A 144,179-nucleotide genomic window follows, 5' to 3' on the forward strand; every position below is an offset into this window, starting at 1 on the left:
AATCTAATACTTAATATCAACGTTAGTAATATCTAGATTCTGAGCTAAATAATATAGGAGTTGTCAAGATACTATAAGTTCTCCCCCTTTTTGTCATAAGCAAAAAGAATGAAGGTGGAAAAAAAATAGTAAGAGCATAAGACGAAATACTCCCCCTCAGAAGGAATACCAAGGGATACTTGGCTGCTGATTAGTATATCTTCTTATGAGAGCAGAAGTGTCAAAGTCCAGAGGTTCTGGTGACATCTCCATTCTGGAAAAAATTCCATCTTCAGATGCTTCAGAATGACAAGCTATGAAACTACTCTTCTTCTGATGACGCAAGTCAGAAGTTGTAGTAGCATCTTCTGATGTTGTTGCTTCTGGTTTGACAAGTTCTGAGTCTTTGTTTCTTTCTGAAACGGTCATGCTCATCTCTGCAAGCTTTTTCAGCTGGCTTTGACTTGACCAAATCTTACTCTACTGATGCCTCCAAGATTAACTTCACCTTCAGGTTCAAGTTTTGGATCTTGGGACATATGTCTTTCTCCCGTCATGTGTTGCTTGCATCCACTGTCCAAGTTCCATGGTTGGAGTTTCGATGGACCTATTGAAGATATCTGCAACATATATAATCTTATCCCTAGGTACCCACTTTCTGGGTCCTTTCTTGTTAGTTAGCCCAGAAGTTCTGACAACTTTGGGTCTTTCAACAGGATAATATACAGGAATTTTTGCATGATATTTAGACATGGAGAAAGATCCCTTTATAAGAGGAGGTTTAGCAGCTTCAGCAGGTACAGGGTCAGGCAATATGGTACCAGAGGGAACAAAGCATTCATACAAAGATTTAGCTTTAGGCACAGAGGGCTCATTTCTAATTGGTTTAGAATACCCAATGCCACGCATTCCATTTCTGCTCACGCCATAGATCAATGAAGCCATCAAGCTTCTATCTACGCTTTTAGCCAGGAATCTTTGAAAAGATTTTTCATACTTAGATTCATGCTTACTATCAGAGGCATCGCAGGCAATAACTTCTTCTAACTTAGCAATTTGATTCTTAAGCACAGAGTTAGAATTAACTAAAGCATGGTTATCATTTTTCAAATCAGATATGATTTTCTCATGTTCAGAAGAAGTTTCAGAGGCAGCAGAGAAATTCTTTTTCAACCTTTTATGCTTAGTCAAGAGAGAGTTATATTTATCCATAATTTCAGACAAAGCATCTTTAAGTTCAGAAGTTGAGAAAGAATCAAATACCTCATTTTCATCGTCAGAGTCTGGATCTCCTTCTGATTCTGAGTCAGAGTCAACAGCATCCTTTGACTCTGCTCCTTTGTCTTTGACAATAGCCGTGAGTCCTTGAACTTCACCATCAGAGTCAACATCCTCTGACTCTGATTCATCAAAAGTCACCTTCAGACTTTTCTTTGGTTTGAAATGCTTCTTTAACTTTTTGTCCTTTGATGAGCCTTTGTATTTGCTCTGCCTGTGCTTCCAGATGCAGTTGAATTTTCTGGATATCAGAGTCAGCTCATCTTCATCAGAATCTTCTGATGCTTCTTCAGATTCTTCTGCTTCAGCTTGGAGAGCTTTTGACTTCTCAGATTTAGCCTTCTCAGAGCGCTTCAGCTCATGGCATTTCAGTATGCTGATGAGTTCTTCTAAACTCATATGCTCAACATCTCTTGTAAGCTCTATTGAAGTCACTAAAGGCATCCAGCTTTCAGGAAGACTTCTGATGACCCTTATGACATGATCTTTTGTAGTGTAGCTTTTGTTGAGAGGTCTTATTCCAACTACGAGCAACTGAAATCTGGAAAACATATCCTCAATGGATTCGTCAGGTTCCATTTGGAAGGATTCATACTGCTTGATCAGAGACAACGCCTTTGTCTCTTTCACCTTTTTGTTTCCTTCATGTGTCATCTTTAAGGAATCAAATATGCCCTTGGCGGAATCACGATCAGTAATTTTCTCATATTCTTCATATGAAATGGCACTTTGTAGAATAGCTCTTGATCGGTGATGATCTCTGAACTCCTTCTTTTGATCTTCACTCATCTTCTCCCTTGGGATTTTTACACCATGTTCATCAACAGGAGGGGTGTAGCCATAAACAACAAAATCCCAAAGATCAGGATCAAAGCCAAGAAAGAAGCTTTTGATTCTATCTTTCCAAAAATCAAATCTCTGACCATCAAAGATAGGTGGTCTTGCACTGTATTGATATTTGCTTGTAGTAGTGGTGGAATCCATGAGTTTTTCACACTGGCCCGGATCTACTGAACACTGTTAAGTGTGGTAATCAGAACTTGCGCTCTGATACCAATTGAAGGTGTGAAAAACGACTAGAAGGGGGGGGGTTGAATAGCGTTTTCAATATAAAAACTTTCCCCTTAAGATTTAAAGTAAATCTTTTCGGTTTCTCTAAGATAGATGGTGCAGCGGATAAAGATAGAGAGAAGAGAAAAGCACACAAGTATTTTATCCTGGTTCACTTGATAAATCCCTCAAGCTAATCCAGTCCACCCGTTAAGGTGATTTCTTCCTTCTTAGAATGAAGGCAATCCACTAATCAGATAATTGTTACAACTGCACTTGAAACCTACAAGTGACTAACAATACACTGACTTAGCTATCACTAAGATTCACTCTCTTAGTCTTCTCTAGGATCCGATCAACCTTGATCTCCTAAAGGAATCACCACTAAGATTCACTCTCTTAGTCTTCTTAAGGATACTGACCTACCCGGTCCCTTAAGGAAAATCAAACAACTGTTTGAGGTTGGTGTTTACAAAGGTTTGCTTCTAAATAAGCTGAGTGTAAACTAAATAAGAACAGATGAAGAAAGTAGAGGCTTGAATCTTTTCTTGTATTGCAGCTCTTGATTTCTCTCACTCTTAGTCTTTCTTCTTTTCTTCAGCCTTTTATAGTCCAAGGTGCAAAGGATATTTCTGTTGAGAGAATATGACCGTTGGAGGGCATTTCTGGAACTTCCAGAACCTGCTGTGGCTGAACCTTGGTAGGTAGGCTTTTCAGAATAGTACACTGCTCTTGTACTTCTTGATAGAGACATTTGCCTTTAACCAATGACTTCTGATCAGAGGAATGCTTCGTGTTGGAACTTGTGAAGCTTGGTGATCAGAGTCAGAGGGAAGCTTGGATCCTCTGACCTTCGTTACTTCTGCTTCTGAACCTTCAGAGCTTCTGGACCTTCAGAGCCTCTGGTCCTTCAGAGCTTCTGATCCTCAGATCTTCTGATCTTCTGATCTTCTGATCTTCTGATCTTCTGATCCTCTGATCATCAGATCCTCTGATCCTCAGATCTTCTGATCCTCAGATCCTCTGATCTTCTGATCTTCAGATCCTCTGATCTTCAGATCCTCTGATCCTTCTGACGAATATATCTTCTGGTGTCAGAATCAGAACCTGTTTGTCAAAACACTCAAGACAAACATTAGAGTATCATAGTTGTTCATCCACAAATAAATACTTGTTATCATCAAAACATAGAGTTGTACCACATGACCAAATCTTGATCTTACATAGAATTGAAGGGAGAAAAATAACCTCTAGGTATTTTTCTCATGGCCAGTGTTTCGATATGAAACCCTAGACTGTACGCTTGTTAGGTTTTGCTTCCCGGAAGTTCATCGAAGCTAGACTTTAACTTCTCGGGGACTTTAACTAAGACCCTGAATGAAGAGTTTTTCTATTCGGAGCTTCTAACGAAGTTTCCATCCACGTTGCCTCATTTCTTTCGACGTTTGTGATCTTTTTCCTGAAGGAAGTTTCTTCATCTGACGTCGACTGCAAAAAGTAGTTTTTCGGCATAAATCGACCCACACCGTCTTTGAGACGTTTTCCTCAATTAAATGAACCTTGATTTGAGTTTCGACATTCTGTCGCCGAATACTCAATTTTTATCAGCAGATGAAAGTACCAAAACGACCAAAACCGCGAAATATCGATTTTTCGGATTTTCGCCTCACCTATAAAAAGGGAAAAAATGAGAAATTTCTCATTTCTTCCCATAAGAGGCCGCGAGCTCCAAGGAGGGAGAGGGAGAAGATAATTTTGCCGTTTCTTGCCCGATCGTCGCACAATCAGTTGCTATACGTAGGCCTCGAGGTACTGATGTTATTCCTTACCTCTAATCGTAAATTCTGTCGCTTTTCTCTATGTTTTTCTGTGCTCAAAGTTTTGAGCTTTTTGTAAAAGTGTCCAAATAGCTTGATTTTTCTGTCTAAACTTATTCCCTGCATGCCCAAGAACATGAATATCTAGTTGTTTTCCGCTGAATCTCGCCGAATCTCCGTAGAGATCAAATTCTGTAGAAATACCCATTTTTATGAGAAAGCCTTGCTTTTTGGTTCGAAAACTCTCGACTGAGCTTATCACCAGTAGAATTAGTTGTTATAAATGTCGTTAGGATCAAGCTTATCAAATTTATTTTTCGAAATTCCAATTTTGAATTTCCGAGCTAAATACACTGACCAAAATACCCCTGTTCTAGTTTTCGACCCGATAATTTTTCTGAGAGTTTCCCTGGCCTAGATATCGACTAAAAATACCAAGGAATTAAATTAGATCGAAGAAAAAGTTCGGAAACCATATTTTCTAAAGTGGCCGAAACTTAGTGTTATGATGCCTTGTCCAAAAATAATTTTTGGTCAGTATGGCCTGAGCTATAACGTAGCTCTTTCAATTGTCTAAATTTTGGCTTCGGTTTCGTGTCATTCCGAATTTTGTAGCACGAGTTATGCGCGTTTTAGCGAACGAAGTCTCCGTTGTCCGTTCGTGCCTAGATGTCGAACTCTAGAGCTTCGAAAGCTTCTTTTCGGGTTTTGATAGTGTTATTAGTTGTATTGTTTCTTAGCGACTAAGCAATGATACTTTGCTTAAGGTTTGGAATGAGTTGAGCTGAGGAAAGAAACTTTGGAGCAATTGGTGAGGTTTCACAACTGAGGAGGACTCCCGGGGAACTTGCTGAGTTCGGGAGCTTTATTTTGGATTGGACTGGGATGTTGAGCTTGGATGGAGAAATTGGCTAAGGTAAGGGTAACTCAGTATTAGAATGTTTTTGAGTCTTGCATGATTTATTCGCACTGCTTGCATTTGAGATGAAGTTGTTTAAACTTGATTGGCAATTGAGTGCAATGTTGTATGCTTGCTTATGTTACTGTTTCAGAGGCTTGTGCCAAATGTTTTCTGGAGGCTTCGGCCGATTGAACTTATTGAGACGTGTGTCTTCGTTTTCTGAGAGGCTTCGGCCGTTTACTGGTTCTGTCATTACTGCTTTCTAGTGGATAAGACATGGTTATTGTTGATACCTTGATTGTTGTTATGTTAAAATAGTGAGCTGAGTTAGTATGCATTTTGATGAGACGTATGTTTGTTGATAATATGAATAACATGTGATTATGTTAATTTGATTATTGGATTTGAGATTGTTGTTTGAGTGACTACTGAGTTGGATGAGATGTTATGGTTTGCTTGAAGTGGCGATGAGGTGGGTTTGTCCCACAAGATTGTCCCGTCTTTCGAGGCGTTATAAAGTGGCAATGAGGTGGATTTGTCCCACGCGATTGTTCCGTCTTTTGAGACGCTAAAGTGGCGATGAGGTGGGTTTGTCCCACGGGATTGTCCCGTCTGTCGAGGCGTTATAAAGTGGCAATGAGGTGGATTTGTCCCACGCGATTGTCCAGTCTTTTGAGACGTTAAAGTAGCGATGAGGTGGGTTTTGTAAGATCAAGTTTTGATCAGTGGTTGCATATCTATATTTTGATGATTACAATTAAGGTTTTTGAGGATGAACAATTATGGTACTCTAACGTTTGTCCTTTATATTTGTGACAAACAGGTTCTGATTCTGACCCAAGCCGATTCCATCAGAAGAAGAAGACCCAAGGGTAACCAAAAGAGAGTTCTAAAGCTCACCATGTTCGTTCAGAACAGTGGCAAATCCTTAGAAGTTCTGAAGATAGAAGCTCTCAAGAGGTACTGAAGAACCGAAGTCAGAAGTTCTGAAGACCAGATGTTCCAGAAGGAACAGTCCTGAAGTAGAAGACTCAAGTTCTGAAGACCTGTAAGAAGTTGGCTCTGAAGACCCAAGCTATTCTAGCTCTGGCGTTCAGAAGTTCTGAGGAACATGCCTAGAAGCAGAAGTTGCAAGGTCAGAGGATCCAAGCTTCCGTCTGACTCTGATCAGAAGCTTCACCAACATCCATCTGAAGCACTCCAGATCATAAGTCAGCTGGTGAAAGGACAGGTCGTTGTCATAGTACACATCGTACAGTCATAGCCTGCCTGCCACCTACCACGTTCAGCCTAACAATCTGATATTACAAGATTGCCTCTCCAACAGGAAAAACCCTAGCAACGGCTATACCAAAAACCTTGGAGTATATAAAAGCTAAGCATAGAAGAAAGAAGCTAAGAAACTTTGCTGATATTCTTGAATTTATTCTAACCAATCTCTTAGCAATATTTCTTCATTTTTCTTGAGCATCTGAGTTTATTATTAGCTTTTCAGAAGCATTTCTTGTAAACCCAAAACCTTTTACAAACACTTTGTAAAGTTCCTTAAGAGACCAAGTTTGGTCGGATCTTGAGAGGACTGAATCAAGTTTGGTTCAGTGTTTAGCTAGTCTTGAGAGGATCGGTTGATCAGCTTCTTGAGAGTATACTAGTGAGAAAATCAGTGTACTGTCAGTCACTTTGCTGGTTGCAAGTGCAATTGTAACATTCATTGATTTTAGTGGATTGCCTTCATCAGAAGAAGGAAGAAATCACCTTCACGGGTGGCCTGGATTAACTTGAGCTTTTATCTCAAGTGAACCAGGATAAAATACTTGGTGCTCTACTTCATATTCTTTAGCACCTAGTTCTTATCTTTAAGTTTGTCAAAACTTAAAAAGGGAAAACTTTTGTTTAAAAACTCTATTCAAACCCCAATTTCTAGTGTTTTTCGCACCTTCAATTGGCATCAAAGCTCCGGTTCTGATTTATACACTTAACAGTGATCAGTGATCCAGAACCTAGTGTGAAAAACAACGATGACCCAAGCCAATACTTCCGCTGACAACAACAACAACAACCAACTCAGAGCACCGGTCTTTGATGGTGAAAAGTTTGAGTACTGGAAGGATAGAATCGAAAGTTATTTCCTTGGCACTGACCCAGATCTCTGGGATACGTTCATGGAAGGCTATACTGATCCAGTAGATGTTGCAGGAGTGAAGATCCCTCGTACTGAAATGACTGACGCTCAGAAGAAGCGTTTCAAGGATCATCATAAGGCGAAGTCCATGTTGTTCAGTTCAATATCATATATTGAATATGAGAAGATCTCTGACAAAGAAACAGCAAAATCCATCTATGACTCCTTGGTCATGACGCACGAAGGAAATGAAGAAGTCAAGGAGACTAAGGCTCTTGCTCTCATAAAACAATATCAGCAGTTTAAGATGGAATCTGGTGAAACCATTGAGGAGATGTGCTCAAGGTTTCAAACTCTAATTGCTGGAATCAGAGTGCTAAACAAGAGCTACTCTACTGGTGATCATGTCAAAAAGATCATTAGAAGTTTTCGTAAGGAGTGGATGGCTTTTGTCACAGCACTGAAGCTTTCCAGGAATCTGAACTCCTTGAAGCTAGAAGAGCTTGTGAGTCATCTCAGAAGCCATGAGATTGAACTCAAAGAGCACAAGCCTCAAAGGAAAGACAAATCTATTGCTCTTAAGTCAAAACCTGACAAGGCGAAAGCCTATCAGGCAGAAGAGGAAGATTCCTCTGAAGAATTATCAGATGCTTCTGGTGATGAAGAGCTATCTCTTCTCACAAAGAGATTGAGCAAGCTCTGGAAGAACAGACAAAGCAAGGGCAAAGGACCGAGGAAAAGTAAAGGAAGATTTGAATCTTCTTCTGGTCAGAAGAAGTCCTCTGGGAAGGAAGTCACCTGCTTCGAGTGCAAGGAATCTGGGCACTACAAGAGTGACTGTCCCAAGCTAAAGAAGGACAAGAGACCAAGAAACGTCTTCAAGAAGAAAGCTCTTGTGACCTTTGAAGCGACTGACTCTGATGAAGCTGAGTCAGAAGAAGATGAAGCTGTGGAAGCTCTGATGGCTACCACTAGCAGAGATGCTGAAGCACAGGATGATATGATAGCTTCGGAAGATGACTCAGACTCTGAGAATGACGATGAGATATTCTCTAATTTTTCTCCATCTGAACTAAGAACTGCATTATCTGAAATAATGAAGAAACATGATGTGCTTTTATATAAACATAAAGAGCTTAAAAGAAAATATGCTGTTAAAACTAGTACATTAGAAGTTCATGAGAAGTCAGTCTCGGGACTCATTGAAGAGAACTCATCTCTTAAAAATGACAACTCTGTTCTTCGTGCTAAAAATGCCATGCTAGAAGATCAACTTGCATCATCTGATGTTAAGCATGAAACTTTATATGAGAAAGCGTTTCAAAGGTTCCTAGCCAAAGGCATAGACAAAAGTGTTATGGCTTCAATGATCTATGGCATAAGCAGAAATGGGAACAGTGGTCTTGGCTACTCCCAACCTATGAGAGGTGAGCCATCTGAGCCCAAACGCGAACCTTTGCATAAGCATTTTGTTCCCGCTGGTACTGTCATTCTAGAAAAGGTTACACCCAAGGTGGTAAAACCAAAGGGAAAATTTAAACTTGACATGTCTAAATATTATAATTAAGTTCCCTTGTATTATCCTCCTGTTGCACCCAAAGTTCCGAGAACTTCTGGGAAAACTAACAAGAAAGGACCCAAGATATGGGTACCTACGACAAAGATTATTCCTGTTGCAGATATCTTATGCAGCTCAGTTAAGACACCTGTCATGGTACCTAGACAGTGGATGCTCGCGACACATGACGGGCATAAGGTCTATATTGCCTCGTCTGAAGTTCTGATCAGAGGCTCTGTGTGAAGCTTGTCAGAAGGGAAAATTCACCAAGAAGCCTTTCAAAGCAAAGAATGTGGTATCTACAACAAGTCCCCTTGAGATACTTCACATCGATCTCTTTGGACTAGTGAAAACTGAATCCATTGGAGGAAAGAAGTATGGGTTAGTCATTGTGGATGACTACAGCAGGTGGACATGGGTAAAGTTCTTAAGGCACAAGGATGAAACACACACTATGTACCCAAGTTCAGAAGAAGTTTCAAACTTCAGTGATTACTGTCAGAAGTGATCATGGTGGATAATTTGAGAACAAAGCTTTTGAAGAATTGTTCAACTCTCAAGGGATCTCTCAAAACTTCTCATGTCCTCGCACTCCTCAACAAAATGGAGTTGTTGAAAGAAAGAACAGAACTCTTCAGGAGATGGTTCGCACCATGATGCAAGAATCAAGTATGGCCAAGCACTTCTGGGCAGAAGCAGTCAACACTGCATGCTATATCCAGAACAGAATCTCCATCAGACCAATTCTGGAGAAGACTCCTTATGAGCTGTGCAAAGGAAGACAACATGATATCTCTTACTTCCATCCCTTTGGGAGTACTTGCTACATGCTCAACACAAAGGAGCTATTGGGTAAATTCGATTCTAAAGCTTTAAAATGTTATTTTCTTGGTTATTCAGAAAGATCTAAAGGTTTTAGAATTTATAATATTGTCCCTCAAACTGTTGAGGAATCTATCCAAATTAGATTTGATGACAAGCTTGACTCAGAAAAGTCAAAGCTGTTTGAAAGATTTGCAGATCTCAGCATTGATCCTTCGGAAGCAAATCAACCAAAGGACAGCTCAGAGGATGCTGCTCCAGAGGCAGAAGCATCAGAAGATGCTCCAACAACTTCTGATCAACTTCAGAAGAAGAAGAGAATAGCTGCCTCTCATCCAGAAGAACTGATTCTTGACAACAAAGATTCTCCTGTCAGAACTAGGTCTGTAACACCCCGATTTCCGGGTGTCACTTAAGTAACTCAAAATAAACTTTACGCGAAAAAGCAGGAATATTTTTTTTGTTCGATTCCTTTAAATTAAAGTGATAGGAAATAAAGACATAACCCAGCAACTAAACTAACCGATGTACAAACATATATACAGGTACAGCCTCAACTGCACGTCAACGTCACGCGCACTCGTAGTGACTCCAAAGTAGTGAGCCCATAGGCAAATATGTACAGAACCAATAGTGTAAGTAAAAAGTTTTAAGTACAATCCTCCAAGAGAAAGTCGGCCCCAAAATGGCCTAAACAAAAGACCCCTATAGTCCGACAGACTCTCTGTGATTCCTCAGCAAGAAAACCACACAAAAAGCCATGCATCGGGAACCTACCCTGTCCCAAAAGTAAGACGAATCAGAGCTCTACACAAAATATGACGCATGCCTAAACCTACCCTCCCAGTACCGCTCATAGCTCCTCCTCCTCTCCCTCGTCGCTCGGCGAGTAGCTGTCCACGTCGGTGTCAGAGTCAGAGTCGGAATCCACCATAATCATCTCAGTGTCCAAGTCCACGACCTCCCTCCTAACTGTCATGCGTACAACCCTAGTCGAGCCCATCTCAACATCTACCTCCTCAGTAAGAACATCCTCCTCCACCACACGAACCAGGGGTTCCACACGGTAGCCGCGCGGTGGAGTAAACGGAAAACGGCGAGAGGTAGATGGGACAACAGGCTCCCTCTTCGGCTCCACGAGCCTCGAGGACGACGCCACGTCGGTAGGATCAACAGCAGTAGCAGGAGGTGGCGCAACAGGTGCATCAACATCAGCCTCGATCTCGGATGGGTCCTCGTCATCGGAAGAAGATGAAGTCGGAGGTGGTGCAGGTGGTCCTCGACCAGTACCTGGTCCACAGCGAACTGAAGGCGGCAAGTCAATGCTCAGCTCCATGCGTCGTAGAAATCCCCTCGTCAGACGTCCACGCTCGTCTGTCCGGTCCTCCATGACCCTTCCCCGGTACGTCGCCCGATGATCCACAACATCGATCACCCAAGCGGTGGGGGCATGACGGTCCACCAACTCAAACTTGATCCCCCCCCCCCCGAGGGAGAGACCATCGAAAACCACTCCGCCATCGACATCTGGCAGTAGGCCGACCGCCCAAACACAAACATGAAACCAAAGCCAAGGCGCTAGGGTCAACTCACGGAATAAAGTAATTATACACTGAACATGTGATTGGGGTATATATATATATATATATATATATATATATATATATATATATAAATAATCGTAGCATGTTATCGGCTCTAACAATGCTTCGATAATTCAAACAGCATACAATTCCAGTCAGGGTGAATGTATGCGTGAAATATAATTCAATATGATCCGGATAGTTCAAGTGGGATGGGCACCATCGAGTCAGTCCTAACACCGGCCTAGTGTTTAACCATTTCCGCTCGGGTGTCACTTACAAACCCATGCATAGTCAGATCAGCCCCAAATACCCTAGGTCGTGCCACTTTGCCCGCTATGCCGAAGATACATCCATGTGTTCTTCGATGAAGGCCTTCCCAACCTTTGTGAAGCCCTCCCAACTACACCGAGGACCAATCTTTCGATCGTACAAACCTCGAATGTATGCATGATGCAATATGGTTAGCCAAACATCGATTCGTCCTCACAACGCAAGTGTTTAGCTTAATTCTCAATTTCAAAACTCGAGAGTTTATTGTCGACCCTACGACATAAACTCCAACATTAAGAGTAACAAAGTACTCGGTGACTTCCTCTCGTCACCGTGGCTAACCCCCGTGGTGTCCAGCAATCCTCAAGAACTCACGACAAAGTCGACTTTTCCCCGTCTTTCGCAATCATTTTCCCCTTAGATTCCCTATGGTTTATTCGTTAATAAAAATGTTTCGAATTGAATTAGTCAGGTTATGAGTTTAGTTCTTGAATACTAAATTCTCTAAGGTTTCTAGTTTCCAAAATTCTATTCATTCTAAGTTTTCCAAAAACCCACCAAATGTAACTCCCGGGGAAAGTCTAAGTATACAAACGAATGACTAGGTCTCAAACCCCATGTTTGGACTTGCCTAGGGTTGTTTCCCCAACCCGAAAGATCAAAAGAAATCAGCTCCGTGATTCTTCACTCCGAATCCGCGTCAAAACGCACAATTAAATAGCACATCAATATCATAAGTCATGGAAAACAACATAGTAATAATTCATCATCATAATCAATATCACAATAATACATAAGTCGAATTTATCGACGCCTATCATGCAGTCTTAGCTAATAGGTAAGTTGCCCTAACCTCGAGTTGTTCCAGCCTCGCGGTTTAGGTTCTCCACACACGTTTGCTCCGTAAAACCCAAAGTTCCTTCAACTGAACCTCGGAGAAAACAAAGCAGAAATCCAAAAAAAATCGATTAGCTCGATCACAATACAACTAATTAACGATAGACAAAGCATTGAAGCTTCAGAGTACAACAATCGAGCACGAAAGGACGAGTTATCGCAAAACGAAACCCCCCCCACTAAACATGCTCTCAGCCCTAAATAGAAAAGGGTTCCAGCGCTTTTTCTTCGATCTAATTTAATTCCTAGGTAAAACTAGGGTAAAGAAATTGTCAGAAAATTTTTCGGACGAACGGATCGAATAACGACTAGTCAGGGGCATTTTGGTCCAAAATTAAAGCTCAAGAAGTCGCTCTATGGACTGAAACAAGCTCCCAGAGCTTGGTATGAAAGGCTTAGCTCATTTCTTCTGAAGAATGAGTTTGTAAGAGGTAAAGGTGACAACACTATTTTCTGCAGAACCTATAAGGATGATATTCTTATAGTTCAGATTTATGTTGATGACATTATATTTGGTTCTGCTAATCCCTCTCTTTGCAAGGAATTCTCTAAGATGATGCAGGCTGAATTTGAGATGAGCGTGATGGGAGAGCTCAAGTACTTCCTGGGAATTCAAATTGATCAACGACCAGGAGTCACTTATATCCATCAGAAGAAGTACACCTTGGAACTTCTGAAGAAGTTCAACATGAGTGACTGCAACATCTCAAAGACTCCAATGCATCCAACATGCATTCTTGAGAAAGAGGAAGTTTCCTCTAAGGTTTGTCAGAAGCTCTGTCGTGGTATGATAGGCTCTCTTCTTTATTTAACAGCTTCCAGACCTGATATATTGTTTAGTGTGCATCTCTGTGCTAGATTTCAATCAGATCCTAGATAGACTCACTTAACAACTGTTAAGAGGATCGTCAAATATCTGAAGGGAACCACTAACCTTGGCTTGATGTATAGAAAAACATCAGAGTATACACTTTCAGGTTTTTGTGATGCTGACTTTGCTGGAGACAGAGTGGAAAGGAAAAGCACGTCAGGAAGTTGCCATTTCCTTGGAGCAAATCTTGTCACTTGGTCAAGCAAGAGACATAACACAATTGCTTTATCAAATGCAGAAGCAGAATATGTCTCAGCTGCCTCTTGTTGTATACAAACCATATGGATGAAGAATCATCTAGAGGACTATGGTTTGTTTCTTAAGAAGATTCCAATCTTCTGTGACAACACAGCTGCCATCTCCCTCAGCAAAAATCTCATTTTACACTCAAGAGCAAAGCACATAGAGGTAAAGTATCATTATATTTGAGATCATGTTCAGAAGGGCACTCTATCATTAGAGTATGTTGATAATAACCATCAATGGGCAGATATCTTCACTAAGCCCTTGGCAAAAGACCGGTTTTTATTTATTCTTGAAAATCTGAACATGGACTTTTGTCCAGAGTAAGGAATTTTCAGAACCTCTGACCATGGTGCTTCTGAAGTCATCAGATGTTACCTATTCAGAAGGTACTCGATCAGAAAGCACTTAACCCACCGGTTAAACTTCTGTGGTAGACAACAATACACGTGTCACTTCTTTTGTGACATAGTTCCTTGTGTCGCGTGGTGTACCTGCTATAATGATGATACCAACACTTCTCCACTGTGCTATTTTCTGACTAAGTATTTTTTAACAGTTGATCTTTCTTTGTGCGTTATGTTTTTTGATATTTCAATCGTTACCATTAAACCCACTACGCACGATCTCACACACGATCTAACTCACACACACATACTTAATTGTTTTCAAACCTATTGTGTGCATTGCATTCATTCACTTGTCTCCCTCCAATATTTCCTTTCTCTCTGAACCCTAAACCTCCCACTCTTGAGAATCATGGGCAAATCAAGGAAATCAAAGGCAAATGTTACTACTTCTTCCAAGCTGACTGTCGAAGAGCTAGAGAGGCAAAGATTCGAAGAAGCTCAACAATTCCTGAACGTAGCCAATGCGGTCAACTGCGTCAAGAAGATTGAAGACTGGTTGTGTGCAATGAGGCAAGAGTGGACTTTGATAACCTGGCTAGACACGGGTTTGAAATCAGGGATCAAGTCGATCTGCAAGGTTGGTCTGGCTATTTCAATCGGCTTTGTGGCCCTATCTATTACAAACTAGTTGTGGAATTTTGGAAGAATGCTGTATGCAACGACTACTACGTCATTTCTCATGTGTTGGATAGAAAGATTGTTATCTCCGAGGAATCCATTGCAAAATTGTTGGGAATGGAGTTCCAACAGGGCAAGAGAATCAAGAATGTGAATGCTAATGTTCCTAGCATGAGGAAATTAGTTAATAAGGCTATTTATGATAACTGGTCTTTGGAGAAGACAAAGTATGCCATAAAGGAATTGAAGCCGACAATGAAGATCTAGCAGAAGATTTTCATCTACTGCATTCACCCCAAAACAGGAGGAACTGATTACCTCAATGCAACTCAAAAGGTAATCATGTACTATATCTCCAAGGGTGAGCTTGTATGTCTTCCATTTCTGCTCTTCAACTATCTGAAGGAATGTGTTGAGAAGTCAAGGACTACTACAATTGAGACCAAGAGGTCTATCTCCTACATTTCTTATGGCAGGCTGCTCTCAGATATTTTCACTCAGAACAAACTGGTCAAGGCTCTATCTGACCTAGGGCTTCATGATGATCTGGCTATGTCCATTGGAGATGCTCTCAATGAGACTAAGTTGAAGAGAATGTAGATCATTGACAAAGTTCAAGTTGAACCTGAAGAAGAATCATCTGAAGAGGTTCGTCAGATGAACCACCCTGTTGATGACTATCCTCTTTAGTCTAAGAAGGATAATCCAGCCAGTATTCTGGAATATGGAGAATGCTCAGAAGTGAAGGAGATCCAATTACTCTCGAGGAATTCTTCAAAGGACTTCCTGACAGTCCTCCTGAGGCACCAATAAGGAAGTCTAAGAGAGCAACAAGCAGCAAACCTTCAGAACCCAAGGGCAAAGGGATTCTGATAGAGAAAACCAAGAAGATGAAAGCTGCATCAAAATCTGTGGTCATTAGGGAACCTATTCCGGAACCAACTCCAGTGCAGTCACCTCAGAAATCTAAGTCTGATAGCTCTGAGAGCTCTATGGATTCCATCTCTGGAACTCAAGAAGAAGAAGATGACACCAACAGAGGAGGAGCTGTTCACTCTAACTCTGAAGAAGATTCACCTAGAAGGAATGTCAAGAGGAAAGCTGTCATGGAAGAATCTTATGGTGAGGAAACTGAAGATGATGATATTCCCTTGACCAAGAGGAAAAGAGTTCAAGTAATTCAAGTTGAGGAGGAAGTTGAGCAGGATGATAGTGAGATTATTGGGCATGTGCTCCAAGTTATAAGGGAATCTTCAGAAGCTGAAGAATCCACCGATTCTGATGTAGCGCCCATAGCCAAGAGGAAGAAACTGCCTCTGAAGGGTCCACTTCAGAAGAAGGAGCCAGAACCAAAGCACGCATCTGAGAGTGTTCCAGAGGTACAAAGGGAAAGGAGATCAAAGATAGCTTCAGATCCTGCAAGGACTGCTAGACTCGCCAGATCTACCACCCTTAGAGATTCAAGTAAGGCAATTACTGAAAGCATTAATTTAGATTCTGCTTTAGTGGTTATTCCTGAACAATCTGCACCTATATCTACCTCCCTGTCAACCTCAATCCAAACAGTTCCACCTCAAACAGAACCACACACACAAACCATATCTCAAGCCGAAACACAAGCTCCCCACTCAATCATCCAAACTGCTACCACTTCCTTTCCATCCATCCCAATCTAAACCTCTTCCACATCCACCACAACTGAGTCTGTACCTCACATCAATTCATTCATTAAGGGTATCGCTCAGAGTGAAGCCACCTTGAGGGACTTGGTTCAATAATTCACACCCAAGCCTTCATCCACCTCAAGAACCTTTCTGATAACTGAATCTGGTGAGATTCCTGCTGAGAAAGACGATGGAGATGAGGATGTTCAGATTCTAGAACCTCCTTTCAATGTGTAACCTATCCAGCAGCTTGCCTCCTATTTTGAAGATCAGCTCACAGATGCTGCTGCTGAGACCTCTTATGTGTCCTTGTCACACTACTCCATGGTGAACTCAAGGGATCTGAGCTTCACCTCGCCTGAGAAGACAGCTACATCCAGGCAAAGACAAGAGACCATTCCTGAGATTGAACGTATGTATAAATCAGATCATTCTGGACAAGGGAAGGTTCATGTGGATGAATCAGCACCTTCAGGGCAAAATAGAACTGAGAGTTCAAATGCATCAAGCTCTAATGCAACCAACACTCCTCAGCCAATCATGGATTTGGCACCCTCCTTCAGGCCACAAAATCTTATTCAGCTCATTCAGGAGTTCTCTGATGAAGCAACCAGAAGACTGCAATGGCTATATCAGGTAACTGATAATCAATTTGATGCATCTTTAGTTGATGGTATGTGGTCTGCCTTTGGAAGATGGTCAGAAAGTAGGGCTTATGAGCTTGACAAGCAGCTTAGCAGAGAGAAGCGTCTGAGAGTTTATGATGCCTCTGGGAGAGCCTATGAGCAGAGGCAGAGGGTGTTACACAGGGTTTGTGAACCCATGAGAAGAGCAATGGCTGCAAGAACACATGTTGTCTCTGAACGTACCTCAGAAGATGCTGAGATGATTCCAGCAGAGGTTGCAGAGGACAGTACTGAAGAGATCATCATTCATGAGGCTGCAGAGGTTGATGAAGTTTAGATGGAAGTACCTACTCAAGCTGAGGCAGAAGTTCAAGCACCTGCAGATGTTCCTATTCCTTTTCAAGCTCCAGAACCAGCTCCACATCCGGAAGTTGCTCTCCTGGCTGCCAGAATTGATAGGATACAAGATGATCAGTAGAGGCTGCTTCAGATGGTTGAGCATCAAGGCATCATTCATAGTGAACAAAGTCGGCAGATTCAGGAATCTTCAAGTAGAGTGGAGAACATGATGAAGTATCTGATCGAGAATCTCCCATCTTCATCAAAGCCTTGAACCCCTCTCATCTATCTTTCATGCATATTTTTTCATCTTATCTGTCTGTGAACTTTTTCTATGTTTAACTATGTTTTATTCTATGTGTTTCTACTACAACTTATTTAATGCGTTTTATCTGAGTTAATTCTATGTTGTTAGTGTTTTTGTTTTTCACTCTTTTTGCTTATGACAAAAAGGGGGAGTACATAAAATGGTTTTTGATAAACCTTTAATTTCTTTTAAAAATAAAAAACCAGTTAAGGAGAATAAGTATCAAATACTTATAGCACATAGATATTGTCAAGCGTCCTAAACAAGGAATACATTTTGCCTCTGACGCCTTATCCCAATACATCTGGACAATACTCTATGTTTCCATGTGATCTATGCAAGTTCTGAACCATCAATTTTTGATGAGTATACATTCTTCTATGCGTATCTTCTGATCACCTCACAAGACTCCGAATCTAGACTCTTCATCATCTCATCAAGTCATAGATTCAGGGGGAGTCAGGGGGAGACTCCAGCTCAAAATCAGGTGCAATCCTAGATTCAGAAGGAGCAACATAAACTGTTACACAAGGATAAGTTTTAACTCTGATCTCTTCTCTGTTGTGTATTCAGTTTATTGACAAAGAATTGTTCATCAAAATACTTGTTTTGTCATCATCAAAAAGGGCGAGATTGTAAGATCAAGATTTGATCAGTGGTTGCATCTCTATATTTTGATGATTACAATTAAGGTTTTTGAGGATGAACAATTATGGTACTCTAACGTTTGTCCTTTATAGTTGTGACAAACAGGTTCTGATTTTAACCCAAGCCGATTCCATCAGAAGAAGAAGACCCAAGGGTAACCAAAAGAGAGTTCTAAAGCTCACCATGTTTGTTCAGAACAGTGGCAAATCCTTCAGAAGTTCTGAAGATAGAAGCTCTCAAGAGGTACTGAAGAACCGGAGTCAGAAGTTCTGAAGACCAGATGTTCCAGAAGGAACGGTCCTAAAGTAGAAGACTCAAGTTCTGAAGACCTGTAAGAAGTTGGCTCTGAAGACCCAAGCTATTCTAGCTCTAGCGTTCAGAAGTTCTGAGGAACATGCCCAGAAGCAGAAGTTGCAAGGTCAGAGGATCCAAGCGTCTGTCTGACTCTGATCAGAAGCTTCACCAACATCCATATGAAGCACTCCAGATCATAAGTCAGCTGGTGAAAGGACAAGTCGTTGTCATAGTACACATCGTACAGTCATAGTCTGCCCGCCACCTACCACGTTCAGCATAGCAGTCTGATATTACAAGATTGCCACTCCAACGGGCAAAATCCTAGCAACGGCTACACCAAAAACCTTAGAGTATATAAGGGCTAAACATAGAAGAAAGAAGCTAAGAAACTTTGCTGATATTCTTGAATTCCTTCTAAACAATCTCTTAGCAATATTTCTTCATTGTTCTTGAACATCTGAGTTTACTATTAGCTTTTCAGAAGCATTTCTTGTAAACCCAAAACCTTTTACAAACACTTTGTAAAGTTCCTTAAGAGACCAAGTTTGGTCGGATCATGAGAGGACTGAATCAAGTTTGGTTCAGTGTTTAGCTAGTCTTGAGAGGATCGGTTGATCAGCTTCTTGAGAGTATACTAGTGAGAAAATCAGTGTACTGTTAGTCACTTTGCAGGTTGCAAGTGCAGTTGTAACATTCATTGATTTTAGTGGATTGCCTTCATCAGAAGAAGGAAGAAATCACCTTCACGGGTGGACTGGATTAACTTGAGCTTTTATCTCAAGTGAACCAGGATAAAATACTTGTGTGCTCTACGTCATATTCTTTAGCACCTAGTTCTTATCTTTAAGTTTGTCAAAAAATAAAAAGGGAAAATTTTTGTTTCAAAACTCTATTCAAACCCCCATTTCTAGTGTTTTTCGCACCTTCAGGTTTGTCCCACGAGATTGTCCCGCCTGTCGAGACGTTATAAAATTGCGATGAGGTGGGTTTGTCCCGCATGATTGTCCCGTCTTTTGAGACACTAAAGTGGCGATGAGGTGGGTTTGTCCCACGTGATTGTCCCGTCTTGCGAGACGTTATTGTTTGATTGATATTGTTGAGGTTATTGATATATGAGTTGATTATATTGTTGGTTTTATTGATATCTGAGTTGATTATATTGTTGGTTCTATTGATATCTGGGTTGGTTTAAATTGTTGGCTTGACAATATCTGATTTGATTTATATGGTGGGTTTTGAGTTGATTTGTATTGTTGGCTTTGTTGGAATTTGATCTACATCTATATTGTTGAAGTTATTGTTATCTGAATTTATATATGCAGTTAAGTTATTGATTCTTGTGTTAATTTATGTTTTTAAGTTGTTGATATCCGTTTTAAAACCATATCGTTTGACTCTGTTAAATATATGATTCGATTTCATGATTGATAGGATGAGTTGTCATCTAACTTGATTTAAGTTGCTAGTTATTTACCTTGCTATGTAATTAAATTCAATAGCATGCTTTTCTCTTTTATATGTAGTAATTGCATGGAGTTAACCCTTTCTGTTTGCTACTTGTTGTTTGGGCGCTTAACGCTATTAGGCGATGGAAAATCTTCGATGGAGCTTGACCTTCGCACGAGTCGGAGAGGAGAACTTGAAGAACTGTGAAAGACTTGAAGAATAGAGTCGGGTGTAGGGTTAGAGTATTGGGTTAGAGTGCTAACCATTATTGGTTTAAGCTTGCATAATGATTTTAGAAATTTATATTTGGGGTTTCGGGTACTCGCCTTGTTCAAGGCTTGATGTAAATCCCTTTGTAGTTGGGAATATGCATGACATGTTTTGGAAGTACATTTGAAAAGAAAAAAATATATACTCGTGTTTATGTATCATTTTGGAAAACATTGCATATTTATTTTATTAGATTATTACCGTAACCCCCTGAAATTCGGGGCGTTACACCGCCAAAGGTCTGGGCACGAGGGCATCCATAATTGATTGAACAAAGAAGCTTGACATGGGCGATTCAAAAATTTGTCCTTGCCATATATATACCAAAATTGGGAAATTATGTAAATATTGTAAGTGGGGAATGGTTATTGCAAAATGACACTTTAAAGTGTGCATGTAACACACTTTAAAGTGAAAGTAACACACTTTATATTGCGAAGGTAACACACTTTAAACTACAAAAAAAATTGAAGTTGAGAGGAATTGTTGCTTATCGGTTCACACTGACTGAAAAGGAGAATGGGACGACGAGTGACGGGGAATGACGACGAGTGACAAGGTGAACAACGACGAAAAGTGACGGCTGTGGTGGTGGCATAGTGTGGGCGTTAATGGGTCAATGGAGAAGAAGAAGAAGAAGAAAGCCGAGTAAGGAGAGAAAGGAAGAAGAAGAAGATCTGATTTCTTTAGAGACAAAGTTTGAAATGAGAGTGAAACTAAAATGAGGTGGTGGGTGGTTTAGAAGAGAGAAATTGAAATGAAAGTGGGGTGGTGGGTGGTTTGGAGAAATTATTTCCTTAAGGAAATTGTAGTGTTTTCACACTTTTAAGGGTGACATAACTAAATGTGGGGTGATTGCAATAACAATTCTCTTAATATTTCTATGAGCATTGTCTTGATGAATTATGAATAGACTGTTATAACCTCCTGCATAAACAATCAATTGGTTCAAATTTGCATATTTTGAATACAGTTTTTCTAAAGCTTATCAAACTAGAGGCACGATCCTTATATAAGTTGCTTATTACTACAATCTGGGCTTAAAATGACACATAAAGATATAAGTAACTGATAAGCAATTTATGTAGATTTCACTCCAAGCACGAACTTTTATTTAACTTTTAGTTGAATCCTGCAATAACCCATGTATTTATGTAACGAGTAGAAGCGTAAGAGAGTCACTACTAGAAAATAAACATTTCACATCAAGGTTTTCACATCGGTGAATGAAATACCTGATGTGAAAAATAACGCGGTGACAATATTAAAATTATAATGAACTTTTATGAGGATTTTCACATCAGTTGGGAATATGTCCAAGGGGAAAAAATAATTAGTAATATTTTTTTACACCCTTCTAGAAAACTATTTTTGACGGTTGCTTAAGCAGCTAGCAACCCAAGTAGGCATCCTCTAAATGCATTTAAATTAAGCAACTAGTCTTAAAATAAGAACTCACCCTAAGAGTATCTCCAATGCTAGTTTTTAAAGGTGAGTTCTTAAGTTAAGAACTAAGAATCATGTTCTTAAGCATTGGAGATGACTGACGTGGAGTTTTTAGTTCTTAAAAATAAGAACTAGTTCTTATATAAACAACTCTGCTTTATGAATTCTTACCATTAAAAAACTTTTTTCTCTCTCATCCAAATTGCTTTATAAGTATTGTTTTATTGCTTTATAAAAATAAAAAATATAAATAATTTCGTGTGGTGGGGCTAGATAAGTAGTGTTAAGAACTAAGAACTCATGGTTGGAGAAAAGTCTACAAAAATTGCTTAAGAGTTACTTAAGCACATGTGGCAGTACAGACCCACATGAATAGTGTTAAGAACTAAGAGCATCTTCATTAATGGGGGTTGCTTTATCCAATTGGAGCACTTAAGTAACGTTCTTTATTTTGGAGCATCATTAGAGCAACATAACACGGCAGTCTAGGTGCGTAAATCTAAGCAACAATTGTAACGATTGTTTATTTAAGCAACTGTTGCCTATTCTTTTACAGCTTTTTGATTAAAAATTTATATTTTCTCTTTCATTGATGAACTTGAATAGTGTCATTACCTTGAAATAATATAAATATATGAGGTATAGTGAGACCCAAACAAAACTAAAATAAGCAACATAACTGTAGTTAGAGCGAATTCTGCTTGAGTTACTTAAATTCTATGTGGCAGTTTGGGCCCACTGGATTAGTGTTTATGTAACCCAACTGACAACTTTGCAATGAAAATGATCTAAGAATCTAGTATTAGAGATGCTCTAAGCAACCCCATTGAAGATGTTTTTATGAAAATTGTTTTTTGGGGGCAGGATGATGACAAACATATCATAATTCATAGCCCCTTTTGTTAGAACACATTTGTCTACATGCAGTCTTTGGCATAAAAGTTGCAGAGATGGAAAGGTTTCTCTTTCTTGCGCTATTATACTCCCTCCGTCCTTAATTATAAGCTAACATTGAGACTTTTTTTGTGTCACTAAATATAAGCTAACCTTGCAAAAGTTAATATTTCTTTCCATATTCACCCTTGCATTTATTGGTAGTGGAGCACCACCATTAGTAGTACAATGATGAAAAAGTGTTATCATAAATAGGGGTAAACATAGAAAGTTGTACATTTTTTTTGAAAACCAATGCATCAATTAAGGCTTTCTTAATAAGTGTGATTTTTACAACTTTAGCTTATAATTAGGGACGGAGGGAGTACAATTCATCACAGTTGCTACTTTTTACACTATTTCTGATGGTTTCCGTTTGACTTGAACAACTCCCAAGTAATTACAATTTTGATGAATTACTCTAATGAATGAATCTTTGAGTGCATTACCATAAAACCTGGCTGCTAGATTTTGATTGGGTATGGTATCTTGAGTAATAATATTCAACTTTAGTTGTTTACACATTTCTTCATCTATTTATTCAAATAATGAGTGAAGAGCTGAAGGTTCCTTCAATTTGAGGCTCACGTTGACGTAGCCTTTGGTTTTGACCCAACAAACCTACTTTTGACAATTCATCACATTAAAACCATATATTTATAATATCAATGAAGAAACCATTGGTATGTTCATCAGTGTTTCTAATTTTGAACGTACGGACACCAATATATGCTTTAGCGGAATAGTTCAAAACAAGTATATATATTTTTTTTTAAAAAAAAAAACAAGTATATATATTAGTTGAATAGGTCAAGGGCTATTGAATAGATTGATTAATATTTGCATATTTAGCTAGACCCGGCTGAGAGAAAAAGTGGGCTATACAATCCCTGGTATGTGTAGCTATACAAAAGGGTGTGCTATAAATATGACTCCATATCTCTATTCTTCACAAATCACAACATATTCTCTGCTTCTTATTATCACATAAAGCATTCTCTATTCTCTTTGTGCCTAAGAATTTGTCATTCTATTCAGACATGGAACATAATTTCAAGCGCCAACTTGGCCTTATTTGTGTCATACTGATTTTTCCAGCATTGTGTAGTGGCAAGGAGTTTTATACTAAATCCAGAGCAGCATATTATGGCCCCTCAGATGGCTATGGGACTCCAAGTAAGTGAACCTCATCCGTGTTAAGAAATTATTCAATTCAAGAGTCAAAATTAATGGAGAGAAACTTCTATTAGTAGCTTTTGGGTATCAGTATTGATTATAAAGAAAATAGAAACGGATTAAAACACTTCAAATATATTTTAGGAGGAGCTTGTGGCTTTGGAGACTATGGAAGAACAGTCAATGATGGCAATGTGGCAGTGAAGGAAATCAATTTCGTGCTTATTATTGATAATAGACAGGGTTTTTATACAAAATACAGTTGACTAAATAATAATGACTAAACCTAATTACCAACGTAATTACAGGAAATAGAATAAATAAATTATTCCTATTATTCTATTCTATCACACCCCGCAGTCAAAGCGGGAGATTCACCGACACTGAGACTGGAACGAAAATCATCAAAGAGGACCCGAGGAAGGCCCTTGGTAAAAATGTCCGCAATCTGATGACAGGAAGGAACATGAAGGATGGGAGCCTGGCCACGTGCGACCTTTTCCCGAACAAAGTGGATATCCATCTCTATATGTTTGGTACGCTGATGGTGCACTGGATTTCCAGAGAGGTAGATGGCACTAACATTGTCACAGTGGACCAATGTTGCCTGAGAGAGAGGAAAGTGAAGCTCCATAAGTAAATTGCGGATCCAATAGGACTCGGAGACAACATTAGCAACACTCCGGTATTCAGCTTCAGCACTAGAGCGAGATAGGGTGGGTTGCCGCTTAGAAGACCAAGAAATAAGATTGTCACCGAGGAAAATACAGTAGCCAGAAGTAGAGCGTCTGGTGTCAGAACACCCCCCCCAGTCAACAAGTTTCTCAACAGGGGAGGGCTACAAGTGAAGACCGTAAGCCAGAGTGCCACGAACATAGCGTAAGACACGCTTGAGAGCAAGAATATGCTCGGTGTGGGGAGCATGCATGTGTAAGCACACCTACTGAACAACATAGGAAATGTCAGGACGGGTGAAGGTGAGGTATTGTAAGGCAACAACAAGACTCCGATACAAATTGGCATCCTCACAAGGAGTCCTAGAAGAAGAACTGAGCTTCTACTTGGTGTCAACCGGAGTAGCAGGGGGGTTGCATATAAGGCCCAAGTTTTTAAGCTTAGAATAAGTGGAAGAGATTTCCATTTACAATCAGGCTTGACGTATCGCGAAGGAAAAACCTGAACAAGAGTTTATCGGATGAAATAAATTTATGAAGGAGAAAGTTCAGGAAAAGTCTAAGGATTGTATCGAAGTCGATAAAAGGTATAGCACGACCGATATACGCTTAAACCTAGGGCAGAAACCCTAGTAAATAGCTAGTTTACACTTAAAGTCACGATGGAAACTAATTCCAAAAATCTTCAGAGAAATGTTAGAACTTCTCTTAATCCATATATGAAAATCGTTTCAAGGCGAAACTCTAGGATGTACGAACGTCCGATTCCAATCATCGGAAGTTTGCCGAAACTAAAACCCTGATAGTTCAAGAAACCTAAAACCAACCGACGATGAAGACTTTTTCTATTCGGAGCTTCAAATGAAGATTCCACACGCGTACACCCATTTCTCCTGATGTTTTCCATCTTTCTTCAGAAGGAAGTTTTCTCTTCCGACATCCACTGCAAAAAGTAACTTATCGGGTAAAATAGTTTTACACCGACTTTGCGTTAGTCACCTAAAATACAAGGAAACCTCTTTTGAGTTTTGGATTTATGTCGCCAAAACCTATCTTAGGATTCACGGAGAATGAAGCCGGAAAAATCGGAATCGCGAAACTTTCATTTTCCCGCGTTTTTCCAACCTCTATATATAGCCAAGAAATGAGAAAAAAATCACAAAACTCACCCAAAAACCCACCCAAACCCGCGAGCTTCACAAGAGGAGGAGGAGAAGAGATTTTCTTCATTTCTTGCTTGATCGTTGATTCAACAATTGCTGCTTGAAGGTATCGAGGTATAGTCGCTAATCCTTACCTCTGATCGTCTTTTCCATAGCTTTTCTCTATGTCTTTCTGTGCTCATAGTTTTGAGGTTTTTGCAAAACTATCCTGATAACTTCATTTTTGATTCTAAACATCTTCCCTACGTTCTCCTGAGTATGTTTAGCTAATAATACTGCGCCGATTCTCGAAAAACTACCGTCGAGTTTCAATTCTGCTTAAAATACCCATTTTGGGGCAAAGCTTCGTCCTTTGGGCTGAAAACTATCGCCTTAGCTTAGTGCTAGTAGGATTAGTTGTCATAAACGTCGTTGGTGACGTCCCCATCCAATTTGTTTTTCGAAATTTCAGTTTTAAAATTCTGAGCTAAAAATATTGACCAAAATACCCCTGCGACAGTTTTTGATCCGATAATTTTTCCGAGTTTAGAATACCCTTAGTTACGACTAATAATAACCTAGGAACCAAGTTTGATCGAAGAAAAATCGACCCACCTAATTACCTATAGTGGCCGAGCACCCTAAGGGGGAGGGAGGAAAATTCTTTTTTCGAAAACTTGTCCTTTCGCGCTAGATTATCGTACCTCGGAGTATATACTACTTCGAGTAACCCTAGTACCTATTGTTTGCTGAGTTTCTGACTCATTGTGATTGATTTCTGTGGTTTTGCTCTAAAGGTGCTTTTGAGGAATTTCCTGAAGAGCAAGGCATTGATTGTGAAGGAACTCTCGAAGATCACCCTGGAGAATCTTCAGGTGAGGGCTACTCACTAAATCTTTAGTTAATGCTTAGGGTCGATGCTTTCGACATTGATTTACTGTTTATGCACTTGTTTGTGTTTGATTGGAAAAATGTTTTCTGAGGCTTCGGCTGACAATGTAGATGATTCATCTACTGAATGTTTTTGAGATTGAATTACATGGTACGTGCTAAGTGGGTAATCTAGGATGTGTGATGCATGCTTTATATGCTAAGTGCTACGTGGTTATTTTAGAATATGTTGATATATGACATGTTGGTTGATTGTGCTGATTTAATTATGCCTTTTCAATGATATCTGTGATTCTGAGTAGTGAGAATAGCGGGCAGGTCATGCCGATTTTATTTTGAGATTTTGGGGAAAGTTTGATAGGACAAATGAGATTCGGGCCTTGTTATAGTTATGATGGATCGAGACATTCTCGGGGAATTAATTGGGATATTTGGATGTTGAAAACTCATAAGATTTGTGATAAGACTAAAAGGATATTATTTTGTAAAGAAAACTCATAAGACATTAAACAACCTCTAAATCTTCAAATAATGATAACAAACTCGAAAGGAAGCTTAGGATGCAAATCTTAGTTTTGGAAAACGAGAAGTGTCGTCGGATCCAAGTGTTGAGATATTGATAAGTTCTGAGTATGTTGATACTCCTTCGCTCTTTGAGCAGTTTGTTTAGCCATCCAAGGGATGAGCCGAGAAGCTTCACTGAGGCGTGAGACCTTGTGAATGCGTGATACTTCACTGAGGCGTGAGACCTCGTGGAAAGCATGGATCTTCACTGAGGCGTGAGACCTCGTGAACAGCATGAAACTTCATTGAAGCGTGAGACTTCGTGCAAGTGTGTAAATTCACTGAGGCGTGAGACCTTGTGAAAGCATAAAACTTCACTGAAGCGTGAGACTTCGTGATTGTATAAGACTCCACTGAAGCGTGAGACTTCGTGAGAGCATTGATGACTCGAAGAGTTATCGTGAGTGATTGCACTCATTTTACGATTAATTGTATTTTGTCGCAGAATCAACTTTTACCTTAGGGTATGCTTTTAGAGACAATAAGTTAGCTAGAACACGTGGCGACGTGTCGAGTGAGGTCGGAGACGTTGTTTGGCTAATCACTTTGCATTCATGCATACATTTTGAGGTATTAACACGAGACGAACTTCGGACCTCGGTGGATTCCAAAATGGTCATAAGACCCGGATTTCCGCGTAAGAGCGCTATTAGGCGACTCTTAGTAGCAGACCGAAATGGCAGACCTTCGGGTTTACTGCTGATCGGGCTACCTTTGTGTGGTGTAAGAGGCACGCGAGCGGAAATGGTCCCACCGTTGCTGGTGCTAGGATTGACTCGTTGATGTCCATCCGTTTCCGGAATGCATTTGGTTAACTGGGTTAACCGTCATTTCATTTCATGCAACATGCATATTGACATTGTTGCTGAGTGTGTTTGATACTTGTTAATTCTATTTGATGCATGTTAACTGTGATTACTGTTTACATTCATTGTGGAATATGCAACCCTAGGATGATATCTCTAGCTATAAGCCTAAGTGGCTAATCTCTTATCTATATCTATTGGTGATATTATTTACATAATTCTTTGGAGTTGACCCTCGCGTCTTCTGTGTGTGTTTTGGCGGACTACGCCTTTTGTCAGATTTCTTTGGCGGGCTGGTTCACGATGGTTCACACTTCGGGGGGAACTAGGGTTGAGATGTTGGAACAGGAGCGCATCGCGGTCGCGAGAGGAGGACGGATGGTGTACATAGACTAGGTCGTTTTGGATTTCGAATTCGGACGACGATCATGCTAACATGTAGGATTGAGTGTTAGTGTGAGCTCCTCGAGATGGGATTAGTGTAGGAGTAGAGTCTTAGCTCTGACTGTTATGTTTTCCTTTAGGAACATGGTAGTTTCCCGCCGATAGCTTTTTGTGTGGTTTCTTTACGGGAATCACAGAGAGTTGGTTGGACTTAGGAGGTCTTGTTTTAGGCCATCTGGGCTGACTTATTCTCATTTTGAGGTTTTGTGTTGCGGACACTTCACCTTTACGTTGGTCTGTACATATAGCCTACGGGCGTTACACTTTTCTTCTTTCCGTCACTGGAGGTTACTCGTGACGAGGTTGCTACTTACAGCGGAGGCTGTAATTTTTATTGTATATTAGTTATGTTGTCTTTCGCATTTGCGTTTTATTTATTTCAGTCTCGTTTCCATTATCGACAAAAAAAATATTCACGTTTTTCCGCATTAAGTTTATTTTTGGTTACTAAAGTGACGCCACCGAAATCGGGGTGTTACATTGCACGACGCCATGCCGGCGCGGGCAATGATCTCACTAGCATAAGTGCTCTGACTGAGGAAAAGGCCACCGGCATGCCAAGTGACAGCGATGCCAAGGAAATAACTCAGAGGACCCAAATCGTTCATAGCAAATTCAGATGCAAGAAGTGCCATAAAGGATTGGCGGAGATCATGAGAAGAAGCAACGAGGATGATGTCATAAACATATAGCAGAATATAGGCAATGTCAGTACCCCGTCGGAAGATAAAAAGGGAATGATCTGAACTGCTGTGTTGGAAGTCAATAGAGGAAACATAGTCAGCAAACCGCTGATACCAAGCACGAGGCGCCTGTTTCAGACCATAAAGAGACTTCTTCAGACGACAGACATAGTCCGGGTCCTGAGAGTCGCGGAAACCCAATGGTTGATGCATGTAGACAGTCTCATGGAGATCACCATGCAAAAAGGCATTCTGGACATCCAACTGATGAATGGGCCAGCATCTAGAAAGAGCAATGTTGAGAACTGTCCGTATGGTAGCCGGTTTCACCACGGGGCTGAAAGTCTCGTCACAATCCACACCTACAATCTGAGACCTGCCATCACCTACAAGACGAGCCTTATAACGCTCAAACAAGCCATTAGACTGCTTTTTATAGCGAAAAATCCACATACAGCGAATAATATTCACATCACAAGGACGGGGAACCAACTCCCACGTATTATTTCTAATAAGTGCATTAAATTCAGACTGCATAGCGGACTTTCAATTGGGATCGGATAAGGCTTGTTTTGGGTTACGAGGCAAGGGTGAGATGGACGGGTCATCAATAGAGACCGAAAGCTAAAAGGCTTTTTAGGTTTGGAGATGTCGTGCATGCTACGGGTAGTCATGGTTCGTACAGGTGGTGCAGGTGGGACCGAAGGCAAAGGCAAAGGCGAATGAGAAGCAGGAGGGGAGACGGGAGCCGATAAGGAAGGTGAAGAGTCAGTGGGACTCGACGGCGGGACCAGAGGGTCAGGTGGTCGGGAGGACACGGTTTGCCAATGGTGGATCAAATAAGGAGGGAGGTCCTCGGTGAAGCACTCATATGAAGGGGCGGGATTCAAGGACAGGTCAGCAAAGGGGAATCAGGTTTCATAAAAAATGACATGTCGCGATATTATAACTTTTCTGTTTGACAAATCATAACATTTATAACCTCTGTGATTCATCGGATACCCAAGAAAACACATGGAGTCGATCGTGGTTGTAATTTGTTAATTGTAGCGGAAGGAAAGAGAGGAAAACATAGACAACCAAAGACACGTAAGTGTGAGTATGAAGGGTCACAATGATACATTAACTGAGTAGGAGAATCATTCTGAAGAGTCTTGCGGGGTAAAATGTTCAGAAGGTACGTTGCCATTTGAAGGGCATGATGCCAAAAAGAAGGAGGAACAAACAAATGCGCTAGGAGAGTGTGGATCATATTGTTAATGGTGCGGATTTTGCGTTCTGCTTTGCCGTTTTGAGAAGAAGTGTGAGGGCAAGAGAAGCGAAAAATAAGACCATTATCATTACAATACCGATGGAAAGAGGCATTGTCATATTCACGTCCATTATCACATTGGAGACATTTGATATTTACTGAAAATTGAGTTTTAATGAGTGTAGCAAGAGTAGTAAATATTTCATAAACTTGAGATTTCTTACCAATTGGAAACGTCCATAAAAAATCAGTGTGATCATCCAAAAATAAAACTTAATAACGATGACCAGCAATGCTTAAAATAGGAGACGTCCGTAAGTCACTGTGCAAAATATCAAATGGCCTCAAAGTAATAGTTTCAGAGGAACTAAAAGGCAACCGAACATGTTTGCCTAAAACACAAGAATCGCAAACAGAACTAGAACTCGAAGGTTCACAAAAAATAAGTTTACTATTCCTAAGGTGATTTAAAGCTGAGGAAGCAGGATGGCCAAGGCGATTGTGCCAGACACCAGAAGCAAGACCAGCAAAATGAGAAGAACGGGTGACTGGGTAGAGGTCGCCAAGGCTGTTACATCTCAGGAGAGGCATCCCCGTCTGGAAGTCCGACACCGAGAATCTAAATGGATCAAAAGAAACAGAAACATTATTGTCACTAGTGAGTTGTCGCACAGAAATTAAGTTTTTAATAATTCGCGGAGTGTGCAAGACATGATTGAGTACTAAAGGTTTGTGTGGAGTAGGAATAGAAATGTGTCCCGAACCCCGAATTGGAATGCCATGACCACTACCAACTATCAGTTTCTGGTTTAAATGACTTAAATTAGAATAAGACGGAAGAGTACCTTGAGATGCCGTAGTATGAGATGAGGCGCCAGTGTCCATGTACCATGTGGTGTCTGGAGGAGTCAAAGACATGGTGTGCATGGCAGCAGCGATATCAGTGGGTGCTGGAGAAGCAGTAGCGGTGTAGGCCTGAGGAGGCTGACCTAGAACGCTGGGTTGCTGCGGAGGACCCATGGGACGTGACCACTGAGATGTGGGGTAAGGATAGGGAGGCATGCCCCAAGGGGGAGAAGCCCAACCAGGGGGAGGAGCCCAACCCTGGGGATTCCAGGATGCCTGCGAAGGTGGGCGCCATGGTGGAGGAGATGCAGCAGGGGAACCAGAGGAGTTAGATGATCCAGGATAACGGGAGCCACCTTTCTTCTTAGGTTTACCAGAACTACCTTGATAATTCCGATTTTGCCCTGACCCATAACGATGGGTGGAGTGTCCCTGATCGCTGCGGTAGGTGGGGCGCTGCTGAGAGGAGTCAACGGAGGCCTATGGACGAGAAGCAGAGGTGTGCAAAGCAGTCTGAGAGGTCGGACCGGACATCTTGGCAAGACCAGATTCCTCTAGAATCAGCATGGAGCGGACCTTGAGGAAAGGAGGCAAAGGCTCGCTCTGACGGATCAAGGTGGTAACACCACGAAAAGGCTCAGTAAGACCAGAGACCAACTGAAGAACAAGACGATGGTCACTGACCGGGGCACCAACATTCTTCAACTGATCAGAGATATGTTTCAGACGCTGACAATAGGCCGAAACACTAGAAAAATCCTCCATGCGAGTGGAGATGAAATCCTGGCCGAGAGCGACAGCACGGGAGTTTTGATTGTCCTCAAACATAGAAGCTATACGGTTCCAAGTAGCCATAGCAGTAGAACCTTTCTCCATAACAGTGGAGAGAAGGTCAAAGGAGATGGTGAAATAAATCCATTGTTTAACAGTAGAGTCAAGAGTGGCCCACCGGGCAAAGGAAGTATCGGTGAGCGTAGGAGGCTCCATGCCAACTTGAGGAATGATGTGGTGGAGCACCTGAGTGGCGTGAGCATGAGTTTCGAACAATTCAGCCCACAAAGCATAATGATCCTTGTCGATCTCGAGTTTGAAAGGGATGTTGTTTTTTATATTGGTGACAGCAAGGGGCCGGATGAAAGTCGGGCTTAGCCGGCGGGACGGTCGGAGTGACCACAATAGTAGCGGTGTCAGTGGTTGGGGCACCGTTGGTAGAGTCTGAATCTACCATTGAAAGAAGAAAACAAACAAGTAAAGAAAATAGAATGATTTTTTTATTTTTATTTAATAAGCTACTGGTTGAACCGAGCGGCTGGGTTGCTGGACCGGTCGAGTTAAGCCGGCTGGTCTGTTGAACCGTGGAGGGTTGACCCAGTCAATAGGAAGTGGGTCACGGGCAAGCCAAACGGATCTGTTTAGCTGGAGACAGGTCAACACGGATCCGGGGCAGAGTGATGGATCCTGGGCAGAGTGATGGATCCTAGGCGGCACGGCGAGAGCGGCGGCGACGCGAAGAGGCGGCCCGGCCAAGGAGGAGCACCGGCGGCGCGAGATGGCCGTGAAGGGAGCGCGGATGAGTCTCGCGACCTGTTCTGGGCAGAAACGGGTCGGTGACGCTCAGAGATGAGGCACGCGACGGTGCTGCGTGCGGCAACGCGATGGAGGGCGCCAGTGTTGATGCTGGTGGAGGCGGGCAACGCGAAGCAAAGAAGCGTGGCCGGCGGCGGGCGCAAGAACCAAACAGAGGGGCGGAAGGAAAGAAAAAAAAAGGTAATAATAATTAAAAGATAAATTAGGTCAGAAAAGGGATCTGAACCTGCTCTATGATACCATGAAGGAAATCAATTTCGTGCTTATTATTGATAATAAAGAGGGTATTTATACAAAATACAGTTGACTAAATAATAATGACTAAACCTAATTACCAACGTAATTACAGAAAATAGAATAAATAAATTATTCCTATTATTCTATTCTATCAGGCAGTCGTGTCTGCTAAGCTATGGAAAAATGGAGGTGGTTGTGGTGCATGTTATCAGGTAATTTTCTTTCCCTTCATTTCACATTTCAGTATTCCTTTACTATTCTATCCTAAGAACATAGAATAGGGGTATAGTACTCAAAGTGTGAGGAAAGTGATATGAATGCTTAGAAAGAGAGAAGTTCTAACCGCTAGAGAGAAAAAGAGTAACTGAATCTTAACGGGCCAGTTGGGAATTGGGTGGAATTGGGCTTTAGCGCCTTTAACTCATCTTAATGGGCCAGTTGGGCCTCGGGGAGGGAGGCTCAAGTCTTTGGTGGGTTCCCCGCTTGGGGTCACCGCTCCTGGGCGAGGGACCCTAGGGACTCGCCCAGTCCACAAGTCCACAAGACACCGAGCTCGAAGCATAAGAGCTAAGTGTGTCTTTAAGCAGAAAAACTAAGGCGAAGGCCATAAGAAACTAACCAATGCTAAAACCTAAAGTTTTTAACCAAATGAAGAACAATAGCCAACATGGCTTGGTGATTAAAACTTTTAAAATCTATATTTTGGACTTCTTGTTGCGTTCCCATTTTCCTGGGCGAACAGAGTCCACAAGCAGACTTGTGGCGGTGGCATTTGGTCCGCTCACCTCACCATAGCTTTGCACGTGCTCTGAATCATGACATTTTGACATGTGTCGAGCCTTAGCCACGCGTCGCGCCCTGAAGTGGTGCCCAGGTCAGCGAATCAACTGAATCTCAACTGCTATCTTTGAAACGTCCCTTCAAATCGTGGTAAAGCCTGACAATTTGAATTCAAACCAATCAGCTGCAACCGTTGACAACTTTGCATCCTCTACTCTTTCGTCCTTAACCTTGTCTGTTAGCGAAAAATGTCTTCCCAACGTCGCACCAAAGGATCCTCTCGATCCCGCAGCACCGCTCAAGCGTCTTCCGCTCCGGTTAACCCTCCTCCTGTCGGGGGGCTTCCCCTCAACAAAAATGAGAAGAACGCTTTTTGGCACCAAATCTTCTCCACCCTCCCCGCCGTCTACAATTCGGCAACCCACTCAGGGAGCCATCTGCCAACCTTCTGAGTTGTCCACCGACAATTCCATCGCCGAGTCGGCCCGCCAGGTCGGAGGGTTCTGCCACGAGACGTCCCTTGAAGATGTCCTCATCACCGGCCGGGGCTTGGACATTCGTCGTCCCTGGAAGTGTCGCGCGATCGAGAAAGGCGCGGAACAGCCCCACTTCTTCTATGTTTATGAGTATTTCTTCCATGATCTGGGAATCAAACTACCCTTCTCTCCCTTCCTCTGTCAGGTTATGAGGGAGATCAACGTAGCCCCGAGCCAACTTCATTTGAACGACTGGGCTTTCATTTGATGCTTCGAGATTATTTGTAACGCCATTGGTCTTGAAGCGAAAACCTCCCATTTCTTTTATTTCTACGGAGTGGAGCCGAAATCCTTGAAGACCGAAACTCTTGGGTGGATCTCTCTGAAATCCCGTACAAGCCGGCAGCGCCTCCATCCTTACAAGAGCAACGTCAAGAGGGGGCTCGGGCGCCGATACTTTTGCATAATCGTGCATCCCACCTATCCTGAGGCTTTCACTCGCCGGGACGGGACTGCTATGTTCCCTTTCTATTGGACCGAGAGTCCTTGAAACGTTCCACCGCCGTCAGATGCGTCACTGAGCAACGAAGACAAAGCCACCCTAGGCTTCTTCGTCGGGTTCCCTATCCTTGAATGCTCACAGTTGCTTGAGGCTGTCTGTGAAAACACCCTCCGCTCATTCCTAGAAGGAATAAACTTCACTGAAGTCGCATTGAAGCGCGCCCTGGCTGCTGACTCACTTGAGTTCCCTCATGTTTTTAATACCAAGGTGATCAAGAGGAAACGCGCTGTCGCCAATTCTGATGCCGAGGCTGTCGTTCCCCCGCTAAAGAAAGCCAAAGGATCCTCTTCGACTGACCTGCCCCAGATACTGCTGGGTCTGGAGAAGCTACGCCGGTCTCCCCCCCACCACCTGCAACTGACAATCTGTTTCCCAGGTCCAATGATGATGCCGCTCAGCCTTCCCCCTCAAAAAAGTCCCGAAAATCCAAAAGGGTTGATCCTGGTCCAGGTTGAAAATCTGGGGTCGAGACTTCCTCGCCTCAGAAGTTGGAGAAGAAAAAGAAGAAAACCAAGAGGCCCAAGGCCGGTGAAGCATCTGCCCCTCGCCAAGACCTGGGGGGCGAGAAAGAAACAGTCTCCATGGGCGACGCTGGGTCCTTGCCTCGTCCCGAGGGAGTCCCCATTGATCAACAGACTTCTGAAGGCATTCCTTCCAGTGCTCCCCAAGTAATCCCTTCTTCCGACCGCTCAAGTCATCAGGCCAAGGCGAGCCCGCCTGGGGACTCCCTCGCCCACCCAGTGAGCCCCAACGATGGAGGTCCAACTCCCAGCGCCTCGCTCACTCCTCGTCACTCTTCTCCTGATTCTAGTCGTCCCATTACTGACGGTCAGATGGGTTGTGCTCCAAACCAGCAACTTTCTCCTATCGACTTCATGCTGACCGATTCTTTCCTCGGAAGTATGAGGGGGTTCGAGAATCCTGACCTCGACGATGTGGCGCAGGAAGCCATCCTCAACCTTTTGCGTGCGGAGTGTCTCTTCGCCAGGCTATCTCAGGATTCTGCCTTGTCTGCGGAGGTGGAAGAGCTTCACCAGAAAGCTGAGGGTTACCGCGTGGCTACAAAAGAGGCGTACGGCGAACGCGACAAGTTGCTGACCCAAGTGGTGACTCAAACGGCGAAGCTGAACAATTTGGGTATTGAGATGAACCAGCGCGAAGATGACTTCTCTACTTGCGAAGGAAGAACAGAGGAACTGGAGATGGAGCAGGATGAGTGGCAACAGGTGGTGAAGGTGAAGACGAAGGCGATCAACGCGAACAGGGCCGCTTGTATTGTCAAGGACAGGGAAATCGCGTCCCTTCGCAGCGAATTGGGGGCGAAGAACGAGTCTCTCGCCGACGTGAGGTCCCAACTCGCGTGAAAGGACCAGGCCCTTGTGGACATGGACTCCACAATTAGGACCTCTCAGGCAAGGTTGGTGGCTGGAGTTGCTGCCGAGGTTGTTGAAGAGCGTGGCCGCGGCTTCTTTCTCGCCAAAGCTCAGGTCTGAAGGTGCGAAAAACACTAGAAAGGGGGGGGGGGGTTGAATAGAGTTTTTTAAACAAAAGTTTCCCCTTTTGAATTTTTTAAACAAAAGTTTCCCCTTCTGAAGAATATGAAGTAGAGCACACAAGTATTTTATCCTGGTTCACTTGAGATAAAAGCTCAAGCTAATCCAGTCCACCCGTGAAGATGATTTCTTCCTTCTTCTGATGAAGGCAATCCACTAAAATCAATAAATGTTACAACTGCACTTGCAACCTGCAAAGTGACTAACAGTACACTGACTTTCTCACTAGTATCCTCTCAAGAAGCTGATCAACCGATCCTCTCAAGACTAGCTAAACACTGAAGCAAACTTGATTCAGTCCTCTCAAGATCCGACCAACCTTGGTCTCTTAAGGAACTTTACAATGTGTTTGTAAAAGGTTTTGGGTTTACAAGAAATGCTTCTGAAAAGCTAATGGTAAACTCAAATGTTCAAAAACAATGAAGAAATATTGCTAAGAGATTGGTTAGAATGAATTCAGGAATATCAATAAAGTTTCTTAGCTTCTTTCTTCTATCTTCAGTCCTTATATACTCCAAGGCATTTGATGTAGCCGTTGCTAGGGTTTTGTCCGTTGGAGTGGAAATCTTGTAATATCAGACAGCTAGACTGAATGAGGTAGGTGGCGGGCAGGCTATGATGTACGATGTGTACTATGACAGCGACCTGTCATTTCACCAGCTGACTTATGATCTGGGGTGCTTAGGATGGACGTTGGTGAAGCTTCTGATCAAAGTCACACGGAAGCTTGGATCCTCTGACCCTGCAACTTCTGTTTCTGGGCATGTTCCTCAGAACTTCTGAATGCCAGAGCTAGAATAGCTTGGGTCTTCAGAGCCAACTTCTTGCAGGTCTTCAAAACTTGAGTTTTCTACTTCTGGACCGTTCCTACTGGAACATCTGGTCTTCAGAACTTCTGACTCCGGTTCTTCAGAACCTCTTGAGAGCTTCTATCTTCAGAACTTCTGAAGGATTTGCCACTGTTCTGAGCGAACATGGTAAGCTTTAGAACTCTCTTTTGGTTACCCTAGGGTCTTTATCTTCATATTGAATAAGCTTGGGTCAGAATCAGAACCTGTTTGTCACAACTAAAAAAGACAAACGTTAGAGTACCATAATTGTTCATCCTCAAAAACCTTAATTGTAATCATCAAAATATAGAGATGCAACCACTGATCAAATCTTGATCTTACAATCTCCCCCTTTTTGATGATGACAAAACAAGTATTTTGATGATCAATTCTTAGTCAATAAACTGAATACACAAGAGAGAAGAGATCAGAGTTTAAACTTATCCTTGTGTAACGGTTTATGTTGCTCCTTCTGAATCTAGTATTACACTTGATTATGAGCTGGGGTCTCCCCCTGACTCTCCCTGAATCTATGACTTGATGAAATGATGAAGAGTCTAGATTCGGAGTCTTGTGATGTGATCGGAAGATACGCATAGAAGAATGTATACTCATCAGAAATTGATGGTTCAGAACTTGCATAGATCACTTGGAAACATAGAGTATTGTCCAGGTGTATTGGGATAAGGCGTTAGAGGCATATTTGTTCAGAAGATTGAACAAAATGTATTCCTTGTTTAGGACGCTTGGCAATATCTATGTGCTATAAGTATTTGATACTTATTCTCCTCAACTGGTTTTATATTATATAAACAAAATTAAAAGTTTATCAAAAACCATTTTATGTACTCCCCCTTTTTGTCATAAGCAAAAAGAGTGAAAAACAAAAACAATAACAACAGAGAATTAACGCAGATAACACGCATGTTATTATTAATGAACGGAAATGAGTACAGAGGATAGAAAAAAAAAACTAGAAGAACAATTCCTAGACACATATGAAGGCACGAGATTCCTTCATAGAAATGAGCTGAAGGTTCAAAGGACGACGAATGTCCTGATCAATGGAAGCTAACTGGGCAGCCAGTTCTTCCTTCAGAGTCTCACTCTCATGGATGGCAGAAGAGGAGGCAGCAGCTTGAAGCACTTCACCGACTTCTTCTTGATCTTCTCGTTCCTTCTTTTCATGTTCAATGAGCAGACAAATGCTCTCGAATTGAACTTCAAGGTCCTTCCGGCGAGAGGCCAGGCGAAGGAGTTCTTTCAGAACTTCCTGAAGAGTGTGCATACAGTGGGTTTGAGAGAGAGAGAGAGATTAACACTCCAGGGAAAGACTTGGTCAAATACCAGAGCCTTGAGTTCAGAGATCAATTCAATATAAGACATTTTTGGTTTGAGAAGAGAAGGGAATAAATTGAATTGAGTTGAATTGAATTGAGTTGTGATGGAGAAGAAGGAAAGCAACAGATTATAAAGGAGAGAAGTAACAGAAAAACATGCATAAAACTGATGGAACATCAATGCATGTAAGTTACTAAGAGATGTGGACGGTGCATTGAGTAAATTGTAGCAGAAACACATAAGAAAATAGAACAAGTCAAACATAGAATAAATTCACAGACATATAAGATGAATAATAAATATGCATGAAAGATAGGTGAGAGGGGTCCAAGGCTTTGATGAGGAGGGTAGATTCTCAATCAGATACTTCATCATAGACTCCATTCTGCTAGTGGATTCCTGGATCTGCCGACCTTGTTCATTCTGAATGTTGCCTTGATGCTCAACCATCTGAAACAGTCTCTGCTGATCATCTTGAACCCTATCAATTCTGGCAGCCAGGAGAGCAACTTCCGGGTGTGGAGCTGGTTCTGGAGCTTGAATAGGAACATCTGTAGGTGTTTGAACTTCTGCCTCAACTTGAGTAGGTACTTCCATCTGAACTTCATCAACTTCTGCAGATTCATGAATGATGATCTCTTTAGTACTGTCCTCTGCAACTTCTGCTGGAATCATCTCAGCATCTTCTGAGGTACGTTCAGAGACAACATGTGTTCTTGCAGCCATTGCTCTTCTCATGGGTTCACAAACCTTGTGTAACACCCTCTGCCTCTGCTCATAGGCTCTCTCAGAGGCATCATGAATTCTCAGACGCTTCTCATTGCTAAGCTGCTTCTGAAGCTCATAAGCCCTTCTTTCTGACCATCTTCCGAAGGCAGACCACAGACCATCAACCAAAGATGCATCAAATTGATTATCAGTTACCTGATATAGCCATTGTAGTCTTCTGGTTGCTTCTTCAGAGAACTCCTGAATGAGTTGAATAAGACTTTGTGGTCTGAAGGAGGGTGCCAATGTCATGATAGGCTGAGGAGATTTGGTTGCATTAGAGCTTGAAGCATTAGAAATCTCAGTTCTAATTTGTCCTGAAGGAGTTGATTCATTCACATGAACCTTCTCTAGTCCTGAATGATTTGATTCATCCATATGCTCAAACTCAGGAATGGTCTCTTGTCTTTGCCTGGATGTAGCTGTCTTCTCAGGCGAGGTGAAACTCAGATCTCTTGAGTTTACTGTGGAGTAGTGAGACAAGAACACATAAGAGGACTCAGCAGCAGCATCTGGGAACACATCTTCAAAATAGGAGGCTACCTGCTGGATAGGTTGCACATTGAAGGGAGGTTCTAGAATCTGAACATCATCATCTTCTTTGTCTTCCACCGCAGGAATCTCACCAAATTCAGTTATTAGAAGAGTTCTTGAGGTGGATGGAGGCTTGGGTGAGAATTGTTGAACCAAGTTTCTCAAGGTGGCCTCACTCTGAGCAATACCCTTAATGAAAGAATTGAAGAGAGGTACAGACTCAGTTGTGGTGGATGTGGAAGAGGTTTGGATTGGGATGGATGGAATGGAAGTGGTAGCAGTTTGGATGTTTGAGTGGGGGGCTTGTGTTTCGGCCTAAGAAATGGCTTGTGTGTGAGGTTTTGTTTGAGGTGGAATTGTTTGGGTTGAGGAAGGTAGGGAAGTAGATATAGGCACATGTTGTTCAGGAATAATTACTAAAGCAGAATCTAAGTTAATGCTTTCAGTAATTGCCTTACTTGGACTTCTGAGGGTGATTGATCAGGTGAGTTTGGCAGTTCTTGCAGGATCAGAAGCAATCTTTGATCTCTTTTCCCGTCGTTCCTCTGAAGCACTCTCAGATGCTTGCTTTGGTTCTGGAGATTCCCTTATGTCTTGCTCAACTTCCTCCCCAACTAGAACTTTTTGCCTCTTGGCCAGGGGAGTATCATCATCTTCAGTTTCCTCACTAGAAGATTCTTCCATAGAGCTCTCAGAGCTTTCAGACTTAGATTGCTGAGGTGATTACACTAGAGTTCTTTTAGGAAGACGTTCTGGAATTGGTTCCCTGATGACCACAGATTTTGATGCAGCTTTCATCTTTTTCGTTTCCTCTATCAGAATCCCTTTGCCCATAGGATCTGAAGGCTTGCTGCTTGTTGTTCTCTTGGATTTTCTTGTTACTATCTCAGGAGGACTGTCAGGAAGTTTTTTGACGAATTCCTCAAGAGTGATTGGATCTCCTTCACTTCTGAGCATTCTCACATATTCCAGAATGCTGGCTGGATTATTCTTCTTAGACCAGAGAGGAAAGTCATCAACAGGGTAGTTCTTATGACGAACCTCTTCAGATGTATCTTCTTCAGGTTCAACTTGAACTTTCTCAATGATCTGCATTCTCTTCAACTTAGTCCCATTGAGAGCATCTCCAATGGACATAGCCAGATCATCATGAAGGCTTAAGTCAGACAGTGTCTTGACCAGTTTATTTTGAGTGAAGATATTTGAGAGCAACCTGCCATAGGGAATGTAGGAGATAGACCTCTTGGTCTCAATTGCAGTAGTCCTTGACTTCTCAACACATTCTTTCAGATAATTGAAGAGCAGAAATGGCAAACACACAGGCTCGCCCCTAGAAATATAGTACATGATTACCTTCTGAGTTGCATTGAGGTAATCAGTTCCTCCTGTTCTGGGGTGAATGTAGTACATGAAAATCTTCTGCCAGATCTTCATTTTTGGCTTCAATTCCTTTATGGCATACTTGGTCCTCTCCAGAGACCAATTGTCATAAATAGCCTGATTGACTAAGTTCCTCATGCCAGGAACATTAGCATCCACATTCTTGATTCTTTTCCCTTGTTGAAACTCCATTCCCAGCAACTTTGCAATGGATTCTTCAGAAATGACAATCTTCCTATCCAGTACATGAGAAACGACGTAGTAGTCGTTGCAAACTGCATTCTTCCAGAATTCCACAACCAATTTGTAGTAGATAGGACCACAGAGTCGATTGAAATAGCCAGACCAACCTTGCAGATCGACTTGATCCCTGATGTCAAACCCGTGTTCAGCCAGGTTTTCGAAGTCCACCCTTGACTCGTTGCACACAACCAGTTCTTCAATTTTCTTAACACAGGTGACCACATTTGCTGCGTCCAGGATTTGCTGAGCTTTTACAAATCTTTGCTTCTCTTGCTCTTCGGCAGTTAGTTTGGAGGAAGCAGTAACATTTGCCTTTGATTTCCTTGATTTTCCCATGATTCTCAGGTATGCGAGGTTTAGGGTTCAGAGAGAAAGGAAATATTGGAGGGAGAAGAGTGAATGAAATGCAATGCACACAAAGAGTTTGAAAACCGTTTGAGTGAGTGTGTGGATTAGATTGTGTGAGAGATCGTGTGTATAGTGGGTTAAATAGTAACCGTTGAGATTTTAAGGAGCATAAAGCAAAAAGCAAGATCAACGGTTTGTAAAATACTTGGTCAGAAAATAACATAGTGGAGGAGAGTAGGTACCATCATTATAGCAGATACACCACGCGACACAAGGAACTATGTCACAAAAGAAGTGACACGTGTATTGTTGTCTACCACAGAAGTTTAACCAGTGGGTTAAGTGCATTCTGATCGAGTACCTTCTGAATAGGTAACATCTGATGGCTTCAGAAGCACCATGGTCAGAGGTTCTGAAAATACCTTACTCTTGACAAAAGTCCATGTTCAGGTTTTCAAGAATAAATAAAAACCGATCTTTTGCTAAGGGCTTAGTGAAGATATCTGCCCATTGATGGTCAGTATCAACATACACTAATGATAGAGTGCCCTTCTGAACATGATCTCGAATATAATGATACTTTACCTCTATGTGCTTTGCTCGTGAGTGTAGAATGGAATTTTTGCTGAGGGAGATAGCAGTTGTGTTGTCACAGAAGATTGGGATCTTCTTCAGAAACAAACCATAGTCCTCCAGATGATTCTTCATCCATATGGTTTGTGTGCAGCAAGTGGCAACTGAGACATATTCTGCTTCAGTAGTTGATAGAGCAATTGTATTCTGTCTCTTGCTTGACCAAGTGACAAGATTTGCTCCAAGAAAATGACAACTTCTGGAGGTGCTTTTCCTTTCCACTCTGTCTCCAGCAAAGTCAGCATCACAAAAACCTGAAAGTGTATACTCTGATGTTTTTCTATACATTAAGCCAAGGTTAGTGGTTCCTTTCAGATATTTGAGGATCCTCTTAACAGCTGTTAAGTGAGTCTCTCTAGGATCTGATTGAAATCTAGCACAGAGATGCACACTAAACAATATATCAGGTCTGGAAGTTGTTAAATAAAGAAGAGAGTCTATCATTCCACGATAAAGCTTCTGACAAACCTTAGAGAAAACTTCCTCTTTCTCAAGAATGCATGGTAGATGCATTGGAGTCTTTGAGATGTTGCAGTCACTCATGTTGAATTCCAAGGTGTACTTCTTCTGATGGATATAAGTGACTCCTGGTCGTTGATCAATTTGAATTCCCAGGAAGTACTTGAGCTCTCCCATCATGCTCATCTCAAATTCAGCCTGCATCATCTTAGAGAATTCCTTGCAAAGAGAGGGATTAGCAGAACCAAATATAATGTCATCAACATAAATCTGAACTATAAGAATATCATCCTTATAGGTTCTGCAGAAAAGAGTATTGTCACCTTTACCCCTTACAAACTCATTCTTTAGAAGAAAGAAGCTAAGCCTTTCATACCAAGCTCTGGGAGCTTGTTTCAGTCCATAGAGCGACTTCTTGAGCTTGTAGACATGCTCTGGATGCTTGTCATCTTCAAAGCCAGGAGGTTGCTTGACATACACTTCCTCTGAAATGTAGCCATTGAGGAAGGCACTCTTGACATCCATCTGATGAAGAATGATGTTGTGATTCACTAAGAATGAGATTACTAGCCTTATAGCTTCAAGCCTTGCCACAGGAGCAAAGGTCTCAGTGTAATCAATCCCCTCTTGTTTACTGTAGTCTAGAGCCACTAGTCTTGCCTTGTTTCTCGTGACTTCTCCTTTTTCATTCAGCTTGTTTCTGAATACCCACTTGGTTCCTATGACATGGAAACCTTTGGGTTTAGGCATTAAAGACCAGACATCATTCTTGGTGAACTGATCTAGCTCTTCTTGCATTGCCAGAATCCCGCCTTTATCTTTAAGAGCTTCATCAACTAATTTGGGCTCAATGAGAGATACAAGTCCCTTCAGACTCAGAAGAGTCTCTTCTGAAGGTTTGAGCATGGACCTATTTCTGACAGGAGCATCTTTGTTTCAAATAATCAGTTCTTCTGGATGAGAGGCATCTATTCTCTTCTTCTTCTGAAGTTGATCAGAAGTTGTTGGAGCATCTTCTGATGTTTCTGCCTCTGGAGCAACATCCTCTGGGATGTCCTTTGGTTGATTAGCTTCTGATGGATCAATGCTGAGATCTGCAAATCTTTCAAACAGCTTTGACTTTTCTGAGCCAAGCTTGTCATCAAATCTAATTTGGATAGATTCCTCAACAGTTTGATGGACAATATTATAAATTCTAAAACCTTTTGATCTTTCAGAATAACCAAGAAAATAGCATTTTAAAGCTTTAGAATCGAATTTACCCAATTTCTCCTTTGTGTTGAGCATGTAGCAAGTACTCCCAAAAGGATGGAAGTAAGAGATATCAGGTTGTCTTCATTTGCACAGCTCATAAGGAGTCTTCTCCAGAATTGGTCTGATGGAGATTTTGTTCTGGATATAGCATGCAGTGTTGACTGCTTCTGCCCAAAAGTGCTTGGCCATACTTGATTCTTGCATCATGGTGCGAGCCATCTCCTGAAGAGTTCTGTTCTTTCTTTCAACAACTCAATTTTGTTGAGGAGTGCGAGGACAGGAGAAGTTGTGAGAGATCCATTGAGAGTTGAACAATTCTTCAAAGGCTTTGTTCTCAAATTCTCCACCATGATCACTTCTAACAGTAATCACTGAAGTTTGGAACTCCTTCTGAACTTGGGTAATGAAGTTGGTGAACATAGTGTGTGTTTCATCCTTGTGCCTTAAGAACTTTACCCATGTCCACCTGCTGTAGTCATCCACAATGACTAACCCATACTTCTTTCCTCTAATGGATTCAGTTTTCACTGGTCCAAAGAGATCAATGTGAAGTAGCTCAAGGGGTCTTGTTGTAGATACCATATTCTTTGCTTTGAAAGGCTTCTTGGTGAATTTTCCCTTCTGACAAGCCTCACACAGAGCCTCTGATGAGAACTTCAGACGAGGTTTAGCTTGCTTAGTTAAGAGATCTTCCTGAGGCTGGCATGCCCTAGACGTCTGTGTCAAACCCATTGCTCATCATTAACGGACATGAGACACTTGACTTTCTGAGATAGCAGTTCAGAAGATTTGATTTTGTAAATTTCATTTCTTCTCTTCCCAGAAAACAGAACAGATCCATCTGTTTGACTGACAGCTTTACAACCGGTTTGATTGAAGATCACATCATAACCTTTGTCAGCTATTTGGCTTATGGAGAGCAAGTTATGCAATAATCCTTCCACCAGAAGTACATCATTAATGACTGGAATTTTTCCATCTCCTATGGAACCTTTTCCAATGATCTTTCCCTTCTGGTTTCCTCCAAAGCCAACGTCTCCTCCTGACTTAAGCGGCATCAGTTTTTGGAATATAGACCTTAAGCCTGTCATGTGTCGCGAGCATCCACTGTCAAGGTACCATGACAGGTGTCTTAACTAAGCTACATAAGATGTCTGCAACAGGAATAATTGTTGTCTTAGGTACCCATGTCTTGGGTCCTTTCTTGTTAGTTTTCCCAGAAGTTCCCGGAACTTTGGGTGCAACAGGAAGATAATACAAGGGAACTTGATTATAATATATAGACATGTCAAGTTTGAATTTTCCCTTTGGTTTTACCACCTTGGGTGTAACCTTTTTTGGAATGACAGTTCCAGCGGAAACAAAATGCTCATGCAAAGGTTTGCGTTTGGGCTCAGATGGCTCACCTCTCATGGGTTGGGAGTAGCCAATACCTCTGTTCTCATTTCTGCTTACGCCATAGATCATTGAAGCCATAAGACTTCTGTCTATGCCTTAGGCTAGGAACCTTTGGAACGCTTTCTCATAGAGAGTTTCATGCTTAACATCATATGATGCAAGTTGATCTTCTAGCATGATATTTTTAGCATGAAGAACAGAGTTGTCATATTTAAGAAAATGGTTCTCTTCAATAAGTCCAGAGACTGACTTCTCATGAACTTCTGATGTACTAGTTTTAACAGCATATTTTCTTTTAAGCTCTTTATGTTTATTTAAAAGCACACCATGTTTCTCCATTATTTCAGATAATGTAGTTCTTAGCTCAGATGGAGAAAAGTTAGAGAATACCTCATCGTCATTCTCAGAGTCTGAGTCATCTTCTGAAGCTCTCATATCATCCTATGCTTCAGCATCTCTGCTAGTGGTAGCCATCAGAGCTTCCACAGCTTCATCTTCTTCTGACTCAGCTTCATCAGAGTCAGTCGCATCAAATGTCACAAGAGCTTTCTTCTTGAAGACTTTTCTTGGTCTCTTGTCCTTCTTTAGCTTGGGACAGTCACTCTTGTAGTGCCCTGATTCCTTGCACTCGAAGCAGGTGCCTTCCTTCCCAGAGGACTTCTTCTGATCAGATTAAGATTCAAATCTTCCCTTACTTTTCCTCGGTCCTTTGCCCTTGCTTTGTCTGTTCTTCCAGAGCTTGCTCAATCTCTTTGTGAAAAGAGATAGCTCTTCATCACTAGAAGCATCTGATAGTTCTTCATAGGAATCTTCCTCTTCTACCTGATAGGCTTTCGCCTTGTCAGATTTTGACTTAAGAGCAATAGATTTGTCTTTCCTTTGAGGCTTGTGCTCTTTGAGTTCAATCTCATGGCTTCTGAGATGACTCACAAGCTCTTCTAGCTTCAAGGAGTTCAAACTCCTGGAAAGTTTCAGTGCAGTGACAAAAGTCATCCACTCCTTAGGCAAGTTTTTGATGATCTTTTTGACATGATCACAAGTAGTATAGCTCTTGTTTAGCATTCTGATTCCAGCAATCAGAGTTTGAAACCTTGAGTACATGTCCTCAATGGTTTCACTAGATTTCATCTTAAACTGCTCATATTGTTTTATGAGAGCAAGAGTCTTAGTCTCCTTAAATTCTTCATTTCCTTCGTGCGTCATGACCAAGGAGTCATAGATGGATTTTGCTGTTTCTTTGTCATAGATCTTCTCATATTCAATATATGATATTGAACTGAACAGCATGGACTTCGCCTTGTGATGATCCTTGAAACGCTTCTTCTGAGCGTCTGTCATTTCAGTACGGGGGATCTTCACTCCTGAAGCATCTACTGGATCAGTATAGCCTTCCATGACCATAGCCCAGAGATCTGGGTGAGTGCCAAGGAAATAAGTTTCAATTCTATCTTTCCAGTACTCAAACTTTTCACCATCAAAGACTGGTGCTCTGAGTTGGTTATTGTTGTTGTTGTCAGCGGAAGTACTGGCTTGAGCCATCGTTGTTTTTCACACTAGGTTCTGGATCAACGATCACTATTAAGTGTATAAATCAGAACCAGAGCTCTGATGCCAATTGAAGGTGCGAAAAACACTAGAAATGGGGGGTTTGAATAGAGTTTTTAAACAAAAGTTTCCCCTTTTGAAGTTTTGACAAACTTAAAGATAAGAACTAGGTGCTAAAGAATATGAAGTAGAGCACGCAAGTATTTTATCCTGGTTCACTTGAGATAAAAGCTCAAGCTAATCCAGTCCACCCGTGAAGGTGATTTCTTCCTTCTTCTGATGAAGGCAATCCACTAAAATCAATGAATGTTACAACTACACTTGCAACCTGCAAAGTGACTAACAATACACAAATTTTCACACTAGTATCCTCTCAAGAAGCTGCTCAACCGATCATCTCAAGACTAGCTAAACACGGAACCAAACTTGATTCAGTCCTCTCAAGATCCGACCAACCTTGGTCTCTTAAGGAACTTTACAATGTGTTTGTAAAAGGTTTTGGGTTTACAAGAAATGCTTCTGAAAAGCTATTGGTAAACTCAGATGTTCAAAAACAATGAAGAAATATTGCTAAGAGATTGGTTAGAATGAATTCAGGATTATCTGCAAAGTTTCTTAGCTTCTTTCTTCTATCTTCAGCCCTTATATACTCCAAGGCATTTGATGTAGCCGTTGCTAGGGTTTTGTCCGTTGGAGTGGCAATCTTGTAATATCAGACTGCTAGACTGAACGAGGTAGGTGGCGGGCAGGCTATGACTGTACGATGTGTACTATGACAACGACCTATCCTTTCACCAGCTAACTTATGATCTGGGGTGCTTCGGATGGACGTTGGTGAAGCTTCTGATCATAGTCACACGGAAGCTTGGATCCTCTGACCTTGCAACTTCTGCTTCTGGGCATGTTCCTCAGAACTTCTTAATGCTAGAGCTAGAATAGCTTGGGTCTTCAGAGCCAACTTCTTGCAGATCTTCATAACTTGAGTCTTCTACTTTTGGATCGTTCCTACTGGAACATCTGGTCTTCAGAACTTCTGACTCTGGTTCTTCAAAACCTCTTGAGAGCTTCTATCTTCAGAACTTCTGAAGGATTTGCCACTGTTCTGAGCGAACATGGTAAGCTTTAGAACTCTCTTTTGGTTACCCTTGGGTCTTTATCTTCTGATTGAATAAGCTTGGGTCAGAATCAGAATCTGTTTGTCACAACTAAAAAAGACAAACGTTAGAGTACCATAATTGTTCATCCTCAAAAACCTTAATTGTAATCATCAAAATATAGAGATGCAACCACTTATCAAATCTTGATCTTACAAGGTCCAACATCTCTACAAGGGAATTAGCCTCGACGGAATGGGAGCTTTCAAAAGGGTTACTCCGCATGGGCTTGTTGGCCTTGACGATCCCCTAGGCTTCACTACTGAGCGTTTCGTGGCTGCTGAAATTGAAAAAGAGAAGATGTCAATTTAACATAATTATTTTTGCACTGATTTTCCTTATCCCTTTTTGTAATCGATTATTGTTCTTATTCCTTTTTTAGTTTAATTTACGCATGGTTTCGTTGTAAATTTTTCGCCTTGTGAACGCCTCGTCGCCTTTTAGGCCTCATTTGAATTTTTCGCCTTGTGATCGCCTCGTCGCCTTGTAGGCATCGTTTTTCCTTTCGCGCTCGTGTAGCGATTTTGAAGGTGTGCCAAAGAAACTAGGACTTTTGCTAAGCTTTGAACTAAGGCTTTTCTCCACACCAATATTTCCCGTAAGAGCAGGTGGAGCCTTGGCGGTTTTGTCTCGACAAGGACTTACATTGCTAGGGACCCAATGGCCATATAGGTTTAACCATACTTACGCCTAGTTTATGTTCTCGCCCATATTTCAAGGAGGCCTCGTATTCCCATATTTCGGGGAGACTAAGGGGATAAGGGACCCACCCCATTTTGGGGATAAGTCGTTTTCCCGCACACATCGCCAACGAGAAGTCAGCGCTTCGCGCCGGACTTTTCCGAAGCAATCCCCAGACATCAAGGTCGTGTTTGGATTGCCACCTTCGGGAAATTTTTCCCACCGAGCGAACGTGACATGTTAATTGAGTTGCTATCTGGGTAGCACCGGTTCGCGCCGGACTTTCTCGGAGCAATCCCCAGACATCAAGGTCGTGTTGGGATTGCCGCCTTCGGGGAATTTTTCCCACCGGGCGACCGTATCTTTGCAGTTTGAGTTAGGAGTATTGCTGGTGAATATCCTTTTGTATTTCATCTGTAAAAGATTTTTTTTACATTGAGGGATGCCTCATTAAAAAACTCCCGAGATAGAGAAAAAGAGTGCATCTTTATTTTTGGTCCTATTCCTTCTGATCTGATTCCTCGGCTGTATCTTCACCCCTGTCGCCAAGCCCCTAAGTCAAAGTATTACGCTCTGCACCTCGCCCTTCGTGCCTGACGTACTCGCTACCCATTCACTGTTGTTGCGGAGTTGACTTTCTCGCCAGCTCGCCTCTGATTCACTCTCTTGTTCATTCCATTTGACCTTTTTGTTTTCGAGGATCATTGTTCTCGCCGACTTCCACTACTTCGCCTTAGCCTTCCCTTATTCTTGACGCGGTATGTCGGGCCTCTCTTTCCCGCCTTTTACTTTTCCTGAGCCCGCCTGAGCAGCTCATTTCCCTTTTGCTTGCAACCTTGGCACTGGAGAATTCCTGGGTCCATTTCCCGGCTCATCGCTGCTTTCCCTTTCTGCTCGTTCGGTCCCTTGCTCAAAAGAGCTGGTGCCTTGAAACGCGGAAGTTCCCATAGTGTTACATACTTTGGGCTCCATCTGAAGAGGTCAAAATTGTCCTCTACCAACTTCTCCAATCGCTGTTCGTGTTTGGAAGTGAGCCTGGGCTCGATTGCCAGCACCCCCTACTGAATTTATACCTTTCCAAGTCGTCAATAATTCCAGCCCAGCGCTTCTCTGCCAAGATGTATGTAAATAACCCATTTTTTCCTGCCTTATCACCTTGCTTGCCTTGACTCTAACTGTCTCGTTGCCTTTTTACCTTCCTATCAGTGACCTGTTCTGTCCTTTGCTCCCGCTCGCTCGACCCTTCTCGCTTGTCTTCTAAAATCTCAACCTCGTGGCACCTGTGTCTCTCGCCGGCTCCTTTCTTTCCGTACATGCTGAGACAGTTGTTGTAGCACTCTCTCGCCCTTCTCTGGTCCACCACGATCTTCCCCACTCTTCCGCACATCAGCGGGTATTTCACCGCCAAGTGAGTTGTCGAAATTACTGCGCAAAGGCGATTGAGTGTGTTTCTTCCAATGATGAAGTTATATGAAGCCACAACCTGCAACACTAGGTACCTTACTCGAAGAAGTTTGGCATTCTCGTCGACACCAAAGATTGTGTCCAAATCGATATACCCTCGTACCCATACCTGCTCGCCCGAGAATCCTACAAACGTCCCTATGTAAGGCATCAGATCTTTATCCGTTAATCCCAACTGGTCAAACGCATCCCCATAAATGATGTCAGCAAAGCTTCCCTGATCCAGAAGAACTCATCGCACATTAAAGCTGTTTATCCTTATCATAACAACCACCGGATCATCCTTGTGCGTCTTTATTCCTTCAAAATCCGCCGACGATATCACGATATCTGGATGCTGGAAGCCGAAAGGGGTCTCATATTGCTGTACTGACGTTACTGCCCTTACGTGTCTTCTCCTCGCCGAAGCCGTTTCCCCGCCTCCGCCGAAACCACCTGCAATCGTATTTATTGACCCAACCGGCGGCTCAAGGTCCTTATTGAAGGTCTCCTCCGCCCCCTTTTTCTGTGTGGCCAGTGTTTCCTTTTTGTCAGCGCTTGGGGTACGGCAGCGATCCTCTCTTCTACGATCATCTTGCTGGCGGGCCCCATTATATCGGCTTCCTCGTTGTCGCTCCCCGCTCCAGCGATCACCACGATCACTCAGTTGTGAACACCCCGCTCGGATGAGGCTTTTTTTTCTGAATGGCGTGAAAAATAATATTAATTTGAAAAAGGGGGTGAAAAATAAAAAAATTAGCTGTCTAGGGTAATTTCTGACAAGGAATTTATGTCATTCGTGAGGTTCCTTGCGAATGGTAATAAGACAAATGACAAAGTCAGTACTGAATGACATGAACTGAAGCTTTTTCATGTTGAACAAGAGCCATACGCGAGCATCCTTGCGAATGCTAATAAGACAAGGAGGAATCCTTCTTCCCGATGCATTCTTGTTTGTTGACTGGGGAACAGAGGGCATTCACGACCTGACACGCGAATGGCTGACGGTGTTGTGGTGATGGGTGACACGGTGCAGAGCTGCAGAGGCATTCGCGTCCTACCTCGCGAACGCTTTGTCGGCCATAATGTGCCATTTCTGGCGGTCTCAAACCCCTATAAAAGGACCCCCAGAAATGCTGAAGTTATATTCCATGCATGCTCGGCTTCACCTCTCCAACTCTCTCAATTCTCATCTTTTAAGCCTCATTTCTCAACTCTCAAGTGATAAGTTTGATACCTCTCAAGCTCTACCTACCCTCAAACTCTCTCAAGTCTAAAAGTCTCTCTATTGTTGGTAATTATTTCTAACTCCATCTCTCAATCTTACCTTTCAAATATTTTAGTTTATCATTTGTATTTGAGTCTCAAACTTTATTTGATGCCTAATTTTCGGTTGCATGTAATAACTTCAGGAAGATTTTGTAAATATGAAGCAGTGCTAACTCTCGGCCCAAAAAATCCGACATTGTTGGTGAAGCAAAACAAAAATGTATCGGGATATGTTTTGAACGAAACAAATAAAAAAGTCTTGAAGCTGAGTTTACCCCACATTCCTTTGAATGGTGTCCCAACACAAATCAAACCATATGTTCGACTGGCTGGATTTTACGAGGCCGCTCTAGCTGGTTCTATCAAACAAGACAAAGTGTTGATATCAGCACTAGTGGAGCGTTGGCAGCCCGAGACGCACACCTTTCATATGTCGTTTGGAGAGTGCACCATCACTCTTCAAGATGTTGCCGTTCAGCTGGGACTAAATATTGATGGGCAACCTGTTACCGGGGTGACATGGTGTGACTGGTCCGATCTCGTTATTCGTGCACTAGGAGTCGTTCCACCGGCAGGTGCTATTAGAGGAAGTGGTTTAAACATGAAATGGTTAAACCAGTGTTTTAATTTTCAAAACCTAGGTGCACTTGCGCCGGCAGAAGCTGAATTTGCTGCAAGAGCATTCATTTTGCGCCTGATTGGCACTTTCTTATTACCCGATCACACGGGATCACATGTGCCTCTAAGATATCTACTACTAATAGAGAATTTAGCTCTGGCCTCCACATACAGTTGGGGTTCGGCCGTGCTTGCAACTCTCTATCATGAGTTATGCCAGGCAACCGGTTATGAACGATAAGAAATCGGTGGTTGTACTTATTTGCTCCAAATATTGACTTGGGAATGGATTCCAATGACTGCCCCCGAAAGCATACCAATATTGCCACTCGGCCGCCCCATCGCAGGAAGGTATGCACGTAATTTATAACTAGTTATATTTATTTGTTCACATAAATGCGACAAAATAAGCCTTTAATAAATCTTTAATAAATTTTATTTCAGGTGGGGAGGAAACGTTGGTCGTCAAAAGAATCAAATTGATTTGTGGCAGATCAAAATTGACGAACTGAGAGTTGAAGACGTGAGTTAGTTATGCTAATATTATATTATTTTGATATCTTGTCTCAACCATTTTATGTTTATGTTCTTAATTTTTTTCGTCTAATTTAAATGTGTAGTTTGTGTGGAGGCCATACCCAGATCTTGTTCTAAATTCGCTACCGGAACGGTGTCGGCAAAGTATGCACTTGTGGAGATCAGTTGTGCCAATGATATGCTACACCTTTGTTGAGTGGCACCAACCGGATAGAGCCTTGCAACAGTTTGACATGTTTCAGGGGGTACCAGACCCACCATATCAAATTGATGAAATGCATGACATTTCCTTGTCGGGGAGGAACAGGAAGATTGGGTTACAGCCATGATGCCCTTTATACAGATGTGGGAGCAAAGACACCACAGGACGATTGAGCAACCCGTGGTTAATACGTTAGCTAGCCCTAATGACCCTTACATGAAGTGGTACGCCCAACATTCCATTTGTTGGCTGACGCGCCGGAGTTCGACAACAAGGCAAATTGTGATGTTATATAACCTTTGCTTCTCTTTGTTCCTACGTTCGTAATTTTTGAAATACTAACTTTTTATTTTATTTACTAATTTAGGGTGAACACATTCATCATGTGTGGTATGGACTTTCTGACGTCGGTCGTGGTACGTATACACCTGAAGAAATGCAAAGCCAAGCCGCATGTTGCCTTACATTATGCCACCAGCTTAACAGGATTATTGTTCCTGCCGCGTCAGTTCAACCCATGCCTACTGACTTACCACGTCCCACACGTGCAGACGTACCACCTGTTTGAAGAGATGAAGCACAGGGTTTGGGCAAGAATTTGCAAGAGGTGCATGCTCAAGATGTAACTATACATGGAGGTACTCTACCACCCCGAGATGGTGAGTACTCATTGTATCCCCTACATCATGGTGATTCATACCGGCAGTACTTTTTTGGTGGTGGGTCGAGACCTCCTGCAAATGTGTCAGGGTCATCTGGTAGTTCCCAACACTACCAAGAGCCACATATGCAGATGCCGGAGTCACAACAATATTCTGGCTCACAGCCATACATTCCGGACATGCATTTCGGTGAATCACAGTCACAACAATATTTTCATCAGGAGCCTCAGCCGATTTATGACCAGTTCAGGACACCGGAAATGCAGCACATTGACCCCCAAGGATGGAGCACTGTACCTAGATGGGGAGGCGGTGATGTAAGTGAGGTGTTGGATATCCCCCGAGCTTCAGAAGTGTTGGATATCCCCCGAGCTTCTGAAGTGTTGGGCCCCTGACCATCATTCTGGAATGTTGCAAACCCAGATGTGATTAGCCATGCACAGGCTAGCTTTGTGTTTGACTTGAACCAAGCAATTGGAGTAGAAGACAATGAGCCCAACATCTAACATGGATTTTCTTACGGCCAAGGTAGCCAACATGAGAACGAAGCATAACAGGAGGGTAGGCCATATCGAGTAGCGAGAGACACACCTTGGCCTAATTGCGGAACAGGATCCCACCGAACTCATCATTGATCTATTGTATTGTTTTTTGTTAATTAATGAATAGAAGTGAAAATTGTTAGTTTAATCATAAACTCATTTCTCATCTTGTTCATCATAATTAATACAACCTCATAACAGTTGCGTACTTCCACCACATTATTGGGGCAAACACAAAATCAACAAACACACAACAAACACAAGCAACCCATGTTGGTGATTTTAGAATCATCAATGTATTTTAGTAGTAATGTGATCTACTATAGGCTGATGCAATTACGCGTTAGGCTCGGAATCGAGTCAGGTTAGTGCGGAGTGCACGCTCGGTGAGCCAACGCATAATTGACCGCGAATACGAACCGGGGTCCAAGGGGCGGAGCCCTTGGCTGGCGCCCCGTTCGAAATTTTTTCTGAACAGTTGTGACCCTAGTTTGAAATTGTTTGAACAATTGTGACTTTTCGGAACTATTGTGACTTTTCGGAACAATTGTGACTTTTCGGAACAATTGTGATCATTCGTGCAAACACAACCTTCTATATAAGGTTGCTTGCAGCCTAAGGAAAGACATACAGAAAACCAGAAAACAGAATTCTGAAACAGAAATTCGAACAACACAACATATCTCTACTTTCTTAATCTGTTCTCTTGTGCCAAGAAACAGATTGATTGTCAAGCATTATCCCAACAAAGATTTCGTGAACCCAGGAAATTATAGGGTCGAAATAATTTTTTCGGAAAGTGGACGCTCACGATTCTTGACTTTATCCAGGATTATCACAACCAGATTTCTAACAAACGAACAAATTATTTTACTGATAATCATGGCTGGAGAAGGCGCTGTCAAGGAGATGACTACTAAGTTCAGGAAATTGGACAAGTTTCAAGGACAAGACTTCAGGCGTTGGCAGAAGAAGATGCATTCCTTGTTGAAAACATTGAAGGTGGTATACGTTCTGTCTACACCGATTCCTGAACTTCTGGAGGAAGAAACTGTTGAAAATATAAGAAGCAGATCAAAGTGGGAGAATGACGACTACATATGCAGAGGACACATTCTTAACGGTTTGTCTGATCCTTTATTCGATATTTATCAAAATGTGGAATCTGCAAAGGAATTGTGGGATTGTCTTGAAGCCAAGTACATGGCAGAGGACTCATCCAGTAAGAAGTTCTTGGTGACTGATTTCAACAATTACAAAATGGTTGAATCAAGGTCTGTCATGGAACAATACAATGAACTTCTACGAATTCTTGGACAATTCACACTGCACGGATTGAAGATGGATGAAACAATATCTGTCTCAAGTATCATAGACAAGTTGCCCCCTTCATGGAAGGATTTCAAACACAATTTGAAGCATGGAAAAGACGAATTGTCTTTGGTCCAACTTGGAAGTCACTTGCGCATAGAAGAATCTCTAAGAGCGCAGGAGAGTGACAAGGGAAAAGGAAAAGAAGTTGCTGGTCCCTCGGTTAATATGATCGAGGAGGGTAGTAAGAACAATAACAACAAAAACAAAGGAAAGAAGTGTGCTTTCAAGAACAACAAAGGAAGTTTCGGTTCTAACAAGAAACCGAAACTAGAATGCTGGAAGTGTGGTAAGACAGGCCACTTCAAGAGGGATTTTCGTTCTGGAAAGAAGCATGATAACGCGAATGCAAGTGGTTCGGGAAAGGGGTCTAAGGACCAATCCCAAGAACAAGGATGATGCTATTGCGTGGTGGATTGATTCTGGCGCCACAACACATGTTTGCAAGGATCGTTTCTGGTTCAAGACTTTTGTTCCAGTGGAAGATGGATCTGTCCTCTACTTGGGAGATCATCTCTTTGATCCTGTTGAAGGCAAAGGAAGCGTGGTGTTAGAATTCAGTTCTGGAAAAACTATTACTTTGTTTAATGTTTTGTATGTTCCTAAACTACGTAAGAACTTAGTTTCTGGTCCTGTATTGAATAAGCTTGGATACAAGCAAGTGTATGAATCTGATAAATATGTATTATCAAAGTCTGGTGTGTTTGTAGGATTTGGATATTATAATAATGGTATGTTTATGTTGAATTTGAATGGAGTTCCTAATGATTCTGGTTCTATATTTATGTCTTCTTTGAATGTTACCAATTCATCTTTATGGCATGCTCGTCTAGGACATGTACACTATAAAAGAATGCTTGAAATGTCTAAAGATGATTTAATTCCTGTTTTTGATGGAAATATAGAAAAGTGTAAAACTTGCATGTTAACAAAGATCACTAGGCAACCTTTTAAAAGCATAACAAGGAAATCTGTCATACTTGAATTGATACATAGTGATTTATGTGATTTGCATGCTACTCCATCATTAGGACATAAAAAGTATCTTGTCACTTTCATAGATGATGCATCTAGATTCTGTTATGTTTATTTGTTGCATTCTAAAGATGAAGCCTTAGATAAATTTAGAGTTTATAAAACTAAAGTTGAATTGCAACAGAATGTGATGATTAAAACATTACGTACGGATAGAGGTGGTGAATATTATGATCCTGAATTCTTCCAATCCGTAGGAATCATTCATGAGACTACGGCACCTTATACACCTCAACAAAATGGTGTGGCTGAAAGGAAGAATAGAGTTCTTAAAGAAATGGTGAACGCCATGTTATCCTATTCTGGTTTGAGTGAAGGGTTTTGGGGAGAAGCCATGTTAACGGCTTGCTATTTGTTAAATAGGGTTCCTAATAAAAGGAACAAGACTACCCCATATGAACTTTGGTATAAGAAACGACCCAACTTAACATTTCTACGTGTTTGGGGTTGTAGGGCCGTGGTCAGACTCCCGGATCCTAAAAGGAAAACTTTGGGTGAAAAGGGTGTAGCTTGCATCTTCGTTGGATATGCTGAACATTCCAAAGCCTATAGGTTCTATGTTATAGAACCTAATGACTCGGTTTCTATTAACACAATTATAGAATCAAGAGATGCCATATTTGATGAGAATTGTTTCTCTTCTATACCTAGACCAAAGGACCTTATATCTAAGTCGGATGAACCTACAAAGGATGATCATTCAACTGATGTACCAAGTGAGACACTCGAACCTCGGAAAAGCAAAAGAGCTAGAAAACCTAAATCTTATGGTTCGGATTTTCAATTATATTTAGTTGAGGGATCAAAGGATCAGATTGATAATCAATACTATTATTGCTATAGTATAGAGGAGGATCCAAGAACGTATGATGAAGCTGTGAAATCTCGAGATTCTGATTTTTGGAAAGAAGCAATTGATGAAGAGATGAGTTCTATCATGGAAAATAATACTTGGGTATTATCTGATTTACCACCAGGTTGTAAACCATTGGGTTGCAAATGGATCTTCAAAAAGAAGATGAAAGTCGATGGTACAATTGACAAGTTTAAAGCTAGATTGGTAATCCAAGGCTTTAGACAGAAGGAAGGGATTGATTACTTCGATACCTATGCTCCAGTTGCTCGTATCACTACTATTAGATTGTTGATTGCTTTAGCGGCTATTCACAATCTAGTGATCCATCAAATGGATGTCAAAACAGCATTCCTGAATGGTGATTTGGAAGAAGAAGTGTATATGAAGCAACCGGAAGGATTTGTAATGCCTGGTAATGAGCATAAGGTGTGTAAGCTAGTTAAGTCGTTGTATGGGCTGAAGCAAGCTCCGAAGCAATGGCATCAAAAATTTGATGAGGTTGTTTTGTCTAGTAGTTTTATTCTAAACCAAGCTGACAAATGTGTATATAGCAAATTTGATACATCCGGTAAAGGAGTCATTATTTGTCTATATGTGGATGACATGTTGATCTTTGGCACGGACCAAAATCAAGTTGATAAAACAAAGAATTTCTTGTCATCAAAGTTCTCCATGAAGGATATGGGAGAAGCGGATGTTATTCTTGGTATGAAGATTAAACGGGAGAATAAGGGGATTGTAATTACGCAATCTCATTACATTGAGAAAATACTCAAGAAGTTTAATCATGAAAGTTGTTCTCCGGTTAGTACTCCCATGGATCCGAGTGAAAAACTTATGCCAAATACAGGTAAACCTGTGGATCAGCTCGAATATTCAAGAGCTATAGGCTCTTTGATGTATGTTATGATTAGCACTAGACCGGATATTGCTTTTGCGGTTGGAAAGTTGAGCAGATTTACTAGTAATCCTAGTAGACATCATTGGCATGCAATAACTAGGGTATTCAAGTACTTGAAGGGTACTATGAATTATGGATTGTCATATGTGGGATTTCCTTCGGTATTAGAGGGTTATTCGGATGCTAGTTGGATAAATAATGTTGAAGACTCATCCTCTACAAGTGGTTGGGTGTTCTTGCTTGGGGGAGGTGCCATCTCGTGGGCTTCCAAGAAGCAAACATGTATAACTAGTTCTACAATGGAATCAGAGTTTGTAGCATTAGCTGCTGCTGGTAAAGAAGCGGAATGGCTAAGAAACTTGGTATATGAGATTCCATTATGGCCTAAACCGATATCACCAATTTCTATCCGTTGTGATAGTGCTGCCACATTGGCCAAGGCTTATAGTCAAATGTACAATGGAAAGTCTAGACACTTGGGTGTTAGACATAGTATGATTAGGGAATTAATCTTGAATGGGGTGATATCCATTGAGTTTGTTCGGTCGCAACAAAACTTAGCTGACCACTTGACGAAGGGGTTAGCTAGAGACTTAGTGAAGAAGTCGGTAATTGGAATGGGATTAAAGTCCATTTAAATCTACTACCTATGTTATACCCAATTCCCTTCTAATACAACGTTAGAAGCTGAATTCAATGTGGAAAGATCATAGTTAGAGATTGGAGCACTTGTGTTTATCTTCCCAAGGTATGTGCTCAGACCTGCAAGTGATGGCTAGGTTGAAGTATATCTTCTTAATGGTTCTTTTGGAAAATTGTAAATGCAGGTGCAAGATTAAAAGGATCACCTATGTAAGCATGAAGTTTTGCCGCTTCAAGAAGCTTGGACTTGGCTTCCTATATGCTTATTATTGGATAAGGACACATGGCTTGTAAAGTGTCAAGTATGAATAGTAGAGTGTTGTAGAAACATATGTGTACAGTATCTTTAGATATTCAAATGGGTTGACGGGTTCAATCTTTAAAGACACCCCGATTCTCGAGTATTTGGAATGTGTATTTGTACTAAAATGGAAATTCAATCGCAAGATATTTTCATTTATGCATTTGTTTGATCGTTATATCTGTGTGCTATAAACTGAATAGATCAAGGATTACGCTAAAATGGGGGGGGATTTGTTGGTGATTTTAGAATCATCAATGTATTTTAGTAGTAATGTGATCTACTATAGGCTGATGCAATTACGCGTTAGGCTCGGAATCGAGTCAGGTTAGTGCGGAGTGCACGCTCGGTGAGCCAACGCATAATTGACCGCGAATACGAACCGAGGTCCAAGGGGCGGAGCCCCTTGGCGGGGTCCAAGGGGCGGAGCCCTTGGCTGGCGCCCCGTTCGAAATTTTTTCTGAACAGTTGTGACCCTAGTTTGAAATTGTTTGAACAATTGTGACTTTTCGGAACTATTGTGACTTTTCGGAACAATTGTGACTTTTCGGAACAATTGTGATCATTCGTGCAAACACAACCTTCTATATAAGGTTGCTTGCAGCCTAAGGAAAGACATACAGAAAACCAGAAAACAGAATTCTGAAACAGAAATTCGAACAACACAACATCTCTCTACTTTCTTAATCTGTTCTCTTGTGCCAAGAAACAGATTGATTGTCAAGCATTATCCCAACAAAGATTTCGTGAACCCAGGCAATTATAGGGTCGAAATAATTTGTTCGGAAAGTGGATGCTCACGATTCTTGACTTTATCCAGGATTATCACAACCAGATTTCTAACAACCCAAACATAAAAACAATCCTCAAACACAAGAACATCCCTCACACACAAGAACAACATCTATCTCTGTAGAGAAACAGATCTTCGACTCGATTGAGGCTCCATCAAGTCCATCTCATTTCTTATTCGAGTCGATCTAGGACGACCCTTCGCCCTAGCGGTGGACGGATCTGGAACAATTCGATCCCCTTCCCTCGGTGGCATGTTCAGATCATTGCCAATGGGATACCACTGTCCCTGATACGCATCCAATATGCTCTGGAGCGTATAAACAGGGTCCACTAAACTCCAATAGTCTAAACTTTGATGCATACAAGCAGCGATTGCGTGGTCACATGGATGCTTGAATGTTTGAAAGCGCCCACATTTGCATGTTCTATTGTCCAATCGCAAAGACCAGACATACCCATTGCGATGCCTGCGCAGGTTAAAACCTTCCTCCACCTCAAACCTTGTCCTATCGATGTTGTACGTGCGCACGATATGAGCACCTGCTAGTAGAACATTCTTTTCTATGGCTACAATGACCTTTTTACAAAATATGTGGCCAGCGGCCTTTTCACGAGCTGCTGCCTGACCTCTCTGAACAAAGTAATCCACCATCCTCCCATATGTGCATTTCACCAATGCAATTATAGGCATGTTTCTTGCACCCTTCAACACTTTGTTAACGGCCTCAGATAAGTTTGCTGTCATATGGCCATATCGACGCCCACCCTCATCGCATGCTCGACTCCATGTCTGATTGTCGATGTGGTCAATCCAATCTCGGATAGTTGGACTTATTCCTTGAAACCGGCGGAGTTGTCTCCGAAAAAGATATGGACAAGGCTCGTAACCTGCACATTTTAAAACAAATACAATCAACTTGACATTTAACCAATTCAAGTTTGAATAAATGAAGATACGCATGTGGCTTACCCATATTGATCAAGTCAAGCTTGTGCTTCTGATTCTTGAACGTACGATTAAAATTGCTGGCAATGTGGTGGATGCAGTAAACATGATAAATGTTTGGTGGTTGCCACCCGTTAGCGGGATTGCGTACTGCTGCCTTGATGCCTGCGTATCTGTCAGATATCAAACATATACCCTGTTTTTGGGTGACCTTCATACGTATCAAACGTAGAAACCTTGACTAGGAGCTCAGATTTTCCCCTCGACAATTGCAAATGCAATTGGCAAAACATTGTTGTTCTTGTCCTGTGTTGTTGCGATGAGTAAAGTTCCACTATACTTGTCGTAGAGCCATGTCCCATCAATCTGTATCACAGGCTTGCAGTACTCAAAAGCATCACAACATTGTTTGAAGGTCCAAAACACACGTTTAAATGTCTTCGAAACTACAACTACATTACCATTACAGTCGATAATGTCACTTCTGGATACTGCATAATAGGACCAATGGGAAAACCGAAGCATATAATTCAGCCGTCTAGGGAGCAAGTCATATGACTCTTCCCAATCACCAAAGATCTGTGCAACCGCTCTCTGCTTCGCTTTGCAGGCTTTAAAGTACGATACTTTATACCTGAGCACACCAGTGGTCCTCTCTTGAATAAGAGAAACAGGTACAGTAGGTTGGGTACGTACCATCTCTGCGACATTAGAACAAAATCATAAGTTACTAAGTATTTTTAAGGGTAACAATATAATAATCATTAGAAAAAATTGTACCAAGAATGAATGAACAGATAAAGTCGGATATCATCTTCTTATGGTCCTGCGATGCTATCGTATTGATGCACGTATGCAGACCGCCCCACCTAGTTACCGTCCACATTCAAGTATTTACAAAACACATGGCCCTCAACTTCCAAGAGCATCCATTCGGACATTTTGCCACAAAGTATGTGGGTTTGGATTCGGCCACAATATAAGTTATATTTAGCTTAAAACAATAATGCTTGAGGGCCATCTGGACATCTTTCTTGGTCTCAAAACACTGACCTATATATAATTCATCACCTAGCTACCACTATGTCTGATCATCCCAGCCAGTATAGAAATCTGTCTCTTCATCGGGGTGTTCCCAGTTAATATAAGAATAGTGTGGAGACTCATTCCAAAATGGTGTTGGGACGCCTATAACAAAGAAGATTTATACCAGACACGATATACGGATAAATATAACACCTAAAGAGTTAAAGTGACTATACATACCATGCGTTTCAGGAGAAACATTCACCGGCATCGGTAATCCAATAGGAGGTCCATGATTACCGTCAGAGCCACCCTCGTCCGAGTCAGACGAGTCACCTCTGTCGTCCAATCTTTCTTCTTCATCATGATCATCTGAAGATAAAATCTCCTCACCATCCACATTATCAGTGTCATGGTAGTCATAATTGTCATCCAAATTTACTGTGTCATCACCCAAATGAACAACCTCCTCAACTCCACGGCTACCACCGGCTTCATGAGCGAATGCCTGCTGCGCACTTATCGGATTGGTTGAGGCCGGTATTGATGAACTTCCAGCTTCAGCAATATCAACGTATAACTCGAGCGTTGTCATGGAAGACTGCTGACGAAATCCATCCATCATGACATTCACGTCTTGTGTATCAACTAGCTCAAGAGGTGAAAAAAAGATGAGATTTGAGTTAGTCATAAATCTGCAAATGACTCTAGAAATTATTTGGTTTCTTTGGAGCTTCAACTTCTCATGGATTTTCCTCTTCAAGTGGTCGAATGTGATGTTGCATTTGAGACGCATGGGCCTAGCTTGACCTTCAAAAATGACACCTTGGTTGCCATTGAAAACTCTACCTCTAGAATACACAAAAGCAATGACCCTATCCATGTTTGGTGATTTTTGAGCTATTAGAATGTATGAAGTTTTGGAGAAAATTCGCAAATGGTGTTGAGAAGAAATCTGGTTCGGAGAGCTTGGTTTTATAACTGGGATTCGCAAATTATATTTTGAATGCATTCGCAATAAAGCATTTGAAAGCCTGTCTACACAGCATTCGTTTGCAGGCTCGCGAATGCCTGTCATTGGCTGTCTCCTGTCTCCATGTCACCCATCAGCTATTCATGTCAGCCATTCGCATGCCTTATTGCGAATCCCCTATCTCAGAGCGTGCCAGTGCATTGGGAAGGGGCACATTCCCACATGCACGTTAGGAAGGCAGATTCCTCATTGTCTTATTAGGATTCGTGAGGTAGCTTGCAAATGCCAGACCTGAAAAAGTAGATTCCATGTCATAATTTGTCTCAAAGACTGAAAAAGCACCAGATTCTCCTTGTCTTATTAGGATTCGCAAGGTATCTTGCGAATGGCTACTGTTCAACCTGACAAAGCTGTCGTTCATGTCATTCAGTTCTGGAAAAGTAGATTGTCCTATTACCATTCGCAAGGAATCTCTCGAATGCTTACAAGAACAAGTCAGAAACTACCCCAGATTTTTTTCACCCCCTTTATCCAATTAATAATTTATTTTACGCCATTCAGAAAAAAAAAAGCCCTCGGATGAGCCTCTCGATTTCATTCTTCAGAGTAATGCAGTCCTCAGTGTCATGTCTTGTCGAGCGGTGGTATTCGCACCACTTAGTCTTATCTAACGCTGCCCGGAGCGAGCCCGCCTCTTGCTTGCCTTCCTCAACTGCTTGTGTCGCCTTAACCTCACGCAGCAGCTCCGTCAAATGCGCACTCAAACTTTTCCCTGACTCCTCTCGCCAACGAGAGTCGGCTTGATGCCAGGGTCGGCAGCGCTCGAAATTTTCCTTTTTGGGATACAATGGTTCTCTCGGCACTTTTTCACTCGTAAGCACCTTCCTGTCTCGTTTCTTGCTTCCTTCCGCTTTCTCCTTGCTCGGCTTGTCCTCTGGCGATGCGTCCCTCTGATCGCCATCTTTCTCTACCATCGCGCGTCTTCGCTTAAAAGCATCATCCTCCTCGTCGAGTATGTAGGTGTTTGCTCTCGCCCGAACTTCAGCCATTGACCGGGCCGGCTTGCGACTCAACTTGATATTTAGCTTCCCAGGCTGCAATCCGTTCTTGAAGGCACGGGCACAGGCATTTGGCTCTGACTCCTCAATTTTACCGACGCAGCGCTAAATCGTTTCACATACTGCTTCAGAGTCTCGCCCTCGGACTGGCGCACATTGTACAAATCCTCAATTGTCACTTACTTGGTTTTACTTGCTGAAAATTGGACGAGGAACTTGGATGAGAAGTCACGAAAATTCGTGATTGATCCTCGGGGTAGAGTTGTGAACCACGCCATGGCAGCGCCTTTGAACGTAGCCGGAAACATCTTGCACTTTACAGCATCGGAGGCGGCACTGATTACCATCTTCGTGTTAAAATATAGCAGGTGTTCCTTGGGATCAGCCTTCTCGTTGAATGTCTCAAGGACAATATTCTTCATGTTATATGGAATTGCAACTTCCTTTGCTGCCGCCGAGAACGGCTCGAACTCAGCCACGACCTCAGCCTCACGCACCCCCTCGTCCTACTTCTCGAAACGATAGTACTCCAGTTGTTCTTGTAAGTAGTCGTTTCGCTGGCGGATATCATCAACACTACAAATCAAGCGCCTCCAATCTTGACTGGAGATCGATGCCTGAGTCTCCTCTCCCGAAGCCGGAGGTGAATGCACCGGTGTCCTCTGTTGCTCCGGCGAGGAAGGTGTAGAAGGCAACGGAGGCGTCAGAGAAGGAGGAGGCGGAGGCGGTGGCGGAGGAGGAGGAGTTAATCGATCTGTTTCCTCACGGTGAACCTGCTCGCGTCGCGGCCTACCTCGCACGCGACGCGGTGGCGAAACGTGCCGCCGCTCTTGATCCTCATCACGTCGTCTACGACGTGTTTCCATCGAGCTTCGCTAATGAACCAAAGAATGCAAACCGAAAATCCTGAAAACTGAAGAAAATCGCACAGAAAATCGAGCTTCTCTCAACTGAATCACGATCCACGTAGTCCGGGAATCGAAATCTACCGATCCCCACAGACGGCGCTAAATGTTCTATCCTAAGAACATAGAATAAGGGTATAGTACCCAAAGTGTGAGGAAAGTGATATGAATGCTTAGAGAGAGAAGTTCTAACCGCTAGAGAGAGAAATAGTAACTGAATTTCAATCTTGGTATTTCACAAATGAGTCAAGAGTCCCTTACAATTGGTAACCGTCCCCTATTTATAGGTGTGGAGTTGGGCTTTAGCGCCTTTAAATCATCTTAATGGGTCAGTTGAGCCTCGGGGAAGGAGGCCCAAGTCCTTGGCGGGTTCCCCGCTTGGGGTCAGCGCTCCTGGGCGAGGGACCCTAGGGTCTCGCCCAGTCCATTTACAAAAGAAAACTTTGTCAGTTTCTACATATCCACTAAGGTGCAAAATAGCACAATATTGTGATTACAATGGAGCATATGTGGTGGCAACAGATTCTGGCGAGGGAGACAGAACAGACTTCATCTTGAGCCCTCGCGCCTTCTCAAAGTTAGGACGAAACAAAAATGCATCTGAAGCGCTGAAGAAATACGGTGTGCTTGATGTTGAATATAAAAGGGTCCCATGCACATTCAAGGGAAACAACATTGTGTTTCAGATCAATGAACACAGCAGCAACCCCGGTTACTTCGCCATCGCGATTCTCTATGTTGGAGGAACATCAGATATCACTGCTGTTGAGATTTTGAGGGTATGCATCATAACTATTTGAGTAAAATACATTTACTATCCCTTTGTTTGTCAAAACAACACTCAGCTTCGTTTTTATTTTTATTCAAAATCTACACTCAACTCCTTCTAACAAGTTAGCATTGAGGAGTTATTATGACAAATCTACTTTTTTTTCTTTCCCTTTCCTTTATGTGGTTGTGTTGAATGTATTTGTTGAAATGTGTCAATGAAGCAGAAAGAGTATCGCAAATGGGAGCCTCTACGAAGGGTTTATGGTGCAGTGTTTGACATTGCTAACCCACCAACAGGTGAAATTCGATTGAAGTTCCTAGTGAGTGATGGCAGTGCAGGGTTTCATTGGGTGCAGCCAAAGATTGCAATCCCTGAAAATTGGAAGGCAGGAGCTACATATTCCGCAAAATTAGCTTAATTGTTATAAGAAAGAGCACTTCAAGATCCCAAAAGAGTTATTTGCTCTTTTCCCTAAGGAACTAGAATAATGGGATTCTTGTACTTTCTATATGAAACTACATATATATGGAGTATGAATGAAATAAATGTAGTACTTTTTTTCATTTACTCATATTTGTCTCTGTGGATGCAAACTTTTTTGAGTTTAATAAAAATGTATTGTCAATGTAAAATAGTTTTACATCGACAACAAATTATAACATGTCACGTATAGGAGCTAGGTATAGTTTAAATTTTAATTAAAACAAAAGTATATTTATTAATATGGTGAATATCATTGACATTGCATACACATCTAATTCAACTTTTTTTTTTTCACCAGCCTTGATGTTTTTAAAGTTAATTTGGTAATTAATCGACGTATAAGGCAATCAGCTAAGTGAGATAACTGTTGTAAATTTTAATTAAAACAAAAGTATATTTATTAATATGGTGAATATCATTGACATTGCATACACATCTAATTCAACTTCTTTTTTTCACCAGCCTTGATGTTTTTAAAGTTAATTTGGTAATTAATTGACGTATAAGGCAATCAGCTAACTGTTGTACTCTTTAATTTGTTGGCCATAATTAAGGATATACTTACCAAGGCAGGTGGTACCTTTAAACATCATGATTCTATTGATTACTAGTAAGTATCTATTTTATGTCAATTTAATATATTTGAATTATTTTTTAATACAATTTATAATAAAAAAAGTTAGTATTTAGATATTTATAATTATTTTGTCATTAACGGATTTAATCACCCATTCGAGAAACAATGGTATGTTTATCCCGACAAATGTTTTTTTTTTTTTATTCAAAGTTATGTTCCCATCCTTACCGGAGTCTTGCTTACTTATCACTAGATCAACACCTTATTAGTAGATATTTATAGAGCAAAATACACTCATCTCCCTCAGGTTTTTTTATCTTAAACAACACTACACCACATGTCTATCTAACAAGCTAACATCCTCTAAAAAAATGCTAATAAAATATTCCTTTAACTCAATTAATTATTTTAAATGTTTAATAATAAGTAAAATACAAAATATTTTTTTATTTACAGAATTTTAAGATAACAAAACTTTTTAGCAATAAATATAAAGAAATTTCATTTTTTTTTTAAAGTAAGAAATTTCAAATTAACTTATAGTAAAAGTATATTTAAAATACATTAAACTCAATTTGTTAAAAAGGTACAAAAATATGACGTATTTGCCTAAAAAAAGTGCACAAATATTATTTTTATTATTATTTAAATTAGGGGTGAACGAAATTGTCCTAAAGTTTATAGATTTTGTAAATAAATTAAATATTTTTAGCTATATATAATTTGATCTTAATTAATCTTCAAATTATAAATATTATTATACTAGGTTATTTTGCTAACCAGTGCCTTTGGATTTTTTGTGGGTGTGGTACCTCCATGTCATCTTCAAATGGAAATATGACATGTGTATTATTTTTTCCAAATTTTTCATTTTCATTTGTTTTCTATAAATCAAAAAAAAATCTATTTTTAATTTAGGGAAGGATTTTTCATCAAATGTTTGAAAGTGACTTGTTTTTACCATGAGTAAGATTTAGTTTGAAGATTCAAAGTATGAAACAGATACTGCTAGTTCATCTTCTCTTTGGTTCATCTTCAACCTACCAGGAACCCTAATTTCACACTTCTTCATCTTCAATTCTGCAAAGGGAATCCAAATATCAACATTTACCCAGTTCAACAGTGGCTTCTTTAATTAAATCAGAGAAGAAGAAAGAGTGAGTCAACAATAGAAGCATGGGGGCTTTAACATAAACAGAATGGTACATCAAAAGAGCATAATAGAATTCCTAAACAGAGTTCAAACCAAACACCGAAATTTTTGAAAGAAAGTGCAATAAAGAGGATGATCACCAACTTAGGTTTGGGAACTTTGATGATGAACCATTCACCTGTAGAAGCTGACGACGGTGTTGAGCGGCAGCAATGACGGTGGCGGCGTCAGAGAGTTTCAGCAGAGAACTACTTCACATAGGAGGAAGTGGGTTTGCGTCGGAGGATGAGATGCATAAAGGCCAACGGCGGTGGTGGCACAAAAACTAAATGGTTGGTAGACGAACAGATCTTTGAAGAGAAAAGGGAGAATAAGAAGAGTCGTTCCAATTTCCAATTGAGAGAGAAGTTCGATGGACGATGTTCACTAACTTTTACATTTTTTTTTTGACAGAACACTAAATTTTACATTTAGGTCAAGGGATCAGTTTGCAAATAATAATAACTATATTTTGAGAAATAAAATTATGAAAAAAACATTATGGACAAAATATATTTTCTAACTCATACAATACATGGTATTTTTCTACTGATCCAACTGGGCGGAGGCACAATACCTGTATCAGGGAGGAGGCACCACAGTAGGCACCTTCCAATATTAATTCCTATTCCTGGACATAGGCTTTTCTCGGGCCGAGCCATGAATCGTTTTGAGGCTAAAGTGAGTGAGCTCATGATTTGCAATACCAAGCTCATGCGATTTTCAGTCTGATGGAGGCCTGGAAAATCGTCTACATGTGCAGGTGGACAGCCCCTCTTCGAGCTTTACGACGGATGGTTCAAGGTACAATTGTTTAATGGAGGATGTTGCTAGACTATGGGGTCACATAAAATTTGGTCAGGTAAAGCCCCTTCGAAGTGAAAGAACTTATTGTTTAGCGGGTACGCTAGAATGTCCTCCATGTTCAAGCAAATTTGGTAGGTAGTGAGTTTCAGATCGATGTTTCTACCACCAGACCCCATGAGACGGCATCCCATGTACTTGTTTATTGTGTTGTGGCACGCTCTGCATGTTAGCTGCTTATGTTCATATTCTAGCAAGTGAGGTTGAGTTTGGGAACTGACTTGCGGATTTGGTTGATAGCTCCAATGAGACAATGCTTGAAAAATGTTCTCGCTATTGTGGGTGATAGAATAGACTAATAAGAATAATTTATTTATTCTATTTACTGTAATTACGTTTGTAATTAGGTTTAGTCATAATTATTTAGTCAACTGTATTTTGTATAAATACCCTATCTATTATCAATAATAAGGATGAAAAATATTTCCTTCATGGTATCATTGAGCAGGTTCAGATCCCTCTCTATCTGACCTAATTATTTTAATATTATTTTATTTCCTTCTTCTCCTTCACTACTCTCAGCCGCCACCGCAGCTTCTTCATTGTGCAGCCGTCGCCGCCGCCGAGCCACCGGTAACAGCCAACCCCTGCGCCACTCCCATAAGCGATGCCGCTCGCTCCGCCCGTTCAGACGCGTCCAGATCGTTTCACGATCTCCCCTGCAGCCCCACGCGTCCAGATCCGCTCGGATCTCCCCGGCCCGCACCTCCTTCGCGTCGCCACACCTCCGGCTGCCTCCGCCCGCCGTCGCCTGCCCAAGGACGACCGTCGGCCCCTCGCGCACGCTCTCTTCTTCCAGCAAGGAGCAGCGACGCCGCCCTAGGGTTTGCATCCCCTTTGCAACCCGCGGCCCATGATCTCTCTCCAGATCCGACCCGCTAGCTTCTCCACCCGAGAAGCCTTTCCCAGTGGCTCACCCGGCCCGGTTCACCAGTGAACCTGCCCAGCGGTTCAACCAAACCAGTTCACATCCACAACAGCAAAAAAAAAACCTAATTTTTTTTATTGCAGGTTTTACGGCTGATTCCGCTTCTACCAATGCTTCTCCGACCGCCGCCACCACTACAGTTCCCACACCCACGACGTCGGCGTCCTCCTCTGCCTAGTCGGATTTTCATCCGGCCCTGGCTGTCACCAATATCAAAAACAACATTCCTTTCAAACTCGAGATCGACAAAGATCATTATGCCATGTGGGCTGAACTGTTTGAAACTCATGCTCACGCCACTCAGGTGCTCCACCACAACATTCCTCAAGCTGGCCTAGAGCCTCCTGCGCGCACCGATGCTTCCTATGCTCGGTGGGCCACTCTTGACTCTACTGTCAAACAGTGGATTTATTCCACCATCTGCTTTGATCTTCTCGCCACTTTTATGGAGAAAGGTTCTACTGCTATGGCTACTTGGAACCGTATCGCTTCTATATTTGAGGACAATCAGAACTCTCATGTTGTCGCTCTCGACCAGGATTTCATCTCCACTCGCATGGATGATTTTCCTAGTGTTTCAGTGTATTGTCAGCGTCTGAAACATATCTCTGATCAGTTGAGGAATGTTGGTGCCCCAGTCAGTGACCATCGTCTTGTTCTCCAGTTGGTCTCTGGTCTCACTGAGCCTTTCCGTGCTGTTGCCACTCTGATCCGTCAGAGCGAGCCTTTGCCTCCTTTTCTCAAGGTCCGCTCCATGCTGATTCTAAAGGAATCTGGTCTTGCCAAGATGTCAGGCTCTGCCTCTAGGACTGCTCTGCACACCTCTACTTCTCATCCACGGAACTCCGATGACTCTACTTAGCAGCGCACCACCAACCGCAGCAATCAGGGACACTCTAACCACCGTTCTGGGTCCGGGAAAAATCATCATCTTCAAGGTAGTTCTGCTAAACCTAAGAAGAAAGGTGGCCCCCGCTATACTGGTTCATTTGGCTCCTCTGGTTCCCTTGCTGCAACTCCTTCTCCATGGCTCCCACCTCCGCAGGCATCCTGGAATCCCTAGGGTTGGGCTCCTCCCTCTAGTTGGGCTCCTTCCCCTTGGGGCATGCCTCCTTGTCCTTATCTCACATCTCAGTGGTCGCGTCTCATGGGTCCTCCGCAACAACCCAGAGTTCTAGGTCAGCGTCCTCACACCTACACCGCTACCACTTCTCCAACACCCACTGATATCACTGCTGCCATGCACACCATGTCCTTGACTCCTCCAGACAACACGTGGTACATGGACACCGGCGCCTCATCCCACACTACAACATCTTAAGGTACTCTTACGTCTTATTTTAATTTAAGTCATTTAAATCAGAAACTGATAGTTGGTAGTGGTCAGGGCACTCCAATTCGGGGTTCGGGACACACTTCTATTCCTACCCCTCACAAACCTTTAGCACTCAATCATATCTTGCACACTCCGCGAATTATTAAAAACTTAATTTCTGTGCGACAACTCACTAGTGACAATAATGTTTCTGTTTCTTTTGATCCATTTAGATTCTCGGTGTCGGACTTCCAGACGGGGATGCCTCTCCTGAGATGTAACAGCCTTGGCGACCTCTACCCAGTCACCCGTTCTTCTCATTTTGCTGGTCTTGCTTCTGGTGTCTGGCACAATCGCCTTGGTCATCCTGCTTCCTCATCTTTAAATCACCTTAGGAATAGTAAACTTATTTTTTGTGAACCTTCGAGTTCTAGTTCTGTTTGCGATTCTTGTGTTTTAGGCAAACATGTTCGGTTGCCTTTTAGTTCCTCTGAAACTATTACTTTAAGGCCATTTGATATTTTGCATAGTGACTTACGGACGTCTCCTATTTTAAGCATTGCTGGTCATCGTTATTAAGTTTTATTTTTGGATGATCACACTGATTTTTTATGGACGTTTCCAATTGGTAAGAAATCTCAAGTTTATGAAATATTTACTACTCTTGCTACACTTATTAAAACTCAATTTTCAGTAAATATCAAATGTCTCCAATGTGATAATGGACGTGAATATGACAATGCCTCTTTCCATCGGTATTGTAATGCTAATGGTCTTATTTTTCGCTTCTCTTGCCCTCACACTTCTTCTCAAAACGGCAAAGCAGAACGCAAAATCCTGTTGTGTAAGACCCAGGATTTTAGAATTAAAATAAATTAATTAATTTCCACCTCACGCATAGGATTTTGTGTAAGAGCGAGGGGAACTTGACTTGTATTTAATGTTTGGATTAGCGTTATGAAGAAGAAAGTTCAGGAAATGGTTAATAATAGTTCTATAGTCGCTATAGGTTATAGCACGAGCTTTATTCACTTCCGCCTTAAGGCGAAAGCGTTAGTAAAAGGCTAATCCGCTCTTAAAGCACTGTAGAAGCGAAATTCAAAAATATTCAGAGGATTATAAGAATTTCTCTTATTCCTTTCCCTTACGAGTGTTTCAACACGAAACCCTGGAATGTACAAACGATCGTTTTCGATTCTCGGAGGTTTGCCGAAACTAAAAACCTGATAGCTCAAGAAACCTAAAATAAACGGTTGATGAAGACTTTTTCTATTCAGAGCTTCAAACGAAGATTTCACACGCATACATCTATTTCTTTCGATGTTTCCAATCTTTCTTCAGAAGAAAGTTTTCTCTTCCGACATCTACTGCAAAAAGTAACTTTTCGGGTTAAATCGATTAACACCGTTAGCGAGTCGTTTGCTTAAATTCCAAGAAGCCTGTTTCGAGTTTTGGAATTCTGTTGTCGGATTCTATCTTATAATTCACAGAGGAATGTGCAGGAAAAATTGGAATCGCGAAATTTTTATTTTCCCGCATTTTCCCTCTCCTATAAATAGCTTGAAAAACCAAAAATCCTCACCACTTCACCCATGGAGGCCGCGGCTTGGAGAGGAGATGGAGGAGGAGAGATTTTTGCCGATTCTTGCTTGATCGTCGCTCTGTTCGTTGCTATGCGTAGACCTCGAGGTACTGATGCTTTTCCTTACCTCTGATCGTAAATTCTGTCGCTTTTCTCTATGTTTTTCTGTGCTCAAAGTTTCTAGCTTTTTGTAAAACTGTCCAAATAACTCGATCTCTCTATCTAAACTTATTCCTTGCATGCCCAAGAGCATGTTTAGCGGATTACATTTCGCCGATTCTCGTCGAATCGCCGTAGAACTTCAATTCTGCTCGAAAAAGCCATTTTTGACCCAAGCTTCGCCCTTTAGACTTAAAACTCTCGGCTGAGCTTAGCGCTAGTAGGATTAGTTGCCATAAGCGTCGTTGGTGACGTCCCCATCTAATTTGTTTTTCGAAATTCTGATTTTGAGTTTCCGAGCTAAAAATCTTGACCAAAATACCCTTGTTCTAGTTTTCGATCCGATAATTTTTCTGAGAATTTCCCTGGCCTAGATATCGCCTAAGAATACCTAGGAATTGATTTAGATCGAAGAAAAAGTTCGGAAACCCTATTTTCTAAAGTGACCGAAACCTGTTTGTTAGGGTACCGTGTCCAAAAATAATTTTTGGGTCTGTATGACCTAAGCCATTGCGTAGCTCTTTCAATTGTCGAAATTTTGGCGTTGGTTTCGTGTCATTCCGAGTTCTGTAGCTCGAGTTATGCGCATTTTAGCGAAAACATGTCTTATTGTCCATTCGTGCCTAAATGTCGAACTCTAGAGCTTCAAAAGCTTCTTTTCGTGTTTTGAGAGTGTTATTAGTTGTTTTGGTTCTTAGCGACTAAGCAATGATACTTTGCTTAAGGTTTGGAACGAGTTGAGCTGAGGAAAAAGACTTTGGAGCAATTGGTGAGGTTTCACAACTAAAGAGGACGCCCGGGGAACTTGCTGGGTTCGAGAGCTTTATTTTGGATTGGACTGAGATGTTGAGCTTGGATGAAGAAATTGGCTAAGGTAAGGGTAACTCAGTTTTAGCGCGTCTTTGAGTCTTGCCTGCTTTTTTCGCACTGCATGCGTTTGAGATGAAGGTGTTTAATTTGATTGACTATTAATTGATATATTGACATGTTTTGCAATGTTGTATGCTTGCTTATGTTGAATGTTTTCTAAGGCTTGTGCCAAATGTTTTCTTGAGGCTTCGACCGAGTGAACTTATTGAGACGTGTGTCTCCGTTTTCTAAGAGGCTTCGGTCGTTTACTGGTTTCTGTCATTGAACTGAGTTGGTATGTAATTGAATTGATTTATGTTGGTTGATAATATGAATAACATGTGGTTATCCTGATTTGATTATTGAATTTGAGATTGTTGTTTGAGTGACTACTGAGTTGGATGAGATGTTTTGGTTTGCTTGAAGTGGCAGTGGAGTGAATATTTTCACATGACTGTCCCGTCTTTCGAGGCGTTCTAAAGTGGCAATGAGGTGGGTGTGGTCCCATCTTTCGAGATGTTCTAAAGTGGCGATAAGGTGGGTGTGGTCCCACGCGATTGTCCCGTCCGTAGTGGCGCTAAGTGGCAATGAGGTGGGTGTGGTCCCGCGTGATTGTCCCGTCTTGCGAGACGTTATCAAGTGGTAGTGGAGTGGATATTTTCACATGACTATCCCGTCTTTCGAGGCGTTACTTAGTGGCAGTGGAGTGGATGTTTTCACATGACTGTCCCGTCTTGCGAGACGTTATTGTTTGATTGATATTGTTGAGGATTGTCGATATCTGATTTGAAGTTATATTGATGAAGTTTTTGATATCTGGTTTGATGTTATATTGTTGAGGTCGTTGATATATGGTTTGATGTGATATTGTTGGGGTTGTTGACATCTGATTAGATGATATAGATTTAGGTTTTTGTTATTCGATTTGATGTTATATTGTTGAGATTATTGTCATATGATTTTATTATATACTGTGGAGGTTGTGGATATCTGAGTTGTTATATGCTGTCAAGTTGATGTCTGAATAAATGTTACATTGTTAAGTTGTTGATATCTGAATTAACATATATGTTGTTAAGTTATTGATATCTGAGTAGAAATATTGTTGAGGTTGTTGATAGTTGATTTAAATCTATATTGTTGAATATATGTCGTCATCTATCTTGAATTAAGTTGCTAGTTTATGTACCATGATATGCACTTAAATTTGAATAGCATGCTCTTCCCTTTTATACGTGGTAATGGCATGGAGTTAACCCTTTCTATTTGCTACTTGTTGTTTGGGCGTTTAACGCTATTAGGCGATGGATAATCTTCGATGGAGCTTGACCTTCATACGAGTCGGAGAGGTGAACTTGAAGAACTGTGGAAGACTCGAAGAATAGAGTCGGGTGTAGAATTAGAGCCTTGGGTTAGAGAGCTTACCCTTATTGATTTAAGCTTGCATAAAGATTTTAGGAATTTATATTTGGGGTTTCGGGTACTCGCCTTGTTCAAGGCTTGATGTAAATCCCTTTGTAGTTGGGAGTATGCATGACATGTTTTGGAAATACATTTGAAAAGGAAAAAATATACTCGTGTTTATACATTCTTTTGGAAAATATTGCATATTTATTATAATAGGTTACTAAAGTGACACCCGAAATTCGGGGCGTTACATGTTGCATCCACAATTTACTTCTGGAGCTCCACTTTCCTCTCTCTCAGGCAACATTGGTCCATTGTGACAATGTTAGTGTCATCTACCTTTCTGGAAATCCAGTGCACCATCAGCGTACCAAATATATAGAGCTGGATATCCACTTTGTTCGGGAAAAGGTCGCGCGTGGCCAGGCTCGCATCCTTCATGTTCCTTCCCGTCATCAGATTTCGGACATTTTTACCAAGGGCCTTCCTCGGGTTCTCTTTGATGATTTTCGTTTCAGTCTCAGCGTCGGTGAATCTCCAGCTTCGACTGCGAGGGTGTGATAGAATAGCTTAATAGGAATAATTTATTTATTCTATTTACTGTAATTACGTTTGTAATTAGGTTTAGTCATTATTATTTAGTCAACTGTATTTTGTATAAATACTCTATCTATTATCAATAATAAGGACGAAAAATATTTCCTTCATGGGAACTATGGAAGAGACGAAAAATTGTTGAAAATCCATCATGTTTTATATCTTGCCGTGAGGTGGACTGTCTAGCGGGATCTGACTGATGATGCTAGTGCTTAATCCTTATGGAGGAATCGGCTTGAATCTTGGTATAAAAAACACTTTTGGCCCCTGATGTTTTAAGTTTGTGCAAATTCTGCCCCTACTCTATTTTTATCGATGTTTCTACCCCTCATGTTTTCAAACAGTGCACCGTCTACCCCTCCGTCAGTCAAATGTTAAAAAACTAACGAAATTAGCTGATTTGACTTTTTTTTTAAATATTTTTTGGACTTGTCACGTGGAAATTACAAGTGAAATTGAAAAAATGAGGTATGGGAGATTCAAACTCAAAACCTGTAAGTAGCAAAACATGCATTTAACCAGTTCAGTTACATACATAATTGATATATACATCAAGAGAATTTAATTTATATCATTTCCTTGATCATCATCAACTTCATATACTCCTCTTCATCTCTCCAATCCACTCAGGAACCTCTCCTGAGAAAGTCTGACTGACGGAGGGGTAGATGGTGCACTATTTGAAAACATGGGGGGTAGAAAAGTCGACAAAAATAGGGTAGGGGCAGAATTTGCATAAACTTGAAACATTAGGGGCCAAAAATGCTTTTTAGCCTTAAAATTAAATGGATGCATCATTTGTAGCTGATGATCAGGCGACATGATTGCTTGTATTTACTGTGGTAAAGTCCTTGCGTGCACATCAGTGTCGTTTTTGAAACGAATTACCTACAACGTTTTCAATTCCAATAAAGTGAAGACTTGGAACTTGTATTATTATTCTTCTTCACTACCGCAAGATTGATTCAATTTGTCTTTATTGTGTGATAAATGTTCTTTAATTAATGTGAGACGTCAATTTAATGCTATGGCTGACTATCTAGCACAAAAAGTTAGGTCTTTTAGGCTTTGTTTGGTTAGGAAAAAAAAGTGAGAGAAAAAAAAGGAAAAGAAAAGAGAGGAAAAGGAAAGTAAGATGATCTTTTATGTCGTTTGGTATGAAAGAAAAAGTGGAATGAAAGAAAATAAGTTTATGTCAAATTACTATTCTACCATTTACAGGGCCGGCCCTGCGCCTGTGCAAGCAGGCCCACAGCACAGGACCTCCAAAAAGAAGGGGCCCAAAAAAAAATTTCATTAAACTTTCCTCTAAAATAAAATTTAGTTATAATAATTAATGTTCAAGATGTTATTAACTACTTGAGTTGGTCTAATAGTTAGTAACTGTATATGTTACTTTTATGTACCGGGTTTGCCAAAAGAACCAACATAATGGTTTTGATGAAATTTCGAACGTTAAAATTATTAGGGGTCTATTTTTATTATTTACCCAGAGCTTCCAAAATCTCGGGACCTACCCTAGCCATTTACATATAGTTTTAAAAAATAATGGACATCTCTCATTTTAAAATATGTTTTCGAATTAAAAAAATATTCATAATTTTTAAAATCTAATAAAAAGGCGAAGGCAAGTATCCATTAGCTCACTATAAATGAAGTGTTGAATAACCGTAAAAAAACTAGCTTATCAAAAAAAAAACCGTAAAAAAACTACTCCAAAAATATAATTCAGGTACTATTTTTTTTTCTTGAAATACTTATTGAAAACTTTGTCGCCAAAAAGACTATAAAGTCCCTATTACATTTTGCGCGGGAAGAGAAAGTTATGTAACTGTTGGCGCTTCGATTTAAAGCGAAGATAAAGAGAGAGAGTGGAAACATTGAAAAAACAACACACAGTCACAGACTCACTTTTCTCACACACTCAACCTCGCCGCTCGCTGCCATGGAATCGCCGCCATACGACACCGGCCTTCCGGTTGCCTCCACCGCTATCGTAATGGTGACGCCGCCGGATACCCAGGATGACACTCAAGACGGCGCTCAAGACGTTTTCCACACTCCGCGTGAGGACTCCTCGCTCACCTCGTCAGACAACCAGCAACCGACGGTGACCGTCGACTTTGGCGTCGTCCACTGCTCGGTCAGCAAGGTCTTCGATTCTGGAACCCAGGGGTTCGTTGATTTAGGTGGGTTTCCAGATGAGTCAGAGTTCATGGATTTGGGAAAAGACTCTGGATTAGGGTTTCCCGAAGCCGCCGACGAGATCTCACCTGGATCCGGAGGAGATGGTATGGGCGAGATTCCTGGAATTCAGGCTGATCAATTTGGGGTTTCTGATGCAGATGCAGAAAATCAGGTTTCTGATGATGCTGATGCAAAAAATCAGGTTTCTGGTGATGCTGATGCTGAAAATCCCAGCAATCTAGATGGTGAGCAAATGCCTGAGGATGAGATTTGCATAGAGGTTTCATACGACGAAGATTTGGGCTCTGGGAAGAAATCTGAAACCCTAGCAGCTGCTGATTTGGGAACTAAAGCATGTGATGACATTGACAGGGATGGATACTTGACTGAGAGTGAAACCTTAATTTATGAGGTCACTGAAGATTCTGGAAAGCGAGGCGGGAGCGATAAGGCCACTGAAGATTCTGGAGAGCGAGGCGGGAGCGATAAAGAATTGGTGCAGAAGCGTGCTGCAGAAGATGAATTGAAATCTGGTCCGGAGAAAAGGAAGTTTTCTGGTTATGATGTGTTGAAAGTCATGGCGGAGAACAATGCTCATAGAAGTAAAGATGAGCCTACTCTGTCTCTGTTGGAAACGGCGAGGCTTATAGGTATAACATTTCCTCGGCCGAGGTGGTGGCCGAAGAATGATGATAGGTTTGCTAGTGGGTTGTTTCTTTTTGAGGAAACTTCTTAAGGTTTGATGCTTTGTTTTGTTCTGAAAGCTCAGACAAGAGGAAATGAAGCTGTCTCTCATGGTTATTTTGTAATGTATGAGGATTCCTAATTCTCTTAATAGTTAACATCGAATGTTCTAGGTGGCTAGGTGCTATTGTGGACACTAGTAAGTAGTAACTTGCTGTCATTTTGTGAAATTAGAATATGTAAAACGAATATTGCTGGCTTTGTTTATGTACATTGCTTTAGGATGCTTCATCTGAAACTGAAGTTAGTGTCGTCTTCTTTTGGTTAAATATTTGGTTAGGAATTTCTCATAATCATGATGTTGATATTACAAGTGTGTTTTTCAACAAAAAATCAAACATGCACCAAATGTCAAGAGGTTCTAGTGCTTGCTGTCCTAGTTATAAACGCTCAATATCTGAAGGGATATCAATTTTACAGGTGAAGTCAGAGTACCTACGACAATTTTAATGTCGCAACCATATTGTACTAGCACTACAGTATACATAGATAGGTGGAATCAACTTAACTTTCCTATCAGATTTATACAAGGTTTTGAGTATATAATCACTCTCACCCCTTGCTAAAGATAGTGTCTATAACTTGTATCATACACAAATACCTTTTACACTGTAAGAGATGTGATAATGTGGTTGATATCTAATAGAGCTAATTTTGGACCTTCATTGAATACTTTAAACCCTTTAAATTTGTCACATTATCATGATCTGGCTGCAAAAATGATTTTCTACATTATTCAAACTTCAAGCTTAAGGACTAAAGGGAAAATCTATATTAGAGGTTTTTAGGTGTATGTATAAACTTGTATTAAACCTATGTATCACATCAAAATAAAGTACCACTATATACTGTGTATCTTATGACATGTTAAATTCTTGACCTAGCAATGCTTAGAGCAAAGTACCTGTAGAATGCCAATACATGGACAAGAATAGAAGGTAATATGCAAATAAAGTTCAGACAGTAATTGTCAACTTCTTCCTCATCCATTCTATAAAGCTGTCATCTTTTTTATGGGGGTAATTATAGGGGGAAAAGGGTGTCACATAATATCCACAAAACATAAACTACAATTGCATACAAAACTCCGGATATTATCGCTCCGCATTTCATGCTATATGTTACAGTCTATTACCAACCTATACAAATAAAAAGAGACCCATCCAACTTCATCCTCTGGCAATCCAAGCTCAAGAAGGTTGCAAGGAAAAAAATAAAGCACAACCACCATATCCAGTGTACATGGATTTTAGTGTTTAAGATGCAACGTACGCACAGACCCTAACCCCATAGCGGTCCGAGTAACCTATATTAAAGATAAGTTAAGGATGAGAAACATGGGAATATACTGAGCTACTACTGGTGCTGGCATGGACACCAGGAGCTTGAGGTTGGGTGGAGGAGCTCTGCTTGTGGAAAAGAGCTGTTAGATGGCACCTCTAGCAGCAAATCCTGATCAGAACTCTCAGCAACAAAGTTCAAAGAATCCAGCATGCACAAGCTACCATCACCTGGCAATGCAAATAGGCTTCTTGGACTGCAGTTAGAGCCTTCTTCTGCAACTTCTTTGCCTTCACAGCTAGCCTTTATGGTCACCCTCTTGGGGCTCCTCATTGTCTTCAATTCTGAAATTTGCAGAAGAATGATTAGTTAAATCCTAGAGACAAGCGGAAACCAAAAGCTCAGTTCTAATTCTACATTCAGTTCTAATTCTACATTCTTAACTAAAGGACAAGAATAACACAAATGCACTGATGTATGTGTTTCTAATACGAACTCAAAGAAGAGAATTATAGAATTGGTTTTCTAACAATCTCAAATTAGAAGCTCAACATATCTACAGCATTTTGCAAGGTAAGTATGTGAATATTTTATTTTTCATTCAAGATATAAGATTTTCAGCAAACCTGGAAAGTTCTGATTCTGGCTGTACCGCAATCTCTTGACATTTGCAACATTACTTGATGCCATAGCAGTAGATCCCAGATCAATACATTTTCCAGCTTGGTTTCCACCTTTCTGCACCAGAGAAGGGTGTGGTATTAGGAGTGTTTAAAACTTACTAATCCAAGAAAATTAATTGGAAAAAAAAGAGTAAATGATTAGATTAGTCAGTGGATCCAATTTGAAAACCAATTCAATTCAAATTAAATCAAAATTTTATGTACTTCTTTCAAAATAATATTCACTTCAAAAAATCACATTATCTATCTTTATTTCCTATTGTGCCTCAAATCAAACTCAACTCCCTCTCTCTTTGATTTAAATATGTTGTATGAACAATAATATTGACAGGTTGCTTTGTTTCTTCAAAAATAATTCATATTCAATCAGCAATCATGAGCACCCTGACATTAGCGAAAGATATGTTAACTTGAATCTATGACAAAGATACCACACCACACCCCTAGATGTAATAAGTGTTTAATAACTGTGCACTGACTTTTTAAACTGATCCAATCAGAACTCATTTATTTGTTTTGTGGTAATTAAATGATAATCAAAAAGATCCTAACTAGAAAATGTGGAGTGATATAACTCTTAACACTCTCAGTGTATGTAAACTAAATTCATGTAATATCCAATGAGTATCAATATGCAAAAGTTATTTATCGACATAAAATCATTGATATCTAGAAAACCAACACTAACCTTGAGAGAATTATAGCATTCTACCCATTTTGACTTTGATAGATTAGATAATGCAAGCCTTTTTAATGTCTTGCAGGCTTCAGGTTTTGCCCCTACCAAAGAGATATCAAAGACACCTTCCCCAAGAAGTTGCTGAAAATAACTGAAGTTCTCCTTGAATTGAAAGCTATCGAACATGATTTTAAGACTGCACATACAACAACATAACCCGTGAATAACTTCGTATTCAGTCTAAATATCTTCTATAGCCTGAACAGTTGGATATCAGATGCTTTGCAAAAACATTTTTTTATTCTTGTTTTCAAATAATTGAAATATTAAAGCATCAAGTGGCAGGATATTGGAAGTTAAATGGATGCTTTTGTACATTAATTTGAAAAATTCTAATGCAATGATTCATTCACATCACACCTCATTTTCTCGTCCATCCCATCACTAGAAAATATCCGCAACTTCTACTGCCAACAATTACTAAAGCAAGTTGAATTCAAAGAGACTCTAACATATTAACCACCTCAAAAGACTAAACAAGCCAATAAAAGGAAAATGAAATCATGGCAGCAGTTGCACATGATTTACGTAGAACAAAACAGAGGAACAGGCGGCCGGCGGGGACAAGAATTTAAAAGCAGTCAGAGATCATGCATTCTAAGCATGCCATACATTCTAATGCAATGATGTCTCAAATGAATGCCTTCAATTTTCTTGAAACAACCTTCACACCAACTTTGCATTTAGACTCTGTATTTAGTATTTACGAACTACCCTCCTTCTGAGAAGACAGAAACGAAACCTTATCTTCAAGGATTATGGCTTAAAAAACAACATCGAATGAGTATTCGATGATAAATAACAATAAAACTCAGTTACCAAAAAACATTGACAATAAAATCTGATAAGTGATAACACACAAGTAACAGATTCTAACCTGTCAGGAAGTTTAGCAGTATCAACCACAGGGAGATACTTCAGTAATTGCTGCTTCTCTTCATTTGTCAAGTTTCTTGAAAACACCTCATAGTTCACTACATCCTAATCAAGCACAATAACAGTTACATTCAACATTCAACAATTTGATGGACATGAAGCTTTTACCATAATGTATATAATAGTGATGAATGTGTATGCTGAACAAGACAACAATTAGGACCCATCAACATGAGCATATTGTTTATGGAAAGGATACAATGCCAGCTCTGAAAATGAATTTTGAATCATATTTGAAATTCAGTTGCTATCCCGAAAGCCCCAAGAGTAATTATATGAACCAAGAATTTAGAAGATTCCAAAACAGATTATATATAGGTTCGGTGTATCAAACAACTTAAGCCCAATATTGTATTGATGAAGAACAGATTCTGATGAAACATCTCATTTGCATAAAGATGATCTTATTACATATTACAAGCAGAAAAAAGAAAAAAGAATACAGATATGTAACTCACATTTAAATCTATTGAGCATAGTGATGAAACATGATTTCCAGGAACATCTAGTTTTTCAAGCTGAGACTTGCCCCTGAAATTAGAAAATAAAGAAATCTTAATCGCTGAAGTACTGAATAGTTCAATCTTTGTATCACTTCTCCAAATAAATTTCCACACGCATGTGTCTAATATATTTCCACAAAGACACAGGTATTAAGACAATCCATAAACATGTTAAGATCCGCATACCACTTTTGGGGAAAATACCAACATGAATTTGACTGTCTTCAGAAGTAATGGACAAAATTGAACTCTTATAATCATATTAATAATCTTGCATAACCGGCTAGAAATAATGGAAGACTATAAAGTGGTGTAGGAAAACATGCCTTTCAAGTTGCTCCAGTTGGATTGTATGGCCAGCAGATTTTCTAACCTTTTCAACACCCTGAGATGAGAAATTCATGCCACTGGAATCACTATGCATAGGAATGGTACCAGAATATGAGTATGCCTCACTCATTAAGCATTGTTTATTATCAACTGAAAGAGAGCTAGCCTCAGACTCTTCTTCCCGAGCTATGGAGTTAGGGTGCCTGATGAGAATGCTTCCATGTCCTATCTCAACAGAGACCATCGGTGTTTCACTCTCAAAAAGAAGCTCCTCTTCAGAAGTAGCAGAAAAATAAGACTGCTGTTCATGAAGAATAGAACATAAGTCTTTTGTGAGCTTCTCAACAGATGAATGCTTTGGACGACCTGCACATGTCCTCTTTTTTGAAGGCACCACCGTATCCCAGACGACTGACTGAGCAGGTCCTGAATTAGCCAAACTATCTACATTAGAATTGCTTGCTTTTATTGAAGAAATAAAGTGCCTCTTTTGAAAGGCACTAGATTAAACATTTAGCACAAATACATCAAGTAAAAGTTCTTGATCCAAGCAAACCAATGATGAAGAACAAGACAGGTTATGTCACATGTAAAACTTGTCATTTTACTCAAGAAATATCAAGGGAATAATACAGACAAACAAACACAAAATAGAAATACATAGTTGATAAGCTATATCTGATTGTTAAACCTGCCATTTTAATTGATTTGAGACACAACTAGACCTTCATTGTAGAAAACTCTTTAAATCACTTCTTGAATTCTGCTTTTCAATAAAGAACACTAATATGTACAGAACGCACAATTTGAAGCAAGATTAACTTGTCTTCTTTTAGGAAAAGCAAGGACTTGTAAGTTGATCTGTGATTCCACCATTTATCCTTTTCCTTTTTCCCCCATTTCATTATCCATTTCTTCATTGTGATCAGGTAAATCAGGACTATCATTAAGATCCATACTATTTCAATTGAATGGATAATGCTTCCATAATCAGTTATGAAGAAAAATCTTCCAATGATATTAGCAAACAGTAATGCTCCAACCTGTCAAATCACTAGCATCCATGCCACCAAATTGAGCACAGCTCTCTGAGTTAGAGATGGCTGACCCTGAACTTGATCTATTGCTAGTATCTTCATCCACAAACTTTTGGAATCCTTGATAATAATCAGGGGTAAACCCTCCAGATGCAGCATTATCATGGTTCAGCTTTCTTTTCACAAATTTCACTTCTTTGTTCTTATTTAATGACATGTTCTTTAGCCTGGAAACCCTTTGATCGTCATTATCAACATTGTCTGCCCGAGAATGTAAAGGGGTATAATTTGCAAGTGTTCCCTTTGTCCTCCATCGAGATCCACATGCGTTGCATAGTACTGGCTTCTCAGGTGGCCCATTACGCCAAAGTGGTGTGCCTGTTGCAAGGTTTATTTGTCAGAAAATCTTTAAAATTTAAAAACCCTTGTAAACAAAGAAGAAAGATTATCTATTGGATTGACATTAAACAACCACATATTCATATTTCCCAGATATACCAGAAAACTCAGCTCAACAAACATCTTAAGGTTGTAACATCATCTATCAGTATTCATTATCATAAGGAAGTAGTCATTCTTGCATGAATTGTTGACTATCTGTCTGTTATTGGTGGGCTTACATATTTTCAATAATACATAGCAATAATATTTTGCAAGGAAAACAAGACATTGGCGTAGCCCATATTCCTCAAGCAGATATTATCAGACTCAGGTTAAGACACTAGTAAACTGGTACTGAAGACAATGCTTGCATTTGAAACAAACCAATTGACAATTATCTGCTATTGAGGCATAAATGTTAAGGCAATCTGAATGAAACATACTCATTTTCTGAGATAGAAATAGTCATACTCAAACACTGGTCTAGAGTTCTTGAGTGTATACCAATAGTAATAACTTCAGCACGCACTTGGAAACCGTTTTCAACATATCAGAAAAGCAATGAACATTAAGGCATAAGTTGCAGGTGTAGTTCTATTGAGGTGATCAGTATGAACAAAAGCGGCTGTTTCACATTGAGAAAGCTTGAAAATATGATAATGAACCATGGTGTTTTATTTTTATTTTTCAGCCAGAAGGCAGGGGTAAGGATGGATACAATGCAGGGATCAATATCCAATGGTACAATGAGAAGCTACTACATAGAGAAAATGCGAACAAAACAACAAACGAGTGGCTTAGCTATCGACATTTTACAAATGCACAATTATCCTCCCTTCTTTTCCCCTTTTTCTTATGTTCACATAATCCAAATGGGAAGAAGTGAACCGTGAGTTAACATTTTTTGATAAACACATTCAACAGCAATGGGTGTTCTGCATCCAAGCTTGATTTTGCACCAATTACATTTGATCATGCTTCAACCATAATCAAGACAAACAAAGACCCACCAAAGGAATGACAGACAACACATCAAAGGAGGAAATCAATACAATTTTCAAGAACTTTCAATTCCAAATATTGTAGCCAACAACAATACTTGTACTCTTGAATTTCACTACATCCAGAAAAACATCACACTGATTTTTTTTTCTAGATTGTTTATACATGTCAGAATCTCTATTTTATCAAAATCACTTTGAATCAAAAGAGGACAAATTTGAAAAGGAGGTCAATACTCAATAACACCCAATGAAAAAACAGCAAACAAAAAATTGTGTATTGGAGAAACAAGAACTCACTTGTAACTCCACAGTGATAGCAAGGCCCTTGCTTCCCCATGTCTCAATCTTTTTTCCAGAAATGAAAGGGGGAAAAACAAGAAGAAAATTTGCAGAAAATAATTTATATACAAAAAGAAAAAGTTGAACACAAATGAATTTTTTTTCTGAAAATAATAACAGTCCTTTTCGAAGCCTTATTTACGGCGTTAAGAGTAGTGGGTGTTGAAGGCTTGATTCTGCAGCAAACCCAGAAGATGGTTTGCAAGGAAAAATCAAAAATGAAAAAGCAGAAGCCAAATGACCCACAAGAGTTTTGAGTTTTACAGTCTTTAAAGGTTGGTAGTTTTTTCACACAAATCAGGTAGAATTGCAGAGATTGCAATCTGGGTATTCTAGCTGGGAATCTGTACAATCCAATGGAAGAGAAAAGAGCATTGGAGGAATCTCAGAGAAGAGAAGAGAAGAAGGGAAGGTGCAATGGAAAGAGAGAGATGAGAGAGGAAGGTCTCTGTGTTGTGTGTGTGTGTGTATGTGACCTCTTAGTTGTTTTGTACAAGAAGTAAATCTTCAGCTTTTCTTTATTTTTATTTTTTATTTTCACCCACCTTCTCTGTTCTCTGTTTTTATTATTTTCTTTTTAAATTGTCTTCTGTTGTTGTTTTTCTTGAAAGATTTCTGTTTTCCTTTCAATTAACTTAATTTTTTTTTGACGTTTCAATAAACTTAAATTTTTAAAAACTTGAATGGTATTTTTGATTTGTCATATAAAAAAGAAAGAAGAATTAAAGGGGTGGCACGGTCAATGTAAATAGATTTTACACAGTCATTCAATTGTATTCACCTACGTCATAAATAATATCTTTGTTGTAATTAAAATTTAAAATGAAAATTATTATTTCTCCTATTGTGGCTTGTTATGATTGGTTGTCCGTGTAAAACTATTTTACACTAACAGTGCATATCCATTAACATAAAGTGATAAGACCGGGAATCCGAGATATATGGATTGGTATTGGAATTTTCAATGATCAATTTTTAGTGGGTGTAATTTATTTTTTCAATATTAAAAATATTCTGAATATATATGTTCAGTCACATTACGATAAAAATGAGTCACTTCAACCAACGGTTAGTCGAGTGGATTTAAGCATACGCCCTTATAAAGACAATTGCAAGATTACCTACACTTATTCATTATCTCAAAAGTCATACATGAAAACTTGACCAAGACTCTATGCCTCAAGTATGGCTCTCATAATGCGTATAAATACAAGTACCTCCCCTGCCATGTTAAAATCACACCACCGTACCGGAAGATTCATTCAAAATTGTACAGTACCGTTAGAGATTAATAGCATCCACTATCATATATATTGAAAGAAAGCCTATATTTTTTTATTAAAGTCAGGAAAAAAAATCATATATTGTGATATTGAATTTGTGCAAATTTAAGAAATATAAGAATATGCACTGATGGTGTGAAGTTTTTTTACACCGTCAACCAATCAGATTTCAAGGATATGAGAAAATCTCTTTTTTTTTTAATTTCATTAATTGATGTGACACATCCTTGAAATTTAATTGATGACGATGTAAAAAACTTTACACGTCGGTGGATCATTATTTTTCTCTAATTTTTATATATTGATAGTGTAAAATTATTAAACTATCAATCAATAATAATTCATGAATGTGTTACATCATCATTTAAAAATATAGGATAATTTAACTAAATGAATTAAAGATTGTTTCTTCCACACCTCTACAACTTTATTGGGTGAATGTGTGCATATGTACCATTTTTCTCAAAAGTAATAGTAATAGTTAATAAGATATCAACGAGGATAATTTTGTAAAATATTTTCTTTTTGTGAATTTTTACCAAGACAATTATTTGAATATACATAATAAGTTATCAACACAAAAAAAAAAACTATTATTTTATAAGTTCCTGATTCTTAAGTTATTATTAATTATGTATCTTACTTTCTTAAAAAGAAACTGATAGGAGGAATATTAATGTATAATATATTATTGCACATATCCTGTTGACTATGGACTTTCTCTGCTTTGCTTTTAATTTTTCAAATCCTCATCAAATATAAAAATTAAAGGCTACCCGATCTGGTCATATAACAGTTTCAATTCATTAGAACAAAATATTAGGACCAAGGAAAAACAATGAAATGAAGCCCATAACTTGAGAAACACCAAAATAAAAGGGTGAAAGAAAACAGAGATTTCTGCATTCCCTAGTTTTCTTCCTGATAATGGTAAATGAAAATGTTTATCCATAATTTTATATTCTCTCCCATGTATGATGACATGATATTCATGAATATTTAGTGGGTCTTTATGAGAATAAAAGGAATAATATAGGGTAGCAATACATGTGTGACTATTTGTTGTCACAGACCTAATCAAGACCGTTGATTAAGCCAGGACGGTTGATATTAGGGTCCCACCAATAGTGATGTGCTTTTGCTTTAGTCAGGTCTTTAATTTGGGTTCAAATCAACGGTGATTAAGGAGGCTTGTGACATAGCCACATGAATCTCAATCATTCAAAGCGAATGCCAAGAGATGATAGATCAATATTTAAGTTAAGGAAAAGCAGACCACCAATATAAAAATAGCAATAAGAACCGGTAAAAATGAGATATCCAATTGCCATTCAAACCCATTAAACTTTATTCTCCAAACCAAAGAAAGAAAATGTAAGCTCAAGTTCTTTAAAAGAAAATGTGACAGTGAACCCATGATAAGTAGTGGGTATCTCATGAATTTGACAAGTTTGGTGTGTTGTGAATTTCCTCTCTTTTTTCTTTAGTCCAATGTGTTGTGAATTTCCTTATCTTATAGTGTTTCTTTCCCCCTTTAATCTAGGATCGGAAAAAGGGGTATGGAGGATGGAGAATGGAGCATGTGTACAAGAATTATGTTTGAAAAAACTAGCATACGATCATAGACCTTTAAAAATATTTATTGTTAACTTTTGGATAGTTTTGGACAACTTGATAAGGAGCTCTGCTAGGGTTTCATGGAAGAACGTTTGGTGGTGGGTCTTGCGGGGAAGGATCTAGGGTTGACTGGTACGAATGTAGAGGTTGTCTTAGGAGCTACTGTTAACGTACCTCCTGGTGGATGAAATGGTGAGAAGGACCGAGGGAAAACAATGGTTTTTGAAACCACCACTAGGTTGGCTTTGAAGAGGGGTGTGATCTCATATAAGGGCATATGCTTGGGTGTGAGCGGGGGTAGTCCTTCCAAGACAGATGCAATTGAGGAATGTTTTGGTTAGGAGTCGGAAAACGTTGACGATGAGGATGAGGACATGGAAGGGGAGCCGTTGCGGGTGAGGAGGAGGACGAGGTGCAAGTGCTTGATGGTGATCGCATTCTTTGTCTTGTGGTTAAGCTTTCTAAACAAGAAAGGAAGGATGCAAGCAAACCATGGAGGCAATCTATGATCGAAAATGGTGGGTCTTCATTTCTTGAGGACTCGTCTCATGAAGCTATAGCAGTTTGTTAGCAGTATGGAGGTGATCGACATGGAAAATGACTATTTCCTTATCTTTTTTTTTTTGAATAGAGTGACTACAAGGATGTATTAAATGGAGGTCCATGTATCTTAATGGGTCACTATTTGGTGGTTCGACAATGGCAACCCGAGTTGTTTCCAAATGAAGATGAGTTGAAGCGTGTGGAAATTTAGGTTTGTGTCTCCTATCTTCCAATTGAATATTACGATAGCCATATTCTTCGGAGGATAGGAAGTTCTTTAGGATTCTTTGTGAAAGCGGACAAAAATACTCTTAGGGTTAACATATGGTAGTGGTGCTAGAGGAACTATAAAACGAAGGAAGTTTGCGCGTCTTTGTATTGAAGTTGACATGAGGAAAGTGATAGTTTCCAAGTTCTTTATGAATTTCAAGTTGTATAGGGTTGAGTATGAGGGCTTACACCTTTTCTTCTTTAGTTGTGGTAGTTTTGGCCATATAATTGATTCTTGTCTGCTCCATAAACAGAAGGCTTCTACTTCGTACCAGTCTAGGAAGCCACCATGGCAGGTGTGAAGGATGCAAAGGCTAGGGTTTCCAAAGATGAGGACGGGTACTTTGGTCCTTGGATGATGACAAAACAGTTTTAGGAAGAATGCTAATACGAAAGAGAATATAACAGGTTAATGTGGGCTACATGCTAATCAAAATAAAGGTGTGAATGGTATGGGATCGCGTTTTCAAATTTTGGAGGATTTTGTTTTGGAGGTTGATTCCCTCAATCATGGGGTGGGTAATTCAATCATTATTGATGAGGCAATGATTAAAGGTTATGAGGTTAATGCAGTCACTAATGCTACCGGATTGGTATCCTGTGCAAATAGGGGTGTTGCATGTTCGGTTCTACCATAGAAGGAATGTATGTTGGTTAGCGAAACTATTACGCAAGTCATGAGTCAGCCTATTCTTAAGGAAGTGATTAGGTTCGATCCAACAACATAGACTTTGGTTGGTGATTCTATGTCTACGATGGATCAACACAAGTCAACATCCCTACTTCGAGTAAGTCAAGATCAAAGTCCATGAACAAAGTAAAGCGAACAACACACTCCATGGGCCTTGGGGTGAAGTCCAATCACTACAAGAAAATGGCATTCTACCGGCTCTCTTTTCAACGACGACTAAAAAACTATTGGTATTACTAACGGATCACCACAGGTTTGCGATAAATATAAAAATATGATACCAACGACTAAAATTGTCGGTAGATGATTGATCCGCGAGGGAAATATTTGGCGCCAATCGTCTCGACGGTTTTAAACACCAAAATTGTATCAATTGGCGAAAGGGGCACCAAGTTTACCACTTGACGAGCGAGCACTCCTACTTAAAATGAATATGAAATTTTCGGTACCGACTGTTTTAAACCGTAACCGTCGATAAACTTAGTGAGCGAACAGTCCCGCTTAAAATGAATCTAAAATTTTCGTATAAACGGTTTAAGTCATCAATAATCTATATAAGCATATTATAAACTCGTTGCTATTATCGACGACTTCAGCCATCACTACTCTATATATGTCTGGTTGAACATGGTATTCAAGAAGCATTGTTTTATGACAGTTAATTTTCAATAGTTGTTTTATTTTCTTTCATTTCGCTTATTTTTAAATGTAAGTTTTAATTTTCTGATTCTTTTCATTATAATGTTACAAATTGATCATTCAAAATTGTTGTATTCATCGGCTCAATCATTTTAAAGACGTTTTGTTTTTTTGAAACTTTTAAAAAAATCTTCCAACAATATATATATATATATTGAAACGTATGTCCTACATTTGTAGTGGTCTTCAAGAATTCAGAAATCACCAACTAGTCCAATCTTGTATTCATATGCTGTGTCCGGCAAACAAAACTACCTAATCAACTAGTGAAAAGTCAAAAACTAAAAACTGATAAATTGAAGGGTTGGTTCGTTTAGGAGTGTTGGTGAGTTTTTCAATTGTTGATTTTAAATTGTAAATTTAAAAATAAAATATGTTCGGTAAAAATGGAGTTGAAATGATTTTTTATTTAATTTTAAAACAAAATATAATATGATTTTGTGATTATACTTTTTATTTTTAATAATATGTAACTTTATCACCATCATCACCATAGCGCTGTCACCTCTTTCACCGTTGTCATCTCCACCATCGATGTTGTCACCACCTTCCATCATTGATGTCATCTCCACCGTCGCTGTCGTCACCACCTTATATCACTACCTTCCATCACCACTCTCGCAGCCAGTATTGCGCTCTGTCATCGCTGGCACCCTCCAACATGACCTAGCTCCACCACTGCCAACCTCACCCTTCGCCAACCTCACCCTTCACCTGTTCAACCACTGTGACCGCCACCACCATCACTACCTCCACCATCGCTGCAACCATTATTGTCGTTACCTCCGCCACCACCACTTCCACTGCCACCACCACCTCCACTACCACCACCCTACATCGTAGTCGCCACCAAGTAACATCTACCACTACCACCTTCATCGCCACCACAACCACCTCTACCATCGCCACCATTATCGCGGACGTTGTCACTACCTCCACTGCCACCACTGCCATCATCACCACCTCCTCCTCCACCACCATCATCGTTGCCGCCCACCACCATCGCAGTTACTATTGTCGTCACTAGGTAACATTGACTTATACCCTCATTGTTACCTAACCCTCCATTATCTTGTCGCCTCTACCACACACTGTGGTGAATTTACCAAATTGATAATTGTGGTGACTATTGTGAATTTTACAAAGTTGACAGCAACTTTTTTATAACTGAAAACCACAAAAAAGCAAAACTGGATTTACAAAACTTAAAACTAGTTTTGGTTTTTAAAATTTTCAAAATATAAAATTAAAAACCACATTGAATGGGGCTTTAAGGTACTGTTTAGCTAATTTTTCTTCTTCTTAAAAGCTCCTTTTAAGTTACATGTCAAAATCAGAGTCTTAAGAAAAAAGTGAAAGTTGTTTGATATTTTTTAATTTTTTATAGCTTAAAAAATACTTTTAATTTAAAAGCTATTTATCAGTTTGTAAATTTACAACAATAAGTGTTCACGACTACACGATGGTAGATGGATTAGGTACAGTGGTGGTGAAGATTAGTGTTATAATAGCAGCAACGGTGGAGGAGGCTATTATCTGGTGGCAGTGGTGGTATTATTGGAGGTGGTATTGGAGATGAAGGTGAGGGTGGTAGTGACGATGTTGGTGGTAGAGAGCGGGTGGTGACGGTGGCTACTGCTGTAGATGTGATGGTGGTCGTGACAATGGAGATGGTAGTGGTAGTGGAGGTGGTTTTTACTGGTGGCGACCACAGTCGTGACAATGGTGGTGGTAGTGGTGATGGTAGAGGTGGTGGTGCCAACATTTTGGTGGTTGTGGAGGGTGGAGGTGACGATGATGATAATGGTGGAGGGTGGTGTTAGTGGTTGTGGTGAGGGTGGCAGTGGCGGGGTTGGTGATGTTGATGGTGGAAGAGGAAGATAAAGAGTGCTAGCCAAGAAGAATGTCTCTGTCGGAGTGAAAGATATACCTTGGTGGTCGAGAAGAGTGCTTCTACCGGATAAGGAGTTTCCAAGATCTGGCTATCACCAATAATGCTAGTTGAGAGATATACCATAATGGCGAGGATGATGTCTCTACGGGAGTTGGATTTGCCACCCCACTCATTAGAAATGTCACCCCACTTAAAACACTTTCGGGAACTCAATTCCCGAAATATTTCGGGAATTGAGTTCCTGAAGTAATTTCTCACTTAAAAGTGGGGTGTTACATTGTATTTTGCACATCGGGAATTGAAATCTCAAATTAATTTGGAAGATAAAATCCTGAAATATTTTCAAAATTAAAAAACTGAAATTGTAGGGTGGAAAATCTAGTCGTGGGGTGGAAAATATAATTCCATGTCTCTACCACGTCAAGTCAAAAGAATGAAAGTAATCTAAGTCATCTATCAAAATTTGATTTCTAATGTTTCGAAGACTCAGATCCAATATTTGAAAAGTTTATTCATATTTAATAAAATCCCCAAGCTTAAATTAAAGTGTATATTCATTTAATAAAATGTTAAAAGTGGGGTGTTACATTATATTTTGCACATCGGGAATTGAAATCTCAAATTAATTTGGAAGATAAAATCCTGAAATATTTTCAAAATTAAAAAACTGAAATTGTAGGGTGGAAAATCTAGTCGTGGGGTGGAAAATATAATTCCATGTCTCTACCACGTCAAGTCAAAAGAATGAAAGTAATCTAAGTCATCTATCAAAATTTGATTTCTAATGTTTCGAAGACTCAGATCCAATATTTGAAAAGTTTATTCATATTTAATAAAATCCCCAAGCTTAAATTAAAGTGTATATTCATTTAACCACTCGTTTATTTGTATATTTTAACATTTTATTAAATTTAAGAATGAACACTCAAATTTGACATTTTTTATGTTCATATTTATAGACTCTCTTAAGATATTTATAAGAAACTAGTGTTTTTTACCCGCGCGTTGCACGGGAAATATGTCTATTGTATTTGATACATTAATTAATACTTTGATTATTAAAAATATATTAAACAACGAATGAAATAGAAAAGTCAGAATTGATGAGTAAAGTGGACATAAAGACTTCTCTTCTAAGCCCGATTGAGACCAAGAGGAACTCGTTTCACATTCTTCGTAAATATGAAGACGATAACACAAATCATAGATATAAGGAATTATCAACATATTAATCTTAAAAAAATTAATTTGATAGTAGCACAAATCAGGATTGTGTAAGATATATCATAAAGTATAACATTGTGTTTATTCCAACTAAGTAGGGATGACAATGGGTAGGTACTATAGTACCATCTCCATACTCGCGTTTCTAAAAATTACATGTACCCGTCTCCATACTCACGTGGGTAGCAACTCGAAGCTCTCCACCTTTAGACAATTCAATGTCATTACAGGAAGCTATCCATCTTTGCCAAAATCTAAATCTATGGATGGCAATGGGTCTCAAGATCATAGGGTACCCGTAAAAAATACCCACTATGGGTAGGGTAAAAAACCGCTAAATGAGTATGAGGTTGAGTATAGATAATTACCCGCAAAAAATAGAGGGTATGGGTGCGGGTATGGGCACTATAGTACCCAACCGGCTCATATCCGCACACACATGTTATTATTATTATTATTATTATTATTATTATTATTATTATTATTATTATTATTATTATTATTATTATTTGGGAATATATTAACAAATTAACTTAAGCTATAGCTTTCAAACTCACTTTTTTTAAAAAAAAAGTTTGGGATATATTAATTAATACTCTGAAAATAAATAATAAATAAATTAAGATAAAATCAAGAAATAAACCACCTAAATCCTAATCAAATCTAAAATTTAAAAATGTATTTTTTTACTCTAAAAATAAATCAAAAATAAATTAAGATAAAATCAAGAAATAAACAACATAAATCCTAATCAAATCTAAAATTTTAAAATGTATTTTTTTATGAGAATTAATCTGAGAATGACACGTGTTATTTTTTTTTTCCAATTAGTGAATATTCTGCACCCTAGAAGATTTTCTTTTCCTCAATCCTTTTGCTTTTGATTAAGAAGAGAAAAGCAGGAATCCTTGAAGCATATGACATCTTACAATTAGTTGAAGAACAAAATCAATTCATGAAGAAGATTGAAACAGAAACCCAAAATGAAGTCTTGAAGAACAAAATACCCTCCTTCACCAATTTGAAAGGACTGTGGTGAAAGAATTGTATTTAGTGTATTTGTGAATCTTGGGGTGGAACCCTTGTGAAACAAAAAATCAAAGGAACATTTCAGTCAAGAGAAACAAAAAATGGTGTATTGCCCCATATGTGCGCACCCCAGCAAATTATCTATATATGTGAGAAAAAAACAAAATAATTCTCCCACCCAAAATAATTGTGCTTACTTCACCAATAAACTTATACTAACAATCAATTTAAATTGAACTTAAGGAAATATATAGAGCAAAGTAAGATAAGTCACCCAATTGGCATACTAAAACATGAGTATATGAAAAACTAATGAGTTTGAGGAAAACATGAACCAACCTTAAGAATGGGCTAAACATACTCATGAAGATTAAATGTGAGCTCTTCATATGCTTTCATCAATTTGACCGGCCTGTGCATCATTAAAAAAATAAATTAGTAAGTTGTGCATCTTTCACATACAGTGCAAATAGTATGTTTATACACACAACTCAAACATGATGAATAAAAACGTGCAAAATTTGAGAAATGAATATAAATTCAGGCTATCCTAAGTTTCGTAAATTTCTATAAATTATACCAAAATCTGGTTTAGAATGGCTTCACACGCATGGATTTCTACAAACTATACTAAAATCTGGTTTAAAAAAATACAAACGGAAGAAGAACAATAGAAAAAGCATTACATCAGAATCAAAACAGTCTTCAACAATGATTCGTTAAAGGGTCTATGCAAAAATTTGTAAACTTTTGGATCAAAACACACAAAATATGTGAAATTTAAGAATCCAGGATTGAATTACGAACAAAGAATAAACTGAAATGACACAAACCATCAATCACAACATGATAAACTCTTCTTCACGTAACATCATCTTATGACATACCTCTGTCCTGATCGCGACATGTGGCAGAGGTAGAAATAGCAGCTATCAAATCTCTGCGTGTCCACGGTAGCTTTGCGGACCCTCAGCACCAAATCAACTCCCTTTTCTTAGAATTAGCATTAAATAAATAATAAGATAAATTAAGATAAAATCAAGAAATAAACAACCTAAATCCTAATCAAATCTAAACTTTAAAAAAGTACTAAATAAAGATAGATAAAAACTACCAAAATCTAGCAAATCACAATAAAAACTCATAAAATCCTGAATTAAATAAAAATATGAAAATTCAATAAAAATACCATAAAAATTCATTTATACTCTAAATGTAACTCAAAAATAAAATAAAATATTTCATGAAATTAAAATTAAATAAATAATAAATAAGGATAGATAAAAACTATCAAAATCTAGCAAATCACAATAAAAACTCATAAAATCCTGCATTAATTAAAAATCCGAAAATTCAATAAAAATTAATTATTATACTCTATAAATAAATGTAAAATAAAATAAAATATTTCCTGGAAGTAAAATTAAATAAATAATAAGATAAAATTAAGAAATAAACAACCTAAATTCTAATCAAATCTAAAATTTAAAAAGGTACTAAATAAAGATAGATAAAAACTACCAAGTCTAGCAAATCACAATAAAAACTCATAAAATCCTGAATTAATTAAAAATTCGAAAATTTAAGAAAATTTAATTAATATATTCTAAAAGTAAATCTAAAATAAAATAAAGTATTTTCTGGATTTAAAATAAATAATAAGATAAATTAAAATAAAATTAAGAAATAAACAACCTAAATCCCAATCAAATCTTATATTAAAAATGGTATTAAATAAAGATAGATAAAAACTAACAAAATCTAGCAAATCACAATAAAAACTCATAAAATCCCGAATTAATAAAAAATTCGAAAATTCAATAAAAATTAATCAATATATTCTAAAAATAAATTTAAAATAAATTAAAAGACCAAATCTTATCTTTTAAAATAATATCAATCAATTATTTTAGAATATGTAAAATTAAAACATATATCAATTGAAAATTATATCTTCTAAAATAATATCAATTAATTATGTTAGAATATATAAAATTAAAACATATATCAATTGAAAATTATATCATCTATCAAATTGACACGTGGAATAATTTTTATGAGAATTAATCTGGTGCTGACACGTCACTAAGAATTAATCTGGTGTTGACAAGTCACTATGAAAGTTCTTATTTTCTAATATATATTGATATTGATATTGATTGATTATGTAATAAGATCAATTCATATATTAGTTTTAAAAAGTTTATACAACCTTTCATCATTTACCCTTAATTAAACGATACCAAAACATTTATATCAAAACATCCTTCTAGGATTGGAAGAGAGGGAAGATGCCCCTCAATGACTCTTCTCCTCAAGTTGGAGCCAGGAGTCTCTGACTCAGGAGTCTCTGACTCTTCAGTAGATGGTTGTTTGGGGCAACTTGCTTCCTCTCTACTCTGATATGTGGCAACGTTGGTGGAAGCTCGGAGGATGCTGAGGTGATTGAGATGGCAGAGTGACAGAGGAGAGGCCGGCCAAGGAAAGTCTGTGCTACAGGTTAGTAGAAGGTTCTAGGAGCTTTGATTAAAGAGGTCTTCGAGGTTTCGATGGTTGAGGTTTCACTAGAAACTAGTTCTTATTTAATTCTCCCCGAGGCTCGCGGTTACATTCATGCTTTTACGAGAGCTCGAATGACTTTTTATTTGCCAAACAAGTAGGTGTTGTCCCCGTTGGTTTTAAAGAGGAAGTCATCTAGTGCTGAGCCGACCATCTCATTGCTAACCATCCGAGACTCTATGACGATCCGTAGCAGAGTATTTGGTATCGACTGGTCTTTTATGAGATTTTGTTTGGTTTTGTTGGGGGTTGTGATGTTGTTTTGGTCGTTTTCCTCTTGGTTCCTTTCTAGCTTTTCTTTTCTTGCTCTCTTGGGCTTTTCTTTGCTGGAGTTTTCTTCTTGTGGGGGGGCTTGTGCTGGGTGTAACACCCCAATTTCGGTGGCGTCACTTTAGTAACCAAAAAGAAAATAAAGCGGAAAAACGTGAATATTTTTTTTCGATTTGTTTAAATAATAAAATAAAGAATTGTCGAAATAAAGACTCTACAGCGAAAGATAAACATAACTAATGTACAATATATTTATAGCCCCCGCTGTAAGTAGTGAACCACGTCACGAGTATCCTCCAGTGACGGGAAGAAACCGAAAGTAGTGCCCGTGGGGAATATGTACAAACCAAAGTGAAAGGTCAAGTGTTCGTAATACAGTCCTCCAAAACAAAAGTAGGTGAGCCCAAAACGGCCTAAACAAGACCTCCTAGTCCGACTAACTCTCTGTGATTTCCATAAAGAAAACCACACAAAAAGCTAACGGTCGGGGACCTACCCTGCCCCAAAATACGAACATGACGACCAGAGCTATAACGCTACTCCTACCCTAATCCTGTCCAGAGGAGTACACCCTAGCACTCACAACTACATGCTGGCATGATCATCGTCCGAATCAGAATCCAGGACGACTAGGTTAATGTCTGCAACCATCCCCCCTCTCGCTACTGCAACATGCTCCTGAGCTGGTCTCACGGGTCCGGTACCCGATCCAAAGTCATCAGCAACAACAACAGTAGGTGAGCTAGAGTCCGATGAAGTCCCTCCCACAGGCTCCTCCTCCGAGGGGTCCTCGTCGTCAGAAGACGATAGTGGTGGTGGTGCTCCTACACCGGGTCCACAGTGCACGCCGGGTGACAGGTTAAAGCTGATAGTGTAACACCTCAGAACTCCCTCCGTCAAGTGTCCCAGACTGTCGACACGATCTTCCATTATTCTCCCCGAGTAAATAGCTCTGTGGCCAGTGGGGTCGACCGCCCATGAGCCGGGGATCTCCTGATCAAGCATCTCAAACCTAGTCCCCCCCCGAAGGGTGGACCATCGTAAACCAATCCGCCATGGACATCTGACAATGAGCGTAGTCCGCCAAAACACAAACAGAAGGCGTGAGGGTCAACTCAAAGAATTACATAAGTAATACACCCAGTAGATAAAGTTTAAGGGATAGCTACTTAGGCTTAGAAGTTTTTGATAGCATTATAAATTGTACATCTTCCAATTGAATGTAAATGATAATTACTGACAAATAACATATATCAAGTACGATTAACAAGTAGCAATCACACTCAGCAACTAAGTCAGTATGCATAGTGCATGAATGAGATGACGAGGAACAAGATGCAATCCGGAAGGATGGGCACCATCGAGTCAGTCCTATCACCGGCCACAGTGGGACCATTTCCGCTCGGGTGTCTCTTATACCAAATAAAATGTAGTCAGATCAGCAGTATACCCGCAGGCCTGCCATTTCCGTCTACTACTAAGAATCACCGCAGTGTTCTTATGTGGAAATCCGGGTCTTATGACCATTTTGGAATCCACCGAGGTCCGGCATCCCACCGTGTATAAACCTCAAAATGTGTGCATGAATGCAACGTGATTAGCCAAACAACGTCTCCGACCTCACTCGTCACGTCATCACGTGTTCTAGCTAACTTATTGTCTCTAAAAAGAATACCCTAAGCTAAATGTCGATTCTGCGACAAAAGACAATTAATTATAAAAAGAGTGCAATCACTCATGATAACTTCTCGAGTCATCCGACTCATCTAATTCCGATGGTCAAAAACTGCTCAGCGAGCAAAGAGTACCAATGTACTTGGGACTTATAGTTCCCCAGCTTATCCTTTAGATAGCCAAACAAATAAACTGCTCATCGAGCAAAAGAGCATCAACGTACTCAGAAACTTATTAATTTCCCGGCTTATCTTTTAGATATCCAAACAATAAAAATGCTCATCGAGCAAAAGAGTATCAACATACTCATAAACTTATTAGTTTCCCCGAAACTTGGATTCGACGACACTTCTCATTTTCCAAAACTAATATCCAAACCCTAAGCTTTCATCTGAAATTGTTATCATTATTTAAAGGGTTCAGAGGTTGTTTAGTGTATTATGAATTTTCCTTGTAAAATAGTTTTCATTTAGTTTTATCTCTAATCTTATGAGTTTAAAAGATCACATAATCCCAAGTAACTCCCAGAGAAGGTCTCGATCCATTAAAACAATAACAAGGCCTGAACCTCCGTTCGTCCCGTCAAACTTTCCCAAAATCTCATGATAAATTTGGCATAACTGCCCGTTATCCTCTCTCTGACGTACAACGGATATATGTGTAATTTCATAATCAAAGTAACACAATCCAACAGTCATGGCACATATATCAACACATCCTAGATTAACCATTTAGCACATAGCATGTAAATCAATATCAACACATCTTAGATTAACCATTTAGCACATAGCATGTGAATCAATCAACAACAAATCAAGCGATAAATAATCAACAATGTCGGCCGAAGCCTCAGAAAACGGAGACACACGTCTCAATTAGTTCACTCGGCCGAAGCCTCCAGAAAACATTTCCCAGTCAATCAACAATCAAGTGCGTAAACAACAAATCAAGTCGAATTCGTCGACACCTAAAGCATTAACTAGTATTCAGTGAGTAGCCCTCACTTGTAGCTCCTCCAGTGCGATCCTGCAGCGTTCCATCACAATCTCCTCCTTTCGCTCCACGGAATTCCTCAAACGAACCTGGGAGCGAAATCACAGAATTCAATCACAATCAGTCAGAAACTCAGCAAACAATAATTACTAAGGTTACACGAAGCATTATAAACTCCGAAACACGATAATCTAACGCGATAAGACGAGTTTTCGAAAAAGAGAAATTTTCCTCCCCCCATTGAGGTGCTCTCGGCACACACATTAAATGTGTCCGGCGCTTTTTCTTCGATCAAACTTGGTTCCTAGGTTATCATTCGTCATAACTAAGGCGAATTAAAGCTCGGAAAAATTATCGGATCGAAAACTGACGCAGAGGTATTTTGGTCAGTGTTTTTAGCTCGGAATTTCAAAATTGGAATTTCAAAAAACAAATTAGATGGGGACGTCAACAACGGCGTTTATGACAACTAATCCTACTGGCGCTAAGCTCAGTCGAAAGTTTTAAGTCTAAAGGGCGAAGCTTTGGTCAGAAAATGGGTTTTTGAGCAGAATTGAAACTCGGCGGCAATTCGGAGAGATTCGGCGAAATGTAATCCGCTAAACACGCTCTTGGGCATGCAGGGAATAAGTTTAGACAGAGAAATCAAGTTATTTGGACAGTTTTACAAAAAGCTCGAAACTTTGACCACAGAAAGACATAGAGAAAAACGACAGAATTGACGATCAGAAGTTAGGAATAGCATCTATACCTCGAGGTCTTCGAGTAGCAACTGTCGGTGGAGCGATCAGGCAAGAAACGAAGAAAATATTTTCTCCCCTCCTTCTCCTCTTGCTCGCGGGTTTGGTGGTGATGGTGTTGAAGAATTTTTGATTTTTTTCAAGCTATTTATAGTTGATGGAAAATGCGGGAAAATGAAAATTTCGCGATTCCGATTTTTCCTATGCATTCCTCTGTGAATTCTAAGATAGGTTCTGGCGACAGAATTCCAGAACTCAAAATAGGTTTCTTGGAATTAAGGCAAACGATCCAAAGTCGGTGTAAATCTATTTTACCCGAAAAACTACTTTTTGCAGTTGATGTCAGATGAGAAAACTTCTTTCTTAAGAAAGATTAGAAACCTCGAAAGAAATAGGTGTGCGCTTATGGAATCTTCGTTTGAAGCTCCGAATAGAAAAAGTCTTCATCGACCGTTTATTTTAGGTTTCTTGAGCTATCAGAGATTTAGTTTCGGCAAACCTCCGAGAATTAGATTCGAACATTCATACATTCCAGGGTTTCGTATCGAAACGCTTGTCATGGAAAGGATTAAGAGAAGTTCTAACATTTCTCTGAAGATTTTTGGAATTAGTTTCTATCGTGTCTTTAAGGGTAAATTAGTCGTTTACTAACGCTCTTGTCCTAGGTTTAAGCGAATACTACTTGCGCTATAACTTATATCGATTATAATGTTATCCTTAAGCTTTTCCTGAACTATCTCCTTCATAAATTTATTCCCTTTGATGAACATTTGTTCAGTTTTTTCTTCACATTACATCGAAACTAATCGTGAATAGAAATTTTATCGATTTATTCTAAACTTAAAAACTTGGGTCTCACACTGGGAGCTTTTGTTGTTCTTTTGGTTACTCACTGACTTTACCAGATTTTAATCCCTTTGAGGAGGGTTGTGTAAGTGTGTAACTTGTCTATTTCATCATCCGTACTAAATATAATTCTACCTTAAGTATTCCTTAAACTTGGTATATAATCTGGGATATCAAATATGTCTCTATAAATGATTTATAAATAAAAACTGATAGAGTAAATTAAGAGATTAATTTATATGCACTGACAATGTAAATAAGTTTTACACCGTGATTTAATCATATCTCTTCATTTTGCAAGCTCATAATTAATTTTAAATTTTATAATAATTAAAATAGGAAATAGAAGACTGTGATTTGGTAGCGTTTGGTAAACAGGTGGGAAGGGAACGGAACAGGACACATGGATTCCGTTCTGTGTTTGTCGTGTTTTTAAGATGGAACGGAACAGGACAAAAGGCTCCAGGAACGGGACACTTTGGTTCCCTGAAAAAGGGTGGAACGGAAGGGAACGGAACGGAACACTCTCTTAAAACTTTTGCAAGTTCAAAAATACCCCTAATTTATATTTGAAATTTTATGTATCTAAACAGTTTAAAATCACTTATAAAATTGAAAGCACTTATTATATTTGTATACAAAGTTAAATAAAAATCTACTTTTTCAAAAAAATCACTTAAAATAAAATCAATTATTTTTTTCAAAAGTAAAATCACTTTTTGTAAGCAATGATAAACGAGCCAATTAGAGTGCGTTTGATTCAACTTATTTTGGAAAAATCACTTTTAAATCAAAAAAATCACTTTTAAAATAAAAAAATCACTTTTAAAATCAAAAAATCACTTTTTTAATCAAATATCACTTTTGTGTTTGTTTCAACTGAAGCTGAAAACAAATTATTTGAAACAGTTACTTTAGCTTATCATGAAAACCTATGATGATAGATGAGAGGAGATAAAAAAAGTGATTTTAATTAGAGTAATCAAACACGAATGAACTTAATTAAAATAAAATCAATTATTTTTTCAAAAGTAAAATCAGTTTTTGTAAGCAATGATAAACGAGTCAATTAGTATGCGTTTAATTCAACTTATTTTGGAAAAATCACTTTTTGTGTTTGTTTCAGCTGAAGCTGAAAACAAATTATTTGAAAGAGTTACTTTAGCTTATAATGAAAATCTATGATGATAGATGAGAGGAGTAAAAAAAAGTGATTTTAATTAGAGTAGTCGAACACGAGTTAACTTATGCTTTTCTCAAAATCTCTTAAAAAAATTATAGTTAAAAATTAATATTTTTAATCTAAATAAACGCACTTAAAATAACTTAAATAGATAATTAGGTTTCTGCTTTTTTCAATAGCATACTGAAACAACTTAAACAATATATAAGTGATTAATTTAAAGAAATAAGTGATTATTTCATGAAGTAAACAATAACAAACGGTTTCTATGCAAAATGTTCAATTGAGTTCAATTTGTTTTCCTCAATCAAATATTAAACATGCAGGGTTATATATGTAATTAAAATCATGGTTCTGTTCTATTGACTTGGAGTTACCAAACACAACACATAGAACATTATTGTCCTATTCCATCCTGTTCTGTCCCGTTCCGTTCTGTTCTGTCCCGTTCCGTTCCGTAACCAAACGCTACCTTAATGACTGTGTAAATTGTTTTACACTATCGGTGCATATAAATTAATCTCATAAATTAAAGCATATTTAAAAAATATTTATTTATTTTTTAAAGAGTTCTAATACCAAGTTAGAGAAATTGTTGTGGGTCCCCTGGGAAGACTTATATTGGGGACACGCGTACAACTAAAATGCCATGCTGCAGGTTGAAAATTTGAACCACTTGCTGAGCCTGAGAAGTGTGTCGTGTTCTATCTTTATTTTTTCCTCAGTTGAAAGATGTGTCGTTTTATTCACTGGTTGTGGCCTGTGGAAGAAAGTAAACCCAATCTCCGCTATAACCAATGACCAATTTTTCTAATTTTTTATTATGGGAAAAGAATAATATGAATGCATGCCATTTCTTCTTCTTTCTTTCGCTTCAATAGAATATTATTTGGAATTCTTTCTACTGTTAATTTTAAAATTTAAATTCATTTTATAAAGAAAATTTGTCCACAACCAGTTTTAAAAGTTCTCACTTTGTTAGACTAGCTATTAAGTGTCCCCCATAGGATAGCTCAAGTGGCAGGAGTTGAGGACATATGAGTTGGGTAGGAGGAGGTCCAGGGATCGATTCTTGGCGGGTGTAAGCAATTTATCTGTGGGTAGGCGGGGGGGGATTGGAAAGTTTTGATGAGTGATTTTGAAATGAAGAAGTGGAGTAGTTAGTGGGGGGTGTTGGGAAGTCTTTTTTAAAAATGGGGTATTTTAGACATTTTACACATTTTTTAGGATCTGAATAAATATGGGGGAGTCTGAATAACAATTCCCTCTTGTTTTGCTTTAAAAAACAACAGCACAATTAGGTTTTGAATTTAATTTTTATTGTTTATATGATGGTTATTTTTGGCAATAAATATTTTTTTTAAAAAAAGCATCAATGAATTAATTAAAGTAAAAAAAAAACCAAGAAGTTAAATTAAAACTTAAAAAATCTTTTCATTATTTTAGACATATATTATTATATATTTAATTAATAGCTAGTCTTTTTTTTTATATCGAAAAAGATAAATTTGAATATGTCCAATATCCACATTTTCAAAAAAAAAAAAAACTAACCACTCGTGTAAACAAGTGACAGTGGCCCAACTCTAATGCAATGGCGACGGCTCACGCGGTGGTGGCAGCGCAGGCGAAACACAGCGGCGATGGCAGTTGCAGAAGGTGAAGGACGCGAGAGAAGGAGAAGAAAGTGGGAATATGAAAAACAGTTCATTAAAAAAAACTAGTTCACAAAAATACGAATGTCTATCGGTTACCTTCAATAAAGGATACATGAATTAGAATAATACAACCCCCTCCCCCCCCCCAAAGAAAAAGAACATAGCACCAACGTTGGACCATTTCATAAACTCCAAGCAATGGGACTAGACATGTAGTGCCATGTTCAAACATTTAATGGTTGAGAGAAAGTGAAGAAATAAAGTGTAAACCTCTTCAAATCATGTAAATTATCGGATTGAAAAGTGGAACAAAATATATATATATATATATATATATATATATATATACAAGCCATGCTTCTAATGAGAACACTAAGATGCACCTTGTCACTAAGATGCACCTTGGTAATAAGACACTTGGAAAGATAATTAGGTAAGATCTGATGAGGTGCATAATTTGGATGTCAAGGGAGAATTAAAAAAGAAAAAAAGAAATAGTGAAGGAGACCTAAAAAGGTCTTCAAATTATTTATTTTGTGACAAAGAAGTTTTCATATTATTAGGTGCACGTCTTAGATGTGTGAAGAAGCCTTGTTTTGTGCTTCATTGTTCCCAGCTTGTTGTTTTCTGTTTTAAATACAATTTAGTGAAACCGTAGTTTGTATTAATAAATTATGAATTGGCCTGACTTGTGATGCAACGGATCAGGCTTATTTGTCTCCAATGTATACTAGTATTGATCCCGCGCCATGCATAGATAGAATGAGAGTATTTTTTTGGCATACATCAGACATTTTTAAATTTTGTTTTTTGTTTTTCTTTTTTAAATATGTATATCACATATTTAAGTTTTTTACTAATCCTAGTTACATTCTAATTCCCTTATTTTTTTCCTAATTTGTTATGCTTGAAATCAATATATCAAAACCATTTTAAAATATGCGGTAAAAAAAACCATTTTAAAATAACCATAATTATTAAAAAAAACTTTGTCAGCATACATCTTAATAGTAGAAAAGTCACAATTGACTTTGCTTAATTATTCTAATGTCATTAAAAACCATTAAATGTCAAATTAATACAATAGTTATTTTCAAAAAAAAAAATCACAATTGACTTTTGTTAGTTAAATGTCATTAATAACTATTAAATGCAATACTAATACAATAATTATGTTCAAAAATATAGAAGTATTTAATATTTCAAGTATTAAAAAATTAGAAAATATAAATATGACATCATATACCCACTAATTATAGTATGAGAGAGAGAACTTATGAAGAAAGATATAAAATGAGAGGGCGACACTTGTCAAAGTTGTCATTTTTTGGTTTAAAAATGACTTAATTGCACTTTGGATCCCCCCCAATTTGTCTTTCCTGCGAAAATCGTCCCCCAACTACGAAATTAGCAAAAACCATCCTCAAGTTTAATTTACACTCCGTTGCAAAACTGGTCTGCCGTTACATTTCCGTATGAAAACTAACGTTTTCTAGGTAAAAAAAAAAATTAAAAACCGAGATATTCATAGAGTTTTCATCATCTTCAACAATCTTCATCATCAATTCATCATCTTCATTCAAAACCCAGAAAATCCCAAAAATAAAAACTATCTCAAATTTTTTTTTGAAGAACCAGATCCAATCCTTCTCCGCCCAGAGTTGTGCCTTCTCCACATCAAACCTGTAACCACCTTCAAACCATAAAAAACCTAGGACGCCCAAAAATTCCCTAACCTTACCCAAAACTAAACCTTTAAATCTTCCCAAACCCTTCAATTCACATACAAACCTAAAATTAAATCCAAACCCTTAGTACACACAGTTGTTCTCACCCCTCTTCCCAATCCTCGTCGTCGATCTTCTCTACGCCGCAACATAAATAGTGTGAAAAAATGGGTATTTTTTCTGAAAGTTTGAAGCTCTTATGCTGAACTCTAGATGAGGTTTTGTTGGAGTGGATGGAAGCTGTGGGCTGTGATTAAGGGGTGAAGGTTGTGGGCTGCGATTTAGGGGTGGGGATAATGGAGGTTGTGGATTTCGATTTTTGGGTGGGGCGGTGGAGGGTGTGTGGGATGAGGATTTCGATTTTTTGTTTTTTCTGGAATTTTGGGTTTGAAGGTATGAAGATAACTGATAGGAAGAAGATGAAGAAAGAGATGGAGATGATGAAGTTCATGTGTTTTTTATTATTTTATACCCAGAAAACGTTAGTTTTCAAACGGAAGTGTAACGACAGACCATTTTTGCAACAGAGTGTAAACGTTGAGGATGGTTTTTACTAATTTCGTAGTTGGGGGATAATTTTCGCAGGAAGGATAAAGTTGAGGGACCAAAAGTGCAATTAAGCCTTCAAAAATAGTATATAATATAGGATTATAAGGTGAATTAAGTTTTCGTCCCTCTAAAATAGTGTCGGTATAATCTACCGCCGGATTAAAATTGTTAAACCGTCCCTAATATTTGTAAGATCAAGTTTTGATCTAGTAGTACAACTCTATGTTTTGATGATTACAAGTTAACCTTTTGATATGAACAATTGTGGTACTCTAACGTGTTTTTCTGAGTGTGCTATTTTCAGTCTCTGACCTTGATTCAGTCTCACACAAATCAGAAGCACTGCGCATAAAGAGTGACCCAAGCAACGCTTTCGCATTGACCATGTTCAATATGAACAGTGGAAAAGCTTCAGAAGTTCTGAAGCTACACAAACTCTGATGTGGACTCAGTCACTAGAAGCTCTGAAGATCCAGAAGTTCTGACAACCAAGAAACACTGAAGGCTCAGATGTTCTGATGGTGTAGAAGACTCTGAAGATCCAGAAGCTGAATAGTGGAAACTCTGATGTCCAGAAGCAAGAAACTCTGAAGACCATGTACTTCCCTCTGAGTTCAGAATCAGAAGATACAACGGTCAGAGGATCTGTGCTTTCCCTCTGACTCTGATCAACCGGCTTCACAAGTTCCAACATGAAGCATTCCCCTGATCAGAAGTCTCCTAGGTCTAAAGGTCAAGTCACTTTCAAAGTACAAAAGCAACAGTACTATCCTGACGACCTACCTAACAGTCTCAGACACAGCAGAAGCTGGAATTTCCAGAACTGCCCTCCAACGGTAGCATTTCCATGCAGCGTTCAAACCCTAATCCTTGGAGTATAAATAGAGACTGAAGATTGAAAGATGCGGTTGGAAGAATTCACACAAGCATAAGCCATATTCAAAACCTTCAAGCATTCTTTCATCTGAAATTCATTGTGTTTACTATTAGCTTTTCAGAAGCAAATCTCTTGTAAACATTCTTTATTAAACAGTTTGTTTAGTTCCTTTAGGAGATCAAGGTTGATCGGATCCTAGAGAAGACTAAGAGAGTGAATCTTAGTGTGAGCTAAGTCAGTGTAATTGTTAGTCACTTGTAGGTTTCAAGTGCAGTTGTAACTTTTACCTGATTAGTGGATTGCCTTCATTCTAAGAAGGAAGAAATCACCTTAACGGGTGGACTGGATTAGCTTGAGTGATTTATCAAGTGAACCAGGATAAAATCCTTGTGTGCTTTTCTATCTCTTATCTTTAGCACTTAAGTTCTCGAAAGATTTGTCAAAATCCTTAAGGTGGAAGCTTTATCTTGAAAACGTTATTCAAACCCCCCCCTTTCTATCGTTTTTCATACCTTCAATATTTACGAAATAACTAGTTTTGGTCCTTGCCGGAGTTTAATCCCCAGCCAACTTGCCCAATTGATATCACCGGAATTATGTGGTAGTGCCACACATATAATATGGCTAGCACGATTTTTTTTTCCCTTTACTTTTTTCAATTCCAAATTAGATTACTAATTATAAAAAAAAATTAATGATTAAAATAAAAATTTCCTAATCTTCATCATTCTTTATATTTAACTTCATCTTCATCTTCATCATCCTTCTTCTTTTTCTTCATCCCACATTTCGTCGTCTTCAACATGTTTTTTAACAACAAAACTTAATTTCATTCACAATTTCAACTTCCAACTTTGCCACCACCGAGTCACCTTCCCAGAAAGGGACAATAGTCATGAACCCATGTCTTGATGGAAAACCAAATTTCCAATCTATCAATTGCATAAGGATAGTCCTCAATCATACAAAGACACTTCTCTCACCACCACAATGAAGGTAACATTTGGGTATCGAACAGAACATGACATAATAGAATGGAACGAAATAAAACGAGAAAAAAAAACATGACAATAATATTTTATACACTGTGTTTTGTAAATACACCACGGATAAATCAGAACCATAAAGTTAACTTAACAAAAAAATGTTTTGGAAGACATTTAAAAAAATTGTTTTGGATAGGATAACTTTTCATATATATTATATATTATTTTATAGAAATAAACATATAAAAATTGGGTTGATTTTTAGAAGGAAAAGAAGATAATACAATTTAAAAAAAAACGCATTTTCATAAAAAAGAAGAAGATAAAGACGCTTCTTCCCGCAAACAAAGCGTTGCAACAACAACTTCAACGACCTCTCCCCCTTTCATGGTTGTTTTCTCTCAACGCCATGCAACCTCCCTCTGCCACAGTAACCAGTAAGCCTTGCCTCCATCACGTCGAGCCCCCATCATGCGCAACCAGTCTGCCATCGGACCTTCGCCACGCTGCGACCAGGGACTATCACGCCCAATGGTCGGATCTGTCGTCGTTAGGGATGGCAGAGAAGCCCGAACCCATGGGCACCCGACCCGACCCGACCCGATTTCTTGGGTGAAAACCCGAGTTAAATGGGTTCGGGTTCGGGTTCGGGTTTTACCCGATCACTTTCGGGTTCGGGTTTGGGTTTGGCCAAACCCGCACCCGAACCCTACCCGAACCCGGATCTGTATAAGTGAAACCTAAGTATTCTGCTTGTGCAATACAATATATGCAGCATCTTGCATATTAATTTAACAGTAACATGGCAATTACAATGTTACATTACATAATATAGCTCTCTTCACAGTCTTTTTCAGGTCGGGTTTCCGAGTTCAACTGTTTGTTTGAGGTTGTGTGCGGGTGTGGGTACGGGTCGGGTGAACCCGAAACCCAATGGGTTCGGGTGTGGGTTTAAGTTCACCACCCATTTCGGGTTCGGGTGCGGGTGCGGGTGTGGGTTTTTGATTTCGGGTTTGGGTTTGGGTTTGGCAAAACCCGCACCCTACCCGACCCATTGCCATCCCTAGTCGTCGTGGATGCTCAGGAAGATACAAACGGAGACACATCTTGAACTAGGGTGTTACCGCTGCCTATCGATCTCTTCCTCCACCGCTCGTCCCTCTCCCTTTTCTCTTCCCCGTCTTTATCTTTCATCTGTCATTTGTCTCTTGTGACATCGTGTGATTGTGACGAGGGTTCCATGAACATTGATTGTATCCATGATTGAGTAGAATCACAACATTTGAGTATTAAGGAAAAAATGGAAGTGGAATCGCTAGAGGGACATAAGTGACGTATGAGAGGCAATTTGTTTTTGTCAGAAAAACATAATACTTACCAGAATATGAGAAACAGAGAAGAGGGAATGGTAAAGATAAGAAAATATGAGGATAGATTCAGAGTAATTTTGTCTTTGTAAAATTATTAATAAGGTGTTTTGTTCCACCCTTTTTCATGGATCCAAAGTGTCACATTCCAGGAGTCTCATGTCCCATTTTGTTCCATTTTGAGAACATGACAAACGTGGACCCAAACTTGTATGTCCCATACTGCCAAATTCTACCGAAGTGCATTTCCTCATCTTCAGAACAAATATAAGCTTCTAGGGATCCCCCCGAATAAAGACCGAGAAGGAAAGAGGGAGTGAAAAGGAGGAAACCAAAACCTCCTCAGATCCTTCACCGTCGCAAGCTCAGCCTTGTAGTGATAGTGAAATGTGTATTTTATTGATATAAAGAAATATACAAATTACAATGTGTATTGAGATTTTTGGCATCAGATATTTGATAAAGGGAATTGAGGTTTTGACTATTTCTTTGCACTGGTTGATCTGAGGAAGTGCTAGAGTATTATAGTATGGTTTCAGGTTGTATTGTATATAATATTTTTTATTATTGGCTACTTGAGAATGTGATACTCTTTTTCCTTCACTTCGGCTTTTTCCGAATGGGTTTTCCCAAGTAAGGTTTTAATGAGGCTCATTCTTGAGTGTACCTTGACTAGGTGATGAATGATACTTAACCACTCTACTTTTGAATTTCTCAAGACTCAATTATAGTATAGTAAAGGGTATTTTCGTATCTACAGGGAGGTGTAATACTTACGTCGTTCAATAGTTAAAAAACTTAAATGATGGTTTCACAATGAGATTGATTGTTTGTTTGAGCACGAAAATAAATGAAAAACAAGTAAACTAACAGAGAAACAACATGCATGAGAATTTGTTGGGATTAGATTTCATTATTTGACTTTTTTCCATTCTAGTGATTCAAAACAAACCAAGCCTAAGAATATGATTCATCTACCCCATTTCAACCCTACCTCATCGATGTCTCGCATTAGTGGATAGATATAACTCTCTAATCCTAAACATCGATGTCTCACATGATTAAGAAAGATATTTATCATCAAGTTGGTCTCATCATAAGCAATGAGAGTTTATAGTGTCCACAAAAAAAAAGAACATGCCGTCTCATATTCCAATATAGTCTCATTGTATTTTCATTTAAGATCATGTGAAACCCACAACAATTAACTAAAATTCTGATATAAGAGCATATCCAACATGAGATTCTAAGCATAATTTGAATTTCCTACTTTTAATCAAAGATTCACTCAAAACTTTTCATCAAATGCACAACTCAAGAGATCAAGGGTAAGTGTTTCACTCAAATGTATCAATGAATCACACAAATCAAACTTGCTACATGTCTCAGTAATCATCAAACTACATGGTAAATCACAGAGGTCTTTTTAGGATTGTAATGGGGCTTGGTTTCAAAAGAACATTGGTTTTTCTAGATAATTAAACACTTTCTAACTAAGAGAGCACAAAATGGCATGTATCACAACTAATAACCTTCAACTCTCTCCTCAACCAACTCTATCTTTTGACACCATTTTCTTTTCATTTGTATCACACTTCAACCCTTTCAACTTCTCAATCCTTTTTTTCTTCTTATTTTTTTAGAAACAAAGATTGAGAAGTTTGACATTGATCACTGTAAGATCAAGTTTTGATCTAGTAGTACAACTCTATGTTTTGATGATTACAAGTTAACCTTTTGATATGAACAATTGTGGTACTCTAACGTGTTTTTCTGAGTGTGCTATTTACAGGCTCTGACCTCAACTCAATCTCACACAAATCAGAAGCACTGTGTATAAAGGGTAACCCAAGCAACGCTTTCGCATTCACCATGTTCAGTATGAACAGTGGAAAAGCTTCAGAAGTTCTGAAGCTATACAAACTCTGATGTGGACTCAGTCGCTAGAAGCTCTGAAGATCCAGAAGTTCTGATAACCAAGAAACACTGAAGGTTCAGATGTTCTGATGGTGTAGAAGACTCTGAAGATCCAGAAGCTGAATAGTGGAAACTCTGAAGTCCAGAAGCAAGAAACTCTGAAGGCCATGTTCTTCCCTCTGAGTTCAGAATCAGAAGATACAATGGTCAGAGGATCTGTGCTTTCCCTATGACTCTGATCAACCGGCTTCACAAGTTCCAATATGAAGTATTCCCCTGATCAGAAGTCTCCTAGGTTAAAAGGTCAAGTCGCTATCCAAGTACAAAAGCAAGTGTACCTTCCTGACGACCTACCTAACGTTCTCAGCCACAGCAGAAGCTGGATTTTCCAGAACTGCCCTCCAACGGTAGCATTTCCCATGCAACGCTCAACCCTAATCCTTGGAGTATATATAGAGGCTGAAGATTGAAAGAAGCGGCTAGAAGAAAAAACACATATACGCGCAAGACATATTCAAAATATTCTAAGCTTTCTTTCATCTGAAATTCATTGTGTTTACTATTAGCTTTTTAGAAGCAAATCTCTTGTAAACAATTCTTTGATAAACAGTTTGTTTAGTTCCTTTAGGAGATCAAGGTTGATCGGATCCTAGAGAAGACTAAGAGAGTGAATCTTAGTGTGAGCTAAGTCAGTGTAATTGTTAGTCACTTGTAGGTTTCAAGTGCAGTTGTAACTCTTACCTGATTAGTGGATTGCCTTCATTCTAAGAAGGAAGAAATCACCTTAACGGGTGGACTGGAGTAGCTTGAGTGATTTATCAAGTGAACCAGGATAAAATCCTTGTGTGCTTTTCTATCTCTTATCTTTAGCACTTAAGTTCTCGAAAGATTTGTCAAAATCTTTAAGGTGGAAGTTTTGTTCTGAAAACGTTATTCAAACCCCCCCTTTCTACCGTTTTTCATACCTTCAATTGGTATCAGAGCGCAAGTTCTGATTACCACACCTAACAGTGTTCAGTGATCCGGGCCGGTGTGAAAAACAATGGCTGCCACCACCAGTGAAACTCAAAGAGATGGTTACAACGCAAAGCCTCCTATGTTCGATGGTCAAAGGTTCGAATATTGGAAAGATAGACTGGAAAGTTTCTTTCTGGGTTTCGATGCAGATCTCTGGGATATTATTGTGGATGGCTATGAGCGTCCAGTTGATGCAGATGGCAAGAAGATCCGAAGGTCAGAGATGACTGCAGATCAAAAGAAGCTGTACTCACAACATCACAAAGCAAGAGCAATTCTTCTAAGTGTTATTTCCTATGAGGAGTACCAGAAGATTACAGATCGTGAGTTTGCTAAAGGCATTTTTGAATCTCTGAAGATGTCTCATGAAGGAAACAAGAAAGTCAAAGAATCAAAGGCATTGTCTTTGATCCAAAAGTATGAATCCTTCATCATGGAGCCAAATGAGTCCATTGAAGAAATGTTCTCCAGATTTCAATTGCTTGTAGCTGGCATACGACCTCTCAACAAGAGCTACACAACAAAAGATCATGTCATAAGGGTCATCAGGTGTCTTCCTGAAAGTTGGATGCCTTTGGTGACTTCAATAGAGCTCACGAGAGACGTTGAGAATATGAGTTTGGAAGAACTCATCAGCATTTTGAAATGCCATGAGCTGAAACGCTCAGAGATGCAAGATATGAGGAAAAAGTCCATAGCCTTGAAATCCAAATCTGAAAAGGCTAAGGTTGAGAAGTCAAAGGCTCTTCAAGCTGAAGAAGAAGAATCTGAAGAAGCATCAGAAGATTCTGATGAAGATGAGCTGACTCTGATCTCCAAGAGACTCAACCGCATCTGGAAGCACAGGCAGAGCAAGTTCAAAGGCTCTGGAAAGGCAAAAGGAAAGTATGAGTCCTCAGGCCAGAAGAAGTCTTCAATCAAGGAAGTCACATGTTTTGAGTGCAAAGAATCTGGGCACTACAAAAGTGATTGTCCAAAGTTGAAGAAAGACAAGAAGCCAAAGAAGCACTTCAAGACGAAGAAGAGTCTGATGGTGACATTTGATGAATCAGAGTCAGAGGATGTTGACTCTGATGGTGAAGTCCAAGGACTCATGGCAATTGTCAAAGACAAGGAAGCAGAGTCAAAGGAAGCTGTTGACTCTGACTCAGAATCAGAAGGAGATCCTAACTCAGACGATGAAAATGAGGTATTTGCTTCTTTCTCTACCTCTGAACTGAAACATGCTTTGTCTGATATCATGGATAAGTATAACTCTTTATTGTCTAAGCATAAAAAGTTGAAAAAGAACTTATCTGCTGTCTCCAAGACTCCTTCTGAACATGAGAAAATTATTTCTGATTTGAAAAATGAAAATCATGCTTTGGTAAATTCTAACTCTGTGCTTAAGAACCAGATTGCTAAGTTAGAAGAAATTGTTGCCTGTGATGCCTCTGATTGTAGAAATGAATCTAAGTATGAAAAGTCTTTTCAAAGATTCCTAGCTAAAAGCGTGGATAGAAGCTTAATGGCTTCAATGATCTATGGCGTAAGCAGAAATGGAATGCATGGCATTGGCTATTCTAAACCAATTAGAAATGAGCCTTCTGTGTCTAAAGCTAAATCCTTGTATGAATGCTTTGTTCCCTCTGGTACCATATTGCCTGATCGTGTACCTGCTAAAATTGCTAAAAACCCTCTTAAAAAGGGATCTTTCTCTATGACTAAATATCATGCAAATATTCCTTTAAAATATTATGTTGAGACACCCAAGGTGATCAGAACCTCTGGGGTAACTAACAAAAGAGGACCCAGAAAGTGGGTACCTAAGGACAAGATTATCTATGTTGCAGATATCCTTGATAGCTCCACTGAAACACCAATCATGGTATCTGGACAGTGGATGCTCGCGTCACATGACGGGAGAAAAGCGTATGTTCCGAGAGCTGAAACTTAAGCCTGGAGGCGAAGTTGGCTTCGGAGGAAATGAAAAGGGTAAAATTGTTGGTACTGGTACTATTTGTGTAGATAGTAGTCCATGCATTGACAATGTTTTATTGGTAGACGGCTTAACACATAACTTATTGTCTATAAGTCAATTAGCTGACAAGGGTTATGATGTTATATTCAATCAAAAGTCCTGCCGGGCTGTAAGTCAGATCGATGGCTCTGTTCTGTTTAACAGCAAGAGGAAGAACAACATTTATAAGATCAGATTATCTGAGTTGGAGGCTCAGAATGTGAAGTGCCTTCTGTCTGTTGATGAAGAGCAGTGGGTATGGCATAGACGGTTAGGGCATGCCAGTATGAGAAAGATTTCTCAGCTGAGCAAGCTAAATCTTGTCAGGGGCTTACCCAATCTGAAGTTCGCTTCAGACGCTCTTTGTGAAGCATGTCAGAAAGGCAAATTCACAAAAGTCCCTTTCAAGGCAAAGAATGTTGTCTCAACCTCAAGGCCGTTGGAACTTCTGCATATAGACCTTTTTGGACCAGTGAAAACTGAGTCTATAGGTGGCAAGAGATATGGGATGGTTATCGTTGATGACTATAGCCGCTGGACATGGGTAAAGTTTCTAACCCGCAAGGATGAGTCTCATGCTGTGTTCTCTACCTTCATTGCTCAAGTGCAAAACGAGAAGGCTTGTAGGATTGTGCGTGTCAGAAGTGACCATGGTGGAGAGTTTGAGAATGACAAATTTGAGAGTCTGTTTGATTCCTATGGAATTGCACATGATTTCTCTTGTCCCAGAACTCCTCAACAAAATGGTGTTGTTGAGAGGAAGAACAGAACTCTTCAGGAGATGGCTAGAACCATGCTCCAAGAAACTGGCATGGCTAAGTACTTTTGGGCAGAGGCAGTAAATACAGCATGTTACATTCAGAACAGAATCTCTGTGAGACCAATTCTGAATAAGACTCCTTATGAATTGTGGAAGAACATAAAACCCAACATTTCTTATTTTCATCCTTTTGGCTGTGTTTGTTATGTTCTCAATACTAAGGATAGATTGCATAAATTTGATGCTAAGTCTTCTAAGTGTCTATTACTTGGTTATTCTGATAGATCTAAAGGTTTTAGATTTTATAATACTGATGCTAAGACTATTGAAGAATCTATTCATGTTAGATTTGATGATAAGCTTGACTCTGACCAGTCAAAGCTAGTTGAAAAGTTTGCAGATTTAAGCATTAATGTTTCTGACAAAGGCAAAGCTCCAGAGGAAGTTGAGCCAGAGGAAGATGAACCAGAGGAAGAAGCTGGTCCCTCTAACTCACAAACTCTGAAGAAGAGCAGAATCACTGCAGCTCACCCTAAGGAATTGATTCTGGGCAACAAAGATGAACCAGTCAGAACCAGATCTGCCTTCAGACCCTCTGAAGAGACCTTGCTGAGTCTGAAAGGATTGGTGTCCTTAATTGAACCCAAGTCCATAGATGAAGCTCTTCAGGACAAGGATTGGATTCTGGCCATGGAAGAAGAATTAAATCAATTCTCCAAGAACGATGTTTGGAGCTTAGTGAAGAAGCCTGAGAATGTCCATGTTATTGGAACGAAATGGGTATTCAGAAACAAGCTAAATGAGAAAGGAGATGTAGTCAGAAACAAGGCAAGGCTAGTTGCTCAAGGCTACAGCCAGCAGGAAGGAATAGACTACACTGAAACATTTGCTCCGGTAGCAAGACTAGAGGCAATCAGACTGTTGATCTCCTTCTCAGTAAATCACAACATAGTTCTACATCAGATGGACGTAAAGAGTGCCTTCCTAAATGGTTATATCTCAGAGGAAGTCTATGTTCATCAACCCCCAGGTTTTGAAGATGAAAAGAAACCAGACCATGTGCTCAAATTGAAGAAATCACTCTACGGTCTGAAGCAAGCTCCCAGAGCATGGTATGAGAGACTTAACTCATTCCTTCTGGAGAATGAGTTTGTAAGGGGTAAAGTAGATACAACTCTTTTTTGCAAGACTTATAAAGATGATATCTTAATTGTGCAAATTTATGTTGATGATATTATATTTGGTTCTGCTAATCAATCTCTATGCAAAGAATTTTCTGAGATGATGCAGGCTGAATTTGAGATGAGTATGATGGGAGAATTAAAGTACTTTCTGGGAATACAAGTTGATCAAACACCAGAAGGAACATATATCCATCAGAGCAAGTACACTAAAGAACTTCTGAAGAAGTTCAATATGCTGGAATCTACAGTGGCCAAGACTCCAATGCATCCTACATGCATTTTGGAGAAAGAAGATAAAAGTGGTAAAGTATGTCAGAAGCTCTATCGTGGAATGATAGGTTCACTTCTATACTTAACTGCATCTAGGCCAGACATATTATTTAGTGTTCACTTATGTGCTCGTTTCCAATCAGATCCAAGGGAAACCCACTTAACTGCTGTTAAGAGGATCCTAAGGTATCTGAAAGGCACCACTAACCTTGGCTTGATGTATAAGACAACATCAGAGTATAAGCTTTCAGGTTATTGTGATGCTGATTATGCTGGAGATAGAACAGAGAGAAAAAGTACTTCTGGAAATTGTCAATTTCTGGGAAGCAATCTAGTCTCATGGGCAAGCAAGAGGCAATCAACCATTGCACTATCAACTGCAGAGGCAGAATATATCTCAGCAGCAATATGCAGCACTCAGATGCTCTGGATGAAACATCAGCTCGAGGATTATCAGATCCTTGAGAGCAATATCCCAATCTATTGTGATAACACTGCTGCAATCTCATTGAGTAAGAATCCTATCTTGCATTCAAGGGCAAAGCACATTGAGGTAAAGTATCACTTTATTAGAGATTATGTACAGAAGGGCGTACTTCTTCTGAAGTTTGTTGATACTGACCATCAATGGGCAGATATCTTTACAAAGCCCTTAGCAGAGGATAGATTTAATTTTATTCTGAAAAATCTAAACATGGACTTTTGTCCAGAGTGAAGATGGATCAGAACCTCTGACTATGATACTTCTTGATCAGAAGATGTCTAGTCCAGAAGGTAACTCAATCAGAATGTGTGTGCCCACTGGTACTGACTCTGAAGCTGAGACAACAACACGTGTGTCAGAATTTCTGATGCATAATTCCTTGTGCCCGTGTGACAGTCTGTTATGATTGCGTGTAGATATGCTTATCTCCTGTGTGTGATTGTGTATTTTACTGTTACTATCTATCTTTAATTTTCAACCGTTGATCTTAAAGTGCTTTTTGAATCAACAACGGTTATTTGATAAAACCCACTATACACACACGTTCTCGTTCACTTCCGGTTTTCACTCTAGCACTCTCTGCTTTTCAAAACCGCCTCTTTCTTGATTTCTCTCTCGATCTCTCTTCATCCTTCAAACTTCATCTTCTACCTCAAACCTTCAACCTCTTCAAAATGGTGAGACAAACCAGAAGATCTACTGCAGATGCACCTCAGTTCCCTCACATGGTAGTTGGTTTGGCAACGGGTCAAAGGGGCTCTGAGAACCCGGCACAAGAACAAGTTCAAGCTCAAGAGCAGATTGTTCCAATTGCAGAACGGGGCTGTGCCGTTCACTGCGTATTTGCTCCTGAGGAACTCCAAGTCCTGGCAGAATGGAGATTCGACCTCGACAACCTGGCTGCAAATGGGTTTGATCTTCGTCCTGAAGTCCAAGCTCAAGGTTGGGGAAACTACTTCAACCGACTTCGAGGACCGGTGTATGAGAAGTTGGTCAAGGAATTCTGGAAGCACGCCGACTGCGATGATACTCAAGTGGTATCTCATATTCTTGGCAGGAAGATCATCATCACGGAGAAGTCATTCGTGAATCTGCTAGGTGCAGACACTGCTTATGGGTTTCGATTCCAATTCACTGAGTCGAAGCTGAAACCCAGCACCAAAGACAAAACCAACCAGGCCCTGTACACCACTTTCAAACCGGGCAAGACAAGTTACAAGGTGATGGACCTTCACCCCAAACTCAGGATCTGGCACAAGATCCTGCTCAACTGCATCAATCAGAGACCGAAGGGCAGTTCCCCAGATTACATCAACTTCAACCAGAAGGCGATGCTGTTTTTCATTCAAGACAAGAGGAAGATCTGCCTTCCCTACTTCCTGTTCTCCTACTTGAAGGAGTGTATCCGGAAGTCTAGGACTACTGCCTCAATCAAGTCAGCAATCAAGTATATCCCCTTTGGGAGACTGCTGTCTGATCTCTTCATTGAGAGTGGCCTCATTCAAGACCTGATCAATGCTGGTTGCACAGAGGACTTGAGCACAATTGTCAGCGATGTCTTCACTGCCAACTCTCTGAAGAAGATGGGTTTGGTCCAGAAGAAGATTGCTCTTGCTCATGAAGACACATCTTCTGAGATCAGAGGAAGAAGGATGCCTCTGAATGACTACCCACTGTGGACTCAAGCAGACAATCCTGAAGCCATCAGATGCTATGTTGAAGACCTCAGGGCTCAAGGATTCGAGATTGATCTTGATGATTTCTTCAGCAGACTGCCGCCAGCTCCAGAGTTTCCTTCTCCTCCCAAGAAGAAAGCTCAGAGGAAGATGGTTCTGGAAGAATCCTCTGAAGAATCTGATGTCCCTCTGGTCAAGAAGACAAAGAGAAAGCCTGATGATGGTGATGATAGTGATAGTGAGGATGATCCTCCAAAGAAGAAGCAGAAGAAGGTCAGAATCGTGGTGAAGCCTACTCGGGTGGAACCAGCTGCTGCAGTGGTCAGAAGGACTGAACCTCCTGCCAGAGTGACTCGATCATCAGCACATTCAAGTAAGCCTGCACTTGCTTCTGATGATGATTTGAATTTATTTGATGCACTTCCTATTTCTGCCTTGCTTCAACACTCCTCAAATCCCCTCACTCCTATTCCTGAATCCCAACCAGCCGCACAAACCACCTCTCCACCACATTCCCCACGATCCTCCTTCTTTCAACCTTCTCCTACCGAAGCACCTCTCTGGAATTTGCTTCAGAACCCAACCTCTAGGTCAGAAGATCCAACCTCTCTCCTTACCATTCCGTACGACCCATTATCTTCTGAACCCATCATCCATGACCAACCAGAGCCCAACCAAACAGAACCACAACCCAGAACGTCTGATCACTCTGCTCCCAGAGCATCAGCACGTCCTGCTGCCAGAACCACGGATACAGACTCTTCAACAGCCTTTACACCTGTATCCTTCCCAATCAATGTTGTTGATTCTTCTCCCTCCAATAACTCTGACTCAATTAGAAAATTCATGGAGGTTAGAAAAGAGAAGGTGTCTGCCTTGGAAGAGTATTACCTTACCTGTCCAAGCCCTAGGAGATATCCTGGCCCTAGACCTGAACGTCTAGTTGACCCAGATGAACCTATCTTGGCCAATCCTATCCAAGAGGCAGACCCCTTAGTTCAACAAGCTCACCCTGTCCCTGACCAACAAGAGCCCATTCAACCAGACCCTGAACCCGAACAATCAGTGTCTAACCAATCCTCGGTTAGATCACCTCACCCTCTGGTTGAAACTTCAGACCCTCACCTTGGAACCTCTGAACCCAATGCTCCCATGATTAACATTGGTTCTCCACAAGGTGCCTCTGAAGCTCATAGCAGCAATCACCCAGCCTCTCCTGCACCCAACCTCTCCATAATTCCCTATACTCACCTTCAACCCACATCTCTCTCTGAGTGCATCAATATCTTCTATCATGAAGCCTCCTTGAGGCTCCGCAATGTGCACGGTCAGACTGATCTCAGTGAGAATGCTGAAAAGGTGGCTGATGAGTGGAACAATTTGAGCACTTGGCTAGTGGCTCAAGTTCCGATTATGATGCAGCTCCTGCATGCAGAGGGCAGTCAGAGCATTGAGGCTGCAAAGCAAAGGTTTGCTAGAAGGGTGGCTCTTCATGAACTAGAACAGAGAAATAAGCTTCTTGAAGCTATTGAAGAAGCCAAGAGAAAGAAAGAACAAGCAGAAGAAGCTGCACGTCAAGCAGCAGCTCAAGCTGAACAAGCCAGACTTGAGGCAGAGCGACTTGAAGCTGAGGCTGAAGCTCTTAGATGCCAAGCACTTGCACCCGTTGTGTTTACTCCTGCTGCTTCTGCTTCCATTCCAGATCCTCAAGCTGCTCAGAATGTTCCTTCCAGTTCTACTCAGACAAGCTCATCCAGACTCGACATCATGGAACAACGTCTTGACACTCATGAATCCATGCTGATTGAGATGAAGCACATGATGATGGAACTTCTGCGACGCACTGACAAACCTTAGTTTTAGGATCTCTTCTTTTTCTTCTTTTTCGTTACCTTTGTTTTCCTTTGTTAAACTCTGTTTCTTTTTATTTATTTATTCTCTTTTGTTCGTTTGTGATTATATATGCATAACTATATACTTATGTCACATATGTTTGCTAAACTCGTTTTATTCATAATTGTTTTGTGTTTACATCATATTTCTTTCCATCATATAATCTAGAATGGAGGATCTCTCCTCATTCTTCTGCACTCCTGGCGCTGCTCTGACCTATCCTTCTCCAGACGCTCTAGTACATGCTGGATGTTGCTGAGCCTGATCTTTAGCTCATCCCTCTCCAGAATCTCTTATGAAGTCTTGAGCTTCTCTTCCAAACTCTCTTTCTCTTCCAGCAGCTTGAGTTCAAGCCGGCTGAGTTCTTGCACCTCCTCCACGAAGGCAAGAAATTCCTTCAGGTCTCTCTCCAACTCTGGACGCAGGTCCTCTTCCAGCAGTGTCCGTGTCAGCTCCGCGATGGTAGTTGCACCCTCTGGATGCCTGATGTTCAGGAACAAGTCCTCTTCAAAGGCCTTCTTCCTCAGCTCTTCTAGTGCTACGTTGTATGATGCCATTTTTTTTACTGAAAATTATTCGAGGTGTGAAGCTTACCTTTCTCTCCAACGCTTTTTATAGGCTTCACTTTCTCTCTGAAAGTTAATGCTCTTACAGTTTCTCGAGGTTAAGTTCTTGGTAACTGACCCTTCTATTTACTCACTTGACCGGTGGTAAACGTTCATCCCTTGCATTAACTCTTCTATTTATTTTCGCCTAACTCTGATTCTTACATCGTTTTCATTTTCTTTTAAACTTAGACCTTCTCTAAGGGGGAGTACCTTGTACTTCAAGCTAAGTTTTTCACACCCCAAGCTTTTTGCTTATGACAAAAAGGGGGAGTAAACCCAGTTTTTGATTTGTAAGATGTGTTAGTGTGACTTATTTTTCTTTTGGAGATTTTAAGAGTTCCACCTTCATGACCATAGATGTGTCACTGGGCAAATACAAGGAATACATTTCACTTCTTCTGAAGTGATTCTAAGTTGACTCTGATACCCAAGACTCTGATACCTTGTCCATGACTCTGATCACTTATGCGCTCTGATTATTCGTTTTTCATCTATGTCATAAGCTTTTCACTCTGAACTCTTATATCTTTTAGCTCAGAATCTAGACTTTACTAACGTTTTCATCAAGTATTAGATTCAGGGGGAGCTAAGCTCAGAATCAAGCAGTGACTTGAATTCAGAATGAGCAAGATAAACTATTCACATCAGGATAAGTCTTATTCTATATCTCTAAACTCTGAGTGAATTCAGTTTAATGTTTAAGAATTGTTCATCAAAAATCTTAGTTTTGTCATCATCAAAAAGGGGGAGATTGTAAGATCAAGTTTTGATCTAGTAGTACAACTCTATGTTTTGATGATTACAAGTTAACCTTTTGATATGAACAATTGTGGTACTCTAACGTGTTTTTCTGAGTGTGCTATTTACAGGCTCTGACCTCAACTCAATCTCACACAAATCAGAAGCACTGTGTATAAAGGGTAACCCAAGCAACGCTTTCGCATTCACCATGTTCAGTATGAACAGTGGAAAAGCTTCAGAAGTTCTGAAGCTATACAAACTCTGATGTGGACTCAGTCGCTAGAAGCTCTGAAGATCCAGAAGTTCTGATAACCAAGAAACACTGAAGGTTCAGATGTTCTGATGGTGTAGAAGACTCTGAAGATCCAGAAGCTGAATAGTGGAAACTCTGAAGTCCAGAAGCAAGAAACTCTGAAGGCCATGTTCTTCCCTCTGAGTTCAGAATCAGAAGATACAATGGTCAGAGGATCTGTGCTTTCCCTCTGACTCTGATCAACCGGCTTCACAAGTTCCAATATGAAGTATTCCCCTGATCAGAAGTCTCCTAGGTTAAAAGGTCAAGTCGCTATCCAAGTACAAAAGCAAGTGTACCTTCCTGACGACCTACCTAACGTTCTCAGCCACAGCAGAAGCTGGATTTTCCAGAACTGCCCTCCAACGGTAGCATTTCCCATGCAACGCTCAACCCTAATCCTTGGAGTATATATAGAGGCTGAAGATTGAAAGAAGCGGCTAGAAGAAAAAACACATATACGCGCAAGACATATTCAAAATATTCTAAGCTTTCTTTCATCTGAAATTCATTGTGTTTACTATTAGCTTTTTAGAAGCAAATCTCTTGTAAACAATTCTTTGATAAACAGTTTGTTTAGTTCCTTTAGGAGATCAAGGTTGATCGGATCCTAGAGAAGACTAAGAGAGTGAATCTTAGTGTGAGCTAAGTCAGTGTAATTGTTAGTCACTTGTAGGTTTCAAGTGCAGTTGTAACTCTTACCTGATTAGTGGATTGCCTTCATTCTAAGAAGGAAGAAATCACCTTAACGGGTGGACTGGAGTAGCTTGAGTGATTTATCAAGTGAACCAGGATAAAATCCTTGTGTGCTTTTCTATCTCTTATCTTTAGCACTTAAGTTCTCGAAAGATTTGTCAAAATCTTTAAGGTGGAAGTTTTGTTCTGAAAACGTTATTCAAACCCCCCCCCTTTCTACCGTTTTTCATACCTTCAATCACTACACAAAACAAAATGCATGTTAAATGGTTTCCATTCGAGAGACATTGTTTTTCTTTTTAGGCTTTCGGATCATAAACAAAACAAGGAAATTTTCAAAACATTTGGCTCAAATGAGTTAACAAAGTGATTTCCTAAGTAAAGGTAGGTTATATGACTAAGTAGTTATTTACACTAAAGAAAAAATGCATTGATAATTTTCTTTTGTTTCCATGTAATTCCAAACAATTAGAGACTAAAGCAAGTTCAACTTTGTAAAACAATGATGATTCTCACTTTCTATCTTCTCACTAGTGTTTGGTCACACCCCCTCACCCAGCTTAGGTATGTATCCTTGATTTCAAGCATTTTAAAACAAATTGAGCCTAAGACCTCATGAGAATGGTGCATTAATATCATGTCATGGCATTAAGTGAGTGCAAAACACAATGATCATGAATTTAAAAACACAAAATCATGCACTCAGTTGGCATTTCATAGTTCATGCTTGCTCTCAAACCAGCCAGTTCCAAAGCAATCAAAAATTTGAGCAAAACAATAGTACCAACATCAAACAAATTTCTAAAACCAAAGCACAAAATTAAAGTACCAACATACTAAAGTATTTAAATAACTAAAGCTGAGATAAGGTGCAGAAAACTACAAAATCACTTAATAGTGGTGAGTCCTCAATCCTCTACATCATCATCATATTCCTCATACTCCTCACCAGAGCCATCTCCATCAGTGTTGCTCTCCCCCTCTCTGCCAATTAGCATGTCCTCAGAATAGAAACCATTCGAATAAAATTGCTTCACCACCTTCAGGATGGTAAGTGGATTCTGGTTGCGCTACCTTCTCCCACTTTCTGTCGAGAATCTCGTCCATGAAGTGTGGATAATCAGTAGGCTTGAGCGTTACTATCCTTTCAGGCACGATCAGATTTCTCTTGATTGACTCATACTTGGCTTGTGTGGCTGCTGACTTGAACTTGGTCTCATCATATCTTGTGTTTTATTTAAAATCATTGAAGTCTGGTGCACTAGAAATTGAAGATGAAGGTGCAAGTTGTGCCTTCTTTTGAACCCTAAGCTTGTTTCTAGGCCTGCAAGATAACCAGAAAATCCAATGCCCAAAGACTGAGATATTAGTAAGAGAGATTCACATAACATTGCAACCATCCAAGTTCATTTCATCTTCAAGTTCACTTCTCATGCTCAATTTATATGTACATCATACAAAAATGACATACATAGTTAATAAGGGACCAAAACAGTATTCACATTTCCCTTGATATTCATTATCAATGCCAAAAGAGCATATTCATTATCAAGTTCTTTGTTCATGAGCGAACACTAAAGCATTTCATCAAGCAATATGTTAGCACAATAACTTATGACAACCATGATACACAAATCTAACCAAGTATATCACAAGACAAACATCCCATTCAAGTTCTTCAACAAAAGCATATTCACTTAAGATCCCCTCATTCTAATTACTAAACAATCATATTCCATTCAAAGCATCACCTTGCATTTGACCTGAATTCTTCACATTAGCAACGCTTAACATAAAAGGTTAATGTCTCATATGGAACAAAAATTCTCAAATTGAAAAAACATACTGTCAACATGTTTTAGCATCTTTAATTCAAAGAACTAGTTCCAAAAATAACCAATATCCATCAAAATTTCAAAAACCCCCAATTTCTAGTTCTAGGGTTCATAGCAACATTGCTTCAATCCTAAATTAGGAACCCTAATCAAGAGGTAACATGAAATTGATCATATACATGCAAAACTCATTCCTTATCTAACCCAAAAACAAGCATCATGGCAAGCAATTTTGAAAATCCTCAATTCCTAAGCCTAGGTTCGAATTCCATGAATAAGAGAGGAAAGAGGAGAAGAAGAAGAACATACATGATGAAGAAATGAGTGGGACGAAATTGGAGTGATAGAGGAAGAGGGTTGCAGTCACTTGCTTGAGAAGTGGAAGGAGAAGAAAAGGAGAAGAAATTTGAAAAGGGGGGGAAGAAATTTCGTGGGGGAGAAGATTGTGAGCGTGTGTTGTGATAGTGTGTGCGTGTGTTTTAACTTTTAAGTGAGAGACGATTGGAAATACCATGGAAAATCCTTTCACGACCCAATTGTAGTATAGTAAAAGGTTACATCATATCCACATGGAATTGGAAATACAATGTTGTTCTTTAGCTAAACCACATAAGCAATGAGAATTTCAAAATGATTGATTGTTTCGGTAACAAAAAAAAAATGGAAGTTAAACAAAACGATATAAAGTAGGATTGAAATCAAGAGGAGAGAATTGTTTGAATTTATGCTCAATGATTGACTCAAATGCATTCTGTGATTACATGCATAAACCATGTCCTATGATTGGTTTCATCACATCATATCTTATCTTACTACACGGTCTCCCAATGCGTAGATTATCGTCTTACTAGATTAACCCTCAATCTCTTGATTGATTAACAAAGTAAGAAACATTAAGCAGGGATATTGGTTTGACTAATGATCTAATCCTATCTCTAGATATTAGATTCATTAGATGATATTTAACTAGGTCAGATTCAATTAACTAGTTCTCACTATACTTATCAAGTCCATGTTCATGTTCTAGGTGATCAAGCCAGAACAAGCATTATGAACAAGGTAAAATCATTGAAATCATTCATAGAAACAAGAGTTATACATAGAAATTAAATTTGATACATCAAAGCCCAAATGCTACAACCAATCCCAACAAAAAGGAGTTTAGCTATCCATTTTCATGGATGCTCAAAAGCTTACAAAGAAAAGCGATGAAGAAGACGATGATCGTCGATGTGCTGGGAAATTGCGTCAAATACAAAAGTATTGCTTTAGTTTGGCAACAATTATCTTGCTTACTGACTTTCTTGCCTAGGTTGTATTTTCACTTCAGCTCAGGGGCGGAGCCAGTGGGGGTGCTCACTGTGACCCCCTGTTTTTTCAATTCTTTTACTTGTATGGTATTAAAAAGAATCACTGCCCCAGTCACGTTTTGTATATTTCTATATGTGAGACAAACTCTAGTTAAAAAGTTGAGAGCTATCTAAAAATTTCCCTTTTGTCTTCTTAACCTTTCTTTATACTCAATCATTTTTATGCTAGTTATCTCTTTTTTTTGAGTTCTTTCTCTACTAGAACGGCGCTGCCTAGCTCAGCTTCTCTCCCTTTTCAACCAAGGAATATTTCTTTTAGATTTTGCTGAGGTGTCACTACTTTACTATTTCTTTTGGATTTTTTGATTAAAACATTATTATAAGAATTTGTAAATTTGAGATTAGCCTTTTTTTTCCACAGGACCCAGTGTTGTTCTTGGGTTCCATCTCGATTCTTTAAGAAAGATAATAGTAATAACTAATTAGTTAGTAAACTATTAATTATTTCATTAAAAATAAGAAGATGAAGAAAGATAAAGCAGTGCATGTTTTGTTTCATCGTAAATATGTGTTTCATGTAGATATTTATTTACCATTATATAAAATTTTTTTTGGTACAAAACAGCTTAAAGAAAGAAAAAAGACCACACACTAGCACCACATAAAAAGAGTGTCACGATAGTCATCCGCAAGCAAAGGAGCTACTTCCGTCAGAGGTGAATCCAAACAACGCATCCGACAAGTCCCACGAGCACCATCCTTGGCCAAATAATCCGCAACCGCATTGCCCTCACGAAGAATGTGATCAAACCTCACAACCCAATCCTTACTCAGCAGCTCACGAACCAAGCCGAAAACTGCAACATAAGCATGAAACCTTCCACACCCATTCTCCAAGAGCGATAAGGCATGCTTTGAGTCAGAGAAAACCACAATTCGACGAAACCCACGCTCCCAACAAAGACGAAGCCCATAGAGAATGGCTAACAACTCCGCCTTCAGAATCTCTGAGACTCCAACAAAAGCTGAGAAACCTACGCACCACTGCCTCGCTGAATCACGAACAACACCACCAGCGCCAGCCGGTCCGGGATTACCAAGCGACGAACCATCTGTAAGATCAAGTTTTGATATAGTAGTACAACTCTATGTTTTGATGATTACATGTTAACTATTGTGTATGAACAATTATGGTACTCTAACGTTGTTTTCTGAGTGTTCTAATGACAGGCTATGACTCTGGTCTGATTTCACATAATTCAAAAGCACTATGCTCAAAGAGTAACCTCCGCAACGCTTTTGCACTCACTATGTTCAATCTGAACAGTAGATTAAGCTTAAGAAGATCTGAAGATAGTAAAGCTCTGATATGGATTCAGTTCACTTGAAGTTTTGAAGACCAGAAGCTCTGAAGGATCAAAAGCTTTGAAGGTCCAGAAGCTCCGAAGGATCAGAAGCTCTGAAGGTCCAAAAGCTTAGAAGTGAAGATTCTGAAGTCCAAGAGTAAGCTGACTCTGAAGACCAAGTACTTCTCCTCTGAGTCCAGAATCAGAAGGTACAAAGGTTAGAGGATCCTGATGACCCTATTTTAGTAGTGTTTTTAGGGTCATTTCTTTGTTTGTTTTGAGTCTTTTTGTTGAGTCTCATGTAGTGTTTCATGCATTCTCATGCATTTTTATCTTTTCTTGAGTCTTTGTTTTGTTTTGGTAATTTTGTAGTTTTATAGGGAGTTTTCTTGCATTTTAAGTTAAGTTTAGGACTTGCATGATTTTCTTTTGTTTTATGAAGGACCTCTTGTGCTAATGAGCTCTTTGAGCTTCTGGATTCTTCCTTGACTTGTTGGTTAGGTTTGGAGAGCAGAAACTGAAGGTAATAGAAGGCCAAGAAGCAGGGAATTGAAGGAGGACTTAGAGAGGATTGAAAGAGGAGTTACAGAAGCCAAAAAGTCTTTTCCAGGCGAGCTTGAGCGCCTAGGCGCTGGGAATTGGCGCCTAGGCACCAATTAGGTCCAGAAGCATGTTTTTTAACATGCAATTGGCGCTCAGGCGCTTTGAATTGGCGCTTGAGCGCCCAGTCTCGTTTATTTTGCCTATAAATAAGGCTTAGGCCAATTTCTTTTGAGAGTTAGACATTTTTACTCATTTTTTATCAAGTTTGAGAGCTGAGGAGAACTTTGGGGCCAAGGGAGGCTTCCAACTTGTATTTTTCTCAGGTTTTCATTACATTTTCTGCATGAATTCTCTAGCCATGAGTGGCTAGTTTCTTTTTTGCTTTGGGTTAAGAGATTCTATGAAATCTTAGCTTGTTAAATCCTATCTCTATGCATGAGTTCTCGATTCAGTCTTGTATTTCAATTCCTTATTGCATGTTTAGCTTTGGTGCACCTTTGCTATAGGCTAGATTATAATCAAATGGAAGTTTGTTATGATTTAGGGACATGAATTGAAGTAGATCCTTCTATACTTGCTTCTAGGCATAGAGTGAGGGTAGGATTTTGTTGGCCTGAATATACATGCTATCATACCTCTTATGAATGTTTAAGTACACAAGGAATTGGGCTTAACTTTCAATTTGAGAGAATTACTTTTGTGAGGAATCAACTAGTAAGTACATAGGCTATAACAACAAGAGTTAAGTCAAGGTTTCACATGCATAGGATAGGTGGACTAAAATGGATTAGATGATCAACAACCCAAGACAATTTCCTATCATTTGTTTTTCACAACTTATTCATCATTGCTCTTTTGCAAAACTTCTGTCACATACAACCAAAACCAATTTCTGAATTTTACTGCCTAAAGAACTTGCAAACTTTAGACTTAAATCAACAAATCTCACTCACAATCCCTGTGGTTCGATATTTTAAAACCCGGAGGTATTCGTACACTTGTGAATTGACCAACAAGTTTTTGGCGCCGTTGCCGGGGATTGTTTGTGGTTTTCGGTTTAAGTTAAAGAGTTTGTTTGTTTGTTTTACTAAGCATTGCATTGAATAGGTGTTACTAACCTTTTCTCTGTTTTTGTGATTTCAGTTTATGCACAGTAGACTTGGTTCGGATCCACTGCTGTTTGATCCGGAGCCAGAACGCACCCTGCATCGTCGACGAGCTGAACAAAGAGCTGCTGAGATAGCCGCCATGGCTGCCCATATGACGGAGGAGGAGATTCAAGCCTACATTGAAGAAAGAGTGAATGAGGCTATTGCTCAAAGTCTTCAAGAGCAAGAATTGGAGAACGCCAATCATTCTCTTAGAGACCTCACCTCGGCTGCCATGAGCTACGATTATTCGGGCAGCATAGTTTCTCCCGATGGCACGGGAAATTTTGAGCTGAGGCCGGCATTCATTAATTTTGTGATCCAAAATCAGTACGGTGGAGGTGCTCTTGAAGATCCTCATGCACACATGGAGCGGTTTATCCGCAATTGCAACACCTACAGAGTTCAGAATGTTTCAGCGTACACCATCCGCTTGAGTTTATTCCCCTTTTCATTGAGGGATACTGCTGAGGAGTGGTTGAACTCACAGCCCCAAGGTAGCATTACATCTTGGGAAGACTTGGCTGAGAAGTTCACCACAAGGTTTGTTCCAAGAGCCCTCTTGAGAAAGCTCAAGAATGACATCATGACTTTTACTCAATCCACCGATGAGAATCTCTATGAAGCTTGGGAGAGGTTCAAGAAGCTCTTGAGGAGGTGTCCTCAACATAACCTTACTCAAGCTGAACAAGTGGCAAAGTTCTATGATGGTCTCCAATATTCTTCGAGGTTTGGTTTGGATGCGGCTTCAAGTGGAGAGTTCGATGCCTTACTTCCACAAGTGGGGTACGAGTTGATTGAAAAAATGGCTATAAGAGCCATGAACTCTAGTAATGATCGCCAAGCCCGAAGAGGAGTCCTTGAGGTTGAAGCTTATGATCAACTTATGGCCTCCAACAAGCAACTCTCCAAGCAAATGAATGAGATTCAAAATCAAATGAAGACTACCAAGATTGGTGGTCGAGTTGCCAAGGTGGAGTGTGTGACTTGTGGAGGGCCACATGAAAACGAAGAATGCACAGAGACTAGACCGGAGGAGGAAGTGAAGGCTTTGGGTCAAGCTCGGAATGACCCATTTTCAAATACTTACAATCCAGGATGGAGGAATCACCCTAATTTTTCTTGGAGGCAAGGTAGTAGTGGGCAAGGAAATGGTTTTCAAAGACAATTTCCTAGCCAAGGATTCCAAGGCCAAAGCTCAAGACAACCTCAAGAGCGAGGAGAAGGTGATGGGGGTGGTTCAAAGAAAAGCTTAGAAGAGTTGGTGGAAACTTTCATCAACCGGACGGAGAATAATTACAAGAATCAAGAGGCGGCTATCAAGAATCTTGAGAATCAATTTGGCCAGCTGGCCAAGCAAATAGCCGAGAGACCTCAAGGTAAATTTCCTTCCGACACTATCCCCAATCCTAAGCAAGAAAATGCCTCTGTTGTAGCCACTAGAAGTGGGAGAGTGATGAATGAATTGAAGGAAAAAACAGAGGGAGAAAAGAGAGAGGAGATAGTGGGAGGAGAAGTAGTTGTGCCTATTAAGGTGAGAGCGGAAGTTGATCTTACTCCTGAAACTAGCAAGGTTCCGTTCCCTAAAGCATTGGCTAAGAGGAGCTTAGATAAAAAGTTTTCAAAATTTGTTGATGTTTTCAAAAACCTCCACATTAGTATTCCTTTTGCTGATGCTTTGGAACAAATGCCTATATATGCTAAGTTTATGAAGGATATTTTGCATAAGAGAAGAAGGTTGAAGGGAGTAGATGAGACGGTGTTGATGACGGAGGAATGTAGTGCCATCTTGCAGCGGAAGTTGCCAAAGAAAAGAAGGGACCCCGGAAGTTTCACTATTCCGGTAGAAATTGAAGGCATGGCGGATGTGGAAGCCTTGTGCGACCTTGGAGCGAGTGTCAATTTGATGCCGCTCACCATGTTTGAGAGGCTGAACCTAGGAGAGGTTACTCCAACCATGCTCTCCTTGCAAATGGCGGACCGATCCCTTAAGACTCCATATGGGATTGTGGAGGATGTAATGGTGCGGGTGGACAAGTATGTGTTCCCCGTGGACTTTGTTGTGCTTGATATGGAGGAGGATGAGAAGATTCCTCTCATCCTTGGTCGACCTTTCTTAGCTACTGGTAGAGCTAAGATTGATGTTGACAAGGGTCACCTCATTCTCCGTGTTGGTAAGGAAAAGGTACGGTTTTCTATTTTTAATCCTATGATTGAGACTAACCATGACAATGACTTTGTCTGTGATGTGATTAGAAGCAGGTCAAAGGTTTCAGAAGAGACCCCCAAAGTTAATGCCCAAATTGATGAGTTCCATCCGGCTCTCATCAAGCTTGTTAGTGGTAACAAGTATGGGGGGTCCAAGTACGAGAACTTACATGCTCATATGGTGAAGTTTACCCAAGCTAGCACCCTTGCTAAGATTGAGGGTGTTTCAAGTGATGAAGTGAAGATTAAACTCTTCCCTCATTCTTTGACGAGGGAGGCTAGAGCTTGGTTTGATGAGCAAGAGGACATTGCCTCATGGGAGGATTTACTCAAGAGGTTTTGTGCAAGGTTTCTTCCTTGCACTTGTGGTAAGTTAATCAATGGAACGGAATTTCCTTCCTAACACCATCGGAAGGAGAGTCCACCTAGGACTATAACCTAGGGCTAAATGGGAGACAACCCATTATTTTTATTTTGCTCTTCTTTATCTTTTTATTTTTGTAGCATTTTAGGTGTTTAATTTCAAAAAAAAAAAAAAGTAAAAAATTTTGTGAAAAAAACTGGGCTGAGCGCCTAGGCGCCAATTAGTGGCAGAGGCACTGCCTCTGGACCTGGCTTGAGCGCCTGAGCGCTCCCCTCGAGCGCTCGAGCGCTCCTGTACGTGTTCTGCCCACTTTTTGGGTTTTAAAACCCCAACCTTTTCATTTTCCCACTCTTTACTCCCATTCTCCCATAAAAAACGCACCCCACTCTCTCCATACCACATTTATACTCCTCATTTCTCACTTGCACACACATTAGCTCTTCCTTTTGCTTCTAAGTTCTGCATTGCATCAAGCTCATTCCACTTGCACCCACTCACTCTCAAGTCAAGGTAAGTTCCATCTTCCACTTCCCTTCATCATAGTTCATGGGTTTTGCAATGCATGCTTCATTGGGGTTTGGGTGAGTGATTTGTTGTTTGTGCAAGTTGGGTGTGGGTTGTTTGTGTTCTTAGTGGGTTGATTTTGTGCTTAATTAGAAAGGGGTTGTGAATTTGTGAGGAATGGGTAGTTAGGATTTTGTGGATTAGTTTAGTTTAGCTTTTGCTTATAAGGTGTTTGTTAGAATGCTTCAATGGGTTCTCTTAGTCGATTCTTGGCAAGTGCTTATGTGGTAATCTTTCTCTCTTTGCCAAAATCACACTTGTTGGGTGCTCTTAGGAAGTTTAATTTTTTTTGTACAAAGTTTCTTCTTTCATTTCTTTTTATTATTGAACTAACATCTCTAACATTTGTGGCTTGTGTATGGGCTGACAATTTTGCAGATGCCTGTAAAAAGAGCAAGAACCAACACAAGAGCTGCAGCTTCTTCCTCCACCTCCCGGAGCTTTGATCGCTCCCGCTTCCTCTCATTGAAAAAGGAGGAGTTTTATCGATCTCACCTAGCACACAAGGAGTGTGTGAAGGAGCGGGGAGTTCTTTATCGGGAGGGAAGAAGAGACCTCTTGGGCATGCAAGAAGCCATGGAGATTAGGAGGTGGAAGAATTGGGTCAACCCCATTCCGTTTGCTTGTGAGGTCATGGTTAGGGAGTTCTACGCGAACACCTACTGTGACAATCAAGAGGACAGGTCCAGGCCACCGGTGAATTCATCTTGGTTCAGGGGAGATGTGATTGACTACAATCCAGCAGTCATTCGCAGGCATCTTGGTCTCCTCACGGAGGACCAAGAGAAGGAGCTTTTCCCCGAGAAGGCCACCTATCATGAGCTCTTAGAGGAGAAGTCACCGGAGATCTTGGAGGACATGAAGGCAGTGATTGTTAGGCCTGGGCGGGACTGGGAAGCAGTTGATGATGAGATCATTTTTGTGCGGAGGAAGGATATGACACCGCTGGCTAGAGTTTGGGCTGAATTTTTGCAGGATTCCCTCATTCCTAGCTCTAACAAATTTGAAGTTAGAGAGGTTACAATGGTTGCCATCTACTACATTGTGAGAGGCCATCCTATGGACGTGGCTACCATCATTGCTGGTCGGATTTATTCCCTCTACAACGGGAGTAAAGATAAGCATCGGCCCATCTTTCCTCACTTGATTTGCTCTTTGATTCATGCAGTGAGGGACAGAGCTAGGAGGCCAGTCCATGTTATTGAGAAGAGGTTGCCTGTGGCACCTCTGCTCAGTAAGGAGAGGATCACTCAACTTTATAAAGAATGTACGGCAAGAATGCCTCAAGAGGAGGAAGAGGAAGAGGATCCTGAGGAGCCAGCGGAAGAAGATGAAGAAGAAGAGGAAGAAGAAGAGGAGGAAGAAGAAAATGTTGAGGTGGTAAATGAGGTGGTTACTCCACCACGTGCTGACCCTTCTCCTGCTTGGATGGAGGCCAGCTTTCGGGCGAATGTTTTTGAGGCAAGATCGCCTACACAGGGATCTTGACCTCCATTGGAGGGGAGGTAGCACATCAGACCCCAGGTACAATGGGCCCATGGATTTTAATACCTTGGAGCAGGGGATGATAGACTTGAGCTTAATGCATGATGCCGGTGTCCATCCGGATTATGGCGATGGAAGGGGTGACCATGACCCCATGGAGTGAGTTTGTTGAGGTATTTCTACCCTTAGTTTAGGTCATGCATCTTTGGCATATTTCTCAATTTGTAGATTTTTTTTCTTTTTATCATGCATCTTAGTTAGTTTTGTTTTTCTTGGCTCTTTTACTTCCCTATACTCACATGCTTTTAGCTATAGTTTTGCTTCCCTACTTGTGCTGTTTTGAAAATGCTTTTGTGAATACTTGTTATTGCTTTTGGGGATGAATGATTGCATGTTGGGGAAGAGAGGAGGAGACTTCGGTCTTCCGAGTGTGTCTTGAGAAAGGAGTCGAGGTGAGTCCATTAAGGGTCTATCTTTGACCCTTCACCATAAAAATTCCCTGGAGGATCCTGACTCACTTGCAATTCTTGGTTCTGCATTAATTTCACTCATAGCATGCTTTGTGATTCTTGATTTATTCGTGAGACTTGTAGGATTTCTTGAGATTCTGAATTTGTTGGTTGAACATTACCCTTAGTTGTCCCATTTGAGCTTAATTGGAGAATTTTTTGTAGCCACGAGATTGGGACAACTGTTTGGTTGGAATATTGGGGAGTGTTGGTCCTTGTTTCATTTGAATGGAGCTGAAAAAGTTGGGAAATAGTCTCTTGCCCCAAATAAAAAGTTAAAAAAGAAAAGAACTCCTAAACAAAAGTTGGAGTTGGAAAAAAGAAAAAAAAAAGTTTGTAAAAGGGGGTGCAAGAGACTTGTGAAAAATGTTTGTTGTGAAAAGCTCTGGGGTTAATAGAAGAGGACCACATTCAATGTGCTTGAAAGCCTAGTTTTCCCTTAGGGACCAACCACCATCATGCTTTACCTAGCCAATGTTTCAACCCTTTTGAAAGTCTCTTTGAATATTTGCATGTTTGATCTTTGTTGCTATTGAGTGAATGACATTCAGGACCTATGAACTTGCTTGTGTGCTCAGTGCACTAAATAAACATCTCATCCTAGGATTTTTAGATCTATATTCTTCTCATGAATGGGCTCTACACTCTTCTCTTTTCAAAAGATGCATGAAGTAGGTTGTCGGGTCTTTTTCTTGGAACTAGCTGTGATTACTAGGTCCCCCTGTTTTTCATGTAGTATTCCTTGTTGAGAGCACTTGTTTGGGAGCATTTCTTGCGCTTGAGGGCAAGCGAGTGTTATTTACGCTCGAGGGTGAGCTGCCGTTGAGTATAGTGGTGTGATGACCCTATTTTAGTAGTGTTTTTAGGGTCATTTCTTTGTTTGTTTTGAGTCTTTTTGTTGAGTCTCATGTAGTGTTTCATGCATTCTCATGCATTTTTATCTTTTCTTGAGTTTTTGTTTTGTTTTGGTAATTTTGTAGTTTTATAGGGAGTTTTCTTGCATTTTAAGTTAAGTTTAGGACTTGCATGATTTTCTTTTGTTTTATGAAGGACCTCTTGTGCTAATGAGCTCTTTGAGCTTCTAGATTCTTCCTTGACTTGTTGGTTAGGTTTGGAGAGCAGAAACTGAAGGTAATAGAAGGCCAAGAAGCAGGGAATTGAAGGAGGACTTAAAGAGGATTGAAAGAGGAGGTACAGAAACCAAAAAGTCTTTTCCAGGCGAGCTTGAGCGCCTAGGCGCTGGGAATTGGCGCCTAGGCGCTAGTGCAAATTGATGGAAGCCAAGGAATTGGCGCCCAGGCGCTGGGAATTGGCGCCTAGGCGCCAATTAGGTCCAGAAGCATGTTTTTTAACATGCAATTGGCGCTCAGGCGCTCTGAATTGGCGCCTGAGCGCCCAGTCTCGTTTATTTTGCCTATAAATAAGGCTTAGGCCAATTTCTTTTGAGAGTTAGACATTTTTACTCATTTTTTATCAAGTTTGAGAGCTGAGGAGAACTTTGGGGCCAAGGGAGGCTTCCAACTTGTATTTTTCTCAGGTTTTCATTACATTTTCTGCATGAATTCTCTAGCCATGAGTGGCTAGTTTCTTTTTTGCTTTGGGTTAAGAGATTCTATGAAATCTTAGCTTGTTAAATCCTATCTTTATGCATGAGTTCTTGATTCAGTCTTGTATTTCAATTCCTTATTGCATGTTTAGCTTTGGTGCACCTTTACTATAGGCTAGATTATAATCAAATGGAAGTTTGTTATGATTTAGGGACATGAATTGAAGTAGATCCTTCTATACTTGCTTCTAGGCATAGAGTGAGGGTAGGATTTTGTTGGCCTGAATATACATGCTATCATACCTCTTATGAATGTTTAAGTACACAAGGAATTGGGCTTAACTTTCAATTTGAGAGAATTACTTTTGTGAGGAATCAACTAGTAAGTACATAGGCTATAACAACAAGAGTTAAGTCAAGGTTTCACATGCATAGGATAGGTGGACTAAAATGGATTAGATGATCAACAACCCAAGGCAATTTCCTATCATTTGTTTTTCACAACTTATTCATCATTGCTCTTTTGCAAAACTTCTGTCACATACAACCAAAACCAATTTCTGAATTTTACTGCTTAAAGAACTTGCAAACTTTAGACTTAAATCAACAAATCTCACTCACAATCCCTGTGGTTCGATATTTTAAAACCCGGAGGTATTCGTACACTTGCGAATTGACCAACAGATCCAAGCTTCCCTCTGACTCAGATCACCAAGCTTCACAAGTTCTAACATGAAGCATCGCTCTGATCAGAAGTCAACTAGGATAAAGGTCATGTCACTATCCAAAGTACAAAAGCAATTGTACCATTCCTGACGACCTTACCTAACTTATTCAGCCACAGCAGAACCTGGGAAACCCAGATCTGCCCTCCAACGGTAGCATTCCATGCAAACTTCCAAACCTTAATCCTTGGAGTATATAAAGAGGTTGAAGATGAAAGATGCCGCTTTGAAGAAACTTTGTTCAAGCTCACGCGAAATTCAAATATTCTCTTAAGCAATCTTTCTTCACATTGTACTTATTGTGTTTACTATTAGCTTTCTGAGAAGCATTTCTTTGTAAACCCAAACTTTCAAACAGTTGTTTGTTTTTCCTTAAGGAGACCAAGGTTGGTCGGATCCTTGAGAAGACTAAGAGAGTGAATCTTAGTGATAGCTAAGTCATTGTATTGTTAGTCACTTTGCAGGTTGCAAGTGCAGTTGTAACAAACTCTGATTAGTGGATTGCCTTCATTCTAAGAAGGAAGAAATCACCTTAACAGGTGGACTGGATTAGCTTGAGGGATTTATCAAGTGAACCAGGATAAAATCATTGTGTGCTTTCCTCAACTCTTATCTTAGCACTTTTATCTTTGGTGTTTGAAGAGATTTGTTAAAATCTCGAGTGGGAAAATGTTTTAGATTGAAAACGCCATTCAAACCCACCCATCCGGGGGAGCGCGCTAGGACACCCAACGAGGCTCAATAGAACCTGAAGCGGACGCAGAACTAGCGCGCAACACACGCAAGATGCTCGCAGCACCAACTAACACCAGCTGCCATGACTCATGCACTTGGGTGAAGACAAATTTGCACCGGTGACACCAAATGCTCCAAGCATGGATGAGCAAAGACACCACATCCACACGCGGGACAGAGGCGAGCCACTCTTCCATGGAAGAGGAACTATAAAACGCAGGAGCAAGGGACGGAGCCAAGTTATTCCAGACATGGCGAGCAAAACCACAATCCCGCAGACAATGAAGCTGGGATTCCGAGGAAGTACCACAGAGGCGACAGAGAGCAGAAAGAGGAACACCCCGATGGCCAAGAACCTCAGACACGGGGAGAGAATTATGGAGAGCTTGCTAAGAGAAAAACCGAACCTTCTCCGGGACCGCAATTGACCAAATCCAGGCCCAAGGAACAAATGAGAGAGGATCCCCGCGGCGGCCCTGAAGCCAGCTGTGAAGGCGCCATCAACAAAATCTGTGCAAGCAAGGATGTCTTCCTGGCCTGCACTGGTATGAATTCAAAGGGATAACAGAAACTGCACAATCTCCGCAGAGAGAGGGGTCGACAGGCAGCGGATGTTGCACGCACCATTCTGAAACACATCCACAACTCTCAAAGTCGTATCAGAGATATGCACGTAAGGCACCATGGTACACAAGGGACCCAACCCACACCAATCATCAAACCAAAATGAGAGTTCCCCTTCTTCGACCCGCCATGAGAAGCCCTCATGGATAAGAGCCTTGGTCTTCAAGAAAGCATTCCAAAGAGGGGAGCCACGTCCGGGCAATATCTACTCAACAAAAGGCGAGCCCAAAGCTTGTCACTGTTATGAACTAACTCCCAAACCAATTTCCCAAGCATGGCAACATTAGTGAGCCGAGCTTGCCGAATCCCCAAGCCACCAAAGCGCTTAGGCAGAGAAACCTTTTGCCAGGAGATCATATGCATACCCCGATTCTCCCCCCTTGCCCATATGAAATTGCGAGCCATGCCATCAAGACGATCACAAACCAACTGGGGGAACCAAAGGAGCTGCATGGGGTAAACATGAATCGCATTCAACACCGCCTTGACCAGGGTCACCTTACCAGCTTTGTTCAGAAGCTTCCCCTTCCAAGAAGCTAACTTGCGAGCCACTCTGTCCACCAGAAAGTCGAAATTGCTAGCTTTTTGTCTTCCTCGCATGATGGGGAAACCCAAGTACTTGTCAAGATGAGAAGTAAAGGGAATGGATGTGACACTGAAAATCCTTGCTCGTCTAGCTCGCTTCACCCCCTCACCCAAAAACGCTCTGGACTTAGCCACATTGATCCGCAACCCAGAAGCCATGCAAAACTCACTAAGGAGAGTGTGAATCAAATGCATCTGAGACACCTTAGCCTTAGCGAACAAGAGGACACCATCAGCAAAAAACAAGTGGGAGATAGCAGGTCCACTACCTGAAATAGAAACAGGCAACCAAGATCCCTGGTCCACAGCATCCTGGATAACAATCGCAAGCCGCTCCATACAAAGGACAAATAAATAAGGGGATACAAGATCACCTTGTCTGAGTCCTCGAGAAGGAGCAAAGGGGTCCAGCTTCATACCATTCCACAGCAACTGAATGGAAGAGGATGAGACACAAAACATGATGAGCTCAATGATCACTGCCGGAAAGGAAAAGAAGTGGAGAGTTTCCGCAAGAACTCCCAACTAACGCTGTCATAAGCCTTCTCTAGATCCAGTTTAAAGATGATATTCTGGTTCCGGCTCCAGCTACGGGTCATATGATCAATGATCTCCTGTAAAATAATGGCATTATCCACCGTTCCTCTCCCGGGGATGAAGCTACTCTGTAAGAGGCCTACCAAGTCATTGAGATAAGGCCTCAACCTATTGACCAACACCTTTGTAATGAGCTTGTAAGTGACGTTACAAAGGCTGATGGGACGGAACTCCTTAAACGACGTCGGCACATCCACCTTAGGGATCAAAACAACAAGGATGTGAGCCAAAACCGGATCAAAGGAACCATTAAGAAAAGCATCACGAACGGTGTGCCACAAATCATCCCCAACAATGTGCCAGTACTCCTTAAAGAATAGAGCTTGGAACCCATCCGGCCCTGGGGCTTTCAAGGAGCCCATACCAAATAAAGTTGTCCACACCTCCTCCTTGGAGACATGCCCACATAAAACCTGAGAGGCAACCACGGGCAACCCCGCCACAGATGAGGAGACAAGGGGCTGCACCTGAGGAGCTTGGGGCTGACAAAAAAGAGCCTGGAAGAAGCGCCGAGCCTCTAACTTGAGCACGTCCTCATCCTCACACCAAACCCCGCCAAGCAAGTTGAGGGCATAAACCTTATTCCTCTTACGACGGATGACAGTTTGGGTATGGAAGTACCTCGTGTTACGATCGCCATATTTGATGACTTTCTCTCTAGACTTATGAAACCAAAGCATCTCCTCTTGCTTTAAGGTCTCCTCAAGCTCCTGTTGATGCTGCAACATGGTACACATAAGAGAAGCGAAATCAACTCTCTCAAGCTCGCGCTGGACCCCTCGCAGGCGCCTCTCTAAATTATGCTTCCTCTAAAAAATATTCCCGAACACAGTCTTATTGAACACCACAGATTTCTCCCGGACCTGCCCAAGACTGAGATGCAGCGGTTGCAGACGCTCCCAAGCCGAAGAAACCACTGCCTCATAGGAAGGGTGAGAGATCCACGCAGCCTCAAACCGGAACGGACGGGGCCCCTCCCTTTGAGCATCGCAACGCACCGAATCAAGAGGGGGTGGTGATCAGAGTAATGACGAGCCAGAACCGTTGCCCCACCCTCCGGGAACATGTTCCGCCAAGAAATGTCCATGAAGCACCAATCCAATTTTTTGAGAAGAAGCGGCTCGCCATCCCGCTTTCTAGCCCAAGTGTACCTGTAGCCCGACGACATGATATCCAACATGTTGCAAGCATCCACCATGCGAGCCAACTTATCAGCCCTAGAGGCCAAGAAGGCTCCAAGGTTCTGATCAGAAGGAAGGAGGGACTCATTAAAATCACCAACCATCATCCATGGCTCCATGACACGATGTCGGAGGCCCTTTAAGTACTCCCATCCTTGAGCGCGCTCCGTCGGCGAGGGGCTAGCATACACCCCGGTACAGCACCAAGTGGTAGAGAGCTCAGCTATCCTGGTAGTGATCGCATGAGGCGCAGTCTCAAGAACAGAGAAATTGAAAGTAGCGTTAGCTTGGCGCAAACACCAAATACCACCAGCACGCCTCTAGCCTCTTCAATTGCCACTGGAACATAGCCATTATTTCTCAAAAAATCAGCAACTTTACTATATTGAACCTTAGTCTCAAATAAAAACAAAACTTTCGGGCCGTTAACCCTCAATGCCTCCCGAATGTGCCGCTTCGCCGACGCATTCGTAGCTCCCCTGATATTCCAAGCAAAGACAGAGAAATCCATAAACTCTATCATCATAAACACTGGAATAAGAAGAGGGGAGGGGCAGGCATGCGCTGTGGCTACATGCCTCCCATGACCACCTCGGCATCAGGTGGCTTGTCTTTGGTATTGAGCCCGTTGCTGGTATCATGAGGCTGCTCTTCCATACTTACCAGCGTCCCTGTAGCCGGCGGAGTTTCCATTGGTTTCATCTGAAAAAGCTTACGCGGCACTGTGCTCTTTGGTGTCTTCCTCGATGTGGAAGGCCCTGGCCGTGTAGGTGGGGTCATGATCACTATCCCTGGGTTGCTGCGTCGCCGTTTGGAGGGGGTTAACACTGGTGACAAGGTACCCACTGCAAAAGGAAGGTACCTGATGACCCTATTTGAGTGGTGCTTTTAGGGTCATTTCTTTGTTTGTTTTGAGTCTTTTTGTTGAGTCTCATGTAGTGTTTCATGCATTCTCATGCATTTTTATCTTTCTTTGTGATTTTGCTGTGCTTTGGTAACTTTATAGTTTTATAGGGACTTTTCTTGCATTTTAAGTGAGTTTAGGACTTGCATGGTTTTCCTATTTTTAATTGAAGGTTCTCTTTGCTAATTAACTCTTGAAGCTTCTAGATATCTCCTTTGCTTTTTGCCTAAGTTACCAGGTCTGAAACTGATGAATAAGGAAGGTCAAGAAGCTTGGTGAATTGAAGGGAGGCTTAAAGAGGCTTGAAGAGGAGTTAAAAGGAAGTTCTAAAGGTTTTCCAGCGAAGTCAGAGCGCCTAGGCGTGCTCCATTGGCGCCTAGGCGCCAATTGTTATGTTCCAGGTTTTGGAATTGGCGCCTAGGCATGCTTAATTGGCGCCTAAGAGGCATTGTTTTGAGCTGGAATTGGCGCTCAGGCGCTCTGAATTGGCGCCTGAGCGCCCAGACTCGCCTGGTTTGCCTATAAATTGTTTTTTTTTTACATTTCTCTTTGGACCTTTTGTCAATTTCTCATATTGTAATAAGTTAGAAGAGAGGGTTTGAGTTCTTGAGCTTGAGGAGCTTTCTCTAAGCCTTATGTTCCAGGTTTCATCTTTACTTTCTTGTATGGATTTCATAGCCATGCTTGGCTAAAACCCCTTGTGCTTTGGGTTCTTTGTAAGACTTTGAATGTTTTAGCTTTCATTCCTTTTCTATTCATGTTGTTCTGAGTAAACCCTTGAATCTCACTCCTATGCTTTATCTTTCAAGCTTGAATGCATGCTAGCTTTTTGCTTTTCTATAATCATAACGAAAGTTTGTTGTAGAATTGGGACTTGTTGTGAGATTACCTCTTCTATGCTTGCTACTAGGAATAGAGGAAGGGTTGGGGTTTGTTGGCCTGAATTGCATGCTTAGTGCTTCTTGCAATTGTTTAGGTTGTCAAGGAATTGAGCCTATCTTTTGATTAGAAAGGGTTGTCTTTCCGAGGCATCGATAGATGACTAACTAGGTTAGAACATCAAGGAGAGACTCCGGACTTTTGAGTAGGAAATGTTTGCTAAAACTGAATTAGTTGAGCAAGAACCCAAGGCAATCTCATTTCTGAATTTCAATTGCTTTATTACTTGTTCACTTGTCTTTTACATAACCAAAGAAACAATCAACCTTTAAAACCGAATTTTACTTGCTTTTCAACCTTAAACTTGAATCTTAAACTGACTTTGCAATCTAATTCCCTGAGGTTCAATAATTTAAAACCGGGTAGATTATGTACACTAGCAGATAAACCAACAATAACAAAATTCCACCAGCGACAAGGGAGCGGTTACGGATTGCCCGCGTGATTCCTCTCTCACCTGGCCGTTTAATGCTCCCTTTAATTTTGCCTTACTTGTCGTGACTGGCTTGGATTTTGGCTGAGGAGGCTTTTCTGAATTCAAATTCTGCCTTGACTTTCTGTTTTTAACTTCTGTCCAGCCATCCTCTTTATTACCGTGGGCCCCATTCATGATATTAGCATTAGGTTTTACCCCATGCATCGCCACCGCTGGCGTCCCCTCCTGGTTGTGCGTTTCCACGAGTTGGAGCTTGCCACAACCGTCACAATTGCGGCTCAGGTGGCCTAGCAACCGCATGCATCACAAATCACGTGGATACCCTCAAACTCGACACAGATCCATTGATTCCGAAACCATACTCTCTTGGCCTTTGAACATGGTCAATATATCTATGATCACGAAGCCTTTGAACATGGTCAATATATCTATCAAAACTTGTAAAGCACATTAAAGCACACAATTAAACAAAGTTTCACAAAATCATACTCCTAGTTCTAAAATACACTAAAACACACAAATATAACAAAAACAATAATATCACTAGGATGCCTCCCATGAAGCGCTTGTTTAACGTCAATAACTTGACGCAAAGACTTCTGTGGTGACCATAAACAAGGGTTATAATATAGCCTTTTATGTTTCTTAGGTCGTTTGACTTGAATTTCATATAATTTTCCTTCAAATCTTTTCCAAGTCGAGAAATAGACATTCTTTATCTTTGTTTTCCGATCTAACTCAATTCACCTACATTTAAATCAGATGCCGA

At 40.1% G+C, this 144,179-nt stretch overlaps 3 protein-coding genes, 1 non-coding gene and 1 pseudogene across 5 annotated transcripts; 3 read left to right on the forward strand and 2 right to left on the reverse strand.

Moving 5' to 3' along the window:
• Positions 1–23,438: 23,438 nt before the first annotated feature.
• LOC130714046 (expansin-like B1) lies at positions 23,439–65,911 on the forward strand. The gene is made up of 6 exons (XM_057563901.1): positions 23,439–23,574; positions 23,719–23,771; positions 32,856–32,912; positions 36,001–36,005; positions 65,191–65,500; positions 65,717–65,911. Exons 1-6 carry the CDS (start codon positions 23,439–23,441, stop codon positions 65,909–65,911), a joined length of 756 nt encoding a protein of 251 aa, XP_057419884.1.
• Positions 65,912–69,799: 3,888 nt separating this feature from the next.
• LOC130712800 (uncharacterized) lies at positions 69,800–70,399 on the forward strand. The gene has a single exon (XM_057562614.1). It carries the CDS (start codon positions 69,800–69,802, stop codon positions 70,397–70,399), a length of 600 nt encoding a protein of 199 aa, XP_057418597.1.
• A 6,775-nt stretch (positions 70,400–77,174) lies between these two features.
• Positions 77,175–78,670, forward strand: LOC130716176 (uncharacterized). The gene has a single exon (XM_057566380.1). It carries the CDS (start codon positions 77,392–77,394, stop codon positions 78,367–78,369), a length of 978 nt encoding a protein of 325 aa, XP_057422363.1. The 5' UTR covers positions 77,175–77,391; the 3' UTR covers positions 78,370–78,670.
• A 674-nt stretch (positions 78,671–79,344) lies between these two features.
• On the reverse strand, positions 79,345–86,088 carry LOC130711772 (GATA transcription factor 26-like; annotated as a pseudogene). The gene is made up of 8 exons (XR_009010767.1): positions 85,569–86,088; positions 83,893–84,264; positions 82,846–83,275; positions 82,475–82,547; positions 81,958–82,061; positions 81,030–81,216; positions 80,285–80,396; positions 79,345–80,002 (listed from the first exon to the last, which is right to left on the reverse strand). The product of XR_009010767.1 is annotated as a GATA transcription factor 26-like (transcript).
• Positions 86,089–130,576: 44,488 nt separating this feature from the next.
• On the reverse strand, positions 130,577–130,683 carry LOC130716308 (small nucleolar RNA R71). Its single transcript, XR_009011927.1, has one exon. It is a non-coding gene; the product is annotated as a small nucleolar RNA R71 (small nucleolar RNA).
• Positions 130,684–144,179: the final 13,496 nt, after the last annotated feature.

This window comes from Lotus japonicus, chromosome 4 (assembly GCF_012489685.1).
Source record: "Lotus japonicus ecotype B-129 chromosome 4, LjGifu_v1.2".
In the NCBI taxonomy this organism is placed as follows: domain Eukaryota; kingdom Viridiplantae; phylum Streptophyta; class Magnoliopsida; order Fabales; family Fabaceae; genus Lotus; species Lotus japonicus.

Bases quoted from the DNA above. Each gene is read 5' to 3' on its own strand.
- LOC130714046 (XM_057563901.1), top strand. From the start codon at position 23,439: ATGGAACATAATTTCAAGCGCCAACTTGGCCTTATTTGTGTCATACTG. The intron at 23,575-23,718 runs GTAAGTGAACCT...AATATATTTTAG, and splicing joins AGATGGCTATGGGACTCCAA to GAGGAGCTTGTGGCTTTGGA. The intron at 65,501-65,716 runs GTATGCATCATA...TCAATGAAGCAG, and splicing joins CTGCTGTTGAGATTTTGAGG to AAAGAGTATCGCAAATGGGA.
- LOC130716176 (XM_057566380.1), top strand. From the start codon at position 77,392: ATGGAATCGCCGCCATACGACACCGGCCTTCCGGTTGCCTCCACCGCT.
- LOC130712800 (XM_057562614.1), top strand. From the start codon at position 69,800: ATGTGGGCTGAACTGTTTGAAACTCATGCTCACGCCACTCAGGTGCTC.